General features: G+C 37.9%; 24 protein-coding genes across 24 annotated transcripts; 10 read left to right on the top strand and 14 right to left on the bottom strand.

Moving 5' to 3' along the window:
• Window positions 1-6634: 6634 nt before the first annotated feature.
• K444DRAFT_534966 (uncharacterized protein) lies at window positions 6635-8164 on the bottom strand (the record flags this gene model as incomplete). Its single annotated transcript, XM_024875246.1, has 1 exon — window positions 6635-8164. The coding sequence occupies one exon, from the start codon at window positions 8162-8164 to the stop codon at window positions 6635-6637; it is 1530 nt and encodes a 509-aa protein (XP_024734207.1).
• A 34923-nt stretch (window positions 8165-43087) lies between these two features.
• On the bottom strand, window positions 43088-43489 carry K444DRAFT_501779 (WSC-domain-containing protein; the record flags this gene model as incomplete). Its single annotated transcript, XM_024873351.1, has 2 exons — window positions 43088-43204; window positions 43250-43489. Coding segments are annotated over 2 exons (357 nt in total), but the record flags the coding sequence as incomplete, so codon positions are not given.
• Window positions 43490-43703: 214 nt separating this feature from the next.
• K444DRAFT_473119 (glycoside hydrolase family 16 protein) lies at window positions 43704-44761 on the bottom strand (the record flags this gene model as incomplete). Its single annotated transcript, XM_024872902.1, has 2 exons — window positions 43704-44612; window positions 44663-44761. Coding segments are annotated over 2 exons (1008 nt in total), but the record flags the coding sequence as incomplete, so codon positions are not given.
• A 1797-nt stretch (window positions 44762-46558) lies between these two features.
• On the top strand, window positions 46559-46970 carry K444DRAFT_50762 (uncharacterized protein). The gene has a single exon (XM_024873404.1). The coding sequence runs from the start codon at window positions 46611-46613 to the stop codon at window positions 46854-46856; it is 246 nt and encodes an 81-aa protein (XP_024734204.1). The 5' UTR covers window positions 46559-46610; the 3' UTR covers window positions 46857-46970.
• A 783-nt stretch (window positions 46971-47753) lies between these two features.
• K444DRAFT_484712 (uncharacterized protein) lies at window positions 47754-48005 on the top strand (the record flags this gene model as incomplete). The annotated part of the gene is made up of 1 exon (XM_024873080.1): window positions 47754-48005. A coding segment is annotated over one exon (252 nt), but the record flags the coding sequence as incomplete, so codon positions are not given.
• Window positions 48006-48173: 168 nt separating this feature from the next.
• K444DRAFT_665685 (uncharacterized protein) lies at window positions 48174-52184 on the top strand (the record flags this gene model as incomplete). The annotated part of the gene is made up of 2 exons (XM_024887098.1): window positions 48174-51417; window positions 51472-52184. Exons 1-2 carry the CDS (start codon window positions 48516-48518, stop codon window positions 52182-52184), a joined length of 3615 nt encoding a protein of 1204 aa, XP_024734202.1. The 5' UTR covers window positions 48174-48515.
• A 160-nt stretch (window positions 52185-52344) lies between these two features.
• K444DRAFT_644886 (uncharacterized protein) lies at window positions 52345-53582 on the bottom strand (the record flags this gene model as incomplete). Its single annotated transcript, XM_024885018.1, has 3 exons — window positions 52345-53213; window positions 53262-53343; window positions 53397-53582. The coding sequence occupies 3 exons, from the start codon at window positions 53580-53582 to the stop codon at window positions 52345-52347; spliced, it is 1137 nt and encodes a 378-aa protein (XP_024734201.1).
• A 520-nt stretch (window positions 53583-54102) lies between these two features.
• K444DRAFT_644885 (amidase signature enzyme) lies at window positions 54103-55979 on the top strand (the record flags this gene model as incomplete). The annotated part of the gene is made up of 3 exons (XM_024885017.1): window positions 54103-54428; window positions 54479-54976; window positions 55022-55979. The coding sequence occupies 3 exons, from the start codon at window positions 54103-54105 to the stop codon at window positions 55977-55979; spliced, it is 1782 nt and encodes a 593-aa protein (XP_024734200.1).
• Window positions 55980-56321: 342 nt separating this feature from the next.
• On the top strand, window positions 56322-56834 carry K444DRAFT_615744 (uncharacterized protein). Its single transcript, XM_024880786.1, has one exon. The coding sequence runs from the start codon at window positions 56545-56547 to the stop codon at window positions 56707-56709; it is 165 nt and encodes a 54-aa protein (XP_024734199.1). The 5' UTR covers window positions 56322-56544; the 3' UTR covers window positions 56710-56834.
• Window positions 56835-61998: 5164 nt separating this feature from the next.
• Window positions 61999-63479, bottom strand: K444DRAFT_535106 (FAD dependent oxidoreductase-like protein; the record flags this gene model as incomplete). The annotated part of the gene is made up of 2 exons (XM_024875263.1): window positions 61999-63168; window positions 63216-63479. The coding sequence occupies 2 exons, from the start codon at window positions 63477-63479 to the stop codon at window positions 61999-62001; spliced, it is 1434 nt and encodes a 477-aa protein (XP_024734198.1).
• A 1393-nt stretch (window positions 63480-64872) lies between these two features.
• Window positions 64873-65913, top strand: K444DRAFT_632411 (uncharacterized protein; the record flags this gene model as incomplete). Its single annotated transcript, XM_024883476.1, has 2 exons — window positions 64873-64888; window positions 64943-65913. 2 exons carry the CDS (start codon window positions 64873-64875, stop codon window positions 65911-65913), a joined length of 987 nt encoding a protein of 328 aa, XP_024734197.1.
• A 195-nt stretch (window positions 65914-66108) lies between these two features.
• On the bottom strand, window positions 66109-67969 carry K444DRAFT_632410 (FAD/NAD(P)-binding domain-containing protein; the record flags this gene model as incomplete). Its single annotated transcript, XM_024883475.1, has 4 exons — window positions 66109-66979; window positions 67033-67191; window positions 67383-67643; window positions 67674-67969. The coding sequence occupies 4 exons, from the start codon at window positions 67967-67969 to the stop codon at window positions 66109-66111; spliced, it is 1587 nt and encodes a 528-aa protein (XP_024734196.1).
• Window positions 67970-74765: 6796 nt separating this feature from the next.
• Window positions 74766-76895, top strand: K444DRAFT_594203 (uncharacterized protein). The gene is made up of 6 exons (XM_024878341.1): window positions 74766-74830; window positions 74899-74981; window positions 75029-75260; window positions 75316-75681; window positions 75730-75958; window positions 76010-76895. Exons 1-6 carry the CDS (start codon window positions 74828-74830, stop codon window positions 76651-76653), a joined length of 1557 nt encoding a protein of 518 aa, XP_024734195.1. The 5' UTR covers window positions 74766-74827; the 3' UTR covers window positions 76654-76895.
• Window positions 76896-78038: 1143 nt separating this feature from the next.
• K444DRAFT_492588 (uncharacterized protein) lies at window positions 78039-78215 on the bottom strand (the record flags this gene model as incomplete). Its single annotated transcript, XM_024873222.1, has 1 exon — window positions 78039-78215. A coding segment is annotated over one exon (177 nt), but the record flags the coding sequence as incomplete, so codon positions are not given.
• A 6781-nt stretch (window positions 78216-84996) lies between these two features.
• On the bottom strand, window positions 84997-87978 carry K444DRAFT_566282 (dynamin family protein-like protein). Its single transcript, XM_024877125.1, has 2 exons — window positions 85547-87978; window positions 84997-85446 (listed from the first exon to the last, which is right to left on the bottom strand). The coding sequence occupies exons 1-2, from the start codon at window positions 87614-87616 to the stop codon at window positions 85204-85206; spliced, it is 2313 nt and encodes a 770-aa protein (XP_024734193.1). The 5' UTR covers window positions 87617-87978; the 3' UTR covers window positions 84997-85203.
• A 1803-nt stretch (window positions 87979-89781) lies between these two features.
• Window positions 89782-91296, top strand: K444DRAFT_632405 (uncharacterized protein; the record flags this gene model as incomplete). Its single annotated transcript, XM_024883474.1, has 1 exon — window positions 89782-91296. The coding sequence occupies one exon, from the start codon at window positions 89782-89784 to the stop codon at window positions 91294-91296; it is 1515 nt and encodes a 504-aa protein (XP_024734192.1).
• A 981-nt stretch (window positions 91297-92277) lies between these two features.
• Window positions 92278-93990, bottom strand: K444DRAFT_644881 (uncharacterized protein; the record flags this gene model as incomplete). The annotated part of the gene is made up of 1 exon (XM_024885016.1): window positions 92278-93990. One exon carries the CDS (start codon window positions 93988-93990, stop codon window positions 92278-92280), a length of 1713 nt encoding a protein of 570 aa, XP_024734191.1.
• Window positions 93991-107098: 13108 nt separating this feature from the next.
• K444DRAFT_615732 (HET-domain-containing protein) lies at window positions 107099-109565 on the bottom strand. The gene has a single exon (XM_024880785.1). It carries the CDS (start codon window positions 109464-109466, stop codon window positions 107478-107480), a length of 1989 nt encoding a protein of 662 aa, XP_024734190.1. The 5' UTR covers window positions 109467-109565; the 3' UTR covers window positions 107099-107477.
• Window positions 109566-112324: 2759 nt separating this feature from the next.
• Window positions 112325-112945, bottom strand: K444DRAFT_534346 (uncharacterized protein; the record flags this gene model as incomplete). Its single annotated transcript, XM_024875209.1, has 3 exons — window positions 112325-112537; window positions 112566-112651; window positions 112699-112945. 3 exons carry the CDS (start codon window positions 112943-112945, stop codon window positions 112325-112327), a joined length of 546 nt encoding a protein of 181 aa, XP_024734189.1.
• Window positions 112946-113699: 754 nt separating this feature from the next.
• K444DRAFT_594187 (uncharacterized protein) lies at window positions 113700-114876 on the top strand. The gene is made up of 3 exons (XM_024878340.1): window positions 113700-114071; window positions 114120-114197; window positions 114246-114876. The coding sequence occupies exons 1-3, from the start codon at window positions 113747-113749 to the stop codon at window positions 114794-114796; spliced, it is 954 nt and encodes a 317-aa protein (XP_024734188.1). The 5' UTR covers window positions 113700-113746; the 3' UTR covers window positions 114797-114876.
• A 3940-nt stretch (window positions 114877-118816) lies between these two features.
• K444DRAFT_50466 (kinase-like protein) lies at window positions 118817-120644 on the bottom strand. Its single transcript, XM_024873383.1, has 2 exons — window positions 120012-120644; window positions 118817-119921 (listed from the first exon to the last, which is right to left on the bottom strand). The coding sequence occupies exons 1-2, from the start codon at window positions 120558-120560 to the stop codon at window positions 118956-118958; spliced, it is 1515 nt and encodes a 504-aa protein (XP_024734187.1). The 5' UTR covers window positions 120561-120644; the 3' UTR covers window positions 118817-118955.
• On the bottom strand, window positions 120645-121044 carry K444DRAFT_50406 (uncharacterized protein). Its single transcript, XM_024873376.1, has one exon. It carries the CDS (start codon window positions 120927-120929, stop codon window positions 120729-120731), a length of 201 nt encoding a protein of 66 aa, XP_024734186.1. The 5' UTR covers window positions 120930-121044; the 3' UTR covers window positions 120645-120728.
• A 525-nt stretch (window positions 121045-121569) lies between these two features.
• Window positions 121570-123145, bottom strand: K444DRAFT_632399 (uncharacterized protein; the record flags this gene model as incomplete). Its single annotated transcript, XM_024883473.1, has 5 exons — window positions 121570-121837; window positions 121886-121928; window positions 121985-122713; window positions 122771-122866; window positions 122950-123145. The coding sequence occupies 5 exons, from the start codon at window positions 123143-123145 to the stop codon at window positions 121570-121572; spliced, it is 1332 nt and encodes a 443-aa protein (XP_024734185.1).
• A 1411-nt stretch (window positions 123146-124556) lies between these two features.
• Window positions 124557-129877, top strand: K444DRAFT_566266 (HET-domain-containing protein). Its single transcript, XM_024877124.1, has 7 exons — window positions 124557-124651; window positions 124703-125602; window positions 125668-126975; window positions 127264-127341; window positions 127550-127895; window positions 127956-128733; window positions 128862-129877. Exons 1-7 carry the CDS (start codon window positions 124604-124606, stop codon window positions 129541-129543), a joined length of 4140 nt encoding a protein of 1379 aa, XP_024734184.1. The 5' UTR covers window positions 124557-124603; the 3' UTR covers window positions 129544-129877.
• Window positions 129878-134627: the final 4750 nt, after the last annotated feature.

The following is a 134627-nucleotide window of genomic DNA, read 5'->3' as shown; positions in this document are numbered from 1 at the left end:
AATTATTACCGGAATTATTTTCATTATTATTACTAGCTTTCGAAATCTTTTAAAGAACTTTATTAAAAGTATTAGATAAGCCTTTATTATTATTTATAATAGAATTAATTTAATTAACTTTTTTTATAAAAATAAATTTAATAAAAAGTTATATATTTTATAAATTTTAAAATATAATTATTTATTAAATTATTTCATTCAAAAATAAAAAAATTGGCTTATAAAATATTTACTAGTAAATAATAAAATAATAGAATAAATTAGTGAATTATAAAACTATAATATTAAATTTAATATAGAACTAATTTCTATCTCTTTTATAAAATTCAGGAAAGCCTCTTTTAAATAAAAGCTTCTAATATATATATATATATTTAATAATTAATAAGTTTAAAGCCTATAATAGAAATAGTAATATAATTATAATATTAAAGAGCTATTAATTTCTTTAATTAATACGAGTAATATTCGAGGTTTATTATATATCTTTAAATTATATATAACCCTATATATATTATAGCTTCCGGAATAATATAAAAGCTTCTAAAAAGTATTTTGTTTAATTAAAGCAAAGAAGTTACTATTTATTTAAAGCTAAGAAATTAAAAGAAATTAATAAAAAAGAATTCGTTATATTATAAGGCCTATATTAAAAATCAGGGGCTATATATTCTATAATTTACTTTTAAATAGAAATATAATAATTAAGCTTTATTTTAATAGATTATAAGATCCAGTTTTATATTTCTAAATAGTATTTCTATATATCTTTTATTTAAAATTAAACTTTTACTAATTAATAAATCTTTAATTAAATTATAATAACCTATAATATTATATCTTTAAATAAGAATTAGATTAAGTCTCTAAATAAGAAAAACTATAATACTTGAATTATTAATACGAGAATAAAGCTATAGTAAAAGAAGCTATAAATAATTTACTAGACTTCTTTTTTTACTAGTATTTTTATAGCAATAAAAGAGAAATATATTAATATTATAAATATCCTTATTTTAATACTTTTTAAATTTATTAAAATTAAGCTAATAAAGGCTAAATAGAATAATAGATATCTCTTATAGAAAACTAGCTATTTTTTCTATAACTTAATTTAATAAAAAGTAGTACTAATTTAGAAAACTTTATTACTTAAATTAAAGTCCTTAATAAAAAGATTAATTTTATAAAAATGAAGTTTATTACTAATTATTATATTTTCCTTATTCTTATATTTGAACTTCTTTTAGTATATAATATACTAGTATAGATTTAAAATATAATATTAAATAGATTTATAGAAGAAAAAATAATTAGAATACTATAAGCTAAAGATTAGAGATTATTAAAAAGAGAGAATAGTATAATAAGATATATAGCTATAAGGGAAATTAAAAGAAAGACTAAAAGAGAGCTTATATAAGAAGAAAATAGTAAATATTTCTTTTTCTGGCCTATTTACCTAAAGTATAAATAGTAATATTCTGGAATCTATTAATCTGAAATAACTTGTAATATTTAGATTATGAGTATTATAATAGAAAATAATAAAAAGAAAATAGAAGCCAGAATTAGAATTAGTTTTCTACTATACTAGTAATTTAAGATATAAAGGAAGCTATTAGAGGATTTATTTCAGTTTTTAATTTGAAATAATTAGTTAGTTATTTAGTTAATTAGTTAGTTAGTTATTTAATTAGTTTAGTTAAAATAAAGGTACTTACTCCTAAATAAAAGTATTAAAAATCAGGGGCTATATATTCTATAGTTTACTTTTAAGTAAGAATATAATTTTTAAAGTTTTAAAGAAGCTAGAGCTTTCCTAAAAAAATATAATAATTAAGCTTTATTTTAATAGTCTATTATATAATATATTTCGAAATAAGCTTCTAATATTATATAAAACGCTTATAAAACTACTAAATAAGAAATTTATTCAAATAAATTACTTTTTTACTATTATTTTTATTCTTTTTATATAAAAATTCAATAAAGAATTATAGTTTTATATAAATTACTAAAACCTAAATAAGCTTATAAAATAGTAAAAAAATAAAATAGCTTATAAAGCTGTTATAATATAGGACCCCCCCCCCCCCCCCCCTTAGTGCGCCCTGTGCGTGCCGATATCACGTATTCAGGGGCTTAGCTCCTGGGCATGTTTCACCCCTATATAAGCTCCCAGGAGCACCTAATTTATGCTCCTCAGAGAGCGTATTTTTTGCCCGCGTTAGTTATGAGCCCGGCCTGCGATATCCCTTGGGGATAACTTCTACTGCGCAATTGGCAAGTGTCTCTCTCCGCTACCTGAATAAGGAAGCGTACGATTAATTATCGAAGCTCACGATTCGACGAGCTTACGAAAAAGCCCTGCGCTCGAGCACAGGCCATATGGTGGGAGGCCTTCGCTGGTTCTCCTTCCACACCTCACTCTGTCGGGGATGCCTTCGCAGGCTTCCTGACACACCTCACCTCGTCAGGAGTGCCTTTGCAGGCTCCCTGGCACACTCTACAAGCAGCTCACGATCAAAGAGCTAGCTCCTCCCTCACTGCTTAATTCGACGAGCGCACGAAAGCCTTACGTACGAGCGTAAGCATACGAACCTCTCGCTCGATTCAAAGAGCACGAAAGCCCGGTACGAGCCGGCATACCTCTCTTACGACGAGCCCTCCATATATACCCTGACGACCCATGGTTAAAGCGTTAACGGATACTCGGCTCGTTAGCTTATAGGGAGCTTTTGGATCTGCATACTACGTACGGCTGGCTAGTATATAGTAGTCGACGAGATAGCAGTGCAGCTTGTGATATTAAAGTATAAGCAATATTTGTCCTCGCCAGACAAGTCCAAATTGCAACTTGGGCACGAGCTTAGCAAGGGATTTGCTAGCGTGGAATTCACGTTAAAGTAGGTCTGAACATGAGATCTCACGAGTTAGCTACCGCAAGTCAGAATTATGGGGAATATAGTTTGTGGGCATTATAAGTTGGATAAGACAAAGAGAAGGGGAAAGAGAAGAAGGGAGAGAGAGTAGTGGTGGGAGAGAGTGGTGGTGGGAATGGGAGAGCCCCTGAGAATGCCAGAGCTCTTGGCTAAGTACGAAAAACTAGCCAGAGCAAAGCAAGGAAATTAAGGGAACGGGGCTCTCCTTTTTAGATTATCTGCCAGTTGGGCAAGACTAGCTCTTCAGCTATCTCTTTTTGTATTTACTTTACTTCTGGCAGCCTACCTTCAGGCCATGGTAGCTATTGAAAGCTCCTCAAGGCCTGGGGGGTGTGTTGTAGCACAGGACCCCCCCCTTGGTGCGTGCCGATATCACGTGTTCAGGGGCTTAGCTCCTGGGCATGTTTCGCCCCTATATAAGCTCCCAGGAGCACCCAATTTATGCTCCTCAGAGAGCGCATTTTTTGCCTGTGTCAAAAGCTTAATATTATAATAATCTTTTATAAGATTTATATTAGTAAAAAAAATAGTCTTCTATATAAAATATAGACTTTATAAATAGTTAGTAATTTCTTTTAATTTAATAAATGCCTCAAATATATTTCAGAAATATATTAATTAAATTCTTAAGAATTTTCTAAATAAGTTCTATTTTACTTATATAAATAATATTATAATTTATTTATTAAAATTAAAGAAAAAGTATTATAAATATATATAAAAAATTCTCTAATAACTTTAAAAAATAGATCTATAATTAGATATTAATAAGTATAAATTTGAGATTAAATTAATAAAATATTTGAGATTTATTATAAAGGCCAGAAAAGGCATTTATATAAATCTAGTAAAAATTATAGCTATTTTAAATTAGGAAGTCACGAAATTAGTAAAATATATATAAAGTTTCCTAGAATTTACTAATTTCTATTAATACTTTATTCGAGAATTTTCAGAAAGTATTTAATTACTATTTAATCTTATATATAAAAACCGAATATTCTTATAAATAAATAAAATAGAAACTACTTTTCAAAAGCTTAAAAAGATATTTATTTTAGTTCTAATACTAATATAATTTAATTATAACCGGAAAATAATTTTCGAACTAGATTTCTCTAAATAGAATATAAATAATATTCTTATATAAATTAATAAAGAAAGTATTCTATACTTCTATATATTTTTCTTAAAAACTTTTTTTAATAAAATATAATTATAAGATCTATAATAAGGAAATACTTATAATTATTTATTATTTTTTTAAAAAAAATATAAAGCTAAAAAATATTTACTAATTCGAGATTTAAATAAATTATAAAACCCTAAAATATTTTATAATAGTATAAAAATTTACTAAATAGTAAATAAAATAGTTTCTAATTCTTTTATAATATAATTTCAAAATCTTATATATTTTTAAGGCAAAAATAAAATCTTTTTAGTAAAAAAATAAATAATTATTAATAGTCTAGAATATTATAATTATTAAAACTAGGAATCCTTAATAATTTTCCTAGAAATATAATTCTTATAATATTAATATAAATAAAAAAAAATAGTTTAAGAAATAGTTTATTTAATTTTCTAAGCTTGGCCTAGAAAATTAAAACCAAGAAAAAAATATCTAGCCAGAAAACTAGTAAAATATAGAAGCCTAACTTATAGATATAAATTAGTAAAAAAAATAAAAGAAATAGAATAATTCTTTTTTTAAAATAAAAAGTTTTTTTAAGTCGGATTTAAAAAGCTAAAAATAAGATAAAAGCTATAATAATAATAGATAAATAAAGTAATAAATAAGAAATAATATTTAAAATATATTATAGAAGTATTAGTATAAAGAGAAATATAAAAAGAACTTATAATAATTATATAAGCTTTATAAAGATCCTAAACTTTAAAAGTCAAGTCTTAAATAATTATAAGTATTATATTAAAAATAATAATAAAATAAATGCCTTAAATATAAGGGAATTATAATATTTCTTTAAAAGTTAATAAAATATTTAAATATATTAAAAAAAAACTTACTTTTAGAATATTAATCTAAGTTATATTCTTATTAGTATTCTTGAAATATAAGAAAGAATTTCGGAGCTTATTAAGCTTCTTTTATAGCTAAATAATATAGCTAATATATAACTATTACTATATTTCCTTTTACCAAATTAGTAATCTATTTAGCTATTACCAGAATTCTATATCTATTATTAATTTTAATATTCTCTCAAATATATATTTTTTAGTCTATAATTTATTAAAATATATGTCCTTTATAAACCAAAGCAATTATCTTCTAAGTAGATCAAAGTTTTATTTCATTTTATTTGCTAGTGGTTTTATAATATAAAACTTAAAAATAAGGGCCTTTTTAATGTTCTTTCAGTTAAGCAAGGTGCAATCGTAGTGGCAGCTGAAGGAATATGTGGGCGTCGTCGAATATGGCAATCCTAACCGAACTGGCCAGTCCCAAGATTTCTTACAGGAGATGGGCAGCCTCTTTTAGGCATTCTGCATGGAATCAATGTTGTTAAATCCCTCAAAGGGCCTCCCACCACCGCTGCGCTTTTTGCTCTTGCTTTTGCTTCTCCTTCTTGTTTCCTGTTGACAAGGACGCTGGTATGATTATAAACATTTATGTATTGATCCACGCTTGAGTAAATCGATCACTGCATTCAGTTTGGATATTCGACTGTGTCCGACAGCTCGCAAGACATCGGAGAGTTCGAGAAGCTGCTCGTATTTATCGAGGGCCACTTCGCGTCGCTATCACACCTCACGCAGCTAAATTCCTCGACAAATACACTTTTTACGAACCAAATTACTCTAGTGTGGCCCAATTGCAAATGGGGAAAACCGACGTTGAAACCGGCCCGGACAATGCCATTCCTCAGACACCCACTCATAACGGCGAAGCCAATGTCCGTCGTGCAGGGTCATTAAAATTGGTGATAAAACTGATGGTAGGTGGTATAAAACTGGTGGAAGGTGGTATCAAGGATTACTACTTGCCCGTGTTCTTGGGGATGTTCGGAGTTTTCGCTTTGCAAGCCGCTGAAGTAGCGAATGATCAATCGCTTGTTGCAAACCAGTTAGCTCTTCTATCGCTCTGTTCTGGAAATTCGGTAATATTATTTAATTTATTTTGTGAAAGCATCCACTACTAATATTAAGACGTAGTCAATCAATCAGTGTGAAGCTCTTCTTACACAAACCGACTTATACTTACCCGCCATTATTAACACATTATATGACATCCGTCGACCACCCTCAACAGTCATGACGGTTAGCGCACGGACCAGCAAATTTGGAGTTGCTGGTAGTAGGTCAATTGGGATTATCTATGCGGTTATGTTGATATCGGTTAGCCTACTTGTTCTCTGCAAAGCCTGGGGAGGAATCAATTCAACAGCTCAAACTGAGGAAAAGCCAAGCGACTCACTCGCACAAGGATATGCTCTAATCGAAGGGCAGGTAGCGGAGGGGGCAGCCTCAAATGCTCGTGCATGATCTACAATTTTGGGGGATAATAAAGGGGGGATTTCGTTAAAAGGAACATCATGTGAATCCCATAATTTTCGACATTGTTCTCCTAATAATATTCGATAACGGTTATAATGCTGTCCCACCTTTCACTTGATTAGGCAAGTGCTATACTAGGGAACATAATAACATTATTCTAGAGTCTAGATATACGTATATGACGGCGTACGAAAAGTATCGAAAGCAGCTTTCTCATAAATCCTAGGCCAAATCTGTCGGCCATTTGCTGTGAAAACAGGGCCTTCTCTGCACTCACCGTCGTACCACAATTGAGGAAGTCGAATAAATTTGCCTCGAGCTTTCGAATTATAGTCTGCGCCCATTATCTCTTTTTCAAGCTTATTAGAATACTCCACCATGCTCTGGGAAGTGGAACCTTCTGGCCATTCCAAATAGATGAATAGATCGTAAAGGCCACTAAGACATTCTAGAGGCTTTGTAAAGAGCTTGTAATTCCGCCTCAACGCTCTCTGATATGCTTCGTTACCACGAAATGGCATTGAATCACTCATGAAGAGATCCAAGGCAAGTTCTTTGGTATTACATTGACTGGAAAGGGAAACGAGGGAATTCTTCCAATCGACCAATAGCTGATGGCTCTCTGAGGCCAAGAGAGATTTAAATGGGGGAAATGCAACGCCTAGAGAACGTAAGAGTGGTATAGCGTGCGGCGGCAGCCTCTGAAGAAAGCTTGTGAGCGCGGGCATAGCCATATTGCAAGAACCCAAGTCGTCCAGTCGTCCACCTTGGGGAAGGATGATAAAGGGATTTCGCTGGTAGAAGATCGACATGGCAATATCGTACACTTGATGACTAACAAGGAAGATGGACAGGGGTAACCTCCAGCAGGTGCACGTAGAAGAGTAGGCACCATGATAAAATGAGCACGCACAACAATCCAGCGTTGCTGTACATTTCTTACAGCAGTCAAAAGGCACCAATCCCTTGTCAGATCGCCACTCCAAGTCATATGGTGCAACGAGCTCTGAGTGATGGAGAATGCTTGTCAAAATCTCCGGTGGGAGTTGGTACGGCCTTTGCTTGTTGTCCTGTGCCTTTTCTTGTGATTGGCCAACAAGGAGCTGAGTGGCAGTTTGTCTTGCGAGAGCGGAAAGTTCCCAGCCCGGACTCTGGCTCAGACGAATGGAGCAAGCTCTGACTTTCGGAAGGCTAGAAAGTGACTCCAAGTGGACTTTCGCTGTCAACACATCCCCAGTATCGCAAACCAAATCCAGGCGTAGCACACCTGGCCGGCAATGGGCAGCCATTCTGCCAACCACTTGTTGCCATTCTCTTAAAATGGCTGCATGCTGCCTCGCTCGCTTTTGTAGAGGTTTATCGTGGATTCCGAGGGTTCGACATAGCGGATGACATGGGAGCAGGCCTGGAAACTCTGTGCCCTCACAATCTTGCATACGGAGACTAGGTCCGTAGACACATTCGCAATTATTCAGGCGGACCGTTATAGAGCGGAGGCACGACAGGGCATTTGTGCTTAGATTTCGTAGAGGTTTCAAACCCCACAAGTCGCTTCGGCTGATGGTAAACGTGTTCTCGGAGTAGAGAATGCGCATCACCTCCTCCGAAACGGAGCGCGATACGTAGAGGAGGGAGAACGGCAACGGAGAGCACTGACAGCCAGGTATGCAATCTAGCACGTACTGTTTCCCCATAAATCTTCTCGATTTGTAGACGCAGGCAGAGTCGATAGCAATTTTGCCGCCATTACAATAGTAGTCGGCGCGGGGACCTTCTTGATTGAAGTTGATGGGGCAAAAGCGGACGAGCTCAGCAAGAAGATAGATGCGGCGACGAACTTTTCCGGGGAGGTCTAGAAATGACACGCCGGATGATGATATTCCGGGTTGTTGTGGGCGCTGCAGGTAATGGTCCAGTTTTCGTTGAGGCATGATCTATCTCGGTATGGTGCGTGAAGTCTTGAACGAGGCACAATTCTGCGCCAGCGAGTTGAGGAAGATAATACAATTCGAATTCGTCTGTTATCTGTTCTGTTGTGAGAGGAGAGGTGCCATAATATCTAATCTATTAATAGGGAATCCTGAATCTTGAATCCTTCCGGACACGACATGAACGCGTTAGTCATGTTGCAGGGACGGTCCCGGCTTACTAAGCGGGGCTATTGACGGCTTATTGAGGGAGAGCAGAGCCTCCCACGATGAGAACGATGAAGGCGAACACGGGAACGTTGTCGCTACTGGAACTTTGTTACTTGGATATTGCACATTGTTTATTTGACAGAGGCAATTGGTATTAGAGACTCTTTTGCCTCGATACACATAGTCAATAGCCCTATTAATGTCGTGTAACCCTTTAATAATTTGTTATTGTACTTGACCCTAGTAAACAGAACTTTGAGAGAACCGTGAATTCTATTGCCTATAACCCTCCCTAGTCTCTTATACTCGAAGACTTGCAATTAATACGAAATGGTAATATTTCCTTTTAATACTATAGGAAGTATTATAAAGTCCTTTAATACTATTATAATTAAGTACGAGTATTATACTCTCACTTTGCTATTTATTATTTAATAATCAAGTATATCTAGAATCAGAATTAAGTATTAAATATCTTTAATTAAAGCTACTAAAATTAAGGTAATAGCTTTCAAGTAATTAATATAAATTAACCCTTAATTATTTCAAATAATATTATAGTAATTATCTTTAAACTATAATTAACTAGTTCTCTTATAACTTGAACTAATAATTATTAAGTTTCGTAGTTATAGTCTTTAAAACTTTCCAGAAATAATTATATTTCTTAATATATATAAATTTGTATTTCTAAAACTAAAATAATAATTAAAGAATAATTAAATAAATAAAGATATAAGACTTTTAATATTTTTATAAATCTTCTTAGATAAAAGAATTAGTAAAGCAAGATTAATTTCTAAATAGTATTATCTTAACTTTATTATTAAGAAACTAGTTTTAAAATATAATTATAGCAAATATTATATTTAATAAAACTAATAGTATTATAATTAGTATATTAAATAAGTAAAGTAAAGTAGAGTAGTAAGTTCTACTTATACTTTACTTAACTAATTATAGTACTACTTATATTCTACTTATACTTTATTTAAGCTACTTATAAATAGTATAAGTAGTATAAGTAAGTACTCACGTAATAGTTATACGTAATGAGCTAGCCTAATTAGGTAAGCCTCTATCTAGTATCAAGTTTCTATTTAATTAGGTAATAGTATTACTTAGTAAGCGAACTAAAGATTAGAGGGAAATTAAGATTCTAAGAAGTATAACTAGTTTATTATTATAGAAAATTAATATTTAGCTAGTCTTATATAAGCCCTAGCTTACCTTTACTAGGGCTATTTAATAAATATCTTTATTATTTAATTATTATTAAATAAACCTTAGTTTATTATTATTATATAATAGTTACTTATAATTACTTATAAATATATACTTTATTCTATTTAAATTTTTAGGATATTATATTACTTATATTCTATTTATACTACTTATAAGTAATATAAGTAGTATAATATAGTACGGCAGGCTATACTCGTTAAAAATTATATTATTTTAGGAGTTTTGAGGTTTAGGTTATATAGTAAAGGCTATAGCCTTTTATATATAACTTGCAGAAATTATATAAGAAAGCTAGTTTTTCTATAAACTTAGAGAATAATCCTTTATAAGTATTTAATTAATTAAGCTTTTATATACTATATACTATTTATACTTTACTATCTATACTTTTGAATTATTATTTTATTATTAAGTTATATTTTGTATTCTAGTATACTTTATATGAGTTTTTATCTTATTATAGTTTCCTTCTCATATATTTTATAGTAAGTAATATAAGGAGAATAGAAACTTTATAGTTAAGGTAATACTTTTATAAAGTTCTAAGAAGTATTTATAAGGCGGATTATTAGTTTAGTAAATTAGGAGAGAAAAAGGGCTATAGTAATACCTTGAGCCTAAGACCGAAATATTAAGAATATATAAGTATTAATTTTAGTATCTTATATTAATTTCCGATATATCTAGTAACTTAAATACAGGTTAGCTATAAGATATAGTTACTAGTATAATATATAAAAGTAATAAGAATAGAGACTAATTATAGAAAGAAAAAGAGTAAAGGAAATAGAATAAGAAATATTATACTAAGATAGTATAAGTCAGATCTTAGTTAGAAATAGACTTTAGTATATAGAAATAAGATTATATTATTAATTTATATATTATTTTTAGTTATAATAAAAGTCGGAATTAAAATAGTTTTAATCTTAGTAATAAAGCTTATTTCTAAGTTTAAAAAGAATACCTAAAATAGGAAATATCCTTAATTTCAAATAAGATAGTAAATAGAAATCAGAAAGAATTAAAAGGAAATCGGAAATAAGAAATTATATAGATAAATTAAAGAAGCCTCTAGAGAAAAGAGAGATTACTAAGTAGAAATAATAAGAAGAATTCAGGGAAATTAGAGAAAATAATAGAATTAGAGAAATCGTTTTTATTATTTTTATTTTTATTATATTTATTAATAGTACTATAAAATATATTTAGTTTAGCTAAATTAAGGGAAAATACTATAGGTATTAAGTTAAAGAAATAGGAAAGAAAATATAAGAAATAGAAATAAGACTAGAAAAGCTATTATCTTATTATTACTAATATTAAAATTCAAATCTTAACTATATCTATTATTATTAACCGGTTTCTTTCTAATTCCGGTTCCTAAATTAAAAGATATACTTAAACGGGAAGTTAGTTCTTTAGGAACCTTATTAGTAAAAGTCTCAAATACGGAAACTCTATAATTAATTATAAAAGAAATTATTAAGATTAATATAGTTAAAAATAAATATATACTAGTACTAGATTTAAACCTGCTATTTATAGGAGCTCCTGAAATACTATAGTTTTAGAGAAGTAATATTTCTATATTCTTGGAATAGTATATAGATATATATAAGAACTATTATATTACTAATAATACTAAAAAAGAGAGAATTATTTATTATATCTCTTCTATTTATAAGAATTAGATTAAGGCTATATCGGAGTATTATACTAATAATCCAGGAAATTACTAGAAAACCAAGTTCTTTAAGGCCTTACTAAAAGAATTCCGAAAGTATAACTAGGAAATACTTAAAATTAGCTATAACTTTCTTAATTAGATTATTATATAAGCCTAGAATAAAGGAATCTCTTCCAAGTCTTATATTAATATATTTAATAAAATATTAAAGAAATTACTAAAAAGAAAAGAAATAGATAAAATTACTTAGTACTAAGAGTTTATAAGAGAATTATCTATTTTAGTAAGGAATTATATTTTTAAGAATATATATTTCGAGCCTATAAATATTTCTATTTATAAATATAGTAAGATATATAAGAAAGTAGTAATATCCTATTAATATAAAAAAAAGAAATACTATTTTAATATTACTAATAATCTAGATATATCTAGATTTAGATAAGAATACTTAAATATAGTAATCTATAATATAGTTCTTAAACTAGAAAATAATTATTCTTTACTAGTTTCTCCTATTATATTTCTTAAAGCTATTATAAATATAAGTAAAAAGAGAATCCAGTTTATAGCTAATTATATAAAACTTACTAAAAATAATAAATTCAAAAAAGATAATATTAACTAGCTAGTAAGAAGTCTAGAAAAACTATCTATTATTACTATAACTCAAAAGAACCTATAGAAATAATTCAATATAATTACTATTATAATTCGGGAAAATATTTATAGTCTATTTATATAGTCTAGCTAACTATAATAAATATAATAGTATTAATAATCTAATAGGTATAATTTAAGTCTTTAGAGAAAATATACTAGAAGTTATAATAGAGATTATAGAGAATACTATAATAGCTATAGTAATTAAACTAGAATAGATAAAGAATTTAGATAACTATATTCTAGAGAAAGTTAGTCTCAAATATAATTAAAAAATACTATTTAAGTTAATATAGCCTATAATATAGACCTAGAACTAAGAGAACGAATTTACTATAGGTACTATAATAGAAATAAGAATAATAATATTAATTTAAAATATATTTATATCTTTTAGTTCTATTATTTATTAATAAAAGAATTTATAAACTATAGATATACTTACTAATTTAATAGAAGATAATATAAAGAACTATTTAAGTCTAAATAAGAAAGTATTTCCTTTTTCCTTACTAGTAAGTACTAGTAATTTAACTAAATTATTTCCCAAGTCTAAAGAGGAGAATTTAACTATAACTTAAATACTTAATCCAAAAATATCTAGAAATTAATAAGAGATATCTAGTTTACTAGGCAAGAAAGAGAAAAGGAAACTAGCTAACCGGAATCTATATATAGAAATAAGTAAGTTATATCTAGAGAATCTAAATAGCCGCTTTATCTTAGAGAAAATTATATTAGAATTACTAATATTTTAGGTTCTAGAATTAATAAATAATACTAAGATTTAACTATAAATAGTATTTTTATTAATACTATAATAAGTTCCTTATTAAAAAAAAAGAGAAAAGAAATAGAAATAGCCAAAAAAGTTTTCTAAAAATAAGCTAGAATAGAAGAAAAGCTACTTTATATAAGAGACTAAAAGAATACTATTCCAAAAAGTAATAAATAAAGAAATAATCTAGCTAAAAATATAGATATTAATATTTCCGGAGATAAATAAAATAAATTAGAGACCTAATATACTTTTAATTATAATAAATATAAAATTCCTGAAGTTAATAATATTCTAATAAGACTACTAAAGAAAATAATTATTTTACTTCCGAAAACTTAGAAAAGAATAAAAATATTTATTAATATCTTAAAAATACCAGATCTAGCTACTATATTTTAGAACTAATAAATTAAGAATAATACTTTCTATTTTACTATCTTATAAATAAGAAATACTATTATATTAAGTATAATTAAATATATTAGGAGATCTATAGAACTAGTAGCTGCGACTTATATAATAGATAGAATATTTAAGAGATTAGAAATACTAGTTCAGATATCTAATACTAATAGAATTATTTAATTTAAAGATAATAGTATTAATATTCAGATATTACTAGCTTATAAATATATTATACGAATTTTATATCTCTAATTTATACTTCGAGAACTTTAAGAAAGTATTAAATATAAAGAAATAATTAATACTAGAACTAAAGTTAATATTTTCCCTAAAAAAATCTCTAGAAGTATTAGTAGAATAGTATATAATATTATAGATTATTAAATATCTACTATTACTAGAATAGAATTTGGATTTATAGGAATAATAAAGTTTAGAACTAAGATTATAAATAAAATAAAATATAAAGATATATTCTTTCTAGTTAAAGAAACTCTAAAGATTCTATTTAATTAACTATTCTTAGTAAAGATAAAGATAAATATTATATATAGAAGTAATAGTTTATAGAATAGAAGGTTTATTAACCCTAAAGATAACTAGAATACTTATATTATTATAATTATTCCACTTTTAAAAAATACCGGAAAATAGAAGAAAGTAATAATTCAAGAGTATTAAGCTTCCAGAATCAAGGAATTAAGTAATATAGAATAGGAAACTAAAAGTAAAGAGGAAAAATAGAGTCTAATATTATAACTAGTAATAATATTAGAAGAAATAGAAAGATACCGGAATTTCCTATAAATTCTTTTATTTTGAATTTAGGAATTTAGGAAATTAATAATATTTTTAGAAAAACTAAAATAGAAAAGGCTCTAATTAGAGTATTATTAAGAATAGTTCCGGAATTAATAGAAAAAGAAGTAAAAAGAGTATTAAGTAAAGATATTTCTAAAGAAAATATAAAATAGTATTTTCTAATAATAAAGAAATATATTTCCGAAACTAAGAAATATTAAACCCAAAACTAGAAAGAATTCTGAAATATATAAGAACTTAAGAAAGATATATTAAAATACTAGACGAAAAAGTACTTTCTATATCTAACTAGGAAGGAACTAAATAAAAAGATTATAAATTCCGGAAATTAGATAAAAAGAATACTAGAAAAAATAACTATAGCTTTTAAAGAAAAAAATAATAATTATAGCCTATTTCTAGTTATAGGAATATATAAAATAAAGAATAAGAAGGTTTGACTAGTAAATACTAATAATAGAACTAGAGAAGGCTCTAATAAATATCCGGACTAGTTTAAGAAATCTAAAGCTAGAGAATACCTATAGAAATATACTAGGAAATATAAGAACTATTTTTTACTAAGGATATTAGCTATTCTAAGAGATTTATAACTTATTCCAGAATATCTTAAATAATTAGATATTAGTAACTAGTTCTAGAAAGAGGAACTAGCTATATTTTAAGAATTAATAATTAATTAAGAAAATATAATTATATTTAATTAGAAAGAAATAAAAAAAGTCTATAAGAATATTAGTTTATTTATTCTAATTAAGACTATTAAATATAAAGCCTAGTAAGAAAAGAATTTCCTATATTCCAAAGCTCTAGTACTAATAGTAATAAAAATATTATTAGAATACCTAAATTATAAAGTTTTTAAGAAATATAATAGACTTTACTAAAATTTATAGTTCTTAATTATAAAGAAGGTTATTAGGACTTATAGACTAATTAATACTACTATAAAAATGAATTTAGTAATCTTATAAAATACTAATCTATTCCTATTTATTAATAAGATCTTAGAGAAATTTACTAGATATATTTATATTTCTTTAATTAATTTCTTTTCCGGATATAATTAATTTATACTAGATATTTAGAATAGAGATTTAATTATATTTATAATACTTTTGAGACTATTAAAAATAATTATATTACTTTAGGAAACTACTAATTCCGTTATATAGTTTATATAGGTTATTATAACTATTCTAGAAAATCTATTTCCTAAAATTACTATACTATTTATTAATAATATTAGAGTTAAGAAACCTTATATAAACTATAATAAATAGCTTATTTTACCTGAAATTCGATATTTTATATTTAAATATCTTTAAAACCTAAATATAATCTTAAATAAAATTAAATAAACCGGAACTAGTATTAGAGAAAAATTATAGTTCTATTATAATAATATAGTTATTATTAGCTTTATTTATAAAATACTTGAAAGAAGTTCTTTGAATTTAGGAATTATTAAGATCTTGAAATAGAAATATTATAATAGTATAACTAAAAGTAAAGTATTTATTAGAATTATTATTTATTATTATATTTAGATTAAAGGCTTTATAATTATTACTGAATTTATTTATTACTTAATAAAAAAGAATATAATATAGAACTGGGATAATAAATAAAAGTAAACTATATAAATTCTTTAAGAAAAGCTTATTATTATTCTAATATTCTATAAGTTATATTATAATTTATTAGAAGATTAGGGAATAATTATATTAGTAGTAAATACTAGCCTAGATAAATAAAATAGAACTCTTGGCTAATATAATAATAAAGGGAAAAAGAGAATTATATAATATAAATCTGGAATCTAAAATAATACTAAATAGAAATATAATATTACTAAGAGAAAATACTAAGAACTAATAAAATATCTATAAAAAGTATAATTCTGGCTATATAGAATTTATTTTATTCTTAAACTAGATACTAATATACTTGTTATATAACTAAATAAAGCAGCTATAGATCTTCCTAGAACTCTAGTTATTTACTAGCTAATATGAATTCAATTATTTGATTTTAAAATCAAGTATATTAAGGGAACTAAATATACTACTACTAATAGATTATTAAAATATCTATAATAAGAAGGTAATACCGAAAATAATAAGAATATTAATAAATAATTAGTAATAGAACTTAATACTATTAGAATAGTATAATAGGTATATATAATAGTATATAGACAGGTATTAGATATTATAGATCTAGTTTCCTATTTTAGGTAAAGCTTATAATTAGAATCATATATATAATTAGAATTATATGGATTATATAGGATTATATTTCCTAGTTAAGTAAAGTATTTCGCAGGCTTGGCTAAGTACTAGGGAATATATAGGGAGATGCTTCTAGCTTTAAAAAGAGGTATTAATTAGTTTTTTATTAGAATTAATTCTTGAAATTAGTTATATTTATAAGTATTACTTTATAGTTTATTTACCTTGACTACTTGTATATTACCTTATTATTACATGCCTTATATTCTAATTAATTTAATCTTCGGAAAGTAGTTTGTTATAAGGTAGTCAAGCTATTAATAGATAAAATATTAATAGCTAGAGTATTAATTAGAAGAAGTGCCTCTGCTATTACTAGGGCAACCCAACCGGGTATCCAGGGGAGTGTCTAGTCAAGCACTTTTTATACTGCCTAATTAGGAGAAGGAAATAGAACTCAGATACCCCTAGAACTAGTAAATAGGATAATAATAACGGAGAAATTAGCGGCGGCTTGCTATTATATTACTGAGTTAGAAATAGAGATATAATAGAGAGAAGATCTAGAGGAGCTAGAAGCTCAGATCCGTTATCTTAAAAACATTTGGATATCCGGTATAGAACCCGTTATACTCCCGGTAGTACCCTTGGTTTAGAGGGCTCCAAAAACCCGAGAACTATCTACTTACCGGGGAAAGAGTATTAAAGAAGCCCAGGACTTTTTCTATTAGGCAGAATTAAAGTAGTATAAAGATAGCGGAATTACCTAGGCTACTAATATAGTAAAGGTTATATATTATACTTCCTGTTTTAAGGATATAGCCAGGAATATCTGGAAGTATAAGGAGTAATTAGTAGGTATTAATATTATGAATTAGGAAACCTTTATTAAATTTATAAAGGATTCTATCTTGGATCTAGAGAACTATAATAATAATACTCTTACTAAGTTTAAGGATACTAAATAATAGCCAGGCCAGAGTATCTAAAGCTTTATATCTTACTTGGATAGCCTATTAGATAACTTAGGATATACGGATTTACTATAAAAGCGGAACGACTTATTTAGTAATTTGAGGTAGGAGATTCGGGATAAGATTAATTATTAAAGAAATACTTTATGAGAAAGAGAGAAGCTTATTTCTATAGCTATAAGAATTAAGAATAATTTAAACCTATTTACTTAACGGGAATATAATAATAAGCTAATAGAATAGTAAAAGGAAAGAAATAAGAGAAAAGAGAAAAGAGATAATAAAAGGAAATAGAAAAGAAGTATATTCTTATTATAAGGTTTATAAAACCGGAATAGTAAAGATATAGTAATAAGATCTAATATAGTACCTATATTAGGATTTATAAGACCGGATATAATTTGCTTTACTTACTAAAAGGAGGGTTACTATATTATTACTTACTCTAATTAAGAGAAACCAACTTGCTATAATTATAATAAGTCTGGCTATAAAATATATAAGTATCTAGAACTAAAGAAGCCGGGAAACGGGTATACCCTATAGTAGTTATACTTATTTATACTATAGAAGGCAAGGCTCCTAAAACGAGGATAGTAATTAAGATTACTATTAAGATAATAAAAGATAGGCAAAAAGTTAGAGTATTAGTAAACTCGGGTATAGAGGCTAATTATATAAAGAAGAAATTAGCTTTAAATATAGGTATTCTATTAATATTAAGGGTAATTCCCTTATTTTTACTAGAGGAAAAAAGAATCTATTTATATAAAGATTATATTTTTGGGGTTATTACTAAGGATATATTAGGGAACTAAAAGAAGGCCAATATATACTTTATATTATATGATTTTAATCTAAACTATATTAATATAATACTTGAATTTCTATAGCTTTACTAGGTTAATTCCCTAATTTCTTTTAGGGAAGTAATATAGAGATACTAGATTTAATTATAGAAAGTTAAAGTTCTAAATACTAGGAAGTTTACTAAAGTAGTAAAGTATAAGATATATATTTTTCTATTAATTACCTATTTTATAATAAATAGCCAAAGAATTATTATTATTATTATTAATAAGATAGTTATATTTTCCAAGAAATATTAGGATCTTTTCTAAGTATTCTTTATAGAGGCTATAGGTATATTACCCGATTATTATATAATAGAATATTATATAGATCTGGAACCAGGGTCCTAATTACTATATAGTTCTATATATATTTTATTAGAAAGGAAGCTTAAAGTTTTTCGGGAATATCTTAATACTAGCCTAAAGAAGAAATAAATCCGTTATTTTACTAGCCTAGCTAGTATTCTAATTATATTTATTTTAAAGAAAGAAGGCGGCTTATATTTATATATTAATTACCGGGATCTAAATAGGATTATTATTAAGAACCGAATACTATTACTATTTATTAGTAAGACTATAAATAGGCTTTATAGAATAAAGATATATATAAAGCTAGACTTAAAGAATACTTACTATTAGTTATAAATACGGGAGAGTAATAAGTAGAAAATAGTATTCTAAATATATTATAGATATTTTAAGTACTATATTATATTCTTTAAACTATCTAATATTCCGGTAATATTCCAGGTATATATTAACTATATACTAGTAGGCCTTATAGATATTATTTATATAGTTTATCTGGATAATATTTTAATTTATTTAGAGAACTTAGAATAATATATAGTAATAGTCTAATATATACTCGAGTAATTATAATAATACTAGCTCTTTATAAACTTGGTAAAATACGAGTTTAATATAGAGAAAATAGAGTTCTTGGGGTTTATAATTAGTTCAGATAGTATAGAAATAAAAGCTAGTAGGATTATAGCTATTAGGAAATAGCCGGCTCTAAAAAATAATATCCGAGAAGTTCAAGTATTTCTGGGTTTTATTAATTTCTACTAGAGGTTTATTTATAAATACTTTAGGGTAGCGAAAGAATTAACTAATTTATTAAAAACTAGTAGAAACCTATAATATTATTTTAGTTAGATAGATAAGGTAAATAGGGCTTTTAAGAAGTTATAAATTGCATTTATAATAATACTAATTCTTTATTATTTTGACCTAGCCTTAAAGATTTATATAGAAATAAATACTTTAGGATTTGTAGTTATAAGTATGATTTCCTAGCTCTTTAGTAAGGAGGCAGAAGCCAGGTAGTACTTTATTACCTTTTATTTAAAGAAGATAACTATAATTAAGAATAGGTATAAGATATATAATTCTGAATTCTTGGCTATTATTCTAGTATTTCATATCTAGTAGTATTATCTAATATATATCTAATATATTATTATTATTAAAACAGATTATAATAACTTAAAATACTTTATAACTAAAAGAAAACTAAATAGTTAATAGATAAGATAGGTAGAGAAGCTAGCTATTTTCGACTTTATCTTAGAGTACTAGCCGGGGTATAGTAATCCTGCTAATAGGCTATTAAGAAGGCCAGATTTTATAATAAATATAAATAAAAATACTTTATTACCTATACTTTATAATAAGCTATAGAATATAGAATAGAGAGCCTTATAAGTAATAGTAATAAGATACTATACTATTCCTATAATGCCGTAATTTAAGGCCTAGGAAAGAAGAAATAAGTATTTTTTAATTAGTGAGATATTAAGAAATTCCGAAAGAGAAGTTTATTTTAGTAATAGAGTAATACTAGAAATATTACTACTTGAGCCTTTACTAGTATAGCTAGTTATAAATAGTATATATTATAGATTCTAGCTATATAAGTAGCTGGATTTGAAATAGTATATAAGAAAAGTAAAGAGATATTATTTAAACTACTATTATAGTACTAAAGGCTTAATTTATTAGTATAATACTAGTAGTATAAATAGTTCTTAAAGGAGACTTTTACTAAAGCTATTAAGATTTGAGAACTTGATATATCTGGGTTATTAAGATATCGGGATACTATTTATATATTAAATAAGCTAGCTTTTAAAGAAGAATTACTATAAGCTAATTATAATAATTTTATAGGTAGGTATTTTAGTATTAGTAAAATACTAGAGATCTTTTAGAGAAAGTATCTCTAGTAAAGTATAAAAAAGAATATAAAAGACTATATTAGAACTTGCCCTATATATTAATAGACTAAGATAAAGAAATATCTGTTATATAATATACTTAGTTTATTTCTGCTTTCTTTTAAGCTATAATAAGAAATTACTATAGACTTTATTATAGGGCTATTTCCTTTTAGGTTTTATAGTAAAGTATATAATTCTATATTTGTTATTATTAATAAATATATAAAAATAGTATAATATATTCTAATTACTAAGGAAATCTCGGTTCCTGAGTTAGTAACGCTATTTATATATTATATTATTAAAGACTTCGGTATATCTATAAGTATAATCTTTAATAAAGAATCTGTTTTTATAAATAAGTTTTAGTTAAGTCTATACTTTTACTTAAAGGTTTAATAATAGCTAAGTATAGTATTCTATTTATAAACTAATAAATAAATAGAGAATCTAAACTAAACTCTAAAATAGTACTTGAGGTATTATACTAGCTACTAGTAAAATAACTGAGTAGTAAAGCTTGCTTTTATAGAATTTATATATAATAACTCTATATATTTAATAATAAGAATTTCTTTATTTTATATATTATATAGATTTTATTTTAGTATTAAATTATATATTAAGAATAATATTCTAGAAAGAGAAATACCGGTAGTATAGGAAAGAATATAGAAGATTTAAGTAGAACGGGAGGTATTAGAGAAATAATAATAAGAAGTAGTAAATATATAGAAAAAGTACTATAATAAGAAATATATTAATAAGGAATTTAATATATATAATAAAGTTATATTTTATATAAAGAATATTTAATAGCTATAACCTAGTATAAAGCTAGTAAATAGATATCTCGGCCTTTTTAAAGTTCTAGAAATTATAAGAATATATAAATAAATATATTACTTGGAATTACTATTATTATATTAGATCTATAATATTTTCTATATTTCTTTCTTAAAATTATAGTACCTATAAGCTAGTATTATAGTAGAACTAGAACCGGTCGAGATTAAGAGTAAAGAAGAATTCGAGATAGAATTTATTATAGCTTATAAAAAGAGTAAAAAAAGAAAGAAAGTATTTTATTTATTAGAAAAGCTATTTACTAATAGATAATATATAAGAACTATTAAGTAATCTAGAGAATATAGCTTAAGAATTACAAGAATACTTGGAAAAAAGTAATATTATAATATTATTAGCTAAATAAAGATATAAAAGATAAATGCTTTTATTAGGAAACTATTAAAAACTATATATTTATTTTTGAAAAAACTATATGAAAATTATTAAGAATTCCAAAAACTCTAATTTCTGTATTTTATAAATATTCTATTCTTATAACTACTCTTTACTATTCTTATTAGGATTCTTATTAGGATTCTTTCGAGAAATAAGTAGTAAATTAGCCTATAAAGCTATTAGCTATTAGTAAGAAATAAGGAAGAAGTAAGCTTACTTAATACTAAAGAATATTAATTATACTATTAAGAGTACTTTATACTTATACCAAGCTAGTAAGAATTACTTAATCTATTCCTTGAATTATTAGGGAAATCCGTTAGCCTCGAATAATAGCTTTAATACGAGAAGTATATATTATTAAGTATAGAAAAAAAGTAGTAATAGCCTTTTTTCTTTTGGGTAAAGAATAAGAAAGACGCTTATATATATTAATAGCTTAAAAAAGACAGTTTAACTATACTATATATATTTGAGGAACCTTAAATAGTATTAGAATAGGGAATAAATAAAGGAAATTATAACTTATAGGATTATATTTCTTATTCTTAGAGTAGTAGTAATTATATATTAAGTAATTATTATTTTTAATATAAGTAAGATCGGGAAACTTAGTAATATTCTTGGAATATTAAAGATAATAAAGGCAAATTAAGAATATAGGAATATTAGCCAAATAGGTAATAATAGGCTAATAAGTACTAAGAGAAGTATTTATCTTAATAAATAAAGAAGTAAAAGAGGAAATTAGAAAAGAACTTAAATAAAGCTTAAATAAAGCTTAAATAAAGCTTAAAAGAGCTTAAAGAAGGCTTAAAGAAGAAAGGTAAGAGATAAGAAGAAGCTAGATATAGTATTATAATTAAGGAAAGAAAAGTTAGTTAGTAGAAAAAAAGAGGCCTTTTTATAATATTCTTTCCTTAAATAGTAATTATAAATTCGGAACCGGCTCTATACTAGAAATATCTAGAAAATTCTAAAGAAGGAATTTATAAATAAACTAGAAGATCGGATTAACTTTTCCAAGCTCTTGGGCCTATAAAGTAATAATTTATTTGCAAATAGAGGCTAAATTAGGATTTACGAACTAATTAGAAGACCGGAAGAGCTTCCTACCTAATAGTATATATTATATCTATACTACCTTTATAAGAGGGAATTACTAGAGGCAATTTGCGGATTAGCTAAGTAAGGTTAGTAAACTATATCCTTAAGTTTATTACCTAATATAATAATAGAGTAATTATAGGGAGTCTTTAGAAAAGACTAATAGCCGGAAAGGTTTTAGGGAATTATTTATAAAGCTATTTATAGTTCTCTCAGGTCTCTTGGGAATAAGAGCCTAGAGAAGAAGTTAATATAATAGATATATATAATAGTATATAAATAGGTATTAAATATTATAGATCTAGTTTCCTATTTTAGGTAAAGCTTATAATCGGAATTATATATATAATCGGAATTATATGAATTATATAAGATTGTGTTTCCTAGTTAAGTAAAGTGCTTTGCAGGCTTAGCTAAGTACTAGGGAATATATAAGAAGACGCTCCTAGCTTTGGAAAGAAGTATTAATTAGTCTTTTATTAGAATTGATTTTTGGAATTAGTTATACTTGCAAGCGTTACTCTATAGCTTACTTACCTTAACTATTTATATATTACCCTCCTATTATATGTCTTATAAATAGTATTTATTAGATAGAAAATTCAAATAAAAAAAGCAGTTCTGGTTTAGTTATATAATATTATTTTAAGAAATTAGATTCTTAAAACCTTTACTAGATATTTAGATAATAGTATTTAGTTACTAGAGATTAATAATTAAAGCCTTACTATATCTAGAAATAAATTAGTAATATTAAAAAGTAATAAAATCCGGAAGTTATATAGTAAAGGCTATAGCCTTTTATATATAACTACTAGTAAAATAGTAAATAATAATACTAACTCCTATATTTTATTTAATAATCCGGCTATTTTACTAAATTTCTTAGATAATAGCTATTCCGAATAATACTAGAATATTATATAATATCTTATAATACTTTCTAAACTAGAAGAAATATCTAGAACCGAGTTTCGAAAGCTAAATAGGAAAGCTTTGAATTATAATATAAGAGATTAATTACTATAGAAAGTTATATCTAAAGTATACCTATTTTGACTTATTATTAATAATTAAGAATAAAGAGAAATTATTATTAAAGAGCTATATAATAAAATTAGATATATTAGAAAAGAAAATATCTTTTATTTAATAGCTAGCTACTATTACTAGGAAGATTACTATAACTATATATGAAAGTATATTAATATCTATAAAGTCTATTAGTATAAGAATAAAAGAAAATAAAAAGAAGTTCTATATTTAATAAAAGCTATATTTCTTTTCTATTACCTTAGGATTAATATAGTTAAACTACTAGACTATAAAGGATATAACTCATTAGTTATTACTAGAAATAACTTCTTAGAATAGATTAAAGCTAGATCTTTAAAGAATTTAACTAGTAAAAAGATTACTAAGTTTATTTGAGAAGAAATTATTTATAGATATGGTTTATTTAAATAGTTTAAGGTAAATAATAGATCGGAATTCAAAGAAATAGTAATTTAGGAACTTAATAAGCTAGGAATTAATAGAATTATTATTTTGGTTTATAATTCCAAAGAAAATAATATAATTAAAAGAAGATATTAATTAATTATTTAAATACTTATAGTACTTATAATAAGTAAAAAGAAGCCTTAGGTAGATTTACTACTATATATTCTATTTACTAACCGAGTTACTATATATAAACTAACTAGATTCATTTTCTTTTATATAATCTATAATAGGAAAGTAGTATTACTTATAGAAATATACTTTCTAATCTAGAGAATACTTAGATAAAACAAAGTCTATAATAGAAAAATACTTCTGGAAATATATATAAAATAAATATAGATAAGAAATAAAGATATTAAAGAAGCCAGAATAAAAAAGAATAAATAATACTAAGAGAGAAAGAAGTAATTTAATACTATTTACTAGATTTATTTAAAGTCTATTTCTAAAAAGAATCTAGTTCTTATATATAATATTAAATTAATAGATTAAAATAAGTTAAGGAATATAAAGCTACTATATTACTAGTTTAGCCTATATAAAGTAAGGTATATAAATTAACTAAAAGAATACTATATACTAAAAGAACTTAATAGTATTATATTCCGAAAAATATATATCAGAAATCGGTTTAAATAGTTTATTAAAAGAAATAAATTCTAGTATTTCCCTAAAAATAAAGTTAATAATAAGTATATACTTATAAATAAATATTTCAAAATAAATATAGAACTAGAAAGAAAAGTAGTTATAGAATACTATAAATAAAATAGTATTTAAAAGATTAAGAAAGCTACTAGTATTATTATATATATTCTAGAATTACTAGAATTAGAAAGAATAAAGTATATCTCTTTTATAAAAAACTAAAAGAAAGTATCTAATAATAAAAGCTTTTCTTAATCTGAAATAAAGTTTATTATTTTTAATTCTTTATATATCTTTTAAATTTTCCTTCTAATTATTATTTATAACCTTTAAAGAATATTATTATTAAACTATTATTCTAGAAATTAGATAAGCTTTATTATTATATATTTCTTACTATTATCTAATTATTATTACTAGATAGTATTCTATTATTAGATCTTGGGAATTAAATATAAAAGATCTCTTTTAGTATAAAAATAAATAAAGAATTAAGAGATTACTTTATAAATTCTTGATTTTAAACTATAGTAATAAATAGTAATTATATTTAGAATTAGGGAAAGAAAAAAAGAAGAAATATAGCCTTTTATATATATCTTACTAAAATAGGAATCTTTTAGAAGCTTTATTTACCTTTTTAACTAGCTATTTTTATAGTTTATACCGGTCTAAAGCTTGACTATAATAACTATAGATCTCGACTTTAACTTAAACTACTATTATAAGTTTCCTTATAATACTTAAATAAACTTCCTAATTAGAAGTTATATATAAATAAAATAGCTAAACTAGAAGTCCTATAAGAGGAAAGGGAAATCTTATTAAATCTAATAGTTATTTCCAAAGATATTTAATAATATATAATTCTGGGAATCTATTAGATATTAGATAAACTAGATCTGCTTATTTAAAGCCTATCTTGCCTTAGAAAACCCACTTCTTCTTTAATATAACTATAGCTACTTTTAAAACTTATACTAAGGCTTAGTTAGTATATTATATATTTTTATTTCTATATAAAGAGAACTTCTTTTATATGGAATTTATTTCTTAATTAAAATACTATTTTATTACCGGAAACTAATTACTTTTTTAAAAAGCTAGTATAATTTACTAATTCTTATTATTAATCTATTTCTTATTATTAAATATTATTTAAATAATTCCTATATTCTTAATATTAATTCGAAATACCTAATCTTTCTATATTTTATATTAACTTTAATATTAACTATTCCAAATTTAATAATAATACTATAAACTTTATTTATATTATTTTATAGTTCTCTTTTCTATATATTTTAATATTTTTAGTATTAATTTTATTAATATAGATATTATTTTAAAATCCCAAATAACTAAATAGTTTTATATTATTTAAAGTTAATTCTAATAAGTACTAAATAAATACAATTAGCTTTTAGAAGAGATACGAATTAGTTTTAGAAGAAATAATATCTTATTCTAAGTTATTTTTTAATTCTATTATTCTAATTCCTTTTTTATTAATACTTATTTTATATTTTCCCTAATATTTTTAGTATACTTATATATCTTATCTTTTATAAATTTCCTATATTATTTCTCTTCTTTTATACTATTTTTTTAAATTAATAGAGATATTTCTATATAAATAGAAAGTTAGAATATACCTATATTATAAAATTTTTATTATTTCTTTTTATATTTTAATATTTTAGATACTACTATTATATTTATATTTCTATTATATTACCTTCTTATTTTCCTATTATTACTATTTAGTTTAATCTACTTTAGTTATTTCCTTAATTATATTTCCTTAAATATATATATTTATATATTTTTTTATAATAGAAATCTAATTCTATATTTTACCTTTTATAATTATTTCTAATTTATAATTATATTACCTCAAATATATCTAATTATTATACCTACTTTCCCTATTATATATACTACTATTTTAGTTTTGTTTTTCTTACTAGAAAAAAAGAAAAACTCAAATATATATAATACTTTTATATAATTCAAGATTATTTCAATTTACTTTTTATTTTGAAATATACTTAAAAGAAATTCTTATAACCTCGAAAACCTTTAATTCTATAACCTATAACTATTATACTAATAATATCTTTATAACTAATTAAGAATAATAAAATAATTAAAGTATAGATTTCTTAAGTTAATAAAATATAATAGCTAATTCTTATAAGCCATAGTATTATTAAAAGCTTATAAATTAATAGTATTAAAGTTTAGAGTATTAAAGAAGCTTAAGTAATTATAGAAGGCCTACTAATACTAGAAAAAATAGCTATAATTACTGAATTTAATACAAATATCCTAGATAAGCTAAGTAATATATATAATAAATTCTTGAAATAGAAAACCTTTATTAGAAATAAAACTAGACTAGAATTAACTAAAAAGGAACTAAAGAACTATTAAGCTAATAATAGGGAATTCGAGAATATTATTAAAGGCATTTCTAAAAATAGATAAGAGAAGCTTAATAAGATTAAGACTATAATAAATAGTCTAGAAACCAAGAATTAGAATAGAATTATACTATATAATAAAACCTTTAGCTAATATATTAATAATATCTATAATAACTATTACGGATATAGTATTTAGGGCTTGGAAAGCAAGATAGAAGGTCCCTTATAAAAATAATTCAAAGCTAAAAAAGGAAAAACTAGAATATAGGAAGCTTTAAGGAAATATATATACCCTATAGTATACTAGTCCCGAAGGGGCTTAGCCTTCTAAATATCTCTAGTATATTTCAAGTATATTTCCCTAGTAAGGCGGCCATATTACATGCGTCTAGAAAATATCTAATATCTAGAAATCGTGATATTACTTCTTCTTTTAAAATAAGCTCGTCCCCGAGCTTTATAAAAGCCATTAATTCATCTAATCTCGTACTATTCTCTTTCCTAAAGTAAACTAGTATCTCAGATATAAATGTTATATACGAAAGGCTAGTACCTTTAATACGTGATTTAGGAGAGTTTATTATTATTTCCGTATAGTTCTAGATAAGTCTCGTTTTTTATATAATCTAGCTAGTATTATAGGTTTTATAGAGGTTCTAGTATATTAATATTATTATTATAAAAACTCTATAAAACCAGGGGGCTATTACTTAGTATTAAAGCTAGATATTACTCTAGATCTTCGTCCCAACTAACCTACTAGATTCTATACTTTAGCTTATTTCTTACTAGCTTAACTATAATAATCCGTTTAATACCGTACTTTTATTTGCTATTCTCTAGTACTAATAGGAGCAGTTCCGGGTTCGCTTAACTTAGTAAAGAATTCTAGGAATTCTTTTATAGCTTCTCTATATGAAAAACTAGGTATACCTTTATGGTTTCCGGTAGCTTTAGAAGAAATGAGTAACTATACTATTCTAGAATCTCAAATAAGTCCTTTATTTAGTTTTCTAGCTTCTGGCTCAAATAATTAGATTTCTAGTACTTTATAATAACTCATACTTTGTCTCTAACTTTGAAATTAATTAGATAATAGTATTTATTAGCTTATACTATATATTATTTCTATACTTATTCTATATAGCCTTAGGCAAGTTACTATAATTTATATAATTAATTTATTAATACTTTACCTTTATTCCTATTTAGCTTCTCCTTAGATAAGCTAGCTTTAATAGGAAAGTTCTAGTCTAGAGAAATACGAGATTTATAGCTCTTTTCTATTATAAATAAGGACTAGCTAATAGTTTCGTACTAAAGAGAGGCTTATTAATAATTAATTATAGTAATCTATTTATCCTAGTTATCTTAGTAATAGTTAATATATAGACGTAATTTCTAATTAAAGTACTAATTAATAATTTCCGTTTATTTATTTATTTAAGGATAATTAGCTATTAAGAGCTTGAGCTTAGTATTAATTCTCATATAAAATTCGCTCCAAAAATCAGATATAAATTAGGGTCCCTAATCTAATATAATTATTTCTGGAATACCTATTTAATATATTATATAAAGTAAAAACAGGGGTACTAGCTATTTAGCTATAATTATATCTTATATAGGAATTATAATTAGGTATTTAGACAAGCAATTTATAAATATAGTAACTATATTATGGCCCGATTTGCTTTCTAAATAGCTTTTAAAGTCTATAGTAATATATTACTAGGAGTAATTAGGAACTAGAAAAAAATAAAGCAAACCAGGCTTCTTATTTCTAGATATATATAATCTAATCTCCTATAATCTCCTATAAGTATAGTAATTATTATAGTATTAATTAATATTCTTGCCTATAGATAGCCAGTAATATTACTTCTTTAGTAGCTAATAGAGCTTTATATATCCAGGATATCTAGAAAGAAGTTTATTATATACTTTACGAATTAGGGTAATCTATAAGAATAGCCCGGGGATTATTTTATCCTCTATAATATAAAGTTTTTATAATATAAAAGGAAGCCGTTTTATAGTATTTAGATATTACTTTTAGCTTGGGCTATTATATATAGCTCCTCTAGATCCGGTAATATATAATTATCTTATAAAATCTTATTTATAAGTTATAAGCTATTATACTTGGCAGGAGCTTCTAATAGTACTTCTATAAAGGCAACTATAGCAGAGTTTACTAGTAAAGCTTCTAAAATAATACCTTTTTCCAGGGAAATTATACCTCTAATAGGGGTATTCTTCTCTAGAAAGTCTTTAGTATATGTTTGGTTTTTAGAGCCGAATTTCGGATTAAGTAAGCCAACTTTATAGAATATTACTACGAGCTATAAGTTATAAATAATCTCCGGGTTAATCTTATCTCTGAGAAAAAGTACTTGAGTTTATAGCTTTTTTTTAATTTGGCCCTAAATATCTACTTTATTCTATCTTTATAATAAAGCATTTGCTTACTTATTTAATTTTCCAGAATAATATATAAGCTTAAAGTAATAGCGAGATAAGAGCTTAGCCTATCTAGCTTATTAAGAAAAGAGCTTCTTAGTAATTATAAAATACTCTAAAATATAGTAATTAGAATAGACCTTAAAGAAAGTATTCTAAAGGCCCTCCTCTAGCTTAGCTTTCTATTTCTCTAATACTTATACTATAGCAAGTATTTCCTTATTATATATATTATAATTAAGCTCTATTAAGAGTATAGTTTTAGAAAAATAAGCTATAGGATACTAAAGGCCTATTTCTGGGTCTTATTAAGAAAGTAGGCTAGTAATTACTCTTTTAAATATATCTATTTCTATTATTATAAGTAGATCTAGATTATAGTATTATAGAACTAGAATAGAAATTATAGCTTCTTTTAGGTAAATAAAAGCCTCTTAATATTACTCGAACTACTTAAAGAAAATACTCTTTTTTATAAGTAAGATAAGAAATCTAGTAATTTATTTATATTTTCTAATAAAGTATTTATAAAAGTTATAGAAGCTAAGGAAGAACTATATGCCCTTAATTATTTTTAGAGATTACTAGTTATATATTACTTCGATTTTATTAGGATCTACTTTAATACCAGATATAAAGATAATAAAGCCTAAATATTTTATATATATAACTTTAAATTCCGATTTCTTAATATCTATTTAGAGGCTAGTAAGATATAAGCGGTCTAATACTTTTTATATATACTATTTATATTTTACTAGGTTCTCTAAGTAAATAAAAATATTTTTAAGATATATTATATAAAAGTTATCTAGATATTTAAAAAATATATTATTTATATAGTATTAATATATAGCCGGGCTATTTATAAGGCCTTTCTAGAGAATATTATATTTATATACTTTATAGCAGGTATGAAATATTATTAGCTCCTGAGAATCCGGGTCTATAACTATATAATAGAAAGCTTAGTAGATATCTAATTTAGTATAAATCTTAGCTTTAGATAATTAACTTAAAGTCTTATTAATAAGTAAAAGGAAATATTAATTCTTTTAGGTAATATTATTTAGATAGCGGAAATTAATATAAAAGCATAAACCTTTATTTACTTTCTTTATAAAAAGAACTAGTAAAATAAAGAGAGCTTAACTAGCTTTAATAAAGCCCTTAGCCAGATTATTTTCCAAGAAATACTTGATTTCTAAAAGCTCTTAAGTAAACTATTACTAGAGAGATTAGTATCTAATACTCTTAGTTTCCTTTAGGCCTTTAATCTAAATCTTATAATTATATAATCTATAAAAAAAAAAATATTAGATTTCTTCTTAAAGAAAACAGAGATATATTCCTTAAGTTCCGGGAATAATATTCTCTAAAGCTACTAAAGCTCTATTTCTCCCGGTTATTAATTCTCTAGATTAGGGATAGCTTCTTTTTCCCGAGCTTTAAGCTCTTTATTAATCTCGTAAATAAAAATTCGGCTAATAATATTCTTTTCTTTCTTGGCTATATAATTAAATACTATAGAGATAAGAATAGCTAGATCTAGTATTTACTCTTTATTAAGGATCTTTTCCCGCTTTTTTGGCTTTTATTTAGGTATTATATTTTAATTAGGCTATAAAAGCTTCTTTTTTATAATATTATATAATTTCCTCTAATTAGTCTAAAAAAAGAAAAACTACTTTAGAATAGAAGATTTCTAGGAATAGCTTATAATAGAATCTCATTAATTAGTATTCTTTTAATACTTCTTATTAGGTTACTTCTCTAGCTATTATTATAAAATACTAATAATATAACTAAATTATATAGATTTAGGCTTATTTTTTAGCTATATAAGCCTATATCTTCTATAATTAACCAGAATATTAATATATATTATCTATTTTCTATTAAGGATAATATTATAATCTCTAAGATTTAGAATAATTATAGGTATATTAATACTTTATTTATTAATTAGAAGTAAGACTTCTATATATTTCTTAGCAAACTTAGCTAGCTTTCTATTAAAACCGCATATAGTATAAAGTAAGAAAAGGGGTTATGATTCTATTCCTAAGAATTACTCTATAAGCTAAGCAAGCTTTATATTAATAAAGGCATAACTATTAGCTCTAGTATTAATAAGAAAAGAAAACTTGATTTCTAATCTATTTATACTAATAGTATAGGATATTATAAGAGCATTTCCTTTTATTAGATAAGTTAAGTTAATCTCTACCAAATCCATATTATAAGCCCCTAAAATAGAGACTTTCTTTAGGAATACTTGTTTTCCGGATCCTTTTTAGATTCAGAAACTAAACTATATAATTCCTCTAAGAAAATAGGAATCAGGCCCGGCTTAATTCTAGATAAAGCTATTTTAGTTTCCTTACTATACGAGTACAAGTAATATCTAGTATAGTAGCCAAACTCATTATAATTAAAGTACTTAATAGTTAAGAGATCTTTAGTCTTTATAAAATATTACTTATATTTATACGGAGGTATATACTTAACTAGAGTAGTAGATATGGGCCCCTGGGGTTCTTCCTTAGAAGCATATAAGGGTATAGTACCGGGAGTAAACTTGGCTAGATTAGCTCTTATTTTCTTATACTTTTTAGTTTTCTTATATATAGTCTTAATCTATTAATTATTAGTAGTATAGTACTAAGTAAAGCGAGTAGTATTAATAAAAGAGTTATTATAGTATATATATACTAACTCCTAAAGCTTTAGCAGGAGCTTCTTATTTAGTTTATATTTAATATCTTAAAGACTAATACTACTTTCTATAAATAATTATAAGAAGAAAGTATAGAATTCCTGGAATATCTAACTAGAGTATATATAAAGCTTACTAAAGTTATAGTAAGTATTCTATATCTTATTAAGATTAGAGTATAGCTTCTTTAGGTAAGAATAGAACTCTAAAAGTTAATAGTACTAATTCGGACTATTTTTATCTATATAAGAATTAGTTAAGATAAGAATATTACTAATAAGTCTATTAGAAATATAGATAATTTTGAGATTCTCTAAGAAATATAAATTAGTATTTCCTTATAGCTTATTCTTAATCTAAACTAGCTAATTATTAAAGATAGTATAATCTCTAGTAAAGAAAGTTAGATCTGGGAGCTTAGTAACTCTAGTATCTCTAAAGGAAGTATAAGATATAGGGAATCCTGGATAGAAATAAGCGGGAAATAGTTCGGAATTCTTTTAAGAGGAATTCGAAGTAGCTAAAGCGGGCAAAGCAGAAGCAGTTAGAGCTACTATAAGCCAATCTACTATAGCTATATAGTATTTGATTTTATTCTCGAGCTTAATATTATAAAGCTCAGTATTTTTGAGAATAGCTTTATTATAACTATAGGTATTCTTATATGAAATAGCTCTTTAAATATTCTCCTAGTAGCTCTTTATAATAATATTAATATCTAAGAGTAAGGTATTGGGTTTCTTGGCCTATTCATATAACTCTCTGGTAGTAATATAGTCTTTGGTCTCTAGAAGCTTTATAATAAAAGCAGAGAATTCTATTTCTATAAACTCGTTTATAAATTCTCCAGGAATACTAATAGGATATTCGGTTAGGGAAGGGCTACTAACGGGACGACCTAAACTAGTAGAAGCTTTACTAGAAGCCTTAGTAGAAATTAATATGGTTCCTAATTATATAATATTCTGGGAAGTTAACCTATTATACTTTTCCTCTATTATATTCTTCCTGGCAATCTCATTACTAGTATATATATAGGGCCTATAAGGTTATAGGGTAGGGCTTATGAGTAGTAGTCAGGTTACTGGCCTATGGGTATCTATTACTCTAGGACTTTATTAAAGAATAGCCTTTATTTAAGGTTCTTTAATTTTCGGGTTTTCGAGGGATTTCTAATATATTACTAGTATATATTTATAAAAATATAAATACCTTATTTCTCTAAGAGTTCTAAAGCTTTTTGCTTTTATTATTCTGGAGTCTATTACTTATATTTCTGAGGTTCCGTTATCTTAGTAGTACTTATATTACTAATAGTTTTAAATTAGTTTATTTAAAATCCTCTATAAGATTAAAGGAAGTAAGCTTTAAATACTATTACGGGTACGGTATTTAGGGCTTGGAAAGCAAGATAAAAGGTCTCTTATAAAGATAATTTAAAGCTAAGAAAGGGAAAACTAAAATATAGGAGGCTTTAAGGGAATATATATATCCTATAGTATACTAGTTCCAAAAGGGCTTAGCCTTCTAAATATCTCTAGTATATTTCAAGTATACTTCTCTAGTAAGGCGGCCGCATTACATATATCTAGAAGGTATCTAATATCTGGGAATCATAATAATAACCTTAGTAAAAATATTTATAAGAAGTTATATTCTCTTTTTAAAACAAAAGCTTTAGTATATAAAGCTATTTAGTTAATTAATAAAGCTATTTTGAAATATATTAAGAATAAAAAGTATTAAAATACTAGTATATTTACTAAATTAGATATTACTAAGGTACTCAAATATATAGAAGCTATTTCGGAATCTGGAAAATTGGAATTTAAGCTACTATTAGCTAATAATCTTAAGGCTAGATAGTATATCTTTAATACTTCCGGAATCCTAATTAAGGGAGCTTATAGTAATAAGCCTTTTCCTACTTTCTAAAATAAATCTGGAAAATAGATTTCTATTATAATTTCAGTTTTAGCTTAACCGGATCTAGCTAAGAAAAATAGAACTAATTTAATAAAGCCTAGTAAGAAAGCTACTAATAAAGCTAATAGAACTAGTAAGACTAGTAGAACTAGTATAACTAGATAAGAAGAACCTAGTAAGAATAGAAAGTAAACTAAGCCTAAAACTCCTAATAAATAATAGAAATCTAAATACTAGACTAAGTATAAGATTAGTAAAATAAAAGAAAGCAAAAAGAAATCTTCTATTTTAAAGAAAAAGATATTATCTAGAAAGACTCCCTTAATTATATCTAGAATTAAGAAGTAGAAAACTAAGGATATTAAATCCGAAGAACTTAATAATAATATTAAGTATACTTATAAAATACTAGCTAAATAGAAATTAATACTTGCTTAGTAAAATAAATATACTTTTAAGGAAATATATAGTAGTATTTTGGAATCTATCTATAAGTAAAAATACTATAGGATTAATAATAGATTCCTTAAAGCTCTCTATATAAGATATATTTAGTAACTTACTAATATTCTCTTTATTAATATATAAGATATTAAGGATATTCTAAAGCTAGTTATTAAGATCTATAAAGTTACTAAAAGCAAGAAATATATTTCTATTACTTAAATAAATAAGGAAATATAAGATTTCTTTTTTAAAAACTAGGAAATTAAAAAATATAAATATAAGTACTATATTTCTAATTAATTCTATTCTAATTTATAGTTCTAATTCAATACTATAATTCCTATTTCTGAGTCTAATACTACTAATCTAGATACTAATAGCTATATTTATAAGAAGAATTATGTGAAGTAAATTAAAAAGCTTAATATTTGAAAGCTCTTAATAGAAGAAATAGAAATACTATAGTTCTATCTCTAAAAAAATAATATATTAATATATAGAAATCTTAGTAATAGCTACTTTATCTTAGCCTCTTAATTCTTAATAGTAGATCTACTAATATAGCTCGGATTTTATAAGGTATTAAATAAGTACCCTATTTACTTAGTTATTTACTCTTAGCTAGTCTAATATTTTACTTCTGGAAATATTAATTATAATTAATATAAAGGTAATACTAAAGATCTAGCTACTACTAAAGCTTTAAATAGCGAATTCTATTTTAGTAAAAAGTATTAGAATATTAGCTATATTTTCCTTATAAACTATAAGAAGGCTATTATTTTTAGTAAGAAGTTCTTTAAAAATATTAATTACTCTTCTATTTCTAATAAATTTAAACCAGAAGTAACTAAGAAATTAAGTAAGTATCTACTAAAAGTAATAGGAGAGAAGACTCCGAATATAGTCTATATAACTAAATAAATAAATACCTTTAGCTAGATAATTTATAAGTCTGAAATTATAAGAAAATATTAATTCTCGAATAATATATAAATTAAAGAATAGCTTAATAATAATTTACTATTTAATAAGCCTTTTACTATAGTTCTAATAAGTCTAGTTACTATTAAGAATAAAATATACGAAAATAGAGTTTCCTATAAGGTTATTAAAGCCTCTTATTTAGAGCTTTCTTCTTTTACTAAAAGTTAATTTAAAGATATAATAAATAATACGAAATTTAAAGAAGCTATTTATTTAGAATATATTAGTATAATTTATAATATAATTTACTATAATAAGCCTCCTTAATATCCTATAGTAAAGGCAGAAATTAAGTAATAATTAAAGGCGAATACTAATTAATATAGAGAACTATATTAGATTTAGTATAAGAATACGGCTTAGCAGATTCGGATTACCTTTAAGTAAGTTCGGGAATATGAAATAAGACTATTTAAGGGTAATAAGTCTTATTTTAGGTATATAGAAAAGAAATTAGATTAACTAATAAAGGAAAATCCTGAATATTTTATTATTTCGGATTCTAAATAGGATTTTTCTATTATTTTTAGTATTTAGGAAATAAGTACAAATAAATAGGGAGTTAGATATAGTATAACAGGCTATATTCGTTAAAAATTATATTATTTTAGCAGTTTTGAGATTTAGGTTATATAATAAAGACTGTGGTCTTTTATATATAACTTACGGAAATTATATAAGAAAGCTGGTTTTTCTATAGATTTAGAAAATAATTCTTTATAAGTATTTAATTAATTGAGCTTTTATATACTATATACTATTTATACTTTACTATTTATATTTTTGAATTATTATTTTACTATTAAGTTATATTTTATACTCTAGTATATTTTATATAGGTTTTTGTCTTATTATAATTTCCTTCCTATAATAAGTAATTCTTTAATATACTAATTATAATTACTCAAATAAATAAGAGTAAAGGAATTATTTAATTTAATAGACTTATAATTCTAAAGCTTAAAAAAGTTCTTAATATTAAAGTTAATTATTATCTTAATTAAGTAAAGGAAATTAAAAAGATTTATTTAATAAAGGCCTTAATAGCTATTAAAAATAAAGGCAATTAATTAAGTAAATAAACTTCCTTAAATAATATAAATTACTTTATTTAATTTATATATTAATACTAATAATAATATATATAATAATAAAGATTAATAAAAAGTAAATAAATAAAATAAACTAATAGCTTAAACTTATTCCTAATTAAATAAATTTTAATTATACTTTAATATTACCTAAAGAAATATAATATAAAAAAGTATTATCCCTAAAAGAAATTAAGTAAATTATTAATATAAAGAATATTTCTGGAATTAATTAACTCAAGAAAATTAAGTAAATTTATATAATAAAGGCTTTATAAGTTTCTTGAAATAAGAAAGCTTAGTAAAATTAGTTAAAAACTTTATAACTTGCTATTTATTAACTAAAAGTACTAGAATTACAAACTATAATTAAGATATTAGAATTATTAAAAGTTAAATAAAAGCAATAAGTTATAAGCTAAAACTAATTTAAAATAAGAAAGAAAACAAGATTAAATATTATTTTTAAATAAAGCTAAATATTATTTATAAAATCAAAGCTTTATAATAATTAAAAAGAAGATTTTATAATTATTAGTTTAAAACTAAAATTAATTTTTAAATTAAATTATAAAATAACTTAAAAGATTACTAAAAATCAAACTAAAATTTATTTAAATAAGAAGCTAAAAATAAAGTAATAAAGCTTAAATTAAAATATTAAAATTAAAGAAAAAATTCAAAATTAGAGTTATAAACTTAATAATAAATCTTTCTTTTATATAATTATATTAATTACAAAAAATAAAAGTTCTAAAAAAAAAGATATATAAAAACTATAATATATATAGGATTATATATAACCAAAGAACATGTAATAAACCTCGGATATTGCAGGTATTAATTAGTAAGATTAATAGCCCTTTACTATTACAACTAACTACTATTTATATTATAAGTATTAGGCTTATAAATTACTAATTATATGTACGTTATAGGGGCTTCCTATTTAGAGGAGGCTTCCCTGAACCTTATAGGAGGGATAGAGATTAGTTCTGTACTGAATTTAATATTATAGTTCCACAACTCACTAATTCATTTCATTGTCTTATTACCTACTAATAAATACCTCACAAAAACCCAAGTTTATAATATTTGATTTTATTCTTTAAATATTTATTAAGTTAAAGATATATTATATAACTAATTTCCCTTTTTCAAATTTATATAAGAAAAGAATTATATTAGTAATAACGAATTCGTATTACTTTTACAAATATAAAAGATATATAAATAAGATATTAGAGCTAAATTATTTATTATTTCCTTGTAATCTTTTTAATTATATACTAGAAAATTTAAATATTTATAAAAGTTATAATTAAATACCTAATTTAAAAATAATACTTATAATTTATTAACTTTTTTATTTCTTTAATTAATAATTATAATACTTTAAATCTTTGGTTTTTACTTTTTACTTTTATTAAAATTATAATATTAATAAATAATATTAACTTCTTTAGCTTATTTATAATATAAATTAGATTTTAAATATTCTAATTAATAAAATAAAATATATTTTACTAAAAATAAAAAATTGCCTTAGCCTTAATATAATTATAAAAGTAAGTAAAGAAAATAAATACTAATATAAATTAAAGGTTCCGAATAATATATTTATAAAGTTAAATTAATTTAATGTTTTTAGTAGCTAGTTACTAAATTAAGAAAGTAATATATAAAGATATCTTTATATAATTTTAAAAAAAAATAAAGTATTATTATAATATAATTAAAGAAATAAAATATTATAAATAATAATAAATTTATAAATATAAAAAATTAAAAAATATAACTAAATTTAGATTATTACTTATATAATAATTAAGTTTTAATTTATTACTAAATATATCTTTAATTACTTCTTACTTATTTACTATATTAATAATAAATTTTGAAAATATTTTTAAGAATTATTTTAATCTTATATTTATAATTATATTAAACTCAGGTTTTTTATTTCTTTATAACTAGCTAATATATAATAAAGTTATTATTATTAGTTATAAGAAAATAACTTCTTTATATTTCTATTATAAATTCTTATAAGAACTTATTAATTTATAAGATCTTAGTTTAAGAAATATATATCTTTTTAAATATATATAAAGTACTTTTATTAATATAATATATTACTAATATTTCGAAGTTATATTATTATATATATTGTTATAGTCGTACGCTCTATAGCTGTCACGTGCTCCCTGCACGTGGTACACTAGGCTATATTGGGTTAGGCTGGTTCGCATGCTTACCTGGCGTTCGCACACTTGTATATACTTCTCTCCTTAGTTTAGTATTATCGGAATAGAGCCACTCTAACCTGCTTTCCAAGCCCGGAGCTCAGGCCTCGTAACACTATACTAAACTCAATCCAGGTCCCAGGGAGCTTGCGAGCTCATTTTTTGTCTTCTTTTAGCCTGCTTGCGAGCGAGGGCACTTCCATTTTCAGCCTGCTTGAGAGCGAGGGCACCCCCATTTTTGCGATTCCAGAGCTTGCGCGCTCTATAGACCCCTTCTTATTTACGACTATACGGCGTCAGTTGACTGAAACTGAGCAAAGGCTGTAAGGAACGTACCTCAATTGACGATATGGCATCCCCCCCTCCTTTCTATCGACTACCAATGACTCGACCTCTTTATTGAGCCTGTCGATCGAGAGCTGGCACCTGACTGCCACACGAAGCTAGCACCTTACTGCTATCGCACGAACGATACGATCCACGGCGTATGCCTGCAGTTAATACTAAGCTAATATGAACGGCTATAAGGAACAAAGCTATAGGCATATACTGGATATTGCATCTACGGACAATTTACGGCCATTTTGGGTTCTCTTTACTGAGCCTTACTCAAAGAGCTGGCACCTGACTGCCACGATAAGACGATTCCACGAGCTTTACTCGTCCTGCGAATTTCTCCTCTCCTCTCTCCTCTCGATTTCGACCACAATAGCTCTCCTCCACTAGCTTGGCATATACACTGCAATGGAAAGGAGGGTATAGAGGGTATACACACTTCCGGCCAGGCTCCCTTCAACCAAGGCTAGGTGGCCTCGATTTCAAGCCCCTTACCTCTAAGCAAGACACCAATACTTGGGCGTAAGGCTGGCTAGACACCTTAACAAGACTCTTCTCTTCATTCCTAGCTCTGGCACAAAGTAGAGCTTTGGAAACCACCCTTTAAAAACCACCTCTTTGGGAACTGCTTCTCTGGTATTCACTCCTTTAGTGTTCGCTCCTTTGGCACCTACTCTCGGTACAATCCCTATAGCTCCTTTTGCACGACTTACTTCTCCGCGAGCTCGATTAATCTCCCCTTTGCGGCACGTGTATATACTATAGTTTGGGTCTAGGCGTATGGTTCTGGGTTAGGAGGTTACATTGGATACTGGTTTGGAAGGCTTAAACGGGTATAGTCTTGTTTGAGGGTTCTAGTCGCTCAGGGACGAGCTTTCTCTGAGGGGGGGGGTGTCACGGCCTGGACAAGCTGTGGAACTGGAATGTGGTGTGTTTGTGTAAATATATGTATGAATGATGGTGCCCTAAGGGCGGTGAAGAAGCTATATATACGCCTATGCGCAGCACGTGACAGGGGGTAATATTATGGTCGTATACTCTATGGCTGTCACGTGCTCCCTGCACGTGGTACGCTAGGCTATATTAGGCTAGGCTGGTTCGCATGCTTACCTGGCGTTCGCACACTTGTATATACTTCTCTCCTTAGTTTAGTATTATCGGAATAGAGCCACTCTAACCTGCTTTCCAAGCCCGGAGCTCAGGCCTCGTAACATATATAATACTTAGCTAATTATAAATAGAAAAAAATAATTTGATTTTACTTATTAATATAAATAAACCTTAAGAAGTTTTTACTAAATTTTCTTATAAGAATAATAATTTTAAATAATACTAAAGACTTCTAGATAATCTTATAAAATAGCTTTATTAGTTTATTAAAGTTTTAATAAAAGCAAGAAAGTAATATACTTTTATTTTAATTATAATACTTTCTTATTTATAAAACTCGAGGAAGTATTTTTAATACCTTTATTTATTAAAGAAAGGCCAGATTTTATTATATAATTACTTATAAATATATTTAATTAATTAATTCATTTGCAAATTCTTTTACTATTATTAAATAGTTATTAATTCTCGAAAGTATTATATTATATATAATAAAAACAAAGCAAGCTAATAATAACTTATTAGTTATAATTATTAAAATCTAAGTTAATATTATTAAAGTTCTTGAAACAAGTATTAACGAGTTATTATAAAATCAAGTTTAATATATAAAATGCCTTTCTTAAGTACTATAAGCTAATACTTTATTATTATAAAGAAATAAAGAAATAAAAGACTTGACTTTTATTATAATGCTATAAGCCTTTATATAATTAAAAAGTACTTGAAATCTATTAAATTAAGACTTCTTTCTTATACTTTATACTTATACTAAATGCTTATACTAAATGCTTATAATAACGTTTTGTGTGTGTATTGCAATAGGCTTATAATTAGATTATCTAGAAGTTAGTATTGAATTAGTAGTCCCTAGTTCTAGACCATTATATAGTTAGCTGGCTCCGAATAGTTTAGTTCGTCAGGCTCTATCCCCTATGTTTCTCCCATAAATTTTGACTCCGGAGAGGTTCGCAAGCAGGAAAGGAGGTTGAGGCGATCACATTAGTTGTTAAGGAATACATCTCGCATGAACGCAATCCATTCGCACTCGAAGCTAAGGTATAAAACTCCTATCCCCTTCTTCACTCAAAACACCCCAAATCCAAATCCTGTTATTGATACTAAAAACCTATCAATAAAACCAAACCTCCGTCCATGCTTCGATGCGCTAATTTTTTGAAAAAATATGTCCTCCCCTCAAGAACTAAAGGAAGAACGCTGCGGCCGCAACAACCATTGCCAAGCTGCTACCAGCTTGCAACCTGCTTGCTGCGCCCTTGAAGGAAAACGGGCCGCTGCTTGGTGAAGAAGAATAGGTGAGCGCGGTGGTGCCTGCGACGGTGTAGTTTGCCGTTGGTGTGTACTTGGTCGGTGTGTATTGGACGGGCTTCACTATCTCGGTGATCATCTTAACGATCGTGAGGGATGTCGTGGTAGTTGATTCTGGGGAAGCGGTTGGGTATGCAATTAAGCCCTTGCTGATGGCCTCGGAGACTGGGCACACGGTGATATAGTCGATGATCGTCTCGGTTGTCACGGCGCCGAGCTTGGCTGGGCAGTTAGTCACCGTGGGTGCACAGGACGTGATAGTATAGACGGTTGTCGTATAGGCTGTCAGTGTTGTGTAGGCTGGTGCTGAGGTTGTGTACACTGGGCTTGAAGTGGGGGTCGGGTTGCCTGGGCAGTAGGTTGTGGTTCGTTCGATTGTGTCTGTCACGACATAAGTGTGTGTCGACTCGGAAGCGGGGCAGTTTGTGACTGTCTTAGCACAGCTAGTAATTGTTCGAACTGTTGTAGTAGTAATAGTCTCGGTTGTATAAGATTTGCTGTGGGATAAGGAGGATTCCGAAGAGCTGCAGCTCGAGGAAGTGGATGTAATAGGGTAACTATCGGTCGATGATGACGAGGCAGAGTATGAGTCTGTGGTGGAAGCGCTATAGCCCGAGCTCGTCGATATAGGATAGCTTGTATCTGTGGGCGAAGCGCTATAGGAATCCGTTGACGATGAAGAGCCCGAATCTGTTGTGGAGGCGCTATAGGAATCTGTTGACGATGAAGAGCCCGAATCTGTTGCGGAGGCGCTATAGGAATTTGTCGACGTGGTTGGAGAGCTCAGGTCGGTGCTTGAAGCGCTATAAGAATCTGTCGATGTAGTTGATGAGCTCGAGTCTGTGCTTGAAGCGCTATAAGAATCTGTCGACGTGGTTGGAGAGCTTGAATCTGTACTTGAAACGCTATATGAATCTGTCGACGATGTCGAGGAGCTAGCTGCGGCCGTCGAACTGCTTGAGGTGGTTAGCGGAGCAACATAAGGCGCGTAGGTGAACAAATTGAGGCGGTCTGAACCACCACAAGTCTCCGCTGGATTGCCAGCGCAGGGCATCACGCAGCCATCCGTAGCCGGAATACTGCCTGCCTCTAATTCATTACCGCAATAACACTGTAAAAGTCAGATATGGAAAGAAGAAACGAGGGAGTAACACACCTCTCCGCCATACTCAACGCCGAAGTAGAGAGCTCCTAAGGTGTAGCAGAAAGCGGAACATGTTTCTAAGTCCATGGTTGAGTAGTTGACTTTGGTTCCCAGGGTGAGTGCCCGGGAAGCGGTAGCCTCAGTGTAACAACCGATCTCGACCCAGTCGCCGACAGTGACTAGCGGCGTGGCAGGCGCGGTTGGAGTAGATGGTGCTGTGGGGACCGTTGTGGTAGGGGTTCTGCTCACAGTTGTCAGAAAGAATCCATGTAACCTCAAAACTCAACTTACGTTGTAGTGGCAGCTGCTGAGCTTGTGCTAAACATGCAGTTAGTAATTTCATGGTCAGACGAGAGAACCCGATACATACGAAGTGGCACTGGTGGTAGTTGCCCTGAGACACAATGTTAACAATGTGTTCATTTATTGAACAGGGAATTTCTTACGTTGTGCTTGTGCTGGCAACGGCGTTTGACCATTGATAGACCTTCAAACTTCTCACAGCCCAGTACGTCTCAGAATAATCACCTGGGTTCGCACCGACGTAGTCTGAGCAAGTTGGATATGCCACAGGGTCGTAGCAGCTGCTTGTTTGCCAGACCGCATTTCCCCAATCTCCACAGAAATTAGTATCAAGGACAACGGTATGGTCGATGAAATGTCTCGCGATGTCACAGTTGCCACCCCAAGTGGTGAAGATTGGTTTGCCCCAAGTCAGAGGATCCGGTGTGCCATCCGCAATATCAGCAGGAACCGCGCCATTTTCCCAACTCCAGATCTGGATAAGCTCATCGGTCCACTCCATTGCGTACACGCCTCCCTGGGCTAGGTTGAAGCCGTCGCCGAAGTTGTTCGGATTGTTGTTGTTCGCAGAACATCCCTGACCCGAGTACTGAGTCTTGGTACCATAATCACTCGTCGTTGCATTCCAAATGCAGTTGTACGTTGTTTGTGTACCTGTCTGTTGACCTGGAGAGGTGTTGACGTTTCCAATAACTTCGCAAACATCTCCTGGGAAGGTAGGTCCGGCGTGGATGGTCTCTTCACTGAAAGATGCTAAATTGACGTTCTCAATGATGTCGATCTCGCCGTGCTCTGGCCAGTGATTCATTGATGTCGTCCAGAATGATGGCCAAGATCCACACGCCCCTCCGGGCATGTGCGCCAAGTCCAAAATGAAAAGCCCATACTGATAGGTGTTGAGGGTCTGCGCTCGAATACTTGGTCGTCCAGTATCTACCCCAGGAGTATAGGTGTTGGTATCATCTACACGTATTATCGCCGTATCGGTAGCAGCATCATAGTAGGCAAGCGAATCGAGCAAAGCGCTGCCGGCACCAATATATTCCACAAAACCGTAATTCGGATCGAGGGTCTGCATCTGAATCAGCTTCTTATCTCAATCGCAATGTCCATGTCTCATACCGCGTTGAAATAGAAGTTATCGAAGAACGTTGGCCCCGAAAAATCATCTAAAATAACGTAATTCGCTGACACCGTAGAGGCGCAGGCAAGGGCAAGAGCGCCCGCCTTGAAAATGAGTGAAGGAGACATATTAAGATATTAGAAGAAGTAGCAGGAGTTATATTCAAAAGAGTGACTAGACGTATACACGCCAACGAGGAAAACAATGCTCTCAGAACGAGTGATGAAAGTATGTTTTGGCCTTGCAGAACATCATCGTGGGCACACACGGCTTTTTGATCGGGTATATCAAATTGCTCACCCCCTGAACTTCCTAAGCTTTCGCCGTCCCCACCAGCGTCAGGCAGAGCCTGAATCCGAGGCTTACGATAGGGCCAGTGAAAGCGGCGTTTGTGTTTTGGCTTGGTACCTGCAGCGCAAACAACTGGTGAAGCCTAAAAACATCCCACCGGACATGGGTTTCCCCACGATGTCCCCCTCTAGATTTTGTGAGGTTGCTCGAAGAACCCTGCCTTCTAGCCGAATCGAGAGCCTCTGCCGCTATGGGAAATGATGAACGTGCTGTGAGTGGTGTGGTGGGAGATTGGATAGTGAGTGAAGGAAAACCGGGAGGGAGTGCGAGGGACTAGCGAATTGGAGTCAACGCTTGTCGCTCGATTAGGTGTGGAAGACCTGGAGTGACCCCCTTCAAATGCAACCATCAGAGGCTCACCCCTGGCCTTCCTGCAGGGCCACAGCGCATCGTTTTGTTGCAGTGTGGCATGCTTCGTGCTGCGAATGCCTTCAAGCGCACCCCCTATTCAATTTCCTTCTAATAGGATTCCGTTAAATCCAAGTTTTGCTCGATATTAATGCATCTTCCTGGCTGGCAAGCAGCAAGCTGAACAATCCAGCATCGATAGTCGAGTGGACCAGTGAGCCAAACCCCACTTATCTGCATCCAGGCCGATAGCGGCATCTTGTCCGCGTTTCCGTGTTTGAACTTTGAAGTTATTCCCTGTTTGAAGTGGAGGTGGAGGTGGGGTCATCTCCACGATTCCGCTAAGATACTGTAGGGGATGGCTTGCCATTATTGATTTTGGCGGCCGCTAAAAGGGGGTTGCCGATTGCCGAACCATTGGGCTTGCTTGCCAGCCGTGATGCGCCTCCAAGGTTCGCTGACAGGGGCGACGCAAACCAAAAGCACTCTCAAGTTTCAACGGCACAGGAACTTGGTGACCATGAAGTTCGCAGCGGCCCGATCTTGCCGAATCATGGACTACGGACTCAATGAGACACCGAGTAAGAGGCCTTTGATCTGATGCTAGAGAGCGAAGACTCTGGAGGAGTTCGAGTGTAACGTGTGGTGCTGCTAGCGAGCAAACCTTTCCAGCTTGTCGAGAAGAAACGCAAACATAAAAAAGGCTTTTCATATTCACGTGGTGCCCCTGCGCGGGACGATCGGCCCTTTTGGCCCTTCCTCGTGGCCTCGTCATCGCTTAGAGCATTCGACGAAACCTTAAAGGATCCTCCTTCTTCATACCTTACTCTGATATCCTGCAGGTTGAAGTCGTTGGGATAAGGTTATCGGGCCATCTCCTCTGTTTCTCAAATTCGCAATGAGTGTCTTGCCTCGGCGATCCCCATCCACGCCTATCTTTTGCCTCTTCGATAGAAGGGATCACCAGCCAACCGCCCAAATCACTCAACCGCCCAAGTAAAATTTTGGAAAATTTTCAAAGGGCTCAGAAAATTCTGAAAATCTGTGGAATGACTAAAGCGAGGTCGTAGATCACGAATATTAACTTGTTTTCTTCATTTTGGGATGTGGTTGTGGTGTGGTTATAGTAAAACCATTTTTTGGGCGGTTGAGCGATTTGGGCGGTTGGCTGGTGAACCCTTCTACACACTTCGCCTCGCTCCTTCCAAATCCCACACTTCAACCTTTCTCCACCGAACGGGAGATCGAATGTTCGAGAAGTTCCTCGCATTTCCTACGGCAGCGACTTGGCTCGATCCATTTCTTTGTTTTTTGCGTCATTGTTTCATATTCTTCTTTATCCCTCTTCTTCAGGTCCCAGACACTGCAAGACATTCTGTCTCCGGTTTGAGTCCACATCAATCGCATCTCAAAGATGGGAGTTCTCAACACCAGACAGTCTCTGGTGATGCGCTATCTGCCAGATCGGCGTTGCGATCTATCGATGGAAGTTGATGGCTTCCAATAGTATTTTCGGTATTGTTTTTTTGCGGCGGTAAGCGAGTTTCCCGATTCGGCGTGCCTGACAGCCAACGATGTCAACAATATCGATCTTTCCGAAGCATAAAGAACCCGATTGGCCTTTTGAAAATGTTTGCGGCGAACGGCAACGGCAAGCTCTGAGCATTGCGCAAGACACCATTTACCGCTGAACTTCGGCATCACCCGACCTATGCGACCACCCTCCCGAGCCGGGTTCTTGGAGAAGTTAACTCTGCTCTTCTCGCTGCGAGCATGAAACCCGATGATGAAGAATCATGGGCTGCTAGGCGAGGCATGTGGAACGAGTTACCCTGTCCTCAGTCATACAGTTCGGATTTGTTTACTCCCCCTCTGTCTCCACTCGATCCACCGAAGCAGGGAACATTCAGGAATGAAAATGCGTCGGACGAAGATTTGCGCGAGCCTTACACGCCATCACCTCACACTTTTGGATCACATCGCACTCAAACATACAAAGGAGTTCAGCGAACAGTCAGAATAGCGGACACGGATCCATCTACGCCACTGAACAGCCAGTGGCCATCGCCTTTATCAAGCGATCGAACACCATCAGCTTCCAAAGAGCTCCACAGGTCAAAATCAAGCGGCCTCAGTCGCACAGAAATTCAAATACCAAATTATCTTGACTTCGCAATTATGGAAGAACACCAATCAAAGAAAGACGGGCTTCTTTTATTCCACAGCGAGTCTCTCGAAAAACTCGCCGCAGAAAAGTACTCAGACCACAGCCTAACTGCGCCACTTCGAACATCCAAACGCGCTCCTTTGCAAATCGATCCTTTTACCAGAAGCAACAAGATCCGATACCGTACCCCACTATCAGAATCACAGCTCACAACCGCCAAAACTGTCAATTTCGATCTGCTTCGCTGCTGCACTTTACTGCAAGTAAAGCATTCAGATTGTCTCAAGTTCGCCGACAACGCACTCGCGGTGGCTGAACGTGCTGGAATTCATCACTTGGCTAGCAAAAGCCAGTTCTATAGAGGACTATCTTTGATGGATGGGAAACAGTATAAAGAGGCGAGTGATGCTTTTACAAGAGCTGCAAGCGTGCGGGATTGGGAAGGTAAGGTTTGCAAATGGAAGATTGCCGCTGAGAGAATGTTCCGTATAGAGGCAATAATGGAGGAACATGACAAGATCCTGGTACTATTTGATGAGGACCCCGACGAGTATTGGGATGATCACGATCGATAATTTCAATCACGGCGTTCGAAGACGAAATAGACTCGAAGTCTCAATTTACAATGCGAACACGACACCATGAACAAAAGGACACAAAGCATTTACTTAATGCGCAAGTCAAAAGTACTTCTTTATCTCTCTGAAAACATGTTTTTCTCGTTTCCATCTCCTTGATTTCCATTGTGTTTGAAAGCGCTTTGAAAATGCACTCGCCGGATCCGGCCCCCTCAATATTTTCCCCCTCCTCAAAGAATCCAATCCATAACCACCCCGTAAACAATTCTCCTTATCCAAACCCATGTTCAAACAAAGTGTGTACCTCGCAAAACTTTAATTGTCAATTGATTTCTCTCTCAGTTTTGACCAACAATCATCAATTCAAACCCCATCGAAGTCAGAATCCAGTGACCCGACCTCGCTAAAATGGCACCTAAAAAGAAAAAGGGGTCTCCCTCTCCCTCGGCTAACAACCCACCTCCCGAAACCCCACCCAGCGTCTCCAAGGAGCCCGAGAACCCCTCAAAGTCCGGCTCCTCAAAACACGAGTCCAAGCCACCAGCCAGCAGGATCCCAATCCGGACCGGCTCCGGCTTTTCCACTCCTTCTCGCCCGACCACAGCATCCGCTTCCTCTATACCTGTCTTACGAAGAACCGTCCCTCCAAACACTACAGCGACAACGGGTCTAAGACTAAACCTCCGCCCTCTGCCGCTTTCATCATTCGTTAATAGGTCTGCTCCCCCAGCTTCGCTGCCTGTGCTCGTCAATACACTTGCTACCCCGACTTCAGGTCCGGAAGAAGGGGCTGGACCAGAGGGAAAGGGAGAGGGGGAGGGGGAGAGATCGAAGGCTCCCGAAGAGAAGTTGCATGAGGATCCAATTGCAGCTGCACCACCAGTAGACAGTGGTTCTCCAGCAGACTCAAAGAGTGAGGCTCCTGCAGCACCAAGCACACCCGACCCGAACGAGTTCGCCGTAGACAGCCCATCTGAAGTCAGCTCTCCCGGAGAGCTGTTCTCTGAGCCTACCCCTGGTTTTCCAAGCACCGATACAGCTTTTGGAAGTGGGGAGGCTGAGAATGAGGACACGCTCTCTCCTCCTCGCATCATAGATGGGAGGAGGATCAACACCCCAAGCGCTCAAGTTGCACCACTGTTCTCTGGCCCTGCACCGCAGCTTGGTAGCAATGATGGAGAAACAGCTTCTGAGAGCGGAACAGAGAGTAAGCATCCCACTGAGACGTTTTCTCCACCCAGAGAGGAGGGGAGCCAGGCTACAACACCGAATCCAAGCAAGCCTCCCACTGAAACCTCCTCGCCTCTCATCCCTTCAACCCAAGCCACGACACTGAGCCTATTCCCCTCCCCCTTGCGAGTCCTTCGTCCCGCCACTCCTCAGGCGACATCCGCTCCACCTCCACTTCCAACCCAAACCTCAGAGGCACCGGCAACTACAACCGCAAACGTAGATGTCAATGCAAGTTACGATGCCCCACCAACTACTCCTCCAGGCTCCTCCCACACCTTCTTCTCCAACAGCACAGACTACCAAGACTCCGCCCGTAAATACCCAGAGGCCACGGACGAGTTCGACAGGATGGCCACCATGTCCACCGACGCCGGTACACCTGTCCCTCTGCGCCGTCACCGCTCTGATCGACTTTTCCGCGAATCTGCCCACTGGGATCCATCCCCTTCATCTGGCCCAGAAAAATTCGTAGCGGCTTTCAGGCCGCAAGAGATATCTGATTTCCAACGATATGCGGAAGAGCATCCCGAAGACGAGGGGGTCAGAAAGGGGATCGCGGCCCTAGAGGGAGCGATGGGGAAGGAGAGGGAGCAGGTGATAAGTCATCTAACGCTTGTTAACGCGAATCAGCAACTGTCTGAGCGAATGGCGATGCGTGATCGGGAGATGAAGAGGGCGATGGCGGATGCGACTCGTGAGCGCAATGTTGGACGGTTCTCGCAGGATGAGATGGAGGCTGCGGTTCAGAAGGAGAGGAATAGTAGGAGGGAGGTTGAGGGCGAGTTGAAGGAGTGCAGGAAGGCTGCTGATCGGGTGGAGCGGGCGGATATCTTGTTGATAAAGGAGCAGGAGAAGGGTAGGGGGTTGGAGGAGAGGGTCGCGAGGTTGATGGCGGAGAATGGGGAGTTGAAGTTGGAGACCGAGGAGAAGGATGAAGAGCTTGAGAAGTTGAGGGCTGAGAAGGGGGATTGGATTTCGAAGGAGCAGTGTGCTGATTTTAATGCGGAAACATATCGGAAGATGGATGATCAGATTGTCGCTCTTGAAGCTGCGCTTGCAGCTTCAAAGGGCTCTGATGGCAGCGATGAGAATATTTTGACGGAAGAAGAGTGCAACGAGCGTTGCGCTCAAGAGAAGGGACAGTTACTAAACGAGAACGGGTCGCTCTGGGGACAATTGAACAATGCAGACGAGGCGCTAAGATGCTGCCAACAAGCCAACTCCGCGGAACCAGGGCAGGAAGCGCCAAGAAGTGATCGATCGCTGCGTGAACAAATCGAAGAATTGGGGCAAAAGTTGGAGAAATACAAGCTTGATAATGAGACGCAAGAACAGTTGCTTGTGGTTCACGGCGTTTATGATAGGGATGGTGTGCCTTATAACGAGCTTCTGGATGAGAATAAGAACCTTAAGGCTGAGCTGTGGAGTCTGGAGACTGCGAACAAGCAGCTCAACGAAAATGACCAGGATATCCAAGCTCAAACCAGGAAGGAGATGTCTCGCCCAGCAACACCCACACTAACTGAGAATCAAGCGGAGAGCGTTACTGCACTCAAAAAAGAAAGGGCTGAGCTCAAAGATTCACAAAGGGTCCTGAGACAAACGAACGAAAACTTGAGACATGAGATGGAGAAAGTCAAAGAAAAGCTGGTGGACACCAAGGAAGACAGAGATGCTCTCAAAGAGACTCTTCGAAAAGAAGACGGACGAAGCAGCCGCCTTGGTTCCATCATCCCACCCGAGGACCCAGAGCTGACCAGATGTAAAGAAACAATCGAAGATTATGAGAAAGACATAATGTTGCTGAAGAAGCAGGTTGAAGATGCCGCGGCCAGCTTCAGGATAGATTCGGGAGAGTCGGAGAGAGAGGTCACAGAGTTACAGGGAGCTGTTGACCATTTGATCTTAACAAACGCGATCAATGCAGAGCACTGCGAGGAGACAGAGAATCAGCTTCAAGTGAAGATCGAAGCACTTGAAGTCAAGATAGCAGCTCTTGAAGAAGCGAAGGCCGATCGTCAACGACAGATCAATCGACATGTTAGAAAGATTGCGGAATTGGAGGGCAGAAATCCAGGTATGAAAATGCATGCGACCCAGCAAGGTAATTTACTGACTCTGTTACTTCCAGACGCGCCAGATGCACCAATCTCACGCAAGTCCAGCTTAAACAGAGATGATGAGGAGATTCCAGCCTCAATCAGTGCAATGGAAGTTGTTTTCATTCGATGCGAGATACAGCTTGGGCAATTGCAAGCCGAACGTACACGATGGGGCTTCATTGACAACGACGCCAATAACGCGATCGCGGTTGCTTGTGAAGCACAACAAATGGCCGAACGGCTTGATGATCCGAACCTAATTGGGCGAGCCGTATTCTGGCGAGGTGTGGCTGAATTCATGGCCGGCAATAGCATGGTTTCTGAAGTGTTCGAGACCTCAGCTAGCCATCAGTGGACCGAACCGCGCGAGGAGAGAGAGCTCTTGCAAGAATGGTGGAAGGTTTCGAACACAGGGACTGTGGACAAGAGTACACGGTCCGATCCTAGCGTAAATGCAACTCCAATGCCAATTATATCATGGCCAGAGCGATCCAAGCAGAAGAAGACTGACGAAAAAAACACCAACGACACCAAAGACAACAAAGACAAGAAAACCAAAGCGGACGGAACCAAGTCCAAAGACACGAAGTCTAAAGGTGAGAAGAAAAAGAAGCACCGAAAGCATAAGCACAAGAAGACTGCGACCAAATCGGAACCAACTCCAGTACCGGATTCAGTACCATCCGGGCCAAAACAAGTGAATGGCTTGTGTGAAAAGTTTAAGGCTTGTATGCTACAGTAAACATAAAGCTGAGAGCAGGATAGAAGATGGTAAGGAGCGATACATGTTCTAGAGTGCAAATGCTTGGGATACCGCTATGCTTTGAATAGTCACACATAATTATACGCTTTGTTTCAAATCCATCTCGCATGCTGGAAAACCTAACGTTATATTGTGAATTTTACACTGGTAAAATGCTGCTGAAAGGAACATCCCAGAGCCAGCTTGCCACGCCCATAGCGCCCAAGCTCATGGTGAGGGCCATCACGAAGTTGACCTCATTATTGTCGAGCAAGCTCAACATCCCACTCTCTACAATCCGACTTGGCTTCTCGTCCCCGAAACTAGGCTTTCGAAACTTCTTCCTCGCGTCGTATTTGTCCATGTCGCCCATTTTATGGTCGAGTTCATCTTCAACTGCCGGGCCTTGCATTGGTATCGCATTCTTGCCCTCGCCATTCAAGAGACTCGCTTTGATCTCTGCGCGCTTTTTGTAGTGCATGCTGTTCGGGCCCTTCTTGGAAACGAGCACTCTCTTTCCTCCCTCGCCTTCGACGATTCGACCTGTTCTGGTATCTACCACGCTCTGCTGTAGCCAGCCTCCTAACAGGCTGTCCAGAACACTTCCCAGTGCTCCCCATAACGCCATTGCAAATGTGAAGCGATTCCTTTCTGTCAAAGTCCAGCCATGCATATCTCGCTGACCGGTAACTGGAGATTTTGGCGGACAGAACGGAGTCAGTGCCATTGATGTGGTGACAATGATCAAAGATCCGAGAAGACCCGCTGCCAACCCGTATGCTGTGACGCCTCCATTTGTTCCTGGCGGTACCTTTCGGAATGTAATGGAGGTTATGAGTCGAGGGTGGGATTTCGAGAGGATTCCAAGCTCCGAACTAAACGTGTCTGCTGCCACAGCAGCATAATTTGCGATGATGCCGACGATGAGGAGATCTCCTGGCCAGGAATAGCAGGTGTCGGGACTTTGCTGCCGTAGCTGGTAGGCATGGAGGAGGCAGAGAATCGAGGCAACGCCTGAGTTGGCGAACACTGCATCCATCAGTACTGCCTGGTCGGCCGCTCAAGGTGCTTACTTACCTTGGATATGTGTCCTTGCCCCTTCACCACCCGAGTTCCCGGACGATTGCATCGTGAGCTTAGCTTTGACATCGTGCTTTACCTGTTGCTTGTCAACAGATGCCCAGAGATTGCATTAGGTAGAAGATTCCATACTTTTGTGACTCGCGTGCCGGCTAGGAAGAACACAATAAGCAAGGCGAAAGGTAAGCTCCAGGGATGCACGGCATGTGCAATGGCTGTTAACGTTGCTGCGACGATTCCGGCTGGTGTCAAGGATTGATGCGACCAGGCGCGATATACCATAGCCAGGGTAACTGGCACAGCTATGATGGCCTTCATGTTGGAGTTGGAGAGCAATTGTCGAAGTTGTTGAAGAAGAGTGGAAGAGGTGATGCCTGGAGAGTTGCAATGTGGAGGTTTTGTTCACAAGACCCTTGGCACATGCCGTTGCAGGGGTAATCCAACGTCATCGCGGCTGAAACATCGCCCGACGAAGCTCCACCCAGTGGCTTCTTGAAACATATATCTTCACCTGTATTCATTATACTTCTCCAAGTCTCTCCTTTCGAGTGTATTTTATGAACGCTTTCTTTATTTCAGCGCATTCGATGGCTCTCCCATGGCTCGATTTGCTCGGAGCTCTCCACTGTCATCCCCACCTTTGGCGGCTTCTAAGGCTAAGAATGGTAGTTGCAGCGGCCCCCTGCAGTGCGATCTCTTATCTTTTGACAGTAGAAAATATGTTATCGGGAAAGTATAAATGAGTGTTGGTCCCAGACCTCTAATTTTTTTGTCTTTCTCATTGTTCCATGCCCCTTCCTTCGTCCTCCCTGCGAGTACTGCACGACAACAAGGCATCATGCTATTCCGCTCGTTCTTAGCAGCAATCAGCATTGCCTTCAACCTTTTTCCTCCCTCAGTAGCACACGAAGACCTCAATTACAATGCCAGCCAGCTTGTTGAGAGTCAGACCCTCGAGTCACCATACCCATACGACTTTCCGGTGCTGCAAAATGGATCATTGGCGGATAGCGGACGGTTCCCGATGCCATTGTGCAATGGCTTCAAGCTTGAAGAAGCCACAATTGATCAGCTTCAACGAGAACTGTCCAGTGGCAGGCTGACTTCGGTTCAGCTTGCTCTTTGCTATTTGCAGAGGGTATATCAGGCAGATGGATACATTAGGTGGGCTTGACATGGTACCCGAATGAGCATTTAATTGATTCAGTAACCAGAGCGATCATGGAAATTAACCCTGATTTCCTCGAAATTGCGGAGGCGCTCGACCGTGAACGTGCTCAAGGACGTGTTCGTGGGCCTCTTCATGGCATCCCTTTCCTGGTCAAAGATAACATTGGCACAAAAGACAAGATGGAGACAACCGCCGGGTCTTGGATGCTACTGGGGTCTGTTATTCCAAGAGATGCTCATGTTGTGCATCTCCTGAGGGAATCAGGAGCTCTCTTGATGGGCCATGCTACGCTGAGCGAATGGGCAGATATGCGGTCGAATCTTTACTCTGAAGGATATTCTGCTAGAGGGGACCAATGCCGATCGCCGTACAACTTGACTACAAACCCTGGTGGGAGCAGCTCTGGTAGCGCTGCTGCCGTGGCTGCGAATCTTATCACTTTCGCCCTTGGTACGGAGACTGATGGAAGTGTTATAAACCCTGCTGAACGGAATGCGCTTGTTGGGATCAAGCCTACCGTTGGATTGACGTCTCGTGCTGGGTGAGCGACCCAAGTTCCGCCTCGAATCTTGTTAATTCTCTGCAGCGTTATTCCAGAGTCGCACAATCAGGATACTGTGGGATGTCTTGCGAGAACTGTTCGTGATGCAACGTACTGCCTCGATGGCATCTACGGTCAAGACCCTCATGATAATTATACTCTCGTTCAACAAGCTCCCGCTGGTGGCTTCGCCCAATTCCTAGCCAACAAGGAAGCATTGAAAGGTGCCGTGTTCGGTCTGCCATGGCTAAGCTTCTGGCAACTAGCACCTCAAAATCAACAAGATCAGCTTGTCGAGCTTGTCGATCTCATCGAATCAGCCGGGGCAACAATCATCAATGGCACAGAACTCCCACACTGGCAAACAATCATCAGTCCCAACTTCTGGAACTGGGACTACGGTACCACACGCGGCTACCCCAACGAGTCCGAATATACCTATGTAAAAACCGATTTCTACAATGATATCACCAAATATCTAGCCGAGCTCAACAACACCGCCATCAGATCACTTGAAGACATCGTCCAATACAATATCGACAACGTCGGCTCGGAAGGCGGAATACCAAACGTCCATCCCGCGTTCCAATCCGGTCAAGACGGCTTCAACGCCTCACTTGCAACAGGCGGCATCATGGACGAAACATACTGGCAAGCGCTGTCTTTCTGCCACCGCACCACACGCGAAGAAGGCATCGATGCAGCGTTGTACAACAACGGGACTCAACTCACTGCGCTCCTCGTTCCACCTGATGTTGGGCAGACGTACCAGATTGCTGCTCAGGCAGGCTATCCAATGATTACCCTCCCAGCGGGCTTGAGTCCTGAGACGGGAATGCCGTTTGGACTGGCACTGATGGGAACTGCGTGGAGTGAGAAGACGCTGGTTAGATATGCGAGTGCGATTGAAGATTTACAGGCCAGTAGTGGAACGAAGTATAAGAGGACAGCTCCGCTGTGGCTGGATTATAGAAGTAAAAATATACCAGTTAATAATGTGTGACATCATAGACAAAGTATAGAAAATGGAAACGATCGTTCAGACAGAGCCAGGTGCATTGGTCATGGTCGCTAAGGTGATTGTCCAGACTGAACTAGGTATATTGAGTTTGCTGCCTGTGCTGCCTGATAGGACAGAGCGAGGATTCCTTGACTGTGTCTCAGAATGGCTGTAGGCACATCACAGTAGTTGGGAAGTATTTGGAGCAGTGACAAAGTGCAGTAGATGCAGCGAAGCAGGGGAGGCATGTAGGGGATGTGAGCAGACTTGGACTGTAGGATGGCTCGCAATTTAACGACTTTTGATATGGCCCGTGTGGTCAGGTTTGTATATGAAGGAGAGCACGGCTAGGCAGGGGTTGGATTTTTATGGCTAGTAAAGGACATTGGTTTTCCTGCCATTGCTCATTCAAGCTAGGTCCAATGAGGTCAGTACCTCGAATCACCCAGCTAACCAAGAAGTATATCCGACCACCACAACTCATCATCATTCCATCAAGCACAATCCTTATCAAGCTCTCATGTCTCTGCGTAAACTATCTTCCAATTCCACAAGGGTTGTCCCCACAATGCGGTTCATCAATCCAATTGCCCCAGCAAACGCATTTCTTATTGCATGTCTGAACGCATCTGCTGCCATCTCCATGGATCTCGATTGGCGTGGCGAGGATAGGTGTGAGGAAGAGGGCGAAGGTGAGAAGGGTGCTGGAGGGTTGCATCGCGAGTACAGGTAGAGTCAAGTTACTAAACTTGGGAGAGTGGTGGAGTGATAAATATTGCTGAGACTTTGATATGACTTGTTGGAAGAAGAGTATTATGGATGGAGAGGATGTCTTTATATGAGAAGATTGGAATTTAGGGTGTGCACAGACGGAGCTTTTGAATATAGAAAGACGGGCATTTTTTAGTAGTGTAAGACATTAAGAAAAGGAGGTAAGCACACATAGCATACTACAGTCGGTCCGATCCAAAAGCGAGAAAATAGTCGCCATTTTGCGTCCAGTGTGTCAAAGAATTAATCACATTAATCATGATTAGATTAGATTAGAATATGATTAACGTAATTCAGATTTTTTTTGATTAGATTAGAATAATTAATCAGATTAATTATGATTAATCTGATTAATATGTCACGTGACTATAGTAAATTAACTTTTACTTAATAATTATTAAATAAGTAAGGTACTTATTAAGCAGCCCTAATTAAAATATGGTAGGGCTTATATAATAATAGCTAAATACTAATTTTCTATAATAATAACCTAATTATCCTCCTCACAATCTTGGTTTTTCTCTGTTTTCTTCTCCTTTTTCTCCTCTTTTTTAGCTTCTTTTAATTCATCTTTAAATATTCCCCAGCTTTTTAAGCAAGCTATCATCTCAAAAGTACTCTTATTAAGTCTATTACATAGTTTAGACATAATAAGAGCATCTTGAGAAAAGAATCTCTCGCTAGTAACTAAGAAAGCTGGAATTCCTAAATATTTCCTAGCTATTAAAGCTAAAACAGGAAATCTAGTAGCATTAGACTTCTAATAATCTAATAGCTTAATCTATATATATATTAGTACCAATATATTAAAAAATATTAAGGAAATATTAGGTAATTATTTAATAGAATTTAAGTAAATTTTACTTACTTTCCTATCTTCTCTCTTTTCCTTCAAATAAGTTACTAATTCGTCTTCTATATTAGAGGACTTATTAGTAATATATATATCTAAGTCATCTTTATTGGAATCGGCCATATTAATATCCGAGGAATTAGATCTAGTATAGGATAAATTATAATTATATTTATATCTAAATATAAAATTAGTTATTAATTTATTAAAGAATAATTAAAGGAATTACTTATATATTATAATTGGTCTTTAATCTATTATATATATCCGAAGATATATTATTAGATAAGCTAATACTAGTTAATTCTTCTTGTTTAATTCGAGGATTAAGAATAAGAGCCAAATATAAAGCTTTACTTTTATTATCTAAAATACCTGTTTTAGGATAATATTTTCGAAGCTTAGCTATACCCTTATTAATAATATCTGTAAATACTTTGTTCTATTAAATATTAGTATAATATTATTAATAATATAAGAAGAATTTAAAAAAAAGACTTACTTTAAATTCCTTTTTAAAATTTTCAAGTTTATTATATATTTTATATACCTCAGGTATAATATAATATATAGTCGGATAATTTTCGGCTTGTAACTTAGTCGTAGCTTTAATAAATATTGAAATTATATTTAAAATATTATTTAAATAAGTAATTTCAATATTAGTTAAAACTAATCTTTTATTTTTAAAAGCCTTTGAATTAGAGCTATTAATAACTACTTTAATAGCTTTATATATATATAAAAAATTCTTTAATATATAATAAGTCAAAAACTACTGTTTTTTTGATCTATAAATAATTAGTATTAATTAATAATTAATAATTAAAAAATTAAAAAATTAAAATTAATTACTTACTAAGTTGAGGAAATCGAGTATTTTCTATATTAAAAGCTTTAATTTGAGCTTGTGACGGCGGGATCGAGGCAATGGTACAAAGGCTCAAAGATCCAGGAAAATCCCATGTATTAAGAATACTAAGCTAAGGAGAAGAAGGAGAGAGAGAAGGAAAGGGGATAAAAGGAGGGAAATACTAGCTAAAACCACTGAAACGCCGGCTAGCTAGGTGAAACCAGTCATGTGATAGCCACCCCCCTTTGGCCCCCAGCCAGCGCCGTCACAGAGCTTCTAATAACCGTCGGTTTTCTTGGTTATATTTAAGACCTATAATAGTCTTTCGAACCTTTCTCTAAATTAATAAATCTATAATTTATTAATAAAACTCTTATAAATTATATAGGAAACTTACTTATTACTTGTTCTCTCTCTTCTTTTTCTCTATATTTAAGTTCTTCTATTTCTTGCTCGTATAAATCTATAGAATAAGAGGTATTATAATTGTTCTTAATAAGAGCTTTTAAAATATCTTAAACTACTAAATTTAAAACATGAGCTATATAAGTAATATTTCCTTAAAACTTAATGTCTTTCTTATTATAATGCTTTATAAAAGCCTTTAATAAAGTATTATTTGAGCTAGTATTATCTCGAGTAATATTAATTTAAAGTTAGTTAATAATAATTTTAAATAAAATTAAAATTACTTACCTAGTTATATTATATTTAATATTATATTATTTTAAAGTTTCTAATAGAATAGAAAGCATATAAATACCAGAATATATATCCTTTAAGTCTTTTATAGCTAGTAAATAAGATTTTAATATAAAATCTTGATTTATAAAGTATTTAAAATTATATTAGTATATTATATTTTTAAAAAAGAATTTAATTAATAACTTATTAACTTATATAGTAATTCCAAGAAATGCCTTTTAATTTATAAAGGTATAAACATCTAAAGTAATAGAGAAGGTTCCTTGAGATTTAATATTCTCTTGTAATTCTTCTTTAATATTTAAACTCTTTTTAATATAATATAATTTAAGCTTATTTATAAGAGTTTTTAAATATATAGTAGATACTTGACTATAAAGTATTAGTATATATATAAATAAAGAGATCTGGAATAAGAACTTACTAATTTAAATAAGATATAAGCTTTATAAAGCTTAGTATAGTAATAGCTCGAAAAGAAATATTATTATTAATAATAAAGTTTAATAATAATTTCTTAAAGTAATTAGTAGTAAAGCTTTCTTCTTTCTGTCCCGATTACTTATTAAAAAGGATATTTATAGTTAATTAAGAGGGTTAAATAGAAGCTTTGCTTTCACCTATTAAATATATTAGTAAATCTAATTTTTTATTAAATATTAAATAACTTACTATTATTCTTACCCTCTTTAAAGGCCTAAAGGTTTATAGATTCATAGGAATATCGAAAATGGGTATAATAATTACTCGAAGGAGTATATATTCGTTAATTTATTCAAGTTTTACTATTATATTAATTAGTAAATATTTAATTATAAATTAATATATTAACTTACTTATATCCTCGAACTAAGTATTTAATAGTATATATATAAGTATCTTTGGGATCCTTTTATATTAGATCTAATATCTTTCCTAAGTAACTATATTTAAAGAGAGAGCCTTATTTATTAAGTGGTTTTAGCTTAAAATCAGGGCTATTTTGAGCTAAATTAAGCTTAATTAAGGATCCTTAAGATATTTTCGAGTATATCGAGTGTAGGTAAGTATATTTGTAATAGAAAGTTTATTAATAAGAGTGGTAGTTAACTTTTTATATATAATTAAAGTATAAGTAAAAGAAAGAAATCGAGGAAAATAGCTTATTTTTATAGAAAGTTCTAATATTCTAAGGATTTTGATACTATTCTTTTAATTATAAAGAATTTCTCTAATTCGAAGATTCCAGTTCTTTGATTTCTAATCTCTATCTATATAATTACTAATATTACTAAATACTTAAGTCGAGCTGGTTCTAGAAATTTCGAGGAGCTTCGGGAAGCTTAGCGAGCCTTGCTAAGCACTAATTGGGTGGCGAGGTGGCGCTAGAGCGGGAGCGGGCGGGAGCTTTACCCGATCTGGCTAGTTAAATCACGTGCATGGGGCACGTGCCCATTAATTAGATTAATCAGATTAATTATGATTAATCTAATTAATACGTGAATAGAATATGATTAATGAGTTTTTTTCGTGAATAGATTAGATTAATGGCCATTAATCTAATCTAATCATTTGACACACTGTTTGCGTCCACAGTAATTTTTAACCACAACCGCGACTAATCAATATTATGTAATTAAATTATAGAGAAAAACCAGGCAAAGAAATCCTATTGATCAGATTTTCAATGCGATTCGTGGTTAATTAGTAATTGGGTTTCAAAGTGCACGGATGGTTTTACTTTTTCGATTTTTGACCATACAAAAACGCGAAGTTATTCCAGGAAAGTCACGTGTACCTAAGTAAATAGTATTAAACTTAGACTTATAAGGCCTTACAAGGACCCTTAAGCTTCTATAAGCTTAGTATATATAGTAAGAGCTTAAATTTTGAGATTTACTACTAAAAAGAGTATAAAATATGAAAAGTCTGTGATTTTTAATCACGTGCGACCTCGTATAATACCAGGTCTGTTTTTTTACGTATACAATACGCTAAAATTTCTATGCGAGCTCGTATAAAAATGACTACGTGCTTTGTAACCCCCGCGATATTAAAGGTATTAAAAATCGGATAACGGGGAGTTAATTACTATGAGATATACAACAATTCCGATTAATACGATTTATGTCAATTAGTATTTTGGTAGACTTTTTTCATTTTGTCGTTTTTGGATCGGACCGGTTGGTACGAAGGTGATATTGTGTTACCTTAGAATAGAAGCTATGAGACACACGAGAGGCACAGCTCACAACACCGCTTGGATAAATTGCAGGTGTTAGTGTTTTTGAACGCTATGCCGCTTGCGGTAGTTACATGCCCACGTTTATGGGAGAAATTTGAGCTTGGCCCAATTGCCACTCGAGGGAATAGCAAGCATGGGTAGACGGAAGCTGGAGTGAACGTCAAAGAGGCGCATACGGAGGCGCCAGTGGATAGAAAGGGGGCGAAGACGGAAGCGGCAGCGGATTGCAGAGATGTAAATGCAGGTGTTTGATCGTGGGAACCATCCGCTCTAACTCTGCCCCGCTGTTCAGATTTCGCCAGCATGCGACGATGTAGATATGACGTCCCTCCACTGCAGAGAGCAGGTGGACTAACACAACGAAGGAACCACCGGCGGGAGTATTCTGGAACATCATTTGTTGGTTGGTGGTGCAGGATTTACCTCTCGCTCAAGAGAAATTGCATGCAGATCTCCATTGAGATCATAAGACCCACACGTGTAGAATAAAATATCCTGGAGACAGCAGACCGGCAGCTCATGAAATGAGTAGAAGATCTTTTGAGAACGAGGAAGCCGTACAACGTTCATTAGATCTGGAATGCAATTGTTTTGTATCGACTGTCTGAATTGTTTGTCAACGGAACCCATTGGCATCGGCAATGTGCACCTCGTCAAACGTCCTTGCCCGCTTCACTCGTTCCTTGGTCAACTCGTACGCCGCCGGTAAAAAGACGTCCTCCATCGACGTTCCCATCATCATATCGGCTGCGGCTTTAGCACTCAAGGACGTATTGGGCATGCCATGACCAGTAAAGCCAGCACAGATCCACAACCCCTCTCCACCCCCGAGTCCTAAATCCTCACGCACTTCTCCAACCCAAGGCTTCTCGTCACGGCTGTATCCCATGATCCCACTCCACTCATAACTTGCTTTCAACTCCTGCCCATCATTTTTCAAATCCAATACTTTACTGAGTTCTTGTCGAAGATATGTTGCGGCAGGAGGATCGATTTCAGAATCGTCTGATACGCCAAGGCCGGCACCTGAAGCATATGATCTTCCACCTCCGAACATAAACTCTCCTCCGCTGCCATGGCCAGAGAAAGGCCTTTGCACAAGGTAGTCATCTTGATTGATATTCTGGTCTCCATTTCCGAGGAAGCAGTATGTCTTGACGAGTGGTGGGTTATTTGTGCCTGGCGACATGTCTTTTGGTGGAAGAAGGCTGCTCATCTCACCTCTTACTGGAACAATGAGATCGCTGAATTCAGGGAGCAGATGCGATGTATATGCGTTGGTGGTTAGAAGTACTTGTTTGGCGGCGATCATACCACGAGATGTATGCACGATCCAGGGTCCATCGTCGGTCTTCTGCAGATGGGTAACTGGAGTATTGGTTTGTAAATTAAATGGCGATTTGGAGGCATTGTTCAATTGTAGCAAGTTCTCCAGAATCCAAGCAACGAGTTTGTAAGGCCAGAGACTGGCGGCGGGCGTCTGAACAATCGCGCCAACTGCAGACGGGGTGCGAAGATCTTTCAAAGATGGGGATACTGAGTCTTTGGTAATGATTTTGGCTTGCTTTACTACCCCTGGGTCCTTCTTGGAATTCTCCTCGTACATCTGTACAGCGAGATCGAACATTGGCTTTGATAGAAACGAGTGAACAACAGAGAGACTTCTCCAGTCGCAAGGAATGCTGTGTTTGGCGACGCGTGCCTCCAGAGTCTTGAAATTTTGCAACTCAAACTCTCGCACATCGGGAGGTAGAAAATATGCTCCTGGGGCACAGTGGCCTCCATTCTATATTTCATTCAGTTGGGGTTCTGCGGCGAGGAGAGGAGACGTACACGGCCTGTTGCTCCCCAGCATGCTTCTCTCGCCTCTAACATCACGATCCTGAGATCCTTTCCTCGATCATCTTCCCGAAGGAAGTGTGCAGCACTGGAACCAGATATCCCACTTCCAATAATCACGACGTCTGCTTCTGTGGGCAAGGATGCTGTGGTCCGATGCCCGAGAAGGATCGTGGAGGGGTCACTGTGCCAGAATGACTTGGTAGAATTGGTTGTAGGGAGGCTAGCTTGGCCAGAAAGTGCCGCACCACAAGTCATGTTGGTCTGTCTGATTTTCTCGGCCCCTGAATGGTGTATGTTTGAGTCCAGCATGGTGTGTAAGCTTGATGAGGGCGAGGTCGACGCCTTGTGCACCACTTTAGGGTTAGTGCACGTGATGCGGGGTAACCTATAAAGTTTCAGAAGTGGGATTGAGACTTGAAACATAGTCAGAGATTTTCGCAGGTGAGATTCTTACACCTTGTGTCGATCTCGGTTGTCCTCCTCATTTTTGATGATTGTCAGTTCATTACCTCAAAAACGTTCTGCTTGGTATGTCCGCACCTTAGCTCCTATTCCAGTATCCAGACATGTTCGCTCCTCCGCACTCGAGAGATCGTTGTATATGTACAACTCTGCGAAGTGCTTTGTACGTATGCACGCGATACAGTTGTGCAAATTCTCTGAGTAGCACTCTCCTGGGACTGTGTAACGTTCCGTTTGCCCAAGCTCTTACCTCTCTTTCTGACAAGCATCTTTCCTTTCGGGCCGTCCAAGGCACGGTCCGAGCGGGGACCAGTGACGTGACAAGGTTTAAAATCTCATCAGCATCTCATTGGGAAAGAGAACGCTTCCTTCCAAGAAGCTTGGGTTTCGGCCGATCACCTGTTTTGAAACGGTAAAATGCTTTGATCTGATCATGGATCCCGCTCCTGAAGCTGTCTAGGGGCTGAGCCTCTCTGCGTTTCAAGCTACCCGCCGCCACACAGGCTGTTCTCAACGTACCAAAAGGGGCTTCTTGGCATGGGATGCCGAACTTTAAGATTAAGAGGATTTCTCGAGCACGGGCATTTATCAGTTATCTGGTTGGGTCATATTCACCAAGCCCCCATTGAATGTTTCGCCGATCGTGCGTACAGAGATGATTTTGTTTGATCGATAATTCTACTTCTAGCATGATTGCTTTGGCCACTTCTCAATGTTATGGTCAAAATGGAGTTACTACAACGGATACAGCTTGCGATTCCGGATCCCTCCCGACGTTTTGTTGTCCAGCAGGATATTCCTGCTTGTCAAATGGACTATGTGGAAAAGCTGATTCCCTCCAAATGGGCTCTTGCTCAGACCAGGCTTGGTCTGGGGGAAGCTGTGTTAAATACTGCCGTATGCCAAAATTCAGACGAAGGGACGAGCGTAGACTGACTTTCGTGAAGCTGCTGGGTCTAACAACATCGCCGTGTGTAAACCACGGTCGAGAGGGAGCTACTGCTGTGGGAATGATCAAAGCTGTTGCTCTGGAAAAGATGGCTTCCGACTGGGAGCCCTCGTGCAAGCCAGCACAGTCCCATTTACAACCCTCACAGGGTCGACTTCATCGACTACAAATGCGGCGACAATAATATCTAGTACAAGACTTTCCTCTTTAATATCGGTGACGACAGCTACAGCAGTAATGATAAGTTCAACAGGTATGTCCAGGAATATGTCGCGTCATTAGGCCCCTGTAACTGATATCCCAGCAGGCTCTCTTACAGCGGTCCCAACATCATCCGCAGTGAAGATGCCATCGAGTGGGGGAATGAAGACAGGTGCTAAGATTGGGACAGTCATTGGAGTAATTGGCGGATCTGCAATCATCGGCTTCCTCTTTTACTTCTTAATCTTCCTTCTAAAACACCGAAAGCAAGAAAAGTATAACGCCCAGCGCGTGGCACAGATCCAAGCCAAAGTTGGGAGGACCTTTAGCTCTGACCACAGCGGCAACGGAAGCTTCGACAGACTAGAGTCGAGAAGTTTAACAGCTGGCTTCGACATCTCTCGGTCGGCGACACCGAACTTGAGGACAGAAAGCGAAAGGCGGCCCTTACCTCCTCTTCCTTCCCAGTACGATACGGGTACTCAGCAATCCTACGAACCCTATCAGCATCTTTCGCGGCCATTGACTCATGAGCTGCGAAACTTGGAGCCACTGACTATTGCTCAACATACGCAACTTCCGTCGCATTATTCATTTTCAGGCCCGCCCGTAACAAGTCCTGTGAGTCCTACGGATATGGTGGCCCCTCCTCGAAGGGCGACTCCCGTACAAGAATTCGCCGCCGCGCAACTTCCCTCACATTTTTCGTTCTCGGGGCCGGCTGTCACAAGCCCTGTCACAAGCCCAACGGAGGGCTCCAATGAGCCACCTCCAAGGTTGACTCCCGCTCAACAATACGCCGCCGCACAACTCCCTCCGCATTTTTCGTTTCAAGGGCCGCCTCCGCCTGTCACGAATCCCGTCAGTCCCATAGAGGACCCGACTCGGAGACCAGCTGGAATACAAGAGATGGCTGCTGCACAGCTGCCGTCGCATTATTCGTTTTCGGGTCCGCGTAGTGATTTTGTAAGGCCCGTTGATGTTCCTGCGAGGAAGATGACTCCTGCACAAGAACTTGCATCTGCGCGTTTGAGGTCGAATATGTCGCCAATGGGATTGGCGGGAATGGATGATTAAAAACACCTTGAGCATGTTGAAGAATGGAGGCTGAGATCCTAAGTGGACTAGGTCGGCTTGAGGCCCGAAAGGAGTTGTAATGTAATAACGTATCTAGATAATTACGCCATGTTTGAATACCCAAGAAAAATGAAGCTCTAGCTCCATCTATATGCTTTGTTCTTGTGAGACACGGCCTTGCCTCTGCTCTCCATATCATCTCGTCTTCTTGTCATCATCTTGTTGGCCGAGACGTTCCAAGAACTCTCCAATAATGCCTTTGTACACAACAGGTTCATACGGCTTGAACCATTCTGCCATCCACCCCTTCAGACCCCACCATCCAAACACTCTGTTCGCACTCCGCTCCCACGCCAGACGATTCCTGTCTGTCCTGACCCCCAGATCTCGCAGCAACATATCCATCCAATCTCTTACCTCCAGAAGCGCAAGAGGTATGTTCCGTCTCCCAGGATATCTCCTCTTCATGAAAGCACTGACTCGCGCGACTTCTCGATTCATAGCATCCTGGTCGCTAACAAGTCTTTCTAGAGGAAGAAGACCCTCTAAGTACGCGACACTCCAGAGCGCGTTGATCTCAGCAAGTGATGTTTGCTGTACGTTCCCGAGCTTGCCGAGGAATACAATATTGCGATCTGCAGTCAATGAGGGTGGAACGAGGCTCCTGAATAATCGGAACGGCGTGTACTCGACTTCTTGCTGGGTATATTTGTATGGAAGGTTGTCGAAAAGTGGATAGAGATCCAGGATCTTTCGGTCTTCAGATGCATCCAGTTCTTTCCAGTATTTTTCTTCGGCTTCCGGAAGGGAGTCCCAAAGAACAGGTAGGCCAAGCTCGGCTTGTAGCTCGGGACTGAATATTTGACCGGTTATGGGCTCCCAACCTGTGGCAAAGATAACGGCATCGGCGTTGACCTGTGACTGATTCGAGAGGTGGAGGATCTTCTCCTTCATGGAAACAATGCTAGCTCGAGCCACGTGAATCTTCTCGCCTTGATCAAGAGCGTCGAAGACACTTGCATCCCGGTTATGGACAAGGGAAATGCCTGCCTGACTCCAAAATAAACTGACAGATAGCTGTTAGATCTGGACAGCTCCAAGTGACCACGTGATACCTACTTCAATATCTTTGGCTTCAACAACCTTCCATTCTCGCTCTTCTCATACCGATCCCCAATTCGATTGTTGGTCGTGCTTTGCCAGAACCACTCGAACAGCTTCTTGCCCCACGCATTTCCCCCGCTCACGACAAATCGATCCCACCAGTTTCTCGAATTGCTGTATATAGTAGGGAAAAACATACTCGTGAAACGGGTATAGCCGATTTTGGATGTAGATACTCCGTTTGGAAGTTGTGTTCGCATCAGCATGGCTGGTCCAGCCCCCTCCTCCCGAATCAGCCAGTGGACATTCTTCCCAGCCTTGTGGGACAAGGAAACTGCTTCAAATGAGGACTTGTTCCCCCCCACAACAGCAATGGTTTCAATGTCCTCGACAAGAGCTCCTCTGAGCGTTCATTGACGTCTTTGGTGTGAAAAGTTTTCCCCTCAAATGCTGAAATGTCGATATTCGGCAACTTTGGAACAGTGAAGTGTCCAGTGGCGACCATAAGAACATCGCAAGTCAACGTCTGCCCTTTTGCTATTACGGCCTCGCCAGACCTTTTCGTATAAACCTTCCAACCCCTCCCTTCCTTTTCAACACTCGTGACCTGGGTATTGAAAACGCATCTACGCACGATATCAAACTTCTTCGCATACCTTTCGAGATACTCGTGCACAATAGGGCCCGGAATGCTGCTCCATTCGGGAATATCAAACTCTTCACTCATCTGTAGGTCGGAGAAGTCGAAAGTTGGGGTCGCACTGTCGGCCATGAGATTTGAATGCACTCGTGACCGGCTCCATACACCGCCAACGCTGTCATCGTCGTCGATGACTGTCAGTTGGATGTCTGGTACCATTTCAAGGTACGTTTTGGCCGCTGCAAGTCCATGGATCCCAGCTCCTATGATGATGACGCGGCGGCCGGTTGATGGCTTCGGATTATAAGCCATCTTCAAATGTCTCAACGGTCGGCGAGCTCAAGTTAGGAAGGTGGGCGGGAAGCCTTCCCTAAGTTGAGAGCTGATTCTCGTGATATTTCACAACGTGAACGCATCGATAAGCAAGTGTGACGGCCGACCCTTGACAAGCGAAGCCCAATTGCGGTTAGAGTTACGCAGAAGTCGTCAGGGTTGCTGACAGACAGCCTCAAATTTTGTTAATATCAATTGACATGGATCACTACTCTCCTTGAAAGTTTCTTGTGGAATAATATGATGATACACTGGGGCAGAAAGATATACGAGTGAATAAGATATGTCGGAGAGAAGAAAGAAGACGTGGCGAGAATCGGCTCAACGTTAACTCCGTTACCCCTGTCGCCCTGTGGGGGCAGGCATAAGCAGCAGACGTCGATTCAAATATGCATGCGCCATCAAAAAGCGACTCTGCTAATAGGCCATTACAAAAGAAAGAATACGTCTAATACAAGCTAATAGGCATGTACTCTCTTCTGAAATCGTGTACCTGGGTAATTGTTAAGAGTCACGTGAACCTCACCCTTCAGGTTAGCTTTGTTAAGCGAGAAATTTGATATTCTTAGATTGCGGTCGCTCATTCTTTTCTCATTCCATCAACACCTCATTCCCTGCCCTCCCCATTCACTTCTGTCTCACCCTACAATTGCTCATGCGCTTCACTCTTCATCTTCAAGTTATAAATAGGCCCTCCTGGAACCCACCACTCAAGTCTCAAGCAGCCTTCTTGGCCTGGCAACGGGCTTGGCAAAAATACCTGAGGCATCGATACCGGTATCGATACTGGATGGTATTAGTCAGGTATCGCAAGAATCGATAGTATTAATCGTTCGGTGGTTCTCACCTCCAACTCTTTTAGTACGCCTTGTAGGTGAGGGATAGCGATACGCAACGAACAGCGATACGCAAATCTGAGATTTTAGTGGGAATCTCTCCTTTTCTCCCTTTGAATTCTCACAACACAGCGTAATAAAATAGTGTCTAAGTATTGGGAATTGATCCCAAGGTGTAGGCCCTTTAGCTTAGTAAATTTTAAGTCTAAAAGATTAAGGCGTTATTGTGATGCAAATCTGCCCCATTTGCCCATACAAATTTTGGTGCGATTTGCGTATCGCTGTTCGTTGCGTATCGCTATCCCTCACCTACAAGGCGTGCTAGGCGAATTGTAGGTGGGAAACGCCGAACGATTAATACTATCGATTCTTACCCCAAAAATTAACTCTTTCTTTTATTATTTAAATTATATAATAATATATTATTATATAATTCCTTTAATTTCTAGTCTTTCTATTAAAAGAATTACTTATTATTATTAATAAAAGTTAATAATATCTCAAATTTAAAATAGCTCTTGTATTCAAAGAATTAAGCCCCGTATTCGTATTTCTTATTAAGACACTTATTATAAGCGAGCCTTACGAAAATTTCAAAAGCTCATTTTTCTTAAAATAGCCGCATTGAGATAAGTTTTAGTCTAAAATATAAGATAAGTAGCTAAATAGAAAGCCTAAATTAAGTAGAATATTTACGCTACCAAAGGTTTTCTTATAAGAGAAGTGGTTCTAAAGTTAATTGCAATTAAAGGGGGGAATTGGGTTCTGGGAATTAATACTTGTATTGATACTATCAATACCTGACGATTCTGGCATCGATACCTATCGATACCGGAAATTAAGGAATTTTTGCCAAGCCTGCCTGGCAATTTGCGGGCGCTCAAATGGGCAGAGTCGTTGATGGAAGCGTGCATGATTTGCCAATCAATGAAGAGGATGGCACCATAAATTCAACCTCGTGATTTTATCAGGTCGTACAGCAGCCTCCTTGTATCAGCAAGTGCTTTTTACAGATGCAATTCCCGGAATGTGGGGGGCTGGGGTTATGCGACACCAATCAAACAACGCCTCCAGAACTGCGGCTCATCTTTACGTCATCCAAGAGCAAATTTAGAATTGGTTGTTTAGTGATTGTTCTGTTTGTTCAGCTCAAGTTTCCTATTTTGAGTGTTTTAACATATTAATATCATGGATTTGGATACATATTGCAAGTTTCGCTCGCAACTCCAATTTTTGTGTTGCGCTACTCAACAAACAGGCTGCCTTCCCTTCTCTATTTACTTTCTTCTATGTTCTTTGAAACGAGTTGGCTGCTTTGTTTCCCCATTCCACCGCTCTAATCTTCGTATTTATGGCGCTTCGCTCGAAGAAATACTTCTCTGTTTTACCGAGCAGGAGGCTCGAGAACAAGAATCCGGCGAGAAACTCCGAAGATAGTCAGTTAAAGCATTGATCCTCTAGATTCTGTTAAAAGAATTTTCATTAATGACTTAACTTAGGTTGGAAACGATTAGACGGACCTTGTTGTAACCAAAACCAGGCGGAGTCATCGAATGGTCTCGGAAGATCTACCAAACTCCAGACGGGAAGAATTTCAACACCTACATCGAACCGCAGATGTGTATTCATGGCTATCTCTCAAGGAGCAATAGGCAGCTAGCGTCTTTGCTCGTCTTCCGAGTGCAATTTGCCTGCCTCCGCAAGCACGGTTCCTTCAAGCGCGTGCATCTCCGGGTTGACTTTGAAGATTCGTGGGGAATTGAGCCAACAGCAAGCCCTGTGATTATTTCTCATGCACCATTCGAACTGCAGCGTCAGAGCATCACTGAGATAGATGTCCAACAGACGGATGGGGTGCAGCATAGCATATTTGCAAACATCAACCTTGCCGGAGGCAAAGGTGGAGCAAGCAAGGCGGTCTCCCAATCAAAGGTTGAAAACTACAAGGATCTATATTTTGGCAAAGGTGTTTCTGCATCTGTTACAAATGAGAAGGGAACTCATTCCGGCGGTCTGGTTGAATGTCAAGCAAAGCTCGAATCCGCACGCGAAGGACGATGCAGGTATCGAGTCGAACCATCGATTCGCGGTTCTCTTTACCCAAAAAGATTACTTGGACTTTCAGGCGTGACTCCATCTCCTCGTAGATGTAGGCTGGAGACACAGAGTTGAAAACCGTTCCTCTGGACGAATGGCAGTCTCGGGAGAAAATCCGAATCTAACTTTTTCTTCCGCGATTCATCATTATAAAGGAAACTGTACCGGGATTGATCGAAAGAAGCTTGGAAGATTCAAAGACCGGACAGAACTGAAATATCTCACACTTTGAGTCATCGATGTAGCCCTTCCTGGAGGACTTCGCGGACGTTTGGCGTTTTGAGCCGATTAGTGATCATTTACTTTTGTCGCCACTGCTTTAGAAGGCACTATTTTCAAACCCTCCATCCCGCTTCATTGTTTTATCTATTATTTGAGTTACTCAAAAACAGCCCTGTTCGTACCTCCGTGTTGCATTATTTTAAGTTTTACTATTTTATAAGTTTAGACAAGTCTCATGAGACTTTTGTTGACAACGTGGACCCGCTTCGCATATTCTTACTCTTCGAACTAGATCTTTCTGGGTGCTAGCTTGCTACGATGCTTTTGAATACCCTAGACAGCTCTAGAGCAGGCAGTTGTTCTGCCTATCAAAATCCAATATGTGATATTTTGAGCCATGGAGAGTTGCACGCATGAAAGAGGTACTTCAAACTTCGACAAAAGTGGAAATATACTAAGTGGTTAAGTCCTTGGCGGGCTAAAAGAATGTCTGATCATCATCCTCCGCATAGTACTGGTGCAACATTTTGTAGCGCAGCCTGCTCAACACTCGACCTTCTCTTCAACCCCAGATAAGGTTCCGCCCGATTTTCGGCACATGATCAATAGGGCCTGGTTTTTCTACTGCCTCTTTAAAGCCCGTGCCATCCTCCTCTTGGCAAGATTGTACTCAATGGCCCGCTTCTTAGCAGCGGTTGATTGAGTGAAAGCGATAGCTCCGCCGAATGGACCTTAGAATTGTCAGTATAGCTGAAAGTGAGAGCATTGTTAGGTACATATACCGGCGGGAGTAGCATTTTGCAGCTTCGCAACACACACATTTGTTGCTGCACCAACAGTACCGGAGCAAGTCATGCCAGCAGGCATTTGCATCTTGACTGGGAAATCAGTGGTGGTTGTAGTTGAGATTCCCGCTACAAGACCTGGCACATTCTGTGTGACCTCGGCTTTCTTAAAAGCAGCTACATCAGTGCCACCAGATGTGGCGTCCACCATGGCTGTGAATGGACCAGCTCCGTCTTGGTTGATTTGATGAAGGGTCATGCTGATCTCTCCGGAGTCTGTGGTTGTAGGAAGGCCTGATGAGGCGCCAACGCCCGCGCAGGCTGCAACTCCTGTTTCGGAGGTTCCAGCTTGCATAAATCAGCTTGAGATATCCGCCAGGAAGACTGGAATCGGATATACGTACCTGGTGTCTTGACGCTTCCAGCAGCAGCCTTTCCCCCGCCGAAAAGTTGACGACGATATAGGCTGTTCATTTCGTGGATTTCACGGGCAGTGACGTTGCCCGAAGCTCCATCCATGAAGACAGCCATCATCTTTGTAGCTGTTACAGGTCCACCGGCTTTGGTTCGACCCATTGCGGAGGCTTTGGCAGTGCCCAATTCGTTCGCTCGGATGACGGCAGTATCGTCTTGCGCACCGCATCCCGCTGATGGGCAGTCCCGAGGGGTTCCATCGACGACTGTGAGACCGGGCATTGTCACGCCTTGGTGGGAGTTAGCTCGGATCTTGAGAGAGTGCTATAGGGAGACTTGCCATTTGCACCCTTGACCTCGGTGATGACACCGTGGGAGAAGACGGGAGTAACGGCAAGCACCGCGCAGAGAACGGCTGAAGTGTATTGCATCTTGAAGTCTGTGATGAAAGGAAAGAATAAAATTTGCAGAAAGAATGTGAGATTGTCAGGACGGCCGGCGCCAAAAGTTTCACGAAAAGAGGATGGATGAAATGAAATGATTACTTGAAAGATAACGATCACAGTTGAGAGGCAGTCAAGATACTTTATATCTCTGATCGACATCACGATCGTACATCAGTTGATGCGCCAGTAACTTGGCGATCTTTTCGGGAAATTTCTCGCCGAGGAAATACGAGGTTCAGAAACTCGAAGCATTCTTGGTGGAGGTCTAATTGTCTTGTTCTTTTGGACAAGATTTGACCTCAACATATCAAATTGCACTTGGCAACTATCGTCTCTTGGAAGTTTTGCTTGGAGAACTCTTGGGTGCGGAAGCCCCTGGACGGCTGCGCCACTGAACCCTAGATGCCATATAAGGACTTAGAAAGCTTTCAAGTCTTCGCCAATGGATATCTCTTTTATCTATGACGATGTGCGAGTTGAGCAAATTTCTCAACCAATTCTGCCGTCTCAAGTCTGAAAGCATCACCTCGGTTCATCTCAATCGGAAAAAGTTGATAGATAGTACATAATTCACAGCTTCATTTACCGACGTCCACACTCTCCAGATTTCTTTTTTCCGCTGGGATCATGCAATGCTTCCAACCCGGGATGCCGCAGATCTCAAAACGAGATCGCCTTCGCATTAGCTCCGGGAAGCCAATCGTAACTCCAGAACACCTGCACCGATCTTCAGAACATTGGATGTTTTCGTTCCTCTGTTGTTTTGTTCGTGCGCAGTTTCGCGTGTTCTGCTTGTGACGATGGTCGTTTGGCTAGTGACCCGGTCTTGCATCCGCGTAGTGCAGACGATGAGACGAATTGAAGACTTGGCGGAGGGATTCGAATACGAGAGCTTCCATACAAATCTGTGGATTGGGGTGCGATGTAATAGGGCTCCGAATGATTTTTGCTGGGCCATTTGCTCCCGTAATGAAGTAGACATCGGTACTCATTCGCAGGGGCGCAGAACATGATCTCCTCAGAAGCCCGGGTTTGGGGGGTTGCTTTTTATTTATTTAAAAACATTTGAATTCACTTGTTTCACATCTTAACATATACAAGTCGGAGGGCCATTTGTGGTTTTGTCTAAAGCACTTCCCCAGAGAGTGCGTGAGCCTCTATCTGAATGTCATGAACCCCAAATACTCCTATCATTAAATGCTATATACCCAGTCCGAGATGGTACTTTAGTTCTGTATCGAGTGAACCTGTCTGCCCGACATTGTATTTGACCCGCTGGTGTCTCAAATATTGCTCAGTTCCAGATCTGGTAACCGTTCCCTCAAAGTACTATTTCGCCCAGGAGTATACGGTACTCCAAATATGATTGCTATGGCTCCTGGAACTTGATCCTTCAATATTGTTGACTGTTGCTGGAAAATCAAACTTCCAATCAGCCCGAGGTTGACGCTATTCGGAATAAATGGTAGCAAGTCTGCGGATGCATATGCAGCAGAGAGGAGAAGAAGTAGAGAGAGATTGCGCAGCAGCCGAGATGAGAAAGTAGGCCCTTGGTTGTGATCAATTAGTTTCCAAGATCAAAAAGGAGGAAATTAGAGGTTTAAATTACTTTGCCCTTGATTTTGATCGTCGAGAGTTAAAGAGAACAAGCGCGGCTGTCGTCACAGACTATAGCAACGAGAAGTTTCCAAGCGCGAATTCAATCTACGGCTGTTCAATTAATTATGTTTCATACACAACTGAAGCAATCTCCCAACCTCCCCTGTATTTCTCCGCTAAGGTTCCAGTCACAATAGTCGAGAGACCTGAGTACAGCATTGTCACCCAGCAAAACAGTCGAAAATACGAGTCGGGGGGGTCAGTTTGGTGGGGAGCGACGCTTAGTCAGCTCTGAACCAACCCTATGGGGTTAGTGTATTGGTTGCCATGTTGGAGCGGGCTGGACCAGCCGCTCAACCAACTTCATATTGCTTCCCAACTCCAACGATCTCATCCTTTGCATGCTTGAAACGTAGTTACTTGAACTGAGCCACTGCCATGGTCTGTTTCCTGTATTGAAAAATATCTCTATTAGGCCATATTGATGCTAACCGCCCAATACAAATCAGACATCTGTAACCGTCGCTGTCATGGCTGCACCGAACGCGAACTGGTTGCAGATTATCAGCGACCCCGAAAATGCGAATCTAGAGTTGTTGCCTATCATCAGGGTGCTGGTTCAATACTGATCTCTGTTAGCATTGTTACAGTTCATGGCATGAATGTGTTCGGTTCCGATGGCCACTCCGAGAACACCTGGACAGAGGAAGAGTCGAGGACACACTGGCTGAAAGATCTCCTGCCCGAAATCCTCCCGAGAGCTAGAATACTAGCATACAAGTATAACGCGAATGTTGTATTTAGGTCATCAGCTGCCGGTATAGAGGAGCAGGCCCGCAACCTACTGCATTGCCTCCATTCAGAGAGGAGAGTCAGTCAAGGTAATCGCTATTTTGTCGCGAAATCAAAACTAATTTGAAGAATAGGGATCACAGGCGGTCCGACCTCTTATCTTCATTACGCATAGCATGGGCGGAATTCTCGTGAAAGAAGCCTTGGCAACTGCTTTCCACGATAGCCAATGCTACTCGATGCTTTGGGTCTTCACGTATGGCATCGTTTTTTTTGCTGTTCCTCATAAGGGCTCCAGGCACGCTGCGTGGGGGAGGACAGCTGCGCAAATAGTGCAGCTATGCACTGGACAGCCTAACGAGAGCTTCCTTGGGAGCGTTGAACAAGGCTCTAACTATAATATCCAACTTAATAAGAGATTCGAACCTTTGCTCAACGCATTCAAGTTCCTCAGCATCTGTGAGACGGTGCCGGAACGCGTTGGCATTGAGGTTGGACTTGTAAGTCTGGTGCTTTAAGGTCAATATAGTTCTAATGCAGCAGGCAAGATCGTCCAACTGGACTCCGCTAGTCTGGACCTGGATGACTCGCAAGAAGTCAAGTTATATCCCAACCGTACTCACAGAACAATATGCAAATTTGCTAGCAGCTCAGAACCTGAATGGCAACAGATTTCCGGGATTCTGGTTCATGCAGCTGCTTGCGCCGTTAATTATACCGCTTACAGTCCAACCATAAACGTGCGCCAAATGACAGTGATGCATTCGGACGGTATAGGTATGTTTAATAGTGTTATTTCTACAACACTCTACCTAACTAGATCACCAGACACACCTGCAGGTCTATACTCTGTCTATGAGGCACAGCTCACCATTGATACTGTGAAAAGGCTCTTTGACCAGCTACATAAGGAAGAGGATCTAATAAGGAATGAAGTTCGAGAAGTTGTTTCATGGTTTTGGCCCATTCTTGTCATGCTTGGATTTTTCACTGGGGGTCTTATCTTTGTTTTTCTTCCGACTTTCTTCCTCCCGCGCGCAAGCACTATCATGGACAATGCAGAACATGCCCGGCAGTCTCAGGAACGACTTATTGAGTTCCAAAGACAAGGTATTGTGAGACTTGATTCTCAGAGGGCTAGTGTGCTAGCAGCTATTGTCGGCCTTCGGCCACTTCTTGTGCATGGAGAGTTGCCGCCAAATGTACTTGCACCTAGGATGGAAGAGGAACTTTCCCAGCAAGCTTTACGAATTCTCAGGGATTTGGAGAGGCGGTACCGCATGATATCTGAGGAAACAAGAAGGCTAAGAAGGATTGAAGATGGCCAGAGAGAGGCGCAAGGTATGGACAATCGGCAGCTCTTGGAGATGATCGGCAGTCGTGCACAAGAGGAGCGAGATATACTGGAAGCGAGGCAGGCAGCTGCGCCGAGTGAGGATACCGAGGACGAAACTTGTTGTGTTATACTCTGATTTATGGGGATAGAAGTGTTACAACCTACCATAGTAGCCTGAGGCTCGGGTGTCTGGCGGACATCACAGAGAACTCTATGGCATGTGATGAGGTCACATGAAGGTCACGTGACGGATGGCTGGATCTGAGGAACGATCCATGATCCAGGATCGATGGATCTGCTAGATGATTAATAGATTACTAGTGTATAAAGGTTCTATATAATCTCCTTATAATTCCTATATCTTAGATAGAAGTCTCGTATTTAACTTAATATAGTATTTATTTATATTTAATAATATATTATAACTATAATATTATTATAATACTCAGATATTACAGAAATACCCCTGTTTACCTAATTATATTTATAAAGCCAGAGTTAGACCCGCTTTATTACTATCCCCCCCCCTTAAACAATTACGAGTGGGTCCTTTGGTAATGCTATACTAAAACTTCGTCAATATCCTCGAATTAGGAAATATCAGGTGCTTTCGAGAGCTGCTATTCGTTATAGACCCTTGATTGCGTGCCTTTAGTAGTGTGAATTGTGGCATGAGAGTGTAGCGAATATTGGACCCACTCGTAATTATTTAAGGGGGGGGATAGTATAAAAAGGCTAATAATTTCGGGAGTTATATATATAACTATTATATATCTTATATATAATTATAATAGGTATATATAATAGTATATAGACAAGTATTAGATATTATAGATCTAGCTTCCTATTTTAGATAAAGCTTGTAATTGGAATTATACGGGTAATCGGAATCATATAAATCATATAGAATTATATTTTCTAGTTAAGTAAAGGACTTTATATATTTGGCTAAATACTAGGGAATATATAAAGAGATACTTCTAGTTTTAGACAAAGGCATTAATTAGTCTTTTATTAGAATTAATTCTTGGAATTAGTTATACTTATAAGTATTACTTTATAGCTTACTTACCTTAATTACTTATATATTACCCTGCTATTATATACCTTATATTCTAATTAATCTAACCTTTAGGAAGTAGTTTATTACAAGATAGTATATTAAAGGATTATTCAAGTTATTCAAGTTATTTATAAATATTTATAAATAACTTAAATAAAATATAAGTAACGAGTAGCTTAAAAAAACTTGAGTAAAATAGAATAATTATTCATAAATAATTACGTGGAAGTCACGTGGAAGTCACGGGATCATTAGAAATCAATATATATTTAAATTTTTTAAAAAAGAACTAAAGCACCTATTAAGCAGGCTTATATAAGCTAAGCTAGAACTTATATAAGGCTACTTAAATATCAATTTTCTATAATAATAAACTGATTATTCTCCTTAAAATCTTGTTTTTTCTCTCCCTTTTTCTCTTTTTCCTTAGCCTCTTCTAATTTATCTTTAAATATCCCCCAGCTTTTTAAGCAAGCTATTATCTCAAAAGTACTCTTATTAAGTCTATTATGTAATTTAGATATAATAAGGGCACCTTGAGAGAAAAACCTCTCACTAGCTGCCAAGGAAGCCGGAATTCCTAAATATTTCCTAGCTATTAAAGCTAAAACGGGGAATCTAGCGGCATTAGACTTCTAATAGTCTAAGGGCTTAGTCTATATATATATTAGTACTAATATATTAAAAAATATTAAGAAAATATCGGATAATTATTTAATAGAATTTAAATAAATCTTACTTACTTTTTTATCTTCTCTTTTTTCTTCTAAATAAGTTATTAACTCGTCCTCTATTTTAGAGATCGAATTAGTAATATATATATCCGAGTTATCGGAATCGGAATCGGAATCGGAATCGGCTATACTAATATCCGAGCTATTAGATATAGCTTGAGATATATTATAATCGTATTTATATCTAAATTTAAATATTAGTTATTAATTTATTAATTTATTAAAAACTAATAAAAGGAATTACTTATACATTATAATTAGTATTTAATCTATTATGTATATCCGAAGATATACCGCTAGATAAGCCAATACTAGTTAATCCTTCTTGTTTAATTCGAGGATTAAGAATAAGAGCCATATATAAAGCTTTATTTTTATTATCTAAAACGCCTGTTTTAGGATAATATTTTCGAAGCTTAGCTATACCCTTATCTATAGCATCTGTAAATGCTTTATCCTATTAAAAATTAGTATAATATTATTAATAATATAAGAAGAATTTAAGAAAAGACTTACTTTAAATTCCTTTTTAAAATTTTCAAGTTTATTATATATTTTATATACCTCAGGTATAATATAATATATAGTCGGATAATTTTCGGCTTGTAACTTAGTCGTAGCTTTAACAAATATTGAAATTATATTTAAAATATTATTTAAATAAGTAATTTTAATATTAGTTAAAACTAGACTTTTATTTTTAAAAGCCTTCGAATTAGAGCTATTAATAACTACTTCAATAGCTTTATATATATATAAAAAGTTCTTTAATATATAGTAAGTCGAAGACCACCGTATTTTTTGATCTATAAATAATTAGTATTAATTAATAATAATAAAATTAAAAAATTAAAAAATTAATTACTTACCAAGTTAAGGGAATCGAGTATTTTCTATATTAAAAGCTTTAATTTGAGCTTCTAATAACCGTCGGTTTTCTTAGTTATATTTAAGACCTATAATAGTCTTTCTAACCCTTCTCCAAATCGATAAATCTAAAATTTATTAATAAACCTCTTATAAATTATATAGGAAACTTACTTATTACTTGTTCTCCTTCTTCTTCTTCTCTATCTTCAAGTTCTTTTATTTCTTGCTCGTATAAATCTGTAGAATAAGAAATATTATAATTATTCTTAATAAGAGCTTTTAAAATATCTTGAACTACTAGATTTAATATATAAGCTATATAAGGGATATCTCCTTGAAATTTAATGCCTTCTTTATTATAATGCTTTATAAAAGCCTTTAATAAGGTATCGTTTGAACTAGTATTATCTCGAGTAATACTAAATAATATATATTAGTAATTATTTAATAATTATTTTAAATTACTTACCTAGTAATATTATATTCGATATTATATTGTTTTAAGGCTTCTAATAAAACAGAAAGCATATAAATACTAGAGTAAATATTACTTAAATCTTTTATAGCTAATAAATAAGATTTTAATTTAAAATCCTTATTTATAAAGTATCTAATAATATATTAGTATAAATTTTACTTAATAATTATAAGAATATATAAACTTATATAGTAATTCCAAGGAATGCCTTTTGATTTATACTTGTCCAAGCATCTAAAGTAATAGAGAAGGTTCTTTAAGAATTAATATTCTCTTTTAATTCTTCTTTAATATTTAAACTCTTTTCGATATAGTATAAATTAAGCTTATCTATAAGAACCTTCGAGTATATAGGAGGTACTTGACTATTAAATATTAGTATATATATATAAGGGATAATATAATAGAAGCTTATTAATTTAAATAAGATATTAGCTTTTTAAAGCTCGGAATAGTAATAGCCCGAAAAGAGATATTATTATTATTAATAAAGTTTAATAATAATTTCTTAAAGTAATTAGTAGTAAAGCTTTCTTCTCGCTGTCCGGATTGCTTATTAAAAAGGCTAGTTATAGTTATTTATGAGACTTGACTAGAAGCTTCGCTTTTACCTATTAAATATATTAGTAAATATTTCTTTTTTATTAATAATAGAATAATTTATTATTATTATTATTATTTTTAAGACTTTGAAGGTCTATAAACCTATATACATATCGAAAATGAGAGTAATAATTACTTATAGGAGTATATATTCGTTAATTAAGCCATGTTTTACTATAAATTAATTAGTAAAAAATTAATTAAAAATTAATATATTAACTTACAAATACCCTTTAACCATATACTTAATAGTATACATACGAAGATCCTTACTATTCTCTTGTATAGGATTTAGTATCTTTTTTAAATAGCCTTTCTTAAAAAGAGAAGCTTGCTTATCGAGTGGTTTTAATTCGAAATCGGGGTGATTTTGACTTATATTAAGCTTAATTAAGGAGTCTTGAGACATTTTCGAGTATATTAAGTATATATAAGAATATATGTAATATAAAGTAATATAATAAGAGTAATAGTTGATTTTTTGTAAGTAGTTAAAGTATGAGAAAGAAGTAAAATCGAGGAAAACGATATATTCTTATAGAAAGTTCTAATATTCTAAAGTCTGCTTTATAATTCTTCTAATTACAAAGATTTGCCTTAGCCCGAAGATTCTAGTCCTTCGATTTCTAATTTTTATCTCTTATATTAGTAATTTAATATAATCGTAATTTACGGTGGTTCTGGAAATATCGCTGAGGTTCGATTCGCTTACCAAGCGCCACTACCGCCTGATTGGCTAGCGAGGTGGCGCTAGGTGATGCTAGGTGCGGGCCCCCCCGAAGCCTTACCTGATTAAGCTAGCCCTATTACGTATACAGATCACGTGCGTTATTCAAGTTATTTATGAATATTTATGAATAACTTGAATAATATATGAATAAAATAAGAGTAACGGGTTTTTAGCTTGAATAAAATAAGAGTAACGGCCGTTATTCTATTTTACTCTATTCATTTGATATACTGTTACAAGATAATCAAGCTATTAATAGATAAAATTATTAATAGCTGGAGTATTAACTAGAAGAAGCGCCTCTACTACTACTAGAATAACCCAGCCGGATATCCAGGGGAGTACCTAATTAGGTACTCTTTATACTACCTAATTAGGAGAAGGAAATAGAACTTAGATATCTCTAGAACTGGCTAGTAGGATAATAATAGAGAAATTAGTAGCGGCTCGCTATTATATTATTGAGTTAGAAGTAGAGATATAATAGAGAGAGGATCTAGAGAAGTTAGAAACTCAGATCTGTTATCTTAAAGATATTCGGATATCCGGTAGGAAGCCTGTTATACTTCCGGTAGTTGAACACAACTTTTTTTTTCTTCACCCCCAGGCCGGTTAGTAGGCTCACCGCCTCTACAGTACTCAGGGGCTAATCGCCCTCGAGCCTGAGCAGTACCCCCTACTCACTCACGTGTTTGATCTCCAACCAGGTTGGACACAAAATAGGGTGTTTTCATTTCATTCCTATCAAGTTTTGGCGATGATCCCTGGGGAGCCCAAACAGGCTCCCAAGTATGCCGAACTGGACCCTCATGAAAATAGATCCACGTTATGTCATGGGTAATCGCCGGGGGCAGAGCATGAAGGTCTCATTCAAGGAGAGAGTTGCTGCTGGGTTCGTTACTTTGTAATTTGTTTTGTCGTTGCTTGGCACGAGCGTTATTGGCTTGGCAGATCAATATATCTTAGCCTTAGCCGCCACAAACACTTCCCTATCTCCTTTTTGGATATGACAATTTGCCCAAACGGCATCTACTTGATTGGTGGATATATTTTGTGGAAGAATGGCCTAGTGTCCATTTCCTGACATTCTTTCCACAAGTTGCGCGGGACTCAACTTCCATCTCAAAACCTTCGATTCCGAGCCATGCTACTACCAATTCTCATCACAGTCCTTCTCGCAACCTCCTTGACAACGGGAACACCTGATCCCGCGAAATTCCCGACAGTGAAAGAATGGTCGGAAGCGTTGAATATCTCCCCCGCCTGTGCTTCCTGCCGGGTGCCCCCTCTCGGCCCATTGGATGGAGGCAGTGACAACATATATGGGAGAAACTGTAGTGGCTACACAATGAAGCAGTGGTGCGACCCGGGTTGGAATGTTGAGGACTTCAAAAATTGCGTGGGGACAGGACTGAACCTCAATCAGAATTGCTTTTGGAGTCACTGCTCAGAACCCGACCAGTTCCGGCTGATACAGTTGACGACTTGTCGGGACCAGTGGGATCCGCTATATAATGCATATGCGCATATGTTGAAGTATTGCATTGGGGTTTTGGGGAATGCGACTACGGTTTTGGGTGAGAATCTAGATATCTTTCTGAAGTGGCTCTTTTTTGGGGTTTTTTTGCGAACTTTCTGAACTTCCACTAATCGGTGAATGATATCTAGCCCCAATCATCAAATACGATGCCGCAATGGATTGGAATAGGACTGAGACGGAAATTCTCGCAGACGTTGATACGGGAATCCTTTGCCAATACGGTGAGATACCCAGGCAAAATGGGAGCCTCTCCGCCAACATCTATCCGCTTCTTGCCACATCCGCGCTCACCACAACTCCTACTACCACGGGGTCGGGGACAACGAACACTGGGTTGCCAAAATCAGATGCTTCGAGACTACATACTAGAGAGATTCTTACATCTTTTTCCTTATGCATTTTTGCTATCAGTTGCACTCTTTAATGTTTGTATTCCACAACAAGGCGCTGAACACCAGCAGAATTATCGTTGCGGATAGAGAGATAGGATGGGCTTTAGGATCTGTTATTTTGCTAATTGGTGTTGGAGTGTTTGTACCTGTCTTTACTGATGGTTTATTGGTTGTTTTGTACCTGTTCTTACCAACTACTTACTGTTATTATTTTATATGAGGATTGGACTCAGGTCGATATTTGGATTTAGGTGTTAACAAATTCAGTTTGCTTCTCTTGTCTAGCATACTCCTCTATCAACGGTCTTGATTCTCGAAATATACTAGTGAAGGTACCATGCTCTGTCCATACCTCCCCTGTAGTTTTGAAGTCGAATCTGCTACACTTTGTATAATGGAACTCCATCGGGGGATACTATAGCAAAAGAATTCCGACTATAGTTGTCTGCCATATTGCAGCCCTGCCGCAGTAGCATATATCTAATACGATTCCGTCAATGCTCTAGTGCCACTAATATTGTATTAGGCCCTAATAAGGAGCAGTTAGATTGTATTAAGGTAATAGTCGCAGTCTTACTTTATTTGTTTTTTTGACCAAGCAATTTTTTTCGTTTCTCGTCTAATGTTGCCTTTTGTCTCGTTATTTCACTGCCAGACTCTCAAGTCCAAATAGCAAAGCCAACATAACTAGAGCCAAAGGTAACTTTATGAAAATAGCATGACTTGTTTTGCAGGCTTTCTTTCAAGCCCTCGACTGTCCACCTTATTCCCTCTTCTTCTTCGTAAGAATGTGCGGTCTCTTCCGGGAATATAATCTTTTTAAAGGATCTTGTCGCATTGCAGGAAATTGACATTAACGAACTAACGCGTCGCCATAATACCCACGCCCGATAGCCGGTATTGCATTTCGAGGAAAGCACAAAAGATTGAAGTTAGTTTTGGGTTGGAGATTGAGATGATATTGTATCGCGACTTGGTCTATGGTTTCTTGTGGCGGAAAGGGAGGAGCCGATATTGGGTGACGTGCATGCAGTGTGTCAAATGATTTAGCTTGATTTGATTATCGCCTCTGAATCAAATCAAATCAAGTCAAAATCTACTTAATCAAATCATAATCAACTATAATCAACTATAATCAACTATAATTGATTATAGTTGATTATTTAGTCACGTGACCGTGTACGTACGCTCGGAGATTAGAAAAGCGAAATAAGGCTAAAATAAGGCTTAGGCTAGCCCGTATCCGGTATCGCTTAAGGTGCTCCTTACTAAATCGGGTATCGTGCCGCTTGGCAAGCGAAGCGGCACTAGCCGAAAGCGCTAAAACCTCCTCGATTTTCTCGTAATTTCTCGCTACCTCATAAATCTTATTATTATAAATAAAATAGTTAAAAATAGGCCCTCTCACAAATGGGCGCTTTAATATTAGGGGGTTATATCTAATTAGACGCTTATTAAAGAATCTTCTAGATTCTAGAGGTTTTATATGTAAATAAGTAATTTTCCTCAAGTTATTTCCTTTCCTCTTATTTTATATATAAATACCCCAATAACTATAGCTCCAATTAAGAAGCTTTTGACTATAAACTTACTTATTTTTACTCGATATATTCGAAAATGTCTCAATAATCTTTAATTAATCTTAATATCCCTCAAAGTAGGAAGGAATAAAAAAAGCAGAAAATAAGAATAAAAAAGATAAAGAAGAGGTTTCCAAGGAGGATAACCAGTTTTTTATACCAGATTTAGACTAGCTTTATACTCTTATATGTATTTTATAAGCTTTGTTTATATCTTATTAATATAGCTGTTAGTTATTTAATAATTATTTAAGTTACTTGAGAAATTCAAGTTTTCTTAGTATCACGTGATAATTATAGTTGATTATAATTAATTATAATCATAATCAAATCAAATCAAGTCAAAATCTACTTAATCAAATCATAATCAACTATAATTAACTAGCCTTGATTTTTTTTTTGACACACTGCGTGCATGCTGGGGTAATGTTCGCTGTAATATTTAATAATAAATTAGTTTTACTAATTATTACTATAGGGGTGCGGATAGGAGACTGTTCAACGGCGAGTTGGCGTGTACTTTAAAACTGAAAAAAGCAGTCCAAAGTTCTTTGGAATTGAAAGAGCGACATTAACTAAACCGGCAAATCATCAACAACCCAAATCAAATCAAACTTGTCTATCCCAACCCAAAAACCCATAACAATATAAACTCAATCCAACCCCAAACCACAACTACCAATCTCTTCAAACAACCTACTTCCCACCACTCCCCATCACCCCCCTGAAAATTTCATGTCCATCCGTCAACTTCTTGATCCTCTCCTCCAAGAACTCTCTCTGTCTCTTCGCACTCAGTGGCTCAGAGGCAATAGCCTCGACTTCGACATCCGACATCGCGTTCACGACGACGGGAGAGAAGATATTCTGGAGGCCGCGGACGATATGGCGTTCGATGACTTGAGTGGTGATGTTGGCGATGAAGGTCTTTTGTGAAACCTGCATGACATGTGTTAGCAAGGGAGAGAGAGAAGATGGATGAGGGTACACTGAAGAGTAAAGGGGAGGGGGAGGGGAAGGACGGGGATCATGGACGAACCTTGTAAATTGCAAACAAACAGTCAAGAGCTTCTTCACAGCTGAAGTTCTCCATGTTGGAATCATTGTCCTCGGCCAATGTCTGAACAAATTGGTCGATATCAACAGTCGTCGTTACTACTGGGCTCTCAAAAACCACTTCCTCTGGGTGCCTTGTCGTCTTGCTTGCTTTCTCGGCTGTCTCCTTGATGGCAATGCGTTGGCGATTTTGTCGACGGCTCTTGATGGTGTCGGTGTAGTAGTGATTGTAGTTGATAGGATAGCCTTTGATATCCTCCATGATCTTCGCAAGTTCCTCGCTCGCCAGACGACTGCGTTCCTTAAGCGCATCATGGATCTTGCTATCCCACAAACGAGACTCGACATCCTTCGGGCATTTGTCGTGAAGGAGAGTTTTAAGAAATTTGCTGCATTGATCGGCGACGCATTCAATGTGGTCGACAGCAATAAGTTGCCACTTGGAAGACTGTTCCCAAAAGAGCTCGCCGACAAGGAGAGGGTTGTAGTTTCCAACCAGTTCGCGGCCACGGGTACGAGCGAGAACGTTTGCAACCCATTTTAGAGCCATCTCCTTTGTCCATCGGATAGGTGTAATCTGCGTCTTTCCAAGGCGATCACTGAGTCCATCTGCACAGTTCGGGTCGAAACCAGACCAGCCGTCGTTATCGAGATCGATGTGGTACTTGTGTGCGACCCGTCGGAACGTTTCGGAGAATTCGGTGTTGAGGTTCTGAACAACGGCTCGAATGCGAGAAATAGAGACTGGCGATTCATCTTCGTCTTTGAACTCCTCATCAGTGATTTCCCCGTGAAAGTAATCTCCTTCGTAATGCCCATCAACAGCAGCTTTTGAGACGTCGTAGATGTCCTGACTCAGCTGTGAAAGGTATGCCTTGCACTCCGCTGGTGATGAACGGCAGCTTCCCATGACATCAAGTTGAGTATTAGCTTCCGTAAGAGCGTTCTCAAGATCTTGGCGAAGCTTTGGGAGTTCTTGCTTAACATGTTCGAATAACAAGCGGCTCAAACGTTTTCTCAACTCATCAATGCCGACTGACTCCTTGGGCAAGACGTTGAAGTTAGACGTGCGAAAGAAAGTGCTCTCAGCAAAATTTCGATCTCTCAAACTGCAGTCTTGTTCTTCGAATTTCCGATTCTTGAGGACATGCCATCCAAGCTTGAAGAAGACATCTTCGTTTCTTGCCAATGAGATGAAGGCATTCTCGCTTCCGGATCCAGGTGGGAGGCGATCTGGCTTGGTGATGATACCCAAAGTGCGGTCACCTTCAGGGTCATATTTTCTCACCCTTGTGAGAATTGGCTGGTTAGCATGATCATTGGTGGCAGATATCACAGCCAGACAAATTGTTCGCGGCTGTGAGATGTAATGATCGGTAATCTCAGCCACCATCTTCACATCAGCTTCAGTGACACCCTTGGTTGCATTGGCGATGAGTCCAGGAATATCGACAAGCGTCAATTGTGGTCTGTTTGGCCCCTCAATAGTGATGCTCAAGACGTCGCGAGCGAATGCGCCAAGAGGAGTGTCACTTTGAGACTCTGGATCCATTCCCATGATTTTCATTGCCAGACCCATGATTCTTGGAAGGTCCTCGAAATCAGTGATTGACTCCTCGAAAGCTTTGATTTTAATCTGTTCATGAACGGGTCGCTGATCATCGGGAATAACTTTGATCGTGAGCGAGTCGGAGGGAGCCCGGCGAAGGATGATTTCCGTTGCAAATCTGGTGCACAGGTTGTCGCTTCGAGGGAAAGGGATCTCCGTCAAAGCCTCAAGCACGGAGCTCTTGCCCGCTGATTGATCGCCACAGACTACAAGTTGAGGAAGCGATAGAATGCTTTCAAGCCCGCATTTTCGGACTTGTGCAACGGTGTCAAGAATTCGACGTTGTTCATCCGTTTGGAGGTCCTCGAGGGAGGAGGTGGTGCTGAGATCAACGGCACCTCGACGGCCTTGTTTCGTGCCTTTGATCTTTTGATCACCCTCGACTGGAGTTACGACTCCGTTTGCCGTAGTGGCTTGCCCAACAGGTGTAGACTCGGATGGCATGGCCGTGGATTTGTGGGTTGCTGTGGCTGGAAGAGGCAATTTGTTCTGAGCTCAGTAGCGACTTGATTGATTTCTGTTGATGAGTCTGGGAAAGAGGAAGGAAGTCGATTAAATATTGAAAGTAGGGAGGCGACGGCCATGGGAACCTTTTGGGGAAGATTGGCCATGGTAAAGGTCACTGCGGCTAGTGGCAGGGAAAGGCTGATTCATGCAGAACTGGAGGCAGCCACCAACAGACCTTGCAAGCAGGCAGCCAACGGGTAGCAAGATATACTCAGAATTGCTCGCCGGCTGATCGGTTGCAATTGGCTGGCCCTTTGTGGGGTCGCCGTCTCAGCTCGAGAACCAACAACAGAAGCTGCGAGAAGGGACCTTTCGAGGTTTTCTGACGGAAAAGTTCCAAGCGAAAATTTGGAAGCGCGCTCGAAACCATCCGCCCCTTGCCTAGTTGAGGACTGTCAATCGATATATCTCAGATTCGATTATCGGACAAACATTACAGAGATGGAAACAGATTCTACAACGATGGTGCATGAACGCAACGAATTGGGACCCCATCTCATGTTTGTGGAAGCCACTTTCCGCCACCCTGAGCCAAAACGTCCAGCCCGCTGAGGTGGTTCAAAACAGCGAGATCTCTTTGTGAACAGGATCAGGTTTCTGACACATGACTCGCGATGTCAAGAAACAGAATAGGAAATGCAGAAAGGGAGCCTTAGAGTCCTTGATGGAAAACCTCGTCCTCGTTCCCTGACGATGAAAGCAGGGGGAGGGTTGTCAAACGAGAAGCTGCAAGGGCTTCGAAGCCCCCACGCTAGTTTTAGTGTAACCTTACCAGTTAGGCTCCACCGCCTGCATCACTTCTTGCTTTCATCTTGCACTTCACTTCACTTCTTTTCACATGTTTATCCCATCAAAAAAACCAAACCGAATGCCATCTCAGCTCATGTCGCAAGCCGACGATTCACTCGGCCGGCATGACCATGGCCGAGGCCACAGGCATCAAGGCGTTTTTTACATGGCTTGTGAGCCCAGCCACAAAACCAACACTCGCGCCACCCCGCCGGTGACGATCTCCGTGGCAAGTTATTCCAGTGCATTCCCTGGGCTACGAAAAGATTCGAGTTTCAATTGGATTAATTTCATTCTCAAGTTTTGATGCCTGAGTTATTGTTCCCTTCCGGACTTGCCAATATTCTAGCATCATGGATGTTCATTATGGTGGAAGAGCAGCGAAGCTCGCTGCAGTTTCACGTCTCATCTTCAAAATGATCTGGCACAGTTGTTTCTCTTCGATTCAATCAATACCCTTTGCTAAACTGTCCGGTACTTTGCTTTGTCTCAAACTGTTACCTCTGCGGTACTATCTGCACTTCTGCTTCTATTTAAATTTTCAGCGCACGACTTTGGTCTTTTCCAAACCAACCTCAACTCTACTCAGATAAGCGGCCAAGAATGGTTTCAATTCCATCTTCTCCACAGGCTCTACGACGCACACAGTGGAAGACACAAGAACTCAGATCAAGTATCAGCAGCTCACCCAAACTGGTTTCGAGACTGACTGGCATGTTGCTCCGTGGGGCTCTACTTCGTGGCTGACGGTCGAGAATGACAACGCGCATCCGCCTACTGCTGAAGAATTCTTCCAAAAGGACGACAGGGCTCCAAATACTCTTTATTTATCAGTAAACTACGAACGATGCATCGCGAACCCTGCAGGGCTGGCACTGTGGAAACCTCAAGCAGCAAATGTCGAGACAGTCCTCCTTCGCAGAGGCGACACGATAATTATACCACCGGGAGCTGTCCACAAGTTCGTGAATGTCACGGATATTTTCTGTACCGGTGGCTTATTCATGGAGAGGGAGATATTGTATATTTGTATTGGGCTGGCGAGAGAGCAAAGGCTTTATCCCTACCCGAAGCTGCTCAACTACCAGAATGAGCTACGATTGACCGTAGAAAAGTGGCTGAGTAGAATTACATTCTCTTTCGCGCCTCGTCACGTTCTTCTCAATCAGCTTAGATTTGATGAGAAGCCTCCATTTTGAAATTCACTTTCTGCCAAAGCCTCACGCCCTTCGATCTTTCTCCATATCATCCATCTTTCCTTTCTTCGGCCACTATTCCCAACTAACCAAAACATCACCCCATCCTCCTCCACGATGGCTACCCGCATCGTCCTGCTTCGAAGCCCACCGTGGCGCACCACATGCCCACACTTGACCTACCAGGAAGTGTTCCAACATCTCGTCTCAACAGGCAAGGCAAGGCATATTCAGGGTGAGATGTCGACGACCAGGGCACCTGATGGATACCTACCACATTCGTGGAACGTCCTCACCGAACTCGATGTCCTCCCACCTCCTGTCGCAAAGGAGGCTACGTTCCTCAATGAAGCTATCGCTGCCATCGAAGCAAAGGCGAAGGCGACTGAACTTAGTGGCGTTAGGCAAGAGGAAGCTCAAGCCGCCGGGGCGAGTGTTGACAAAGGTGACAATACCCACGTGGACGGAACATCCAATGGTGGCAACACTACGACGGTTGTATCAGGGCAGAAGGGGTACGGAAATCATAGCGCGGCGGTGACGGCGGCTGCTATGCAACATGTGTGGAATGCGCCAGGGGAGTTGCATCTCGAGGGAGCGACGTTGCTTGGAAGACGAGGCCAGAAGGGATCCAGTGGGTTGAGAGAAAGGTCTGAGCGCGATGCTACTCACGTCGACGGTATCCGAGCAGCCGACCAGATTGTCAACAAGGGCACTGAGACTGGAGGGACCGATCTGGTCGCCAACGGCGGGGACTCCACTTCAACAGCTGAGGCTAGCACCACTGCCGTCGGCTCTCCTCAAGCAACCTATCCCAGCATCAACACCACCTCCAACCCCCAAGTACTTCACCCCACGCTTTCCAACCTCGACGTGCCCCTCCCCCCAGTCCCCGCCGAAAACTACCTCTTCAACTACACCACCCTCTCCCACTCCCTAAAATACCTCCGGCTATCCGAACAAGGCTTCACCTCCCCCTGGACCCTCTCGCCCCTGGGGACCTCCTGCTTCCTGACCATCGAAGGCACAACCCCAACCCCATCCAGCACCCCCAACATAACATCCGACAGCCTCGCCACCACGGTGCTCTGCTCCTACATCTCCATCCCCTCTCTGCCCAACACCACACTCTCGCTCCCGCTACTCTCAGACTTTCTCCTACCAGCAAGAAATAGACGAAGAGATAAAGGCGCCGGCGCAGGCTGGACCCCGGACTCGAAACACGTGACCAGAATCGAGCTAGTGCGAGGCGACACGTTGATCCTGCCACCATGCACTCTGTACCAGCTACACTATACCCACGACACGTTGACCTCGAACGGGATCTTCATGCTGCGGGCGAACCTGCGGCTTTCCCTGCAGACGTGGAAATGGGACAGTCTGGGGAAGAGCAAACGGGCTTTCACGGAGGCGAAAGCGTTGCTTGAGGTGTTCAAGAGCGAGGTGAGACGCGATCCGGAGGGATGTGGGGTTGCTGGTGAGAGTGGGTTGGTGCAGGTTGAACGAGATTGTGCAGTGATTGAGGGGGAGTTGGAGAGGGAGGGGGAGGGCTCTGAGGAGGTTTTGCGGGGGCTGCAGATGGGTGTTGCGAGGGAGTGGGAGGAGTTTAGACGTAGGGAAGCCGGGACCTGATTCTTGACGCGAGATTGACGGACGGATTGTCCTCCTTCATCTTTGCGGTCAGAGGAGAAAAGGGATAGATCGCTCTATTCGTTAGTTTAGCTTAGCAATTCCCGCAATGGTCAATTCCCCATCTCCTCCTCGTGCGCTTGGAATCCTCGATTCTCGTCACATCACCATCAAGAAATAGCTACGAGTGCCGAAGCAGAAGCAGAAGCCTAAAAGCAAGCAAGCAGTGAACACTTCAAACTATTCGTATCTGACATGGCTTTAATCCCATCTCCTTCCCGGCGCAACATTTCCAGACCCCTTCAGTCGACTTCTCCATCCACGAGTTCCGAGATTTGGATTTGATGCGCACGAATGCGGAGTACGCATATCTCTAGAGCGAATAACTCTTCCCCATCGAATCGACGCAAGAACTGTTACAGCAAGTACGCACTATCCATCACCTACTCTAAGCTCCACTACCCATGAACCTTACCTTAAAAGACGCCTTTCCACATCCGCATCAACCGCCCCTACATTAATTCAAGCTTCCAACTCACACAGCGAACCCTGAAATTGCCATGATGATATGATATGATATGATATATAGATAAAGCATCCCCGTTCTCGGACCTATAAACATGCTCAGAAAAATTCCCCACCGCGATCTAAGGGAAAGCAAGTCTAGAAGTACTTAGACGTACAAGGTATGATGGTATCGCAGATATGAAAGAGAAACGCCCCGATCCAATCAGTCCATTCATTCAATTCAATTCAATTCATCCCCAATCCGGGTCAAACCCCGTTAAATCCATTCCGGTCTCCAAATTTGGCGCCCGCTCCGTCTATCTACCAAACCCAACCGACATTCCATTCGCTATGCTTTGCTATGCTTCAAAAGAGTGTGTGCGCCAATCCCGTATCAACAAATCTCAAATGCCCAAATCTAAAAGTCCTCTTTCTAAATCGCCGACTTCTCTCTCTCTCTCTATCTGGATGAACGGATTATTTCTTGCCCAGCCAACTCTTCTTCTTCCCCTCGTTCAAGCTCTCCACGATCCGGCACGAGCCGCGCGACTGGCAGAGCCGCGACCTGCCAAGGTTCTTGTATCGCGGACCGAGAGGTCCGTTGACGTAGTGATACTGCCCTGCAAAGCGCCACTGTCTCCGATCACCCAAGTCGTAGAATTTGTCGCCCCAGTGGCCGTTGTACCACCACCAGCTTAACGGCGCCTTTGGGTTGCAGCTTGCTGGTTGAAAGCTAGACCCGAGTTCCGACGGGGAGAGGGTGTGTGGTGAGGATGGAAAGGGGGAGGTTGGAGACCATGGTGTTGGCGAGCGAGAGCCTGATGCGGAGATGGAGTGCGCGTCGGCGTTGTGGGTAATTGATGTGTTGAAGTGGTATGCCATGTAGTTCAGCGCTGGATCCCAGAGCGGTCCTTTGTCTGTGACGTCCGCGAGTAACCCGAACGGCAGAACGTATGGGTGAGAGCCTGGACTGGCATACATTGCGTGACTTCCCAACGCGCTGTACAGCACCGGTCGTCCATCCCTCCCTTTCCCCTTTCCTTTCTCAACGGCGTTGTAAGAATAGGCGAGGCCGCCGGAGTGAGCGCTGAAGAACACGGCTTTTGGAACTCCGTCCTTGAACCGGATGAGACTGTGTTCCCAATCGCCGACGTGATTCCCGAACCGGATGTTCAGGACGGTAGTGCCCAGGTTGTAGGAGTAGAAGTAAAACCAGAAGGCGTCGAGGATGCCGTTGCCTTTGTCGACCATTACTAGTGTCGCTGGAGCGGGGGAGTAGCCGCCTGGTTTGGGCATCGTTGGTCCTAAATTGCTAGCCTTTGCTCTGCGGGAGGAGGGTCCTGTTGTCCGCTTGGATTTGCGAAGATCGATTTTGAGGTCGGATGCGGGGGCTTCTTGGGGTTTGAGGGGTAGTGCGATCTTGTGTTCCTCAGCGTATCGGTATGGATCCCACCATTCGACGTCTTCATCTTTCGGGTCTGAGGCGTCGGAGAACTCGTATTCTCCAATCTCTTCCACTTCACCGTCATCATCATCGTATGGGACCGGCTTGTTGTATGGACTTCCCAGCCATTCCGGACGGTCTTCAACGTCTTCTTTGCTAGCCATGAAAGAGTATTTCCCCTTCACTTTCTGGTTGAGGCGTTTTAGGTTGTAGAGGGTGTGTCGCTCGTTGGTCATGTTCATCGTTGTGTGGTTCATATAAGGTGTCGTGTACATAAGGTGTTCGTTAATATCAGACGGCCAGAACTGCTCGCCGGAATAGAGGTGTATCAGCGGAGCGTGGTCAAGCACGAACTGCGGGACGTCCTTCAGCACCCTTGGATCCCCTTCCCACTCGTCCGGCGAATTCTTGCCATCATCAATTATGTCCTCCCAATCGGAGTATTCAGCATAAATATCATCCCCACCCAGGAATATCTGGTCGTTCGTGTGCCTCACCACAGACTTCCTGTTCCATGGCTTCATCGCCGGATCAGGACGGTAATGGGCCAGTCCGCAGAGACCTAGGTATCGACATGCCTGCCGGTCTACCCAGTACTTCGACGTCGCGATCCACACATTGTCCTCCCGCTCTTCCTCCGACTTCGAGGTATTCGGGTCGAGATGCGAATGCAGCGCCGACAGCGCAACATAGCTGAGCACAAAGAAGACCACGGCGATCAGCGTCCGCCGCAGATGGTACACCATCTCGAGGCGTACGTGAGACTCTCGTTACTATCGGTCTGCGGAGCGAGGAACGGAAATCATTGGGCTCGTCGACAACCGGCGGAGCGAATGGTGGGGGTTCAACGCAGCGAACGTGTCGACACAGCCGGAATCAGGTTCGAAAGAGAAGGAAACAGAGGTGAGGGTATCCCCGAGTACTAATAGCGGTCGTGGTACTACAGCTGTGCCGGTGACCATAGTCGTTGACGATGCTGATAAATCTGAGTCGGTCTGCTGCCAGCTGCGGTGCGCAGTGCTGACTTGCTGCCGAAGGGTCCGGCGCAGGAGCGAGCTGGCGACGGTGTGTTGGGCGGCCGCCCGAGACAGGCATCGCCAGAATCCAGAATTAATCCAGGATCCAGGCCCCTGTGGAGCAGCAGGGTCGACGTGCCGTGACTGCCGTCCAATCGTTGCCACAGCGTGGGAGTTGATAGGGCAGAGGGGGTGCCGCTCAGGTGCCGGAAACGCTGCAGCGTGCCCCTCTCGTCATCGCTGTTTCGGGAAACGTGCGCACTAGCGAACAAGCACTGGCTCGCCAGACGCCTCTGCCGTAAGCGTCCGCATATAGAAGTATATACAGGTATCTGAGATGCAGTAGTGATTCAGGGTCTGCCCCATGATTCTTTGATATTTATATATCTTGTTATCTTGCACAAAGGATTTCAAGACCTGCGCGAATCCAGAGACAAGTTGGCCGCCCGTGGGGTGTGTTGCTGTTGCAGAGTTGCAGGTGTTTCACTTGCTGGCGCAGACCCGTGGCCAGCATCCCGACTTCTGACGCTGCCGCGTGCAGTGACGTTGTGATAGGCTTTCTTATCGAGACGGACCCCAGCGAGGCGTCCATGCTGCTGATGTGGCATAGTTCGTGCAGCAGCCTCACCCGACAGCGACATTACAGCCAGCTTTTAGAAGCCCAGCGGTTTTACTCGCCGGCTATTCTCAACTCGCAACATTTTCCTTCCGCATGACTAACCCCTTTACTTCGTAATTGTTCCGCTATACTTTCTCTGCCTTCAGTTTCCACTCTTACGAGCATGTTTCTTGCACGACTGGAGCACAGTCCATTTGCTGTGTGGCAAATGCGAATTCTCGGCATTGCGGCTTCGTAGCGGATCTTGCGGATGCATGCCCAACCAAGGTTCACCTTCTAGATGTCAGCTTAGGACTTTAGCTTCAGGACAGCCTGCACCGAATTCGGGAGCGAGGCACACTACAAGAGATCGTTACCGTCGAAAGGTACAAGATGCGGGGAAGTCGTTGAGTAATGACTCGACGGTTCCGGATGTTCCGAAGTCATTTGGAATCTCCCGCAACTGGTTAGAGTCACGTGATCTACATTGTTGCACAAGGACTTGAGGTCCTAAAACCTCTGGTGCACTGAGCATTGTAGTTGAGCGAAGAGTGAACCTTGGAAGCCAAGGATTGTGTACATCGACCCAATCGTTTAGCGACTTTAGTACATTGAGATCATTGTTTAAGTAGGCGATGAATCTTGACAATCAAGTTTCTCTTGCACATCGACTTAATGTTCGAATACTCCTCTTCGTACTTGATACAGATGGCAACCCTCACCAATACCTAGTGGATCTCGTTTGTGTAGATGAAAAGAATATAAACACCCATGAAGCGAGATTGGTGATGGCTTCCAGAGATAATGCAGACAGTGCCTTGCAAGCTGCAGAGGGATTGAGCTGTTGGCAACCAGTGTAGGTTATAGTGTAAACTGCAGTTTGAAACTGCAGTTTGGAATTTTATTATTAAACTACAGTTTATATTAGGTAAACTAAACTGAGGCATGTCAAGACTAAACTAAACTATAATTATATCGTCTAAACCGTAGTTTAAACCGCCAAACTGACAGTTTACACGTGATCAACTCCGATTTTTCCCTTAACCTCCGCTACCTCTACTCTAATAATCTCCTCTAAGTACCTATACTCTCCTTCCTATTCCTTAATCTTATACCATGATTTCAGATACTCAAAAGCCTCAATAATATCCATACTAAGCTTATTCTAAAGTTCCGTAATTAGGAGCTTAGTGCTTGAGAAGAAATATTCGGGATTAGCTAATATAGCTAGAATTAATAATATATCTAATACTAGCTTACTCAAATTAGGATAATTAACCTATTAAGTTATTTCAAGCCACCAAGTGCGAGAATTAATGTTATATGTGTAATTAGCAATATAGTATCTCTTATATTTGTCTTTAATACTCGGAATTAATTAGTAATACTTCTTCTAGTCTATAAAGGCATTCTTTTTAGTAAAGGTTTCCGAAGAAGTCATAGACTAAGAGAATATAGCAGAGGTTAAATCAGGTAATTTATACTTATTCCAGAGCTTTTCTATTATATCCTTCGCGTTTAGGACCTAGTCTGCTTTCTAATTATTCTTAATATACTTCTACTTAGTATTCGGATCCAGAATAATTCTAGTAATATAAGCAGAACTTTTATTAGTTATCCTATAATATTTCTCTATCTTTGCCTAGCCCAAATTAAATATAGCTATTATAGTTTTATTTGTTTTATAGGCCTCCTTAAAATACTCAAATTACTCCAGAATAAAGTCTATTATAGGTAAGATATTATTAAGGATAGAAACTAATAATTCCAGAGCTAGCATAATTTAAGTAAGTTAATTAAGGAAGTCATATATATTACGAAAAGTTTTCTAGTTCTCCTTTAATAGCTAATTCTTCCTAACTTCCTCCGTAAAGTATTAATGAATATAAGTATTAATAGCTTTAAAGACAAGAGATATAATTAACTTCTTAATTATTCGGGCCATAAAATTCCAATATGTCTTATTATCTCTTATAAGTTAATTCTGCTTACTTATTCCTATAAATTCCTGTATCTTTTGGGTACTGCTTTAAATATTAATAATAATATTATAGAGCTTACTAATAGAACCAAACTTTTGCTATTCCTTAATATCCTTTAATAACTACTTGAGCTAAGTAACCTCCCTATCCTTTTTTAAATTCTCCTTATTAGTAATATAAAAAAAAGAATTAATAAATAGGTTAATAATATAGCCTTAATAATAAAGTCTATAGATAGTAAAATTATAGGATATATTATATAAATATAGAAATTCTATAAAAGTTAGCTAATATATACTAAATTACTATATAAAGTATATATTTTTAGAAATATATATTATTATTATATTATTATTACCCGTATTATCTATTATAATATAACCAAGCTTATAAGTAATATCCCAATTATGAATAATCTCTATAATAACTAGTACCAGGTTCTCTCCTTTATAATTTCCCTTAATCTCCTTTATAGCAAGAATAATATGCTCTAAGACTCCTAAACTAGATATATAATAGGTAATAATACCAAGAATAAGCTTAGTATTTGGGGATATCCAAATATTAAGAGATAAGTAAATCTTAGTCTTATTATTATATAGCTTAGCCTTAATTTTATATTTCTTAGCCTCAAATTAGCATATAACCCAGGTTCGAATAATATTATATATATGATTTAGCTATTAATTAACGTCCTTATTTAAGTAAGAGAGTAAGGCTCTAAACTCTAGGTATTTAATAAGGCATAGTAGCATATTACAGGCAATAATAAAGCAAATATATAGAACCTCAAGTATATCTCTATCTAATAGCATATCTCTACTATCTAAATTATTAAGTTTCCGGTGCTTTTATGGGTTTTCCTTTACTATAGCCATTATATTTTTAATATTAATTTAAATATTCTTTACTTTTTTCTCTACCAGGAAGTCTTCTTTAATATTATAAACTTCCTTCAAGTACTTTCTAATTATACTAGTATTACTAGTTAATATATAGTTCTATATATAGAACTTATATCTCTATTTCTCTTTTCCTTTATTATTTAAGAAAATATATTATATCCTAATATCCCCTCGCATATACTTATAAACCCATAACTTTCGCTCCTTACGCTTCTTTTCCTTAGTAAGTAGTAAATTAAATAGTTCGGACATATTTTATATCGAGCTTTAGGAATCGGGTTTAGGCATATCTAATTTAACTACAGGAATAGTAAAAGAGCTTGAGAAGGTCGATTTCCCGAAAAAAAGCTTGCTTTAGCCCTTCAGAAACATGGTGCTTTATAGCTTTAATATCGAGAAGGAGGTATAATTACAAGAGAAAAAGAGAGAGGTTTATAGGCACTATTCGCGAAAATTTTTCCTTCATATAATAGCCAAAGTCAATAGTAAATCACTTCAAGAATTAAGATAATTATATTACCTATTTATTTTATAACCACTATATATAAAAATTTATTTTTTAATTTATTTTAAAGCTCTCGGTCTAGGCTATCTATTAATAAAACTTTTATTAAATTACGTTAAGGTTTGATTATTTTATTAAATACTACTATTATAGTCGATCTCGTAATTTTAAGCAAGTTCTCCCCCTTAAACTGGATTTAAACTATAGTTTAAACCACTAACTACCAGCTCAAACTGCAGTTTGAACTAGCCGAACTAGACTAAACTACTACCTCCTTAGGTTCCACTAAACCACCAAAATGGAGTTTAAACTGGACTGAGGTTAAACTATTACCTACCCTGTTGGCAACCTTCGAGAGTGTTGTCTCCTGATTGATTTTTGTTTTGGCACATCCAGCTACCAAGGTACTCCTCAAACTGGAGCTAGCCTTTCGCACGAGCAAGCTGCCACAGTAGCTGAGCAGCCTGAGCCTGAGCTTGTACTGCTGCTGAGTCTGTTCATCCGTTGCTGGTTCGACATATGCTCTTCTTATATACTCCCAGCGTATCCAGATTTCAAGTCGCTCAATATGACTCTGTAGGGCCTCGTATCGGTTTAGGGTACTGCTTTTTCTAGTAGAGGCCGGCGGGGTATAAATTTGGAGTAACGGCAGTAGACAAGTACTCGGGGTGCATAATCGACAGGACAAAGTTCCCAAAGTGGACAGATATTTGATTCTGACGTCCACCGGGGATATATTAACCACTGATGGGGCTTTTCTTGGCCTGATCAGAAACATTAGGTTCAGAGCTTGCCTCTCTGTGGACATCATGTGATGCAGCGAATACCAAGTACTTCTTATCGTGGTGATTAAACATTTTCATGACTATCTATCCATCAAAATTATGGACCCGACTATTTAAGAGCGAGGATCAGCAAAGATTTTGAAGTCCTAGCCATGATTCAGAAAGAAATACCTCTCAACCAAGCATGACTGGATCCAGAGGTGACTCTCTTACTCAAGTGCTTTGCAAGCCTTTCTTTCTTGCTGTTTTTTTCTCTGCGGCAAATTAACGGGATAGCCTTTCAAGGCCATCTTGCTTGGGTACCGTCTGATCCGCTGTCACCGTCTGATTTGTTGTCACCGTCGGACTGTCCGTCACTCTCATCCCAGGCATCTGCGCGAAAGCAGGTGGTTCCTCCCTTTCATTGCAGGAGTGCAGAATGCCTTTCCTTATTTCTTAGGTACCTTGTAATCCGCTGTCATTGTCCGGTCTCTTGTCACCGTCCGACATTCCGTCATTGTCGTCTTAGCTATCCGCGAGAAGTAAAGAAGGATGTTTCTCCCTTCCATTTAGAGGTACAAACTCCCCTTACCCTGCTTCTTACAGATCTTTTGAATCGCTGTCACCGTCTGATGTATTGTCATTATCCGACATTTCGTCATTATAGTCTCAACCATCCGCGAGAAATAAAGAAGGGGATTCCTCTCTCTCATTGCAGGAGTGCAGAATCCCGCCCTATTACACATGATCGTCTACTCCGCTGTCAATATCCGGTGTTTTGTCACAGTCCGACGTTCCGTCATTATCGCCTCAACCATCCGCGAGAAATAAACCAGGGAGATCTTCCCTTTCATCGCCGGGATGCAGATGACACAACGTCTCGTTTCTATTGTATATCGGCGCACAGTTCCACAAAACATGAACTGGGTGAGCTCCCCCTAGCTTCGGGAGGGGAAACATATTTTTAGTTGAAGGGAAAGCATTATAGAAATGAGTTCTTATATATACCATGGCTTCTATTTATAAGAGTGGTTAGCTTTTGTGATTTAGTGAATATAGCTAAGGCAGAGGTGTAAAGAATGTTAAGAGGGAGAGCAGCGAGATCATGTAATTTAGGATTCCTTCTCCACTTTCCTTGGTTATAGCAGATAAATACAGAGATCAGTTGCCGACTATAATAAGCAACGCGAAAGCCAGTAATTGGAAAAGGGTAGGAAAGGTCTCTTGGTTCCCGAATTACAATTTTACCTTCCATGCGATGTACGAATCCTATCTCAAATATCTAGTCGTTGAAGCTTGGCGAATGGGGTGTTGTGCCGTAGGGGTAACCTTCTTCTAGTACTTCATACTATCTTTTGCTGTCAGTGTTTACCTTGTTGTTAATATTATTTTCTCCAAAGCCTCAATTCAGCGGTCGGGCGCTATGTTCAAAGATGCCTTCGAGGCACTCTATCTTGAACTCATCCTCTCACTCTCGTAGTGCCAACGTAACGTTATCCATACTGTTACGAACTGATGAAGTTACTAAGCCATTTTGCACCTCGAAAGCTCTTTCATTAACCATGATACCTTTTGTTGAAATTGGTACGCTACCATAGCTAGCTCACCAGTCCTTCCAGCACCAGGTTCAACCACTAATTTAGGGTTCTCCACTCTCATTTGTCATGCGTCACTCGCTGAGCTTACCAAGCTTACTAGTATATCGTCATTTTGATTACTTTTGATTATCAGCTAATTAATAATATATCGGAGAAAGCGGGCTCAGCATCACCGGTATCGCCGAAGGGTAATGGGAATAAATCCCTTACTTTAGACACTTTTCCTCTGTTTTTACACTTCACTCTCCTGTATCTAGTCATTCTACAGATTATTAACCTCCAATATATCGATTTTCCATTAATAAATCGATCACTTTCCAATAGGTTCTGAGCCCGGCTAGTACTTTACTAAGCGATCCAAGCATCACTTGACCTTAGTACTCGCTTGTCCATTCCAAAACCATTTCCAAAAATCATTAAAATCGTCAATTTTGGTGAATTTCACCCATTAGTTCGGCTTCGCATCAGCAGAATTCGCCAAAAACACAGCCATTTTCGGCCAGAAATTCTCCGCAAAATCCAATATACCGGATTCCAAAAAATCAACCCATATTACCTATAAAGGTACGAAAATTGAGCCTCTCTCGGACGATAATATCTACTCCTGGATGGACGACGCTATAAACCTCTTTATCATCGAAGATCTATGGCAATTTGTCGATCCTGATCAAGCTCCTGCTCTCATAGAAGCAGGCCCAAAGGACGATAAATCGATTACTCGTTAATTTGCAATCGCCAGAGCGGTACTAAGTTTACTTATTACCCATAATACCTGGTAATAATTCAAGGAAATCAAGTTTGCATACCAAATTTGGAGCCAGATTCAAGCTAAAGCTGGATAGCTAAAAGCTCAAAAGGAAGCCCTATACCTTTAATAAATGGAAACTATTACGTTTAATACTACTATGGGAATAGACGACTTTATTAACCGTATTAGTCGCAAAGTAGCTGAAATTAAGGGGATAAATAGATCGATTTCGGACGTTTCTGTATCCGGATACCTAATTCGTGGCCTCCCAAAAGAATACGACTTATATAAGCCCCTCCTGAATTCCATCAGAGCTAACGTTAATAAATTAAAGCTGGAATTACTTAAAGCGGACGCTTCTACCAAGGAGGAAAAGCTCAGGGCTAAACCTCCTGCTTTTAACCCAGATACTACTCCAAAGGCACTAGCTATCCAAGGGGGTAGTGAAAATCAGTCAAATAATAAGCCGAAGCGTGGAAGAGATCCAAATGCCTATTATACGTTCTACAAATTCAAAGGATATAATATTAAAGATTATACTATATATAAATTGGCCCAGGATTACTTTAATTCTAATAGAAAGGACTCTAATTCCACTAATTAGGAGGTGCCATTAGCTCTATTAGCTCTATTAACTATCTATAAAAAGGCCTATACTGCCAAAAAATCAACTACTGGAAAATCGACATTCAGTGCCCTGCTTAGTAGCTAATTATATGACAATAATTTTGCGAATATCTGGTATATTAATTCGGGTACTACGGACCATTTTACGGGGAGTAAAAGCTCTTTTATTACCTACGAAGATATGGAACCATTCCCTATTACCCTTAGTAACGAATCCACGATTCTTATTAAGGGTAAGGGAACCATTATTCTATCTACCACTCCTGAGCTAAAAGTATAGCTGAATAACGTACTATATAGCCCCCAATTCCGAAACACGTCATTATTATCGATTCCCAAAATTACCCAAGCTAGAAAAAGCATTAATTTTTCCACTGGGAAAGCCCATATTATTAATGACGGAACGACTATAGCAACCGGTATATATAAACCATTTACTGGGTTATATTAGCTTGACTAATTTGGTTTAGGGCATGCCCTAAAATCGTCAAAATCGGATACGCTAGCCTCCCTGGAAACCTGGTATTAGAGATATAGCCACCTAAATACGAAGTATATCCTGGAATTAGTAAACCACGTTAATAGACTCTAATTCAAAAATCAAAACCCGTTTGACTATAATCCCTATAATATAAGTAAAATCACTAGGGCTAGTATAAGCGATTTATACCCTGAAAAACTGCTTCCAGGAAAGTATATTATAATCGACATGTGGGGGCCATTAAGGGTAGCCTCCTTTAGTGGAAATACTTATATGCTATCCACTACCTGCAAGGGATCCAAATATTATATAGCAGCATATAATTCAGACAGAAAAAGCTATTTTACCGATCTCCAAAATCAGGTTACCTTCTCTGAAACCCAAACTAGGAATAAAGTCAAACGCCTACGTCTTAATAATGCTCCGGAATTTGTATCAGGCCAAATCAAGGAATAGTACAAATTAAAGGGTATTTGCTTGGAACTAACTACCACTTATACGCCTGAGCAGAATAGTGTTTCTAAATACAGTATGCATATGATTATCAAATCAGAGTATACGGAGCTAGAATAATCGGGCTTACTATACGAGTTTTGGGAGGAAGCCGCTATATATGGGATTTATGCCTATAATCGGTATTACCTGCCCAAAATCGGTATGACTTCATATAAAGCGTTTTATGGGGCTAAACCGGACGTTTCCAACTTATATATATTCGGCTCCTTGGCATACGTTCATATACCCAAGGAAATAGCTTCATGGCATAAGTATATGGCCAAAGCCTTTAGGGGCATTTTTACCGGCTATAGTGGTTCTGGATACCGAATTTGGAACCCGCATAAGCGGATATTCATTATTTCTAACCATTACACTATTAAAGAACACGTCAAGGGAGTTTTACTCCTAAACCCAGTGTCCCAGCTATATAGAAGACTAGTAGGAACTGCTACAGAATCTGACGATAGTTCCACTAATAATTCGGATAACCCCGATATAGATTACGGAGATACCATTATTATTAATACTGGAAATCAATAGCTTAATAATCCATCAGAAAACGATAGAGAAAATCACTCCGATACCGAAGGGGGTACTACTGAAAACGCGTTACATAACGTAATTAGGGATACTCCTGACCTAAGCGAGCCCCCTGAGCCCCTATTTGAGAATAACCAAGAACCTATAGTACCTACAGGTGCTTCTGAACAGGGTTCTATAAATCAGGAGGCACCCAAAATGGTCAGTTTTAGGGATAAACTACTCCCTAGATATCCGAAATCAACTAGAATTACCGGGGAAACAGTGGATTACCGAGCTTTAATAGTCAGCAACCAGAATATAGAAGCTTCCAAAATTCTATTATTAATTAAAGAAGCTCTCTCTAGTCCAGATACCCATCTTTAGAGACCTTTAATTAAGAAGGAACTGGACTCCTATTTGCGGAACTATACCTGGGATCTAGTAGTACGAAAATACCAAAAAACCATTAGATGCCGCTGGATCTTCAAAATTAAGTCTAATAGACACCACAAATCTAGGCTTATAGTATAAGGCTATATACAAGAATATGGTGTAGATTACTTTGAAACGTTTGTATTAGTTACTAGACTTTCTACTATTCGAATTATATTAGCCCTAGCGGCTAAATATGGGCTATATATCTAATAAATAGACGTTCAGATAGTATTCCTATATGGAGAATTAGAAGAAGAGTACTATATGGAATAACCTCCTGGTTTTACTGAAGGAATGAACCTTATTTGCCACTTACGGAAGAGCATTTATGGCCTGAAACAAGCCCCTAGGGTTTGGTATTAGGTAATTAATCGTTTTTTCCACTCTATTGGGTTCCAGCGATTACTTAGTAATCCAGCGCTCTATATCTACCGGGAATACGAGGTTAATTAGCTACTAATTCTAATTGCTATTTACGTAGACAACATAATTATTATAAGAAAAAACATAAACCATATTAATAGAATTAAAGCTCAATTACATTAGAAGTTTAATATAACCGATATGGGAGAAATCAAAACGCTTCTGGGTATAGAAATCATATATTTGCAGGACGGTTCGGTATTTTTATACCAAAATCAATATCTTATAGACATGCTCCTAAGGTATTAAATAGAAGATTACATGCCTATTACTACTCCAATGGCCGAACCTACGGCACCTGATGGAATTAATATCGATATTACTAAATATTAAAGTTAAACTGGATTACTTATATGGCCATTATTAGCTTTACAACCCGATTTCTGCTTTGCCGCAGGGTACTTAGGACGTTCCAATTCATATCCTAAAGCATTGTATGGTACCGTACAGAAGCGTATAATGCAATATATTAAGGGATTACCTAATATGGGCATTCTATATAACGCTTCGTCTAATAAAGGGCTTATAGGATACTCAGATGCCGATTATGGAGGCGATTTACAGGATTGCAAATCAACCTCCGGTATGGTTTTTACCCTATTTGGTAGTTCCATTAGCTAGGCTAGTACCAAGCAAAAAACTATTGCTACAGCCACTATTATAGCTAAATATGTCGCCCTGACGCCGGTAATTAAAGAAGCTTTATAGCTAAAGCAACTATTTAAGGAAATATCAATTCCTATAGGCTCAATTGAGATAAAAACGGACGCTCAGGGAGCTATGGATCTAGCTACGAACGCCCGATTTTCGCAAAAAACCAAGCATATCGATATTAGACACCATTTTATTAGGGACCACATTAATACTAAGGAAATCGATCTCAAGCACGTTCCTACGGGGGAAATAACGGCCGATATTCTCACCAAACCACTTCCTAGACCGGCTTTTGAACTGCTACGATCGAAATTGGGGCTTATTAGCCTCACTGACATCGAACCTCGACTGTAAGGAGGAGGCGTATTAAAATTGGTACGCTACCATAGCTAGCTCACCAGTCCTTCCAGTACCAGGTTCAACCACTAATTTAGGGTTCTCCACTCTCATTTGTCATGCGTCACTCGCTGAGCTTACCAAGCTTACTAGTATATCGTCATTTTGATTACTTTTGATTTATTAGCTGATTAATAATGTATCGGAGAAAGCGGGCTCAGCATTACCGGTATCGCCGAAGGGTAATGGGAATAAATCCCTTACTTTAGACACTTTTCCTCTGTTTTTACACTTCACTCTCCTGTATCTAGTCATTCTACAGATTGTCAACCTCCAATATATCGATTTTCCATCAATAAATCAATCACTTTCCAATACCTTTAAACACTTGGGCTTTCCTGAGATGCATCAGCAAAGTAATGTTTAATAGCAATCGTTTCTCGAAAGTGAAAGTAGAGCGCTTCCATTTACTAACTATACGAGATTGCCAAAATATAGAAGTAGAAAATATCTAATCTCGAACTCCAACCTCCTTGCTCTCTGTCAATACAGTATCTAGCAGAATGGCACGCATATGGGGCCACCGTGTAACTTCTCCTTAAACACTAAACCTCAAACCTCTTGAAATTTTATATCTGCTGCTCACGCGTAACCTCTCTATATTCCAAGACTTCTTTTGAAGATTAGACAAATTATTCATTGTCTGAAGCGTCACTGTCAACGTCTCGTCCGCTGTTAATTTTTAGCTTGCCATGTCGGATGGCGAACATCATCTAAATAATAAAAGCAGGGTATGATTCAAGAGACTTTGTATAAGAGATTTGTTTGTCGAAAATGAAATTTGTTGTCAACGTCTCGTCTGCTGTAAATTTTCGGCTGCCTCTTATTTTCAGCTTACCCTTTTCACATAACCTCAAAGTATGCTAACTATTCTAGAAAGCATAGACATACCTTTCTTAAAGTTACAATTTCTTTGGTATAGGCGAGGGGTCGAGGATAACTGTCCCTGGGGAAGCTGTGTGTAGTAGAGTGTAGCTAAGGTGTATGAGATGCCTCTTTCTATACTATAGCTTTTTATACATTTTGAGTAGTGGTTGTGGGATTGAAAAGAAGTAAGGACTGATTTGAGTACAGCTATTACATACAATATCTATTCACTTTTTGGAATAATAGCTGAGAGAATTAGAAGTGAGCTCAGTCATATCATGAGAATCTGCTTCATTTATCAAAGATTTTGAAACTTGAGGCTGCTGAACCTTCTTTTCAAAGAAACAACGAAAAGGAGAGTCGCGTCCAGCGATATGGGGCACCTGGATGCACGTAATACCCGCTATAACAAGGTGATCGTTAAGGAGTTTGTGTAACACAAACTCGAATGCTTCTTGTTAGGGTATAAGGAAGAGACAAGTCAAAACGTAGCTGCTGCGAGCCGAAAATTAATAGCAGATAATACCTTGACGGCAAAAGTTGAGACAGGTAGAATTATAAAGGATTTTTGGTGCTCTTTATGTTATATAAGGGGATAATCCAAAATGTTTAGAACAGGGAGCTGAAAGTTGACAACAAACGAAGTCTGGACAGTAATTATTAAGATAGTGGAACTCTTAAGGTTCTTCTTTATATAATGAAAAGTAGTGCCGTATCTTCAGAAACAACACGCTGAAAATGGATAGCGGATGAGACGTTAATAGCAAGAGATAGGACAGGAGATGTTCCATCACCCTGCTAGCAAAAGGGGGACTCGAAGAATTGATAAGTATAGGTTCAAGCAGCCACGTCCTCGAGATCCACAACTGAACCTACGACCTTAAATTCGAAAGCCTTGGCTCCCTTGCGAATAGTGCTATATGAGAGTAGTCTTTTGCGCTCTCTCTCCTATGCAAGTGCAAGGGCAATCCATATGGACATGACGGATTGAGAAGAAGCCAAGTAAATATTCCCCACTTATACCCTCTCGAGTCCTACTATGATGATTGCCAGCTCCTTCTTCTAAGCCAAACCGGCAAGTCTCTTTCCGTTGTGGAGCCAGGGAGCGACTAGTAATAATTTCCTTCAGCTTCCACGAAGACCAGCTAAACTATTTGACAAAAAGGGAAAACAGTCCTGTACGTCCGTGCCATGACCACACCTCCACCGGCGCCTTACACAAGCGTAATCTCAGTCAAGTCAGAAAGGGATTTGACACGAGCTTTAACTACTTCCCCGTGCATTACCCCATGGATGTAGCTGGGCCCAACAACCTTGAGGTGGTTTGGTGTAGACGTCGGACGAATTATTAGGGGCATTCTGCAGCCCATAAACACACAGCAAATGTCCCCGTCTTGGAGGAGCGACGGTCCAAGACCGAAGCGGCCATCTTTTGTGATGAAGAATTTTCTTTCAGCCATGGCAATAAGTGCTACACTTTCAAATCGCTTCCAATCTCCATTAGCTAAGGATGTTTCATCCGATGAGAAATTCCCTAGTTGGATGCTGGCGCAAAATTCCGACGAAGTCTTTTCCATGCAATACGATTCGAAATCCCTCTGCAAACGTGCTTCGCCCCCAGTGTAGCTTCCACCAGCCATTGTCCACCTGAAATCTCGCAATCGTTCGTCTATATCCATGGATTCGGTGAAGCTAGCTTCCAAATTCCAGCATATCTCCACAGGAGTAGGGCTCATAGATTCGAAATCCTCCTCCTTGAAGGTCTCAGTGAAAGTCGCGATTGAATCGAATAAGAGGCTCCGACCATGAAGCATGCTATTATGAAAATCAACCTTGATAAACATCTCCATCTCTGCAGAGTTGTCGACATTCCACCCTAGCCAGTACATGCTAGCACGATTTCCTCCATTGTGGTATTTAGGAGCCCAGGATTGTGCTTGCTCGATTGAACTTGGATCATAGTGGAACACATTACAGAGAAAGTCGAGTCGTCGATCTCGCTCATACAGCCTTTCAGAAAGCTGTCGGTACACATCTTCGATGTCAAGTGTGTAATCTGCTTCGAGTATACCAACTGACCCATCTTTTGCTCTGGCAGAAGGGTGTCCGAGAAATGCATAAATGTGGTCATGTGGCTTCGTCGTGCCAAAACGTCGACCAGTGTCGAGAATCTCTTGAAAAGCTGGTTTTGCGCTCCGTTCTATGTAATCTCGCGCGTGCCGAAGAATAGACTTCTCCTGGATCCAGGTGTTCTTCTTTGCATATGTACAAAAAACGTTCTGAAAAGCATCTCCCACACGCCCAGTGAGGAAATTGTTTTGGAGATCTGGACGCATTATCAATACGAAAGCAAATTGAACCACTTCAGTGAGACTGATAGAAGTTGCGCCGTAGTAAACCCAAGCAGAGGAGGCAAGTGCGACCTCCTGGAGCACCCAGAGGCGGTCGAACCAGGGACGGCGAAAGAAGTCACGAAGGGCTTCTGATTCCGAGTCATCTTGGAAGAGCTGACTTCGTGTTTCCGGCTTTGGAACATCCACCACTGCTTCATACGGATTATTGGCAAGTTCGCTCTCTAAAATCTTAGAGTCCATGTATCCATTGATCTTGCGAATAAGGTGGAAAGCCTTTTCCGCGGCAAGGGTCGAGGCCTCTCCAAGCCAGACCAAGACTGTGGACGCGTGATCGTAAACATCGCCCATCATGTTGACTTGATGGCCTTTGTCGTTGTCGTTTGACTGGTTGATACAAACAGCGTCAGCCCATAAGATCCGAGTCTTCTGAGGATATCGAAAGCATTTCAATCCAGAGTACAGGCTTCGCGTGATGTACATGGACCGTCCACAGCAGAGGATTTCCTCTTGATCGTTCGGGTCTCCCCAACAATAGGAAATTGCTTCGTAAGGAGGCGCACTCTCTAGCTCGGCTGTGAAGAGTTCAAGATGTATCTGGTCATCGCTGTTGCCTGGGAGAAGTTTCATTAGGCGTATCCACTTCCCCGTAGGCAACTCCTCATATTGGTATGTGGGCATCTGGCTATGGCTCTTGCCTGAGAGAAGTTTCATTAGGCGCATCCGCTTCCCCGTAGGCGACTCCTCACGTTGGTATGTGGGTATCTGGTTACGGCTCTTGCCTGAGAGAAGTTTCAGCAGGCGCATCCACTTCCCCGTAGGCAACTCTTCATATTGATATGTGGAAGGCATGGTGATATGGCGGCGAGTCTCTCCCCTTACGTCTCTAATGCCTATCAGTGTGTTGGACGAGGTGACGAGGCTGAGGTGGAATCGTACGGTAGAGTTGCGACTCGCAGACTTCTCACTTGGCGAAAGAGCTGTGATGCCGTTGAATATCGAGGTCGTTGCCTGCTGGGTGTTGTGGCTTCATTTATGAATGAAGCATTGGCCCGCTTGCACATCGAATAGGAGGCTCCCGCCGCCACCAGTTCTATGGCCACCCTCTCCCATCTTGCGAGAATGAATCCGGGGAGGAAATGTAGCGGTCATGGCTATATAAATGAGCAGATCTACTAAGACCTACAACAATTTAGCAACTCGGCTAGCTCCCCTTCATGAAAAAGGGGCAAGGTCACGTGAAGATCAACATTCGCTGGGAAAGCAGAAGAAAGAAGATCGTCTGACCCTCTTTCATATTAGACCACTTGTTTAGTCTTGCACTCTTTCTATCTTTCTATCTATTAGCGTGAATAAACTCTTCGATTCGACAACATAACAGATATTTGAAAGTTATTATGAAAAAGGTCAACCCGAAATTGCAATTATAGCTATAGAAATACGAACAAACATCAAAGGTGAAAGGAAAATCTCCGACATATCATTTAATCATCAATCGGTTCCTATCCCGAACGAAATCCTCAACAAACAAAATCATAGAACCTAAATACCGGCAGCTGCGGCAGGAAGAATCATCGCTAGCCACTGCTACTCACATCCACACCTCCTGCGCCATGTCGATTACGCATATGGCGTGTCCAATTATCCTTCCTCGTAAACCCATTCCTCTTCCCCAATCGTGCATACTTGCAATTGATAACAGAACAGTAGTATCTCTTCGTGGTTTCGTGTATATCGTTGTGATGGCGTTTGAGACCTTTTATTATCTCAAAACCGCGGCCACAAAGGGGGCAGCATTCCGGTTGTAAGTGTGACTTTCTGTGGCGGCTGCAAAGTGTCAGTCAAGGCCAGAGGGGAACAAGGCGGAGGAGGATTTACTTGTATATGTGTCGAGCAGTGGATGTTCTCATGCAGTCTTGGAACTCGCAGCGAATTAAGCTGTGGATGGCGGAGCCTGGTAATCCGTGTCCTGGTAAGAACTCTCGGGGAGTCTGGTGGAGTGGATGTGTGGGTGATGAAGCCCCCGGGTGTGAGCAACCAGCTCACCTGCCATTTCAGTGGGATGCACTAGTCCCATAGAAGCTTTTGTGGTTGGCACTGATCGTGCACTGTGGCACAAAACCTGGGATAGAAGCAGCTGGACGGACTGGAGTTCGCTCGGAGGTGTCCTTCTCAGTCCCCCAGCAGTTACTGTCCGAGCCCCTGGCCTGCTCGATGTTTACGTCGTCGGTACCGAGAATGCGCTTTGAGGGTCTTGGTGTTCATCTGGAGAATGGACAACATGGGGTAAGCTTGGCGGCTCATTGAAGAGTCCACTCGCAGGACCTTCCTAAGATTCTGATAGACGTGATATATTTGGCATTGGTCTTGACAATGCAATGTGGCATATGGCATGGGACATGACTTCGAATCCACAATGGTCAAATTGGGAATCACTGGGTGGTGTTTTCTCCAGTGAGCCCGTAGTGGTTACCAGAGGCTCTGGACAACTCGACCTTTTCGGTGTCGGGTCCGATAATGCTGCCTGGTACCGATCTTACAGTAATGATTCTTGGAGCGTGAGCTGGATGTCATTCGGAGGGACTTTGAAAGTTCTATTGTTGCTGTCGTCTCTGGCGCTGACCAAGTTGATATTTTTGGAATAGGCTTGGATGGAGGTATGTACACGAAACAACTTTCGGGTTCAACGTGGAGCCCGTCTTGGATTTCCTTAGGAGGGGTCTTGAACTCAGCTCCAGAAGTTATTAGGACTGGGGATAATAGTATAACTGTTTTTGGTGTGGGCTTAGATACTAGTGTATGGGTACTGCTAAGAAATGCTGGCGTTTGGCGGACGGGTTGAGTATCTCTGGGAGGACTATTTGAATTGGCTTGAGACCAGATGGTTTTAATGAAAGTATAATCTGGTCCCAGAATGAAGGGAACTTAAGAGCCCCAGCAATGAGTTCCGCTCACTTTGTTTTGGAAATGATATCAAGAGCTTGTGTAATAATTTGAAAAGGGAAAGAGCATTAATATTCACAAAGAGATCTTGATATTTGAGCCCTGCGGTTGCAAATCCTTGCAGGAATTCTCTGCCTAGCAAGTGTAACGAATCCTTATATATCCCTTTGTCCTCACCAGCCTCATTCCCAACTGCCGTCACATGTGACATTTTCTCTCAATGAGAACTTCTACCATATTCGCCAACACACTCCAAGTTCAAAACAAAACTTAGTCTTTAGCTTTCTATTTAGCATGGAAGTGCTTACTGTGTGAGTCTATAATAGAATATCATTTATTCGCCCCCACCTCCACCCCCATCGCCGCCGCCCAAATCACAGCCCCTGATTTCCTCCATCATAGGGGCCGCGATCACCAATTTCGTCTCCCCCGCTGCTATTGCAATCTGTACAGGATTATCTGGTTGAAATTTTGTGGGGTTACTTGCTTGAATGAAGGAGATGGGTTGTTGGTCGAACGCGGGTTAGATTTGGAGATACGGATATCGCGGCATAAAGCCATGCGACTTTAAGGTATGCCTGGCCGAGATACATTATTTGTCCACTATAGGCTCAGATTATAGTAGAGGCAGACGCAAGAAGTTCTATAACTATAGACTCAAGCCCTGTAAGGCGTTTCCGGGATTAAAAGACATTTCTGGGGTATGCCCCTGCAACTACAGTGGCTTAGTCTCTAAACTGCCCTATAATACCTCCAAATTCCAGCGTTTAAGCGCTGTAGTATGCGGAGGTCGAATATGATTCAAGCATTCCGAGTATGAATCGAAGTGCGGCAAGAGAAGAGAAGTTGCTGCATCCCCCCAGTGCCATACAGATGCCGCCCCAGACGAAGATATTTGCATCTAGCCATTTTGCGACAGAGAACTTTTGCATAGCGAAGCTAGTTGGGTATTCGAATTGCCTTGATAAGTATAACACATGCTATGCGTGGACTGGAAGGCCTACGAACAAAGTACCCGAAGTTGAATATTAAATCAAGCCAGGTATACTGTGTTCCTACCAGGTGGACATCTTTCGTGAGACCGAAGATAGCAGCTTGAATCTGTCAGTATAGTTTGGAGCATGGGAAAGTGGTTGCGTACCATAGCTCAAAGTAGCTTTATCGATGTAAGTGATGAGGTAGGTGGCACAAAAGAAAGGAATGATAAACATGTCCAACTTCTTGACAAGTCTTCGCTCTGCCTTTTCATCAATCACTGATGCGAGAGCGCCGTAATCATCGAACATCTTCAAGTCGACATCCCCATTAGCAGTTGGAAACTTCTGGGCGTCCCCTATCTGATTCGAGGCAGCATTGACCTGAGAATTCGTTGGTTTGTCTGCTGCCATGATGCCAGTTTTGTCGAGAAGGAAGAAGCAGAATAGCGGTAGAAGTTCCCAATATCTCACAATTCTTGAGATCCCAATTGTGATGCTTGAAGAGGTGAATGAGTTCTTCAACCCGAATTAGAAATCACGAATCCAGGATACCCCCGCGCGCAGCCCCATACGCCCCGGAAAGCCCAGATGTCGCATTCATCGCCGTCACTTGTCAAACATCAGCCAGGAATCGCGAAAAATCGTGATGAGATTCAGCCAGGAAGCCACACAAGTGGCTCTCGGAACCCCCGGCTGGGGACTCGGGCTTCCACTGGGGCTCCACTTGCATGGCGTGAAAAATAAGTGCGAAGATCGAAGAAGTGTTTCTCGGGGAAAGCAAGCTCGGATACGTTGTACGGCCGGTACGGGCTCCTTTCAGGACGCTAATGAATCGCGATTTATCGGATCGTGATTTTTGCAGTGGCGTTGCTAAATCAGCCCGTACCGTAGCCAGAAAAGTCTCGCAGCTGCCACGCTCGGAAATGCAAAATTGGGATGAAATGAGTTTTCTGCATCAAGATTTCTCGGAACCACAGATCTCGGAAATCCGGGGTCATGCCTCCGGAAGCCCCTGGCTTTAGTTTGTCTCCGGATATCATCCCACCTTTGGCGCCTTTTCCCCTTTCCGACCCCAGGGATACCCCGCTATATCACGTGAATTACCCCACCATCGACATTGACGTCTTCCTCCAAGAAGGTTCCTTCCTACTCTACACAAATCAAAGTAGTCCAAAATTTATAGTAGTCAATTGCACCTACGGATACCTCAAAATGACACAACAAACACCCCCTTTCTCCTCCCTCCCCCTCAAAAAAGACGGGCCCCGAGGCAATGCGTGGGGTCTCTATGGTCCCACCGATGAGCTGGGAATGTTGAATCGCCTCACACCTCAAACCACGCTCTCCGCAACAAAAGAAATCGTCCACGGCATCAGGATATGCACAGACTGGGCTTTGGACCAGCCGAAAGTACCTGGATTTGGGAGAGCGAAGTTCGAACACACGATTAAACACAAGGAGCCCCGGTCGGTTAACGACGACACGGTGATGTTCAATACGCAGAGTAGCTCCCAGTGGGATGGGTTTAGGCACTTTGGTGAGTGGTGTGGAGAGGGTGAAATGTGAAGATGGCTGACGAGAACAGGATATCAGGATCATAAGGTATTTTTTAATGGGTGTAAGCAGGAGGATGTGCATAATTCGAATAGAATTGGCACTCATGGTAAGATCTCCAATCTGGCTACTGGAATAGATGCTGAGCAGTTTGTAGTCTGGGTAGAAAACGGGGGTGTCGTCGGTCGTGGAGTCCTCCTCGACTACAAAGGCTGGGCCGAATCTCAAGGTCTCAAACCAGCTGTCCTCGACACAACCGAGATCACCGTCCAGGAGCTGAACGCAATTGCCGCTGCTCAGGGCGTCACTTTCCAGCCAGGAGATATTCTCTTCGTCCATTCCGGCTTCGTAAAAGCACTTGAGGCTCTCAAAGGCGATGATGCCAAGAACTACGTTGCGAACCCACCACCGAAGGCGATTGGAGTAAAGAGTGGAGAGGAAACAATGAAGTGGATTTGGGAGAAGGAATTTGCTGCCGTTGCCGGCGATATGTTAGCCTTTGAAGCACTTCCATTTCAGAGCAATACGCATTGGTTACACGAGTGGTTACTTGCGGGGTGGGGTATGCCGATTGGGGAGTTGTTTGATTTGGAGAGGTTAGCGACGGAGTGTAGGAGGTTAAATAAGTGGAGCTTTTTCTTTAGCAGTGTGCCATTGAAGGTCCCTGGTGGTGTTGCTAGTCCTCCGAATGGAGTTGCAATCCTTTAGTAACCCTTCCTATGAAAATCTCTGTCCATCCTCAATGTCGACATGGACAGAAATATGAATAGATGCAAATGAGAACGAACTAAAATGTTGCTTATAGTCCATTATAGACAGGAGCAGCAAAATATTTTAATGAGGAAGTCCGTGTCAATTCCAGAAGTCATCTTTTTAATAGCGAAGAATTTGGAGAAAGCCCTGTCACTGCTTCAGATTTACCTTCATAGCAGGTGCAAACTCAGTTACACCAGTGTGGGTCATTTAGCCTTACAATTACCAGGCACTTTCAATTAAACGCCGTCGCATATGGGCAGCTGTTCAAATTCGCTGCTTTAAAAACTCGCACTCAAATATACACAACTGTCCCGCCATGGCACGCCACAAATTACTCTGTATATCTGTTGAAAGAGCCCTACTCCCTCCTCTCCCCAAATATAAGATAGCTGGGCTAAGCACTGGTACTTTCGGTATAATCTACATCGTGCCGGCTATCGATGTTATATAAGGCAATCGATAGATCTGGCGGAGGCGTCCTTATTACTTCAACCCCTTAAATCTCCGGGATTAACGCTTTAATTCCCATCACCCGGGAGAGTTGTTGGTTTGTAACCGTTAAGGAGACGATCGTTGGGCGATCAACCGTCAGTTATCAATTCATAACCCCCCCTCCCTCATAGACCCTCCAACGTCGAGACAGCCCGCTAGACCCCAAGATATTCAACACGCATTAAGTTTGCTCAGGGTCCCCAGCGCAATTCTCCTCCCCCCACCCCCAAGACAGGGAATAAGCTAGGATGGAAATTGGTAGGAAGACTCTAGAAGGAAGAAAAGAGTAAAGTGGCAAGTTTCAACTCATTTAGGTAGAATGATAATCTAACACAAGCCATCAATTTTAACTTGAATTCGATCCGATCCACTGTCCTTCGGGTGAAAAGATATCCATCGAGTTACGCGCACGAACCACGCCTTCGAGAATTTGATCTACTTTTCTGTATAAAGAGCAATCCCTTTCTATAAATCCAAGACAACCTCACTGTCAATCTTTTGTAATCATTTTTATTGTACCCTTCTCTATCAATGGCTCGGAGCACTGCCTTACACCCCAAAATTACCAAGGGCTAATATAACTTTGACGTGACTGTGCATGTTGCTTGAGTATCGCGACAAATTAGGTACCTTAATAAATGATGTTATTTCTGAGACGACGTAAACAGAGGATGTTGTTGAGTAGGTTACAAAAAAAAGGCAACTGGCGAGAAGAGATTCGGTCACATATATACCTGGAGTTAACACCAATAAGCAATCATTGAGACTGGTGGGAGCCTCATCCAACATGACCACCCCAATAGACATTGTTGCCTAGACAGTATGGTCTCGCCACCAATAATCCAGTCGACTGGGTGTAGCTTGCCGCTAACCAACCCTACAACCTTGTCGAAACATGTCACAGAAGACTCCGTCGCAGTGAAATCATTGCATCCATTCTCAAATAGAGAGTCATTTACATGGCATGCATCGAATGCGCGCACTCCATGCAGCAGGTTTGCGCAGTTACGAAGACTTAAACCACCCTCGCCTCTCAATAATTCCGCAGCTAAGAACTTTACCGGATGACTGACATCCTTCGGATCCACGAATACTGTGGGATGGACTTGCACTTCTTGCATATTGAGAAGTTGGGCTCCTATCTCGGCGAGTAAAGGTTGAGAACCAGGTCGGGGCATTGGTAGAAAGAAAGCCAGCGAGATCAGGGCAATACGTTGCGAGCAAGCCGTTTGCATTGCCTGCGAATCCTCTAGTGGCAAAGATTACCGGCCCTCTAAGCTCTTTCTTCTCTTTATCTTTATATACATGCTTTATTCTATTAACTTTGCCTTCTAACTTCAAGACTTTAATTATTACATAACCAGTCTAAAAGGTGAAAAGAGGGGATGCTTTCAGGTCCTCAAGTAAAGTCAAGATAATAGAGAATCCGGGCAGTGTCTTCCCTGCTCCTTAATGCGCCCTCGGAAATGAATACCTACTAAGCTAGGTAATAATACTCAAATAGACACCCTTTTTCACCAACTAGTTAATATAATTGCTTGAATTATTTACTAGTTTCCCTATAAGCTTTTTCTAAGATATCGTTTAGTGCCTGAGGATAAGGAAAAGGCCATATCGGAAAAGGCAATAGTATTAGAATAGAAGAAGAGGTCAGAGAATAGCAGCCCTGGTTAAAACTTAGTCGGTGTGCCGTTGATACCGGATAAGGCTTTAACGCTATTCCCACCGGGTTTAGCGGAGCGCTCGAGAAGGGTAACTTGAATTCTCTTTGCGATAAGTATTAAAGCTAGGGATAAACCTTCAAGTCCAGATCCCACGATTATTGCCGATTTCGGTTCTGCGGACATCTTTGCAATTGAGAGTTTTGCGATAGAAGTAGCGTTCGAAGATATGAGATGTTGCCAGAGCATGAATGTGAAGGCAATGAGGAGGGAAATGGAGATGAGCGTGAGGATTTTTCTTCGAGATATTGAAGCTCAGAGAAAGGGGTCTCAGAGGCATTTATGTACCTGCAGGAATTTGGTTGCGTTTTGTGGAGGCTGGGGAGGGGCCGCGGTGGGTATTTGTTTGGTGGCACGAGAAAATCGGGTGATGTGTGAGCAATCAGGTGATTTCGCCGTCATATTCGCGCGTTCGGGATTTGACACGGGGAATTGATTTGGAAGAGTCTTTTCGGAACAAAAGGGAATGCACGAGTTTTCAGACACTGCAGATGTGATCTTAATGGGCTGTGAGAAGAAGAAGAGCGAAAAAGTGCCGAAATAATATTGTGTGGTGTTATGAAATTCATGCACGGGGCCGCTTCCCTTGATTGGCTCAACCCACCGCATTTCTTCATACTATGCCGAGAATGCTCTGCTCTCGAAAGAGAAGAGTATATCTCCCGCTGGAAATCAAATTCGAAAACAGTTAGAGGGATTGCTCTTGCTCCGCGGCCTGTACATCGTTACCGAGTGTGTTTGTCGAACAAACTGCCTGAGCGAAGAAAATTTAGCGAGATTCAGGGGCACGCTAGTGATCATGCTGCACCATCACGGTCTATTTACTAACTACTATTCATTTCACATAAGGAGTCCCGATTGTCGGAATGCATCCTCCCTTGCTCGCTTCTAGGCTCTAGGTGGGTTTAGTTCGATTATTAGAATTTACGTCTTCGACTGTGATTTGGTAAGCTAGGAGGAAGATAGGATTTAAATAGTTCCGAAATATGAAAGCAGTTTGTTTAATTATCTACCGTGGGACAGAATCGGGGAGGGGGCCTCGTTACTTGGAGATATTTCGCCACAGTTTTTATATATTCTCAAAAGACTATCTATCTGAGAATGAGTTTTCTGTTATGGGATTGGAATATAGGCCGACAAAGACATGGGCTAGAAGAGATAAACGAGAACCCCTGAATTAAGCCAGACTTGAGACCCCCTTTCTAACGATATTCATAACCAAGGAAGAACGAAATTTGTGCGTCACAAAATCCAATGCCGTCGCTTTCCAATAGCTCAGGGTTCTCATCCACAAGGTCTCGCTAGTAGAGTGTATTACGTATACCGTGTGCGTTGGCCATAGGTACCCCAAAGCGAAGGCACCGGGTAAACCTACGAAGGAGTCCCAGGGAAGGTGAATTTCAAGGCATTTTCGGTATTGCTTTACGTCTTGGAATTCTTTTTGGGCAAAACTTCATTAGTATGTGACGAGCTATGGAATTGAAGAAAGACATACAATCGTTCAAGACTTCTTGGTGGTACAAACTATCAAACCTCGAATGTTTGATTTCTGCTGTGTTGTTGCAACAGAGATAGCTCTCAAATACTAATCCCAGTGCTGTGTTTATCGAATGTGAGCTCATCTGGCAAGTTCCGAATCAGGAAAAGCGGGAAGTGGTCCGGTGCATCGAGTCTCGAGTCGGGGTGTCTAGATTACCATTTCTGGCCACCTTCTTTCACAGTAAATAGAGGTGGAGGGAATTCAAGTCATCTTCGAATTTGTAACGCAATTCGCGGCAGGTGTATTCGAACATACGCAGGTGGCCTGTTTTGCTTAAAATTGTAAAGTCGTTCCCGTGAGTTGAGCTCTCCTGTCAAGTTGGCATTCCAAAAGTCAATCTCTTTCTTCAAGCCCATGTTTATTGAAAGGTAGACCCTTGGTCTGAATGGAATGACAGCGGTGGTTGGCTGAATATCGGTGGGACATGTGGGACAGGTTGATCCGATCTCACCAAATACGAAGGGTTCTTCTCGGCGTTCCCGAGGATGGCCCGGAGTTCCTGGTGTAGATCAGCAGCTTCCCGGCGTTGTTTAGGCTTTATCATAAGCATTTTATGGTCGACGAGGTTGACAAGGGCCTCCAACGCGGTACCGACACATCGCGGATCCTCTCGCAGAAGCTTCATCGCTTCATAAACCGCTGGATGTACCTCCGTATTATCCAATGGTTCAATATTGGGGGCGTTAGCGACGAGACGATAATAGCCGTGCGATTCGGAGAGCCGGGCAGCCAAGAAGCTCTCGATCGCTTTGAAATCGTATAATAGCCACAGCACAAACTCGAGAATGATGCATCCCATCGACCAGCAGTCGTATAGACGCGACCTCGGAATCTTGGCATTGACTTCTGGACCCTCGTATACTTTAGTCGAGGCCGAGGTGGTTGTCACGCCCCTTCTCAGCGCAGTCTCTTTCTCGTGAACTCTCGAGACGCCAACATCCGCAATCTTCAGGACGCCAACACCATTTTCAGTGAAGTAGAGGATATTTGCAGGCTTGAGGTCTCCGTGACGACACTTCCCTTTGTGAAGATCCTTCAGGGCATCTACAAGCCCGACCATCTGTCCGAGTGACCACAGAAACTCATCTTGCGTTCTTGGAGACTCGCGCTGCCAGTATTCTCCCAAATCTCCTCCATCGGCCCATGGAAAGATGATGCATGGGACATCCTCACAGATAGCCAGATGCTTGATGAGGTGTGCGTTCGATATGCCCTTCTCTTGGATTGCCTTCAGCATGTCCCTCTCTTTGACAAAGGCATCTGTTCGACGTTGTTCGAATTTCTTGACAGCAACGTAGACTTCTCCAGCAGCCTTTGGCTTCTCCTGTAACCGAACATCAGAAGTGGCCGAAACATGTGGCAGAACCCAAAATGAACTTACGTTTCTGCCGAAACCGTGAAATTCGGGCCTCACAGTGGCTTTGAAGACATGAGCCGTACTCTCTTTGTCTTTGGTGACCTCAACGCAGGCATAAAACGCCAAGCTGAGAGCGCATTGGCCTTCGAGTTGGACATTGATCGCAGTCTCAGAATTGAGTTGCATAAACGGCTCAAGAACCACCCACTGCTTCTCGAGAAAACGCTCAACTGCACCAGGCTCCCAGGTCCTAAAACACGTGAATACCTTATCGCGGGAGGCAGACTGAAGATCTGACCCCTTTTGGGAAAGGGGAAGATCTGCGTCCGTGAGGTCTTCTGATAACAGAGTTTCGATGGTCTTGGATTGTCCAGCCCGAACCAGGATGGCAATGACCTTTCTTGCTCCTGGGATTTTATTTTCCGGACTGCTGTCCCAGTATGGTAGCCATAACCATCGGCGACCGAAAGAAGGGTTTAGCGACTTCTGGACTGATGGCCACGTAATTATCTTGGAGAGGCTCTCCAGATTGCCAAGATACTTGTGCCCAGTAAGGGGACAAATTCGCTCCTCAAGCTCTTCGTATAGAGACCGAGTCGACATCATTCACGTTTGTGAGGCAGACGATTGTATGTCCAGTGTGCACCGAGTTATTGGTAATGGATTGTGTACTGCACGAAGCGGAGCAGAGCTCCATCGCAACTTGGGACCCGCCCTTATTTCTGCTACACCAGTTGCGGCTCCGCCTTGTGGACTCATGCTGCCCGTTCATGTCTAGAAAATGGTGGAGGGGGTGGAGGATTCGCACTCCAACCACGAGCGGGAAGTCGGTGTCTGAATTTGGTCTAGTCCACGACCGCAGTTACTGCCTACCTGTGCCGCTTTGGTGAGGGTGGTGGTGATGTTGCTGTTCCTGGGCCAATCGCAGCCTATGGCAACCACACCGAGTGGAAGAGGATGCACATTCCTATGCATTGGCCCTGCCACCGACTGATAAGGCTGTTAGACTGCATGTGATGTGACCTATCGTGCATCTAAGGCCTCCGTGAGGCCACACGGCGAAGGGAGAGGTCGTGGAAGAGAAAGTCGGCATCCATGGTGCTGTGAGAAATGAATGTGAAAGCTCTGAATTTTGATAGGACTATGGTGATGGGGAATTGTCCAATGCCGACTTCGTTTGCCCACCAGGTACCCAATGAGTAAATAATGCCAGAAAAGCTGGAGAGTGTGAGAGTGTTCGGAGATTTCTTAAGTGGTAGCCATGTCTTTTCTGTGCTGTCAGAAGAGAGAAGTGGAATTAAGGTTGTGCCCGTTTCATCGGAGTCTCGGGGGATGCACAAATGTGTGGTCAAATGCGGTTTAGCGGCGGGAGACAAAAGGGAGATCTTTGCCCTTTGAAAAGCTTGAAATAACACAGACAAAAACCAAGAAAGCAACTGAAAAACGGACGAGCTATTTCAATTGGCGCAAGCCCTATTGCAGTTTCACCGGCACCTTGTGGATAGCGGATAGACCTTCGACGGCGCAAGGTCGTCTCCGACAAAGACCATACACTCAAGAAGGAAATCTGCAAAGGTTCGAAGTCCCTTCCCGACTCGGGGTCTTCAATGACTCCTTACAGCTCGACGAATTCGAGTCGATTCGTCCTTGGTGGAAACTCCCGATTGCACCACTTCAAGAGCAGGTCGTGCTCCCTGTCCTCAGAGCTCGGCTGTCCTAGAGTGTGCTCATCGAGCTTCCGTAGCCGGTCCTTAGACTGCCATTGTACCTTATTCAAAACGTGCACCGTCTTCCAGGTCTCTAGTATGCGGCATTTGTTCCGTTTCGACGCCATTGAGAGGCGCACTGAGAAGTGAACCTCGGCGGGGACACTTGGAAGCTGGCTTGATTCCCTTAAAGCAGTCGATATGAGTGAGTTGGCACGCGTCTACCGGCCAAGAAAGAACCACCACCAGCCCGGTTCGCCAGCTTGTCCTGTATAGTCTGTCACCACAACACCGCCATACTTGGGATAAGACCGAACCTCCTACCTGAATGTGAAATAGTGGACAAAACCCTAGTCTCCTTGAAAACTCCGAAAGTTTTGTTAATAGCAAACTCCCACTCGAGGCACTTATGTTTGAGGTGCTTCGCAATCTCGGACTCATTGAAAAGAACACCAACCCGGTCATGCAGCTTCCCAATCATCCATAAGAGCGTCATTGCTCCGAGGGCGGCATCTCCGTTGCCCCCTACATCTGCATGAGCTCCCAAGAACCAACACTGGCTCACGCTAATAATTCTATGCTCCCCAGGCTCTATGTATTCCCACAGATAAGGCTTGAATTTCGATCTTTTTTCGTCCAGTGATAGTGCCTGGAACGCATGGTCGGCACGATTGGGTACTTGTTTTCCAACAAACGAGAGTGCTCGCGATGGTAGCTCTATTGGGAGACCTAAGGAGCTGACAGTATCCCACACCGTACAGGCGGCGATAGTCATACTGCGGAGGACCTCCGCGTCCTTTAGTCTTTGGACTTTCTCCGCGAGCTTATTGGACCCCCCTTTAATTTTCTGGTGGGCCCACAGCGTGAGCAAACCCCGGAGGTAGTATAGGTATTGCTTCTCGAGCAGACCTGTCTGGCTGATTAGGGATGCGAGGCACTGGACTGCAAAAGCGCCTCGTGAGAAGCCAACAAGAATGATTTCATCGCTTTCTCTTCTGAAGTTATAGTTGTGCGCAAGGAAACTGTAGGCATTGCGTATCTTCGCTGAAATTCCTGTTGATATCAATGTGAGTTGCTAGCACAGATGCCGTATCCAGAGTTGTTGCTTACCCCTGCCAATTATAGCGTCAACAAATTTGTGAGGGTTGCTGGTTACGTTGCCAATGCCACTATTATAATAGACGGTTTGGGGACAGCCGTCGGAGTCTATGGGCTCGAGGCAGCTGCCAATGTTGCGACATTCGTCAAGGGACTCTTATTGTTGATGCCATCCTGCCATGTGCCATCACATAAGACGAAAAGTCTCTTCTTCGTGTCGAGGTCGCAGCGGCTTTGCGCCGGTTTTCCCCGTGAGGGTGTGGCTCCATTTGTTCGCTTTGCCAGTAAGTTCACTCCTGCGAAAAGGTCAAAAGTGAGAACTGATTGCGAAATCTCTGGCAAGTGGATAAGTGACATGGCGAAGCCCTTTAGGTAAAGCTTGACCATGTACGGAGGTACGGCTGGTATGTTTTGGCCCCTGTTTTTTGCAGGGGTCACAGCTCTTCCTAGCAATGCCACCACAACAATTGAAAATTTCTGGGAAACATGTATCCTTACATTTACCTAATCTTAAGGAGCATATACGTGTTTTTATAATTATTTTTCGTCCAAAACTACAAGAGTTGTGTGGTGTTGAAGTTGAAGTTGCACCCCAACGCCCCCCCCTCCTGTCGACAGGGGCCAATACATACCAGCTGTACCTCGGTACGAAGTACATGGTACCAGCTTTGATGCAATTATGCCCAAGTTTGCTGGACCATTTTCTCAACTCGTCGTAGCCAGTGACGTTTCTCGTCAACCCCAGATTCAGCGCCCCAAGCTCACTGAACAAATCCATTTTCTACTTTCCGCCGGAATGGTCTCTCTGCAGGACATGACCCCACGGAATCTTCATGCAGACAGCTTAATGATCACTCCCCATGCAGACATGCGAGACGTATCGTGCAACCCGAGAAGGCAGCATCAGCCCACCATTGCATCCGCCAGCATCCAGCTCAACGAGGCTGAGCACACCGATTAGAGGATTCAAATGTTCGTCAGACCTGCAAGAGCGGGGTCGGCCATGTTGTCCGCCTTAGGGGAATGTGTAAAACGACACCCCCGGGTGTCGATTGGGGTGTCGATTACTAGGATTAGGTAGCCACTAACCCAAAGTAGAGGCGCTCGGACAGGAACACCAAAACTCTGGCTTTTTCTTTAATTTAATTTAATCTTATAAGGAATTAATATAATTTAATGCTTGTTTTATTTACTTATAGTGCTAATTAAGGGCTATTCAAATATAGCTTTTTATAAAATTTGGTTTAGTAATAGCTCTTGAAATTAAAGAAATTAAAAGTTAAATATTTTATAGCCTAAAAGTAAGCTTAAGAAAACCTAGAAATTTAGCGAATAAGTCCCTAAAACCAAACACAAGAGCCCTATAAGCCCCTAATTTATAAGGCATTATAGGGCTTAAAAACTGGAACTTAATTAATTAGCATACAAACTTCCTTAAATTAAAATTCTATTTTAAGGAATCTTTTTATTATAAGCTAGAAAGCACGTGATTATAATACAAGGGTTATAATATATTAGCTTCTACTTATATTAAAAATCTAACTTAAGATTTTTAGGGAGCTTAGGTAGCCAATTACAAGTCATCAACATCCCCGCCCCAATCGACCCCCGGGGGGGGGTGTCGTTTTACACATTCCCGTCCTTAGCCAATGAGTTTCTTTTGCAACACACCTATTGCGACCCTCTGCATGATAATTTCGGAGCTTCACCACAAAAGGAGGCTCTGCATGAAAATGATGAGATAAGAATATCCCATAACTGAACACGACTCAGGGTAGGTGAACCTTCTATATTATCTCATGCGCAATTTTTGCCCGACTAGTGTGGACGACTCAATTATCGACGATGAGTTTTCTCTCCGGACTGTGGACTTGGCTTTCCTCAGTTATTCATGTACGTGGCTCCTCTCGGCACACATGCCGGTGCTTATCCGAAAGATCGCAGGCGATCACAAGGATTTTTAATTCGCAGCAGGAGAAATCACCATCCACCCCGACTGACTGGTCACTCTCCCACAAGAAGTACCCAACAAGCACGCAAGTGTATCAAACTTCAAAGGATCAAAAACAAAACGGCCAAAGGAACGTCAAAGGATATCCATTCTCACCCGAGATACCTAATCTCTCACTTGAAGTATCCATTCCAAGCAACGGGCAGAGAACCCCCAACAGCCAAAACAGATCATCCACAACTAATATCAAAATGTCTGAGTTAACCCTCAATGATATGCTCGACGACGTTAATACGGTCATGGAGTGCTCAACGATCGACGCTTTCAAATTCGCTCCGGAGACACTCCTCAGACGACTGACAACCCCGGAGGCGGTGAAGAAAGTCCTCCAGGAATACAGCAGAGAGACAGCATTGACGCAAAACACCACCATCTCTGATTTAGTCCAGTTCTACAGTGATAAAGCTTTCAAGGTTTTTGCAATCCTTACCACGAATCGCGGCTTCGACCTCATTGAGCACTTCTATGTAAAAGGTTTCCAGGATGACATGCTTCCCGTTAGAAAGAAGAGGTCAGGACAGGACAGCAAGACTTGGGAGATTGAATCTTGTAATAAGGGAACCTTCGATGGCAACAGGGTTCCTGAGACCTTTCGTTGGGGCCCCAGCAGTCCGTGGGGCCGAGATTCGTGGCGGGTCGACCAATTCTGCCAACACTGGCAATGGCCGTTCGTGCCTCCAGTCCTTATCGAGGGCAAGTTTCGATACAACTTTCCAGACGAAATCCGTCTGCCATTTACAAGGAGCTGGGGGAAAAGGGATTCGGAGCCTACGACGTTATACAGCTACGTGGAAAAGATGAGTGTTCATGCTGGCCACCTTCCTAAGAATTCTGTAAGATACCTCAGCTTTCCCTTAAATTGATTTCAAATATTACCGTAATACTAACTACTCGTGAGGATGATCTCTTGGATGACAAGGGCAATGTTATTGTTGCCATCAAGGAGCTGAAACGATCAGGCAAAGATTTCGCAGCTATAGCCGAAGGCGAGGCCGTTGTTCTCGAGATGATGAGAGGACTTACTGACCAACCTCATTTGATCAAGGCCATTGCCTATTATCAGAAAGGAAACGACCACTACTTTATGTTTCCCTGGGCTGAGTTGGGTAATTTGTGGGAATTTTGGATAACCACTACTCCAAAGACAGCACGGGACTATATGATATGGGTCTTCACACAGCTCACTGGGTTGGCTCGCGCGCTGGAGTGCCTGCACCACAGGGCTAGCGCGTCTGAGGAAAATTACCGCCATGGAGACTTGAAACCCTTGAATATCCTTTGCTTCAAGACCAAAGGTGGTCAGGAAGACAAGCCGAGGCTAGTCATCACCGACGTCGGGCTGGCCAAAAAGCACAATATGGCGACCAAGGAGCGTCAGGAGTTGGCAGTATTCACATACTCTACAGCTGCGACAGTCACTCATGCAGCCCCAGAGTTAGGAATTGTCCGCAACGCTCCCAGATCACGCAGATACGACATTTGGTCCATGGGATGTATTCTCCTTGAATTCACTATTTGGCTGCTTTACGGCCCTCAGAAACTTATAGAATTTTCCAATTGTCTCGACGGATCTTTCTACACACTTGAAACTCAAAAGCAAAGCTCGAACACAAAGGGCCAACAAAATCTGAGCCCTACAAAGAGCCAAACGGCTAAAGTTCATGGCGAGGTGGGAGTTTGGATCCGCTATATCAAAGCAGATTGGCGTTGTTCCAAAGACACTGCTGTCCGGCACCTGGTTGAGCTAATCGAAACTCGGCTGCTGGTTGTCGACCTTGGCCTTCGGAATCCTGTCAACGGCCAAAGTAGCCTCACCTTGCCGATGAAAGAAGAAGCGTCAGATTCCCAGCCACCATCCCCGATCTTTGGCGAAACTCTGGAATTGGAACCAGGTTCGATGACTCAACCATCAATAACAGCAACTTCAGTCGGCGAATCAGACAGAGTGCACCAAAAAGAGATTCGAAACAGAACTCCGCCCGAAAGACAGAATACAGGCCTTCTTTCCCTTACGAATCCTGATCCAAAATCTCGTGCTTATGCACCAGAGATGAGAAAGGAAATTGAGCTTATTCTTACTGGTTTGGACCGGAAGCAAATCCAGCCGATTGGAAGTCCTCCCTTAGGCGGAGAAGCACCCCCTCCAGGGCCTTCACGTGTACAGTTTACTGAGCAAAATAGACACGTCGGGGAGATTAACACTCGGGTATGCTAGCTTATTTCGACCTCCCATATCCTCTCAGCTCAATTTCTAATTTGAACTCCTCGCTACAGCAGAATGTGAGTCCTCTAGCAAAATAGTAACTCTTCGTCGTTATGGTTCTAATACAGATCTTCTATTTGAATAGGAAGTAAGTTCTCATAATACTCTTGGCCTCGTTGGAATTAATACTTATTCAACCTCTGTATAGTATGTAAGTGGCGCCAGGTTGATTGGAAGAAAGATTTAGCAAGCATATTTGACTAATTTCCTTTCCTATTTGGCTGAGTAGAGAGTAGGTCGCTTCACCCTAGTAATTACTACAGTTTCTCTTCATCGAAGTGTCTACTAACTGACGGCCCGACCCAGTTTGTGAGTATTCGCTCGGTATTCCTACTCTGAGTATACAACTAACCCGTCTCTGACAGACCGTACGTCGAGTTTCCAACCCTATTTTGTCTTTCTTGAAACAACGCATTGCTCACGCACGCGGAGCTTGAGTTTCCATGACTTACTTCTTCTTGCAAGCCGGTGAGAATTCTGCCTCTCCCCATGCACGCGCAAACTCACGTTCCTGTAGCTAAACGACGACTGGGATTATGCCCCTGATGGCAGTATTGCGGGAAAGGTTTTTGCGGGTCTTGACTTAAGTACTATCCTGCCTCAAACGCGCGAACCTTCCCAGCTTTGCCGCCGCTGCAGTGCCTTGCGGCTGTGGTCTACTGCGTGTATATTTACGGATTCACTGGCCCAACTCGAGGAAAAGGCCGATAAGGAGAGATGCACTCTTTGCAGATTGCTTTTACAAGGCGTACAACCTCGGATGAAAGGACGCCGGGACTTTGTTCGCTTTGCCAGAGTCGGCTCCTATTTGACGATGGAGGAATGTGAAGGTCAAGCTATCGCCAATCTCTACGCAATGCCAGGTATGTTCGAGATACAATCAAGTTCCAACCCATCTTTCAATATTACTGACGGGACATCAGGTTCTCGGAAGTCTACTTTGCAGGACATTCAGATGGGCATTCCCAAACTTCCCCAAGCTGGAAGCGCGACGCATCTCAAGATTATGAGGGAATGGATCCGCTGCTGTGATGATACTCATGATTGCTACCCGAAAGATCTTGGCTCTCTTCCAACTCGGTTTCTCGATGTCTGTGACAGTGACTCTGGAACCGTCAGGTTGGTGAACCTTGGTCGAGACTACACTGGGTCGGGAAGATACGCTGCCCTGTCCCACCGCTGGGGATCGCCCCAGCTGCACGCCAAATTCTGCACTTACAAATCCAATATCGAGGATCTCCAACGCGGCTTTGAGATAACTCGACTACCAAAGACCTTTCAGGATGCTGTCCATGTTACACGTGGCCTTGGACTGAAACACCTCTGGATCGATTCTCTCTGCATCGTTCAAGATGACCAAGATGACTGGGAGGCAGAGTCTAAACTTATGGGGCGCGTCTTCAGCTCGGCGTACTGCACAATCGCTGCCAGCTGCGCCAGTGGTAGTAGCGACGGGTTCCTCAAACCCAGGCCGGAAAGACGATGTGTTGTGATGCAGGGACCTCCTGGAGACGGAAATTACTGCGTTTGTGAGACTATTGACGACTTCCACCGCGATGTGGACCAAGGTGAGTTGAATCAGAGAGGCTGGGTGCTGCAGGAACGAGCACTATCACGAAGAACGATTTACTTCACGGAGACACAGTCATATTGGGAGTGCGGGGGAGGGGTGCAGTGCGAGACGATGACCAAGATGAAGAAGTGAGTGTCCTCTTCTCCCTTTCTTTGCTTAACGTAATATACCCGCCGGTATCTTTTTTGATACCACTGTAACCAGCCATTCTATATTTGTCTTGAGACTCGTTACTGACTTTCGCCTCCCACAAAAGTCGTAAAGCATCTTTTCTCGGCGACGCCAACTTTCCCAACGCCGCAGAGAAGTACGTGAAAGGAATGCGTATCGAACTCTCCCAAGACCTCTACGAGCGGTATTCCAGGCTAGCCCTGTCGTTTCCCTCAGATCGGCCTATCGCCATCAAAGGCCTTGAGACCAGGCTCCTCGACACTTTCGGCACTACTGGTGGCTACGGGGTCTTTGACATCTACTTGCACCGTTGTCTGCTATGGCAACGTGCCGGAGATACTCTGAAACACATTGATGCCTTTCGCGGCGGCAAGATAGTCCCCTCATGGTCGTGGATGGCATATGACGGCCAGATTCGATACATGATTGTTCCTTTTGGTCAAGCTGAATGGTGCAACGATATCATCTCACCTTTTTCGAAGGGTGCGCAGACGGACGCAGCTCTTGACTTAGAAGCGCCCATATGGGAGGTTGTTAATACAGAAGGTGCAGAAGTCATCTTGGACGATCCTCGTCGTACCTTGGGCCAGCCTCTTCATTGTGTCGTCGTTGGAAAGAGCAAAACTGAGCCCATGCAGTATTACGCCCTAATCCTTCATCTCTGTGCTCACGCCAACGAGGAGGCATACGAGAGGGTTGGAGTGGGCATCTTGGGCCGACGCCACATTGCTCTCGACGGCGTACAGAGAATGGCTAGGATTCGTTGATTGCTTGGATAGCGAACCGAAGTGGTTAAGATGCGGAACGCAAATATGATATTTCTTGGGCTTGTTAGAGGGGATATTCTTTCGCAAAAGGCAATGTAAGCAGTCAGGTCGAATTTAAATGTCCTAGCCTAATCTGCAACGAAGCTGACAGATTGCTAATTCACACCGTGGATACTCGACTGAATGAGATATTACGTATTAGCACGAATTCAGACAGCTAGTGCGATGTACAGTACCACAAAACGATCGAATCTTTCTTTACTTTGTCCGAATAGATTGGACAATACTTCTCAAATCAGATATTCCCTTTTCATAAATCCAAGGCAACCTCGCTGCCAATCTTTTGAAATAATTCATTGTTCCATTCTCTATCAATGACTCGGAGCACTGCCTTACACACCAAAATATATAAAGGTGAAGTCTCTCGCCTTTGTACGTCCTGTTCTTATCACTACCCGATGCTAGTAATCAGGGTATTTGGATGATGTTTTAACGAGTTGAAGCTCGCGGACGACGCAAGCTACAGGTTCTGTATTTTTGCTGTTCCGGCGGCTGGCCATTTTTCTAGATTTCAATGATCCCGTTGCGCAAAATCAGCAGAGCAAGCTTGTCCTCGGAGGCTGAGGAACTGGGCTGCTGAAATAACACGATAGGTTTTGCTGTATTGGCTTCATGTGATGGACTACTTTCCCTAGAGAATGTATTACGGAGAAAAATACAAAGCAGCAAATTGATTACTTATTTACCGCAATGTTCACTGTTGCGCACCCTTCAGACCTGTTTTTCTTATTGAACTGAACTGTATAAGTTGTGATAGTGATTTTGTTCATTTTTGGAATGCCTAAAGTTAAGCGATCCTTTCCATGCAATGCGCTCTCAAACCTCCGCGAAAATTACGTTCATTGGAACTTAGCAGTGTGTCAAAAAAAATCAAGGCTAGTTAATTATAGTTGATTATGATTTGATTCAGTAGATTTTGACTTGATTTGATTTGATTATAATTATTATATAATACTAAAAAAACTTGAATTTCTCAGATAACTTATATAATTATTAAATAACTAATAGCTATATTAATAAGATATAAATAAAGCTTATAAAATATATATAAGAGTATAAAGCTAGTCTAAATCTGGCATAAAAAACTGGTTATTCTGTTTAGAAACCGCTTTATCTTTTTTATTCTTATTTTCTGCTTTTTTTATTCCTTTCTATTTTGAGGGATATTAAGGTTAATTAAAGATTATTGAGACATTTTCGAATATATTGAGTCAAAATAAGTAAGTTTATAGTCAAAATCTTCTTACTTAGAGCTATAGTTATTGAGATATTTATATATAAAGTAAGAGGAAAAGGGAGTAACTTAAAGAAAATTACTTATTTATATATAAAACCTCTAGAATCGAGAAGATTATTTAATAAGCTTCTAATTAGATATAACCCCCTAGTATTAAAGTGCTCATTTGTGAGAGGGCCTATTTTTAGCTATTTTATTTATAATAATAAGATTTATAAGGTAGCGAGAAATTACTAGAAAATCGAGGAAGTTTTAGCGCTTTCGGCTGGTGCCGCTTCGCTTACCAAGCGGCACGATACCCGATTTAGTAAGGAGCACCTTAAGCAATACCGGATACGGGCTAGCCTAAGCCTTATTTTAGCCTTATCTCGCTTTTCTAATCTCCGAGTATACGTGCACGGTCACGTGACTAAATAAACAACTATAATTAACTATAGTTAATTATAGTTAATTATGATTTGATTAAGTAGATTTCGCTTGATTTGATTTGACTCAGAGGCAATAACCGAAGCCCCGCACCAAAACACGTCCCGTACCAAAACACGCTCTAGTAATATTTCAAAATCTTAATAATTAAATAACTACAAATCCTTTTAACTTCATTTTTAAAATATAGAGACTATAGATATAATCGAGTAAATTACTAAAATAATAAGTTTTTAATATAGTTTTATAATAAATATATAAAATGTTATATAATTATATAAAATTTACTTTATTTAATAATATTAGTTATAGTATATAAAGAGTTTTTAATAAAAAGCATTATTTATTATTAAAATTTAAGTTTAAATTAAAAAATAATTAAAAAATAATTGACTTTTTATTATTTATAAAATATAAATGAATAGACTATTTATAAATAAACTTATTAACTATTTTATAAATATTATATATATAAAAATAATTTATAAATATATTTTTATTAAGAAAGCCTTTATATATAATTCTTTAATCTTTTAAAATTTCTATTATTTACTATAATATAAAATTTAATAAAGTTTTAAGTTATTTATAATTATATATATGTAATAGGTATACGTAATAGTATATAGACAGGTATCAGATATTATAGATCTAGTTTCCTATTTTGGGTATAGCTTATAATCGGAATTATATAGATTATATGGGATTTCCTAATTAAGTAAAGGGCTTCACATGCCTGGCTAAGTACTAGGGAATATATAGGGAGACGCTCCTAGCTTTGGAAGGGGTATTAATTAGTTTCTTATTAGAATCAATTCTTGGAATCAGTTATACTTGCAAGTATTACTCTGCAGCTTACTTATCTTGACTACTTATATATTATCCTGCTATTATATACCTTATATTCTAATTGATCCAATCTTCGGGGAGCAGTTCGTTACAAGGTAGTCAAGCCGTTAATAGACAAAACCACTAATAGCTAGAGTATTAACCAGAAGAAGCGCCTCTACTATTACTAGGGCAATCCAGTCGGGTACCCAGGGGAGTATCCAGTCAGCCACTCTAGCTACTGCCTAATTAGGAAAAGGGAGTAGAACTCAAATACCCCCAGAACTAGCTGGCAGGATAATAATAACGGAGAAGCTAGCGGTAGCTCGTTATTATATTACTAAGTTAGAAGCAGAGATATAATAGAGGAAGGATCTAGAGGATTTGGAAGTTCAGATTCGCTATCTTAAGGATATTCGGGTACCTATTATAGAACCTATTATATTACCGGTAATATATTTAGTTTATAGAACTCCAAAAACCCGAGAATTACTAACCTATAAGGGGAAGAGTATTAAGGAAGCCTAGGACTTCTTTTACTAGGCGGAGCTAAAATAGTATAAAAACGGCGGGATTACCTGGGCTATAGATATAGTAAAGGTTATATATTATACTTCCTGCTTTGAGAATATAGCCAGGAATATCTGAAAGTATAGAGAGTAATTAGTAGGCATTAATATTACGGATTAGGAGACCTTTATCGAGTTTATAAAGAATTCTATCTTGGATCCGGAGAACTATAGTAATAATACCCTTACTAAGTTTAAGAATATAAAATAGTAGCCAGGTTAGAATATCCAAAGCTTTATATCCTACTTAAATAGCTTATTAGATAACTTAGGATATACGGATTTACTATAAGAGCGGAATAACTTATTTAGTAGCTTGAAGCAGGAGATTTGAAATAAGATTAATTACTAAGGAAATACTTTATAAGAAAGGGAAAAGCTTATTTCTGTAGCTATAAGGGTCAAGAATAACTTAAACTAGTCTGCTTAACGGGAATATAATAATAAGCTAACGGATTAATAAAAGAAAGGAAATTAGAGAAAAAAGAAAGGAAATAATAAAGAGAAACGGAAAAGAAGTATATCCCCGTTATAAGGTTTATATAACTAGAGTAGCAAAAGTATAGTAACGGGATCTAATATAGTACCTGTATTAGAATCTATAAGACCGGGTATAACTTGCTTTATTTACTAGAAAAAGAATTACTATACTACTATCTGTCCAAATCAGGGAAAACCAACTTGCTATAACTATAATAAGTCTGGCTATAAAACATATAAGTGCCCAGAACTAAAGAAGCCGGGAAACGGGTATATTTTATAGTAGTTACATTTATTTATACTATAGAGGGTAAGGCCCCTAAAACGAGAATAGTAATTGAGGTTACTATTAAGATAAGGAAAGGTAGGCAAAGGGTTAGAGTATTAGTTAATTCGGGTATAGAGGCTAATTATATAAAGAGGAGATTAGCCTTAGATATAGGTATTCCGTTAATATTAAGGGTAACTCCCTTGTCTTTACTAGAGGAAAGGAGGATTTATTTATATAAAGATTATATTTTTGGGATTACTACTAAGGATATACTAGGGAATTAAAGGGAGGCTAATATATACTTTATATTATATAATTTCGATCTAAATTATATTAATATAATACTTGGATTTCTATAGCTTTACTAGGTTAATCCCCTAATTTCCTTTAGAGAGGCAATATAAAGATACTAGATTTAACTATAGAAAATTAAAGTTCTAAATACTAGAAAGTTTACTAAAGTAGTAAAGTATAAAACATATATTTTTCTATTAACTACCTATTCTATAACAGATAGCTAAAGGATTACTGCTATTACTATAAACGAGATAGCTATACTTTTCAGGAAATATTAGGACCTTTTCCGAATATTCTCTATAGAGGCTATAGGTATACTGCCTAACTACTATATAATAGAGTATTATATAGATCTGGAACCAGGATCCTAACTACTATATAGTTCTATATATACTTTATTAGAAAGAGAGCTTAAAGTTCTTCGGGAATATCTTAATACTAGCTTAGAAAAGAAATAGATCCGTTATTTTACTAGCCTAGCTAGTATCCTAATTATATTTGTTCTAAAGAAAAAAGGCGGCCTATATCTATATATTAACTACCGGAATCTAAATAGGATTACTATTAAGAACCGAATACTATTACTATTTATTAGTAAGATAATAGATAGGCTTTATAGAGTAAAAGTATATATAAAGCTAGATTTAAAGAATACTTACTATTAGTTACGAATACGGGAGGATAATAAGTAGAAAACGGTATTCCAAATATATTATAGATATTTTGAATATTATATTATATCTTTTAGATTATCTAATATTCTAGTAATATTTCAGGTATATATTAACTATATATTAGTAGGCCTTATAAATATTATTTATATAGTTTATCTAGATAATATTTTAATTTATTTAGAGAACCCAGAATAGTATATAATAGCGGTCTAATATATATTCGAGTAGTTATAGTAATACTA

The sequence above is a fragment of the Hyaloscypha bicolor genome (genome assembly GCF_002865645.1).
Source record: "Hyaloscypha bicolor E unplaced genomic scaffold K444scaffold_117, whole genome shotgun sequence".
NCBI lineage: Eukaryota > Fungi > Ascomycota > Leotiomycetes > Helotiales > Hyaloscyphaceae > Hyaloscypha > Hyaloscypha bicolor.
Note: the sequence above shows the minus strand (reverse complement) of the source record. Positions and strands in the feature narration are given on the sequence as shown.

Bases quoted from the DNA above. Each gene is read 5' to 3' on its own strand.
- K444DRAFT_594187 (XM_024878340.1), top strand. From the start codon at position 113,747: ATGACACAACAAACACCCCCTTTCTCCTCCCTCCCCCTCAAAAAAGAC. The intron at 114,072-114,119 runs GTGAGTGGTGTG...TGACGAGAACAG, and splicing joins GGATGGGTTTAGGCACTTTG to GATATCAGGATCATAAGGTA. The intron at 114,198-114,245 runs GTAAGATCTCCA...AGCAGTTTGTAG, and splicing joins GAATAGAATTGGCACTCATG to TCTGGGTAGAAAACGGGGGT.
- K444DRAFT_615744 (XM_024880786.1), top strand. From the start codon at position 56,545: ATGCGGTTCATCAATCCAATTGCCCCAGCAAACGCATTTCTTATTGCA.
- K444DRAFT_566282 (XM_024877125.1), bottom strand. From the start codon at position 87,616: ATGCCATCCGAGTCTACACCTGTTGGGCAAGCCACTACGGCAAACGGA. The intron at 85,447-85,546 runs GTTCGTCCATGA...CATGTCATGCAG, and splicing joins GTTTGTTTGCAATTTACAAG to GTTTCACAAAAGACCTTCAT.
- K444DRAFT_50466 (XM_024873383.1), bottom strand. From the start codon at position 120,560: ATGATGTCGACTCGGTCTCTATACGAAGAGCTTGAGGAGCGAATTTGT. The intron at 119,922-120,011 runs GTGAGGCCCGAA...GTTCGGTTACAG, and splicing joins CTCATGTCTTCAAAGCCACT to GAGAAGCCAAAGGCTGCTGG.
- K444DRAFT_50406 (XM_024873376.1), bottom strand. From the start codon at position 120,929: ATGCATAGGAATGTGCATCCTCTTCCACTCGGTGTGGTTGCCATAGGC.
- K444DRAFT_615732 (XM_024880785.1), bottom strand. From the start codon at position 109,466: ATGCCTTCCACATATCAATATGAAGAGTTGCCTACGGGGAAGTGGATG.
- K444DRAFT_566266 (XM_024877124.1), top strand. From the start codon at position 124,604: ATGAGTTTTCTCTCCGGACTGTGGACTTGGCTTTCCTCAGTTATTCAT. The intron at 126,976-127,263 runs GTATGCTAGCTT...GGCTGAGTAGAG, and splicing joins TCGGGGAGATTAACACTCGG to AGTAGGTCGCTTCACCCTAG. The intron at 128,734-128,861 runs GTGAGTGTCCTC...CTCCCACAAAAG, and splicing joins ACGATGACCAAGATGAAGAA to TCGTAAAGCATCTTTTCTCG.
- K444DRAFT_50762 (XM_024873404.1), top strand. From the start codon at position 46,611: ATGTTCGAGAAGTTCCTCGCATTTCCTACGGCAGCGACTTGGCTCGAT.
- K444DRAFT_594203 (XM_024878341.1), top strand. The intron at 75,261-75,315 runs GTCAGTCAAGGT...TTTGAAGAATAG, and splicing joins GCCTCCATTCAGAGAGGAGA to GGATCACAGGCGGTCCGACC. The intron at 75,959-76,009 runs GTATGTTTAATA...CTAGATCACCAG, and splicing joins GATGCATTCGGACGGTATAG to ACACACCTGCAGGTCTATAC.